The sequence below is a fragment of the Brassica rapa genome, chromosome A01 (assembly GCF_000309985.2).
Source record: "Brassica rapa cultivar Chiifu-401-42 chromosome A01, CAAS_Brap_v3.01, whole genome shotgun sequence".
Classification (NCBI taxonomy): Eukaryota; Viridiplantae; Streptophyta; class Magnoliopsida; order Brassicales; family Brassicaceae; genus Brassica; species Brassica rapa.
The window spans coordinates 21,403,978-21,518,378 of NC_024795.2; the positions used below are offsets into that span (position 1 = coordinate 21,403,978).

General features: G+C 33.7%; 16 protein-coding genes, 3 long non-coding RNA genes and 1 pseudogene across 22 annotated transcripts; 10 read left to right on the forward strand and 10 right to left on the reverse strand.

The window, feature by feature from the left end:
* The first annotated feature begins 4,547 nt into the window (after positions 1-4,547).
* On the forward strand, positions 4,548-8,411 carry LOC103834407 (probable rRNA-processing protein EBP2 homolog). The gene is made up of 5 exons (XM_033284665.1): positions 4,548-4,706; positions 4,968-7,683; positions 7,797-7,972; positions 8,069-8,149; positions 8,275-8,411. The coding sequence occupies exon 2, from the start codon at positions 4,968-4,970 to the stop codon at positions 5,856-5,858; it is 891 nt and encodes a 296-aa protein (XP_033140556.1). The 5' UTR covers positions 4,548-4,706; the 3' UTR covers positions 5,859-7,683; positions 7,797-7,972; positions 8,069-8,149; positions 8,275-8,411.
* On the forward strand, positions 7,265-9,287 carry LOC103834417 (vicilin-like seed storage protein At3g22640). The gene is made up of 6 exons (XM_009110489.2): positions 7,265-7,683; positions 7,797-7,972; positions 8,069-8,149; positions 8,275-8,592; positions 8,677-8,995; positions 9,087-9,287. Exons 1-6 carry the CDS (start codon positions 7,308-7,310, stop codon positions 9,275-9,277), a joined length of 1,461 nt encoding a protein of 486 aa, XP_009108737.1. The 5' UTR covers positions 7,265-7,307; the 3' UTR covers positions 9,278-9,287.
* Positions 9,288-10,616: 1,329 nt separating this feature from the next.
* On the reverse strand, positions 10,617-11,141 carry LOC103836323 (RING-H2 finger protein ATL16-like). The gene has a single exon (XM_009112571.1). The coding sequence runs from the start codon at positions 11,139-11,141 to the stop codon at positions 10,617-10,619; it is 525 nt and encodes a 174-aa protein (XP_009110819.1).
* Positions 11,142-11,449: 308 nt separating this feature from the next.
* Positions 11,450-12,096, forward strand: LOC103836334 (proteasome subunit beta type-2-A). Its single transcript, XM_009112582.3, has one exon. It carries the CDS (start codon positions 11,677-11,679, stop codon positions 11,983-11,985), a length of 309 nt encoding a protein of 102 aa, XP_009110830.2. The 5' UTR covers positions 11,450-11,676; the 3' UTR covers positions 11,986-12,096.
* Positions 12,068-13,062, reverse strand: LOC103834428 (non-specific lipid-transfer protein-like protein At2g13820). The gene is made up of 3 exons (XM_009110499.2): positions 12,669-13,062; positions 12,541-12,567; positions 12,068-12,449 (listed from the first exon to the last, which is right to left on the reverse strand). The coding sequence occupies exons 1-3, from the start codon at positions 13,003-13,005 to the stop codon at positions 12,193-12,195; spliced, it is 621 nt and encodes a 206-aa protein (XP_009108747.1). The 5' UTR covers positions 13,006-13,062; the 3' UTR covers positions 12,068-12,192.
* A 672-nt stretch (positions 13,063-13,734) lies between these two features.
* On the forward strand, positions 13,735-14,655 carry LOC103834439 (non-specific lipid-transfer protein-like protein At2g13820). The gene is made up of 3 exons (XM_009110510.3): positions 13,735-14,110; positions 14,193-14,240; positions 14,328-14,655. Exons 1-3 carry the CDS (start codon positions 13,789-13,791, stop codon positions 14,465-14,467), a joined length of 510 nt encoding a protein of 169 aa, XP_009108758.1. The 5' UTR covers positions 13,735-13,788; the 3' UTR covers positions 14,468-14,655.
* A 1,216-nt stretch (positions 14,656-15,871) lies between these two features.
* On the forward strand, positions 15,872-16,795 carry LOC103834450 (annotated as a pseudogene).
* An 8,001-nt stretch (positions 16,796-24,796) lies between these two features.
* Positions 24,797-25,462, reverse strand: LOC117131844. Its single transcript, XR_004455242.1, has 2 exons — positions 25,246-25,462; positions 24,797-25,189 (listed from the first exon to the last, which is right to left on the reverse strand). It is a non-coding gene; the product is annotated as an uncharacterized LOC117131844 (long non-coding RNA).
* Positions 25,140-26,438, forward strand: LOC103834467 (FCS-Like Zinc finger 8). Its single transcript, XM_009110537.3, has 3 exons — positions 25,140-25,201; positions 25,285-26,009; positions 26,135-26,438. The coding sequence occupies exons 2-3, from the start codon at positions 25,291-25,293 to the stop codon at positions 26,202-26,204; spliced, it is 789 nt and encodes a 262-aa protein (XP_009108785.1). The 5' UTR covers positions 25,140-25,201; positions 25,285-25,290; the 3' UTR covers positions 26,205-26,438.
* A 4,215-nt stretch (positions 26,439-30,653) lies between these two features.
* LOC103834498 lies at positions 30,654-31,452 on the forward strand. The gene has a single exon (XM_009110571.3). The coding sequence runs from the start codon at positions 30,819-30,821 to the stop codon at positions 31,305-31,307; it is 489 nt and encodes a 162-aa protein (XP_009108819.1). The 5' UTR covers positions 30,654-30,818; the 3' UTR covers positions 31,308-31,452.
* Positions 31,453-31,717: 265 nt separating this feature from the next.
* LOC103834482 lies at positions 31,718-34,368 on the reverse strand. 2 transcript variants are annotated; one of them, XM_009110555.3, is made up of 4 exons: positions 34,238-34,368; positions 34,057-34,144; positions 33,181-33,719; positions 31,718-33,111 (listed from the first exon to the last, which is right to left on the reverse strand). In XM_009110555.3, the coding sequence occupies exons 2-4, from the start codon at positions 34,116-34,118 to the stop codon at positions 31,940-31,942; spliced, it is 1,773 nt and encodes a 590-aa protein (XP_009108803.2). In that variant the 5' UTR covers positions 34,119-34,144; positions 34,238-34,368; the 3' UTR covers positions 31,718-31,939. The 2 variants fall into 2 exon arrangements, with proteins under 2 accessions (XP_009108803.2, XP_009108809.2); XM_009110561.3 differs by having other exon boundaries at positions 34,229-34,335.
* Positions 34,369-34,400: 32 nt separating this feature from the next.
* Positions 34,401-41,507, reverse strand: LOC103834506 (putative F-box/kelch-repeat protein At3g22730). The gene has a single exon (XM_033287591.1). It carries the CDS (start codon positions 37,979-37,981, stop codon positions 36,659-36,661), a length of 1,323 nt encoding a protein of 440 aa, XP_033143482.1. The 5' UTR covers positions 37,982-41,507; the 3' UTR covers positions 34,401-36,658.
* A 1,804-nt stretch (positions 41,508-43,311) lies between these two features.
* LOC103834516 lies at positions 43,312-46,566 on the forward strand. The gene is made up of 2 exons (XR_626504.2): positions 43,312-44,918; positions 44,999-46,566. It is a non-coding gene; the product is annotated as an uncharacterized LOC103834516 (long non-coding RNA).
* Positions 46,567-46,886: 320 nt separating this feature from the next.
* LOC103834523 lies at positions 46,887-48,015 on the reverse strand. The gene has a single exon (XM_009110593.3). It carries the CDS (start codon positions 47,956-47,958, stop codon positions 47,017-47,019), a length of 942 nt encoding a protein of 313 aa, XP_009108841.1. The 5' UTR covers positions 47,959-48,015; the 3' UTR covers positions 46,887-47,016.
* Positions 48,016-48,236: 221 nt separating this feature from the next.
* Positions 48,237-50,446, reverse strand: LOC103834532 (FRIGIDA-like protein 4a). The gene is made up of 3 exons (XM_009110604.3): positions 49,440-50,446; positions 49,127-49,293; positions 48,237-49,053 (listed from the first exon to the last, which is right to left on the reverse strand). Exons 1-3 carry the CDS (start codon positions 50,350-50,352, stop codon positions 48,529-48,531), a joined length of 1,605 nt encoding a protein of 534 aa, XP_009108852.1. The 5' UTR covers positions 50,353-50,446; the 3' UTR covers positions 48,237-48,528.
* A 2,878-nt stretch (positions 50,447-53,324) lies between these two features.
* Positions 53,325-55,200, reverse strand: LOC103834546 (imidazoleglycerol-phosphate dehydratase 1, chloroplastic). 2 transcript variants are annotated; one of them, XM_033285250.1, is made up of 8 exons: positions 54,907-55,200; positions 54,695-54,816; positions 54,505-54,609; positions 54,324-54,416; positions 54,162-54,236; positions 54,013-54,075; positions 53,793-53,902; positions 53,325-53,711 (listed from the first exon to the last, which is right to left on the reverse strand). In XM_033285250.1, exons 1-8 carry the CDS (start codon positions 55,106-55,108, stop codon positions 53,687-53,689), a joined length of 795 nt encoding a protein of 264 aa, XP_033141141.1. In that variant the 5' UTR covers positions 55,109-55,200; the 3' UTR covers positions 53,325-53,686. The 2 variants fall into 2 exon arrangements, with proteins under 2 accessions (XP_033141141.1, XP_009108864.1); XM_009110616.3 differs by having other exon boundaries at positions 53,341-53,658; positions 54,907-55,194.
* A 10,711-nt stretch (positions 55,201-65,911) lies between these two features.
* On the forward strand, positions 65,912-72,405 carry LOC103834564. The gene is made up of 7 exons (XM_009110635.2): positions 65,912-69,769; positions 69,868-69,985; positions 70,072-70,160; positions 70,252-70,298; positions 70,400-70,491; positions 71,276-71,409; positions 71,524-72,405. Exons 1-7 carry the CDS (start codon positions 69,695-69,697, stop codon positions 72,193-72,195), a joined length of 1,227 nt encoding a protein of 408 aa, XP_009108883.1. The 5' UTR covers positions 65,912-69,694; the 3' UTR covers positions 72,196-72,405.
* A 5,476-nt stretch (positions 72,406-77,881) lies between these two features.
* Positions 77,882-82,657, reverse strand: LOC103834572 (linoleate 9S-lipoxygenase 5). Its single transcript, XM_009110647.3, has 9 exons — positions 82,345-82,657; positions 81,672-81,970; positions 80,846-81,089; positions 80,416-80,754; positions 80,231-80,316; positions 79,975-80,082; positions 79,577-79,881; positions 79,220-79,483; positions 77,882-78,935 (listed from the first exon to the last, which is right to left on the reverse strand). Exons 1-9 carry the CDS (start codon positions 82,598-82,600, stop codon positions 78,167-78,169), a joined length of 2,670 nt encoding a protein of 889 aa, XP_009108895.1. The 5' UTR covers positions 82,601-82,657; the 3' UTR covers positions 77,882-78,166.
* A 746-nt stretch (positions 82,658-83,403) lies between these two features.
* On the forward strand, positions 83,404-85,898 carry LOC117126923. Its single transcript, XR_004449672.1, has 2 exons — positions 83,404-83,561; positions 83,647-85,898. It is a non-coding gene; the product is annotated as an uncharacterized LOC117126923 (long non-coding RNA).
* A 9,341-nt stretch (positions 85,899-95,239) lies between these two features.
* Positions 95,240-101,302, reverse strand: LOC103834588 (protein TIME FOR COFFEE). 2 transcript variants are annotated; one of them, XM_009110657.3, is made up of 12 exons: positions 101,062-101,302; positions 100,579-100,986; positions 100,351-100,487; positions 99,993-100,275; positions 99,566-99,905; positions 99,444-99,483; positions 99,269-99,361; positions 98,920-99,127; positions 98,781-98,847; positions 98,622-98,685; positions 98,207-98,536; positions 95,240-98,107 (listed from the first exon to the last, which is right to left on the reverse strand). In XM_009110657.3, exons 1-12 carry the CDS (start codon positions 101,165-101,167, stop codon positions 95,681-95,683), a joined length of 4,503 nt encoding a protein of 1,500 aa, XP_009108905.2. In that variant the 5' UTR covers positions 101,168-101,302; the 3' UTR covers positions 95,240-95,680. The 2 variants fall into 2 exon arrangements, with proteins under 2 accessions (XP_009108905.2, XP_033141180.1); XM_033285289.1 differs by lacking the exon at positions 101,062-101,302 and having other exon boundaries at positions 100,571-100,589.
* Positions 101,303-114,401: the final 13,099 nt, after the last annotated feature.

Below are 114,401 nucleotides of genomic sequence, written 5' to 3' on the forward strand. Positions count from 1 at the left end.
CATCGTCTGGATCAGACACATAGCTGCTGTCGCTATACCCTAGAAGCCTTGGTACTCTTGATGTTGAACGCTCGAAAGATAAGCCATATGAGAGGCTTCCTCGCAGATACCTCAAGACCTGTTTCATCGCAGCTCCATGGGATTCTCTTGGGCTTTGCATATAACGTGACAAAACTCCTACACTGTAAGAAAGATCTGGTCGGGTATGAAGGAGATAACGCAAACACCCTATGTTCTTTCTGAATCTCGTTGGATCAATCTCTTTTTCGTGCTCTGCCTTAGATAACTTCAATCCTTGTTCCATTGGTGTACAGACGGAATTACACTTCTCCATTCTATCTTCCTCTAGTATCTTAGACGCATAACTTCTCTGTACCAAGGTGATTCCTTTCTCATGCTGACATACTTCTATACCAAGGTAATAGGTGAGTTTACCAAGATCGCTCATGTCGAACTTTGTAGCCATGTTTTCTTTGAATTCTCTAATGACTTCAGTCTTTGTGCCAGTCACGAACAAGTCATCGACATAGACTGCAACAACTAGTAGCTCACCGTTTACTGTCTTATGATAGACCGAGGGTTCCTTAGAACATTTTTCGAACTTTAGCTCGCATAAGATCTGATTCAGTTTGTTGTTCCAAGCCCGTGGTGCTTGTCTCAAACCATATAACGCTTTGTTGAGTTTATATACCTTTCCTTCTTCTCCTTGTTTCTCATATCCTTCAGGTTGGCTAACATAAACAGTTTCTTTCAATTCCCCGTGCAAGAATGCTGTTTTGACGTCTAGGTGATGGACCTCCCATCCGTTTGCTGCTGCTAGATTCACGAGTAGTCTTATTGTCTCGAGACGTGCTACTGGGGCAAAGACTTCGTCAAAATCGATTCCATGTCGTTGTACATATCCCTTCGCTACCAGCCTTGATTTGTACTTGTTAATGCTTCCGTCTGAGTTTCTTTTGATTTTAAAAACCCACTTAAGACCAATTGCCTTTGCTCCGAATGGTAAGTCTACTAAAACCCACGTTTTATTCTTCTCAATGGAGCTTATCTCTTCTTCACACGCTCGTCTCCATTCTTTTGAGTCCTTGGCCTCACCAAAGTTGCGTGGCTCATTGTTAAGAAACATAAGTACCTCTTCTCCGAGCTCTTCTGCGAGCAATACATAATCATCAAGGTATTTTGGTCTCGTATGTTGTCTCTCTGACCTTCTCAGTATCTGTGTTTCTTCTTCTTCGTCTTGATCATCGTGATCCGTATCTATGAATGGTTGTGCGATGGTTACGTCATTGATGTCTTGCTTCAGTCGTAGTATATCGTCATTAAGATGACCATCGATCCCATGATTCCCATACTCTCCAAGTATCACTTCAAAGCTGTTGTTGTTTTGATCTTCTGTGTCATCTATACTCCAATTCCAACCTCTGGTCTCATCGAAGACGACATCTCTGCTGACTACTATCTTTCGGGTTTGTGGATCAAGCAATCTGTATGCTTTAGATCCTGGTTCTGTCCCTAGGTTTACAAGCATACGTGCTCGATCATCTAGTTTCTTTAGAAGTTTTGCGTCGACTTTTGCATAGGCTATGCATCCGAATACTCTTAAGTGTTCAATACTTGGTTTCTTACCCCGTAGTCCTTCATATGGCGTCTTTTCATTCAATGCTCTTGTAGCCACTCGGTTGAGAAGATATGTTGAGTGTCTTATGGCTTCACCCCAAAGATAGTTTGGCATGTGCATGTGTTTTAAAATACTTCTTGCCATCTCCATCATCGTTCTGTTTCTCCGCTCCACAACCCCGTTCTGTTGTGGTGTGTATGGGGCTGTTAGATGCCTCTTGATGCCACAACTCTCGCAATAAGAATTGAATTCTCTAGACACGAACTCTCCTCCTCGGTCTGTTCTGAACGTTCCTATCTTCTTTCTTGTCTCTCTTTCTACTACCGCTTTGAACTTCTGAAACCTTGTGAATGCTTCATCTTTTGTCTTTAAGAGCATAGTCCACATGTATCTGGTATTGTCATCAATGACTACGAAGATGTATCGATTTTCATTGGGTGTTCTCGGTGTTATGGGTCCGCACAAGTCTCCGTGAAGTAGTTCCAGTACGTCGGTTGCTCGGTAAGTAGTAGATTTAGGGAACGAATGCCTTGCTTGCTTGCCAAGTAAACATGATCCACATACTTCTTTCTCAATATTTATACTTGGGATGCCAAGTACAAGCTTCTTTTGTATCATTCCTTTCAGCGACTCAAAGTTTATGTGTCCTAACCGTGCATGCCAACGTTTTGATTCCGTTGTTGATGATAGGTTCAGGCGTGCATTGCTCCTTATTCCCATGTGAACCTTATATAATCTGTTTGATGATCGCTTTGCTTTCACAAGCAACTTCCCATGATGATCATGCATTGTTAGCTCTTCTCCTTTTAGTCTTATATCACAACCAGCTTCTGTAGCTTGACCCAAGCTTATGATATTACTTTTTAAATCTGGAATAAAGTAGACGTCCGTCATCTTTCTTGCTTCTCCATTCATATCAGTAAACGATATTGTTCCCTTGCCTTTAATATCTATTCTCGAGTCGTCCCCAAACCTTACCTTGCCGGTAATAGTATTATCAACATATGAGAAGTATCTTCGATCTCCAGTCATGTGATTGCTTGCCCCATTATCAAGATACCATATGTTTTCTGATTTTTCTCCATAGTGTTCGGGTAGAACATTCTTTTCATTCAAAAACACTACCTCGTGCATCATTAGCTCATCAGCCTCGTGTGTGTCAGTGTTGTCAGTTTCTTGCGCTTCCTGCAGCTTTAGAAGGAGATCTGGACATTGAGCTACAAAGTGACCGATCTTATCACACCTAAAACATGTTATTTTAGACGCGTCTCGTTCAGCATAGCCTCTTCCTCCGTTATATCCTCCTCCATTGTATCCTCTACCTCCATTGTAACGACCACGTCCTCGTCCTCTGTAGAAGGAACGTCCTCCTCTGCCTCGTCCTCGGAAGGAATCACCATAATAGTTGTTTTCTTGCGAACCACGGTTTGATTGATCCTGCGACGAGCGATTGACCTGACTATGTTGTCCGTCGTTAGTCGCAGACATCAACTTCGTTTGATCATCGTCACCATCTTCATCATCAAAGATCCTCTCCTCGTATGCCTTTAGACGACCAATAATGTCTTCAAAGTTGACTGTATTTAGATCCAAGACTTGCTCAAGTGAAGCAACTATATGTATGTATTTCTTTCGGGGTAAACTTGAGAGAAACTTCTTCACAAGTTTTGTCTCTTCTATGATAACTCCTAGCGCAGACGATTTAGCCGCAAGTTCTGATAATTTTCCTCCGAAGTCATCAATGCTCTCGGTTTCCTTCATCTTTAATCTGTCGAATTCATTCATCAACGTCTGTAATCTCGCTTCTCTTACTCGCTCAGCTCCTACATATCTTGCTTTGATGGCATCCCATACTTGTTTAGCTTTTTCAAGCTCCCCTACTTGGAGAATTAGCGACTCGGGTATTGACTGAAACAACAAAGCTAAAGCTAAGTCGTTTTTATCATCACTTGCTGTGTCGGTCTCTATTGCCTCCCAGGCTTTGTGTACTCGCAGGGTAGTCTTCATCCTCATAGCCCATACTGTATAATTAGTTGAGGTAAGCATCGGGCACTTAATAGAAGAAGAGCCACCGCCTTCTTTTATCTTACCAATCGCTGGTATGATTTCACTCATGATCTCTGTTTCGCTCTGATACCAAATCTAGAAATCAAGTCTCGAATATAAGATTGTATGAACTCCCAAATAAGAACTCTTCTTATTAATCTCTTGAGGAAACTATCTCAAAACCTCAAGCTCTCAAACTCATAAACTCTTTAGTTATGCAACACCCTTGCATCTCCTTATATATTAAACTAAAACTCCTAAACTCATTAGGTATATATTATTTAGAATATTTCCTAATCCTTTAGATAATCACAAACTCAATAGGATTAGGAAACTTGCTTCTTAAGCTTTCTTCAAGCTTATTCCAACAATATATGTATTTTTTTTTAAAATCGGATCTTTATGTATTAAGAAATAGGAAGACAACAGATTGGCGCCCATGACAATCGCTCCGCTCGTCCCCTATCTAAGCCGGCCCTGGTGGCGACTACTTGTCATTAGAGGGTTGTGTATGAGCGAGAAAGTGGAAGTAGCTTGCGTGTTCTTTGAGGAAAGGAATGGTTCCTACAGATAGCACTTGCAAAATGTTGGTGGAGAAGAATGGAATGGGAGAAGCAAAACTCAAGATTCAGAGTTTGGTTCAGTCCAAAGTGATGATGACCAAGCCACAAAGTCCTTCACCTGTTTCCTAGGATTTAGAGTACGGCTCAAAAGTTTTGTTTCTCATATATACTCTGTTTAAAATGTTTACATTTTATTGAAAATGAAATGAAATCAAAGAATCGTTTCTGGCATAAAAATATATATAGTTTAGCCTTTAAAATGAAATTTCGATAGTCAGAGGTGTTTCTAGCAAATATTTTGTTCTGTATTTCAAGTAATTATTAAATAAAATATTTTGTTTTTAGAATAAAGCAGAAAAGGGTTAAATTAAACCCTTTGTTTCTTCTTCTTCTACTTAGCGCCGTCGTTCAATCTCTCTAAAACCCCTTCTCAAGCGAGAAGTTCTTCAACTTTCTTCGTGCGGCGTCCTTGTTAAACCGTAAGTGCTTTTTCACTTACTTGAATGGTTTATGTCAATCTAGGAGTATAGCCTCTTCCTAAAATCTCAAACTTGACGACGTTCTACTGTAATAGACCTTACCTCCTAGGTTAAGAGTAAAGCTACAATCTTTCTTCCTTAGTTTGTGTGATATTCAAAGGTTACGGAGTCTTTTCTTCGATGACTTTGAAACCCTAGTTTCAGAAACTCTAATTTAATTGGTTTTTGCTGTTGTTCCTGTAATGATTAATTTTGGAGCAGATGTCATTCGAAGATGATTTTGTGGAAGATGATGAGATGAACATGATTGATGAAGACGGAGCTGCATCTGACTCCGAAGCTGAATCTCTTTCAGATTCAGATGACAACGACATCACTGAAAAGTTATCCGAGCCGACAAAGACAGCTGTATACAACAGAGATGGGCTTCTTGATAAGCTTCAAGACATTAGCTGGCCAGAAGACGTTGACTGGACTCACAAGCTCACCGTCGAGATCGAGCAAGGACAAGCCGTCGACGTGAACGACGACCTCGCTAGAGAGATGGCTTTCTACACTCAAGCCCTCGAAGGAACGAGGCAGGCCTTTGAGAAGCTCCAGGAGATGGGACTACCCTTTCTAAGGCCGGCTGATTACTACGCGGAGATGGTGAAGTCAGACACGCACATGGAGAAGGTGAAGTCTAAGCTTCTGTACGAGAAGAAACAGATGGAGGAGGCGGAAGAGAGGAGGAAAGCTAGGGATAACAAGAAGATGGCTAAAGAAGTGCAGTCTCAGAAGATGAAGGAGAGGGCCAAGCAGAAGAAGGATGAGATTGAGTCTGTTAAGAAGTGGAGGAAACAGAGGCAGCAGAGTGGGTTTAGTGAGAAAGGTGGGGCGGGGGAGCTTGATCTTGAGTTTGGGAATGGGAAGAGTTTCCAGAGAGGAGGTGGTGGTAAGAAGAGGCCTGGTGTGTCTCCTGGGGATAGGTCAGGAGGGAAAGGGAAGGCTACTTCGAGGATGAACAATAAGAAGAGGGAGTTTAGGGACTCCAAGTTTGGTCATGGTGGTAGGAAAGGGTTGAGTAAGCAGAATACTGCGGAGACGACTAATGATTTCAAAGGAGGGTTTCGTGGAGGCAAAGCTGGTGGAAACAAGAGACAGAAGAGATAGAACAAGGTTTGTTCATCTATAAACCCATAATAAACTATTTTGTCATCTTTGTAAGACGGGTTTTTAGGACCAATATCTTTTGTTGCAATGTTGTACTACTTTGAGCTATTAACAAAGGTCCATTTGTTTCAAAGATAACAAGATGTTTCTTCTTTGAATCAATCTTTTAAATTTATCATCCAACAATAATAAGACTTTGTAAGTACTCCACAAGTGATTTTAAAAGGTTCTAGTACCATGGATTAAAAGTTTACTCCAGCCATCTCTTAAAAAAATCCTTCTCTCGTTCATTGGGCATGATAAATTCTGTTTTGTTCTCTTTCACCAAACATGGTTTGCTTGGTAATGTCCTATGCACTGTAGTCCAATTATGGGAGACTGAAACACATGATTTGGAGGAGAATTTGGAAGATTAAAGTTCTTTCTTTTAGTGTCTGTCTTCTCTGTTTAAGTTTTTTTTCATAATTATTAAACACCACCTCAAAACTAAAAAGTAAGCACATATCTGCAAATGTGACTCCCTCTTCCTCTACCATTTGTATGAATCTTGGGAAGTTTATCACCATAAGGTTTCTAAATAATATTCAAACCTAAAGAAAAATGCAACAAGAACTTTAAAACTTTTCTTAAATGAACACCTTTAAACATTATCACTAGTTTTTGCAATAAATTACTGACAAGTTTCCCCCCTTTTTGTGGCGTTTGATTTGAGATTTATATTGGAAAAGGATTTTACATGCAATTATGAGGTGGAACTGTATGTAAATAGTTCTCTTAGGGAATTTGAAAATACGTTATACTACTAATATATACCTTTAACTGATAACTAACAGAATTAAATTGTTATTGAACATACGTTATGACTTCTGATCATAGAAGCATGACGCACACACTAAAAGATAAAATAAAATAAAATGCGAGTGTCTTAGTCATGCTAGTCGAAGTGCAACAAAACCTGGTGACAAGACACGTAGTAACATCATAGAGAATCCTTGTGGTTGTGGTACTTATCTCCCGTACCACGTTCCACCCAAGTGTTATCCATATCTTCTAATGTTTGTATTTTTCTTAAAAATCAAATTGTAACATTAACTTGTAAACACATTTTTATGACACAAAAAAAACTTGATGAACACATAACTATTAGAAGCAAACTGTGAATTAAATTTGATTGTCATCTTAAATGGTTAAAACATACATGTTACGCACCATCCAAACCAATTCTATAAAATTTGTATATGCTAATAAAATCCATTTTATCTCTCTCACAAACTTCTAGTTTTATGTTTTCACCCATATTTTTAGTGTTTGGATAAACGTTTGAGTGTGCCCATTCGTAGTTTTGGTGCATAGGAACACTCGTCACCATGCATGTCAATCTCTCTTTCCTATATAAACCAAAACCATCCATCCTTTTCTTTCAAGAAGAAATACATCAACAACAAAAAAATGGCGATCAACAAATTAACCATAACACTTTTCCTTCTCATATCCTTTGCTGTTTTCCACTGCTTGGCCTTCCGTGTGGAGGTCCAAGAGTTCGAACCACCACGACAAGAGGGACAAGAAGGTCCCGGTGGGGGCTCCGGCGAGGGATGGGATGAAGAGGCGACAAAGAATCCTTACCACTTCGGGCAGTGGAGTTTCAAGAATTTCTTTCAGTCAAAGGATGGTTTTGTGAAAATGTTACCGAAGTTCACTAAACGCTCATCGACTCTCTTCCGTGGAATAGAAAACTACCGCTTCTTGTTCCAGGAGATGGAACCTAACACTTTCCTTGTTCCTCACCATTTAGATGCCGATTACGTGTTTCTAGTCGTACAAGGTTATATCCATTCTTTTCAATCTTGAAACACTTCTATTTTTTCTTGGTACATACACTTCTAGTAGTACTAACGTTACACTAAAAATAACTTAATTTGATTAAAATGATATTAGGGAAGGGAGTGATTGGTTTTGTGACGGATACGGCAAATGAATCCTTTCAGATAACGAAAGGTGATGTGGTGAGAGTCCCATCCAGCGTCACACACTTTTTCGCGAACACCAACGGCACCGTTCCTCTCCGTCTCGCCAAGATCGCCGTCCCTGCCAACGTTCCTGGACACTTCCAGGTCCTTTATTTAATATTGTTACATCTTAATTATCTTCTTTTTTTGGCACTTAATTAATTTTAATATGTTATTCGTTAACGTCGATATTTTTTTCAGGTTTTCTTCCCTGCTCATTCCGGCTTTCACCAATCATATTTCACTGGGTTTAGTAAAGATGTACTCACGGCCAGTTTCAACGTACGCTTCTTAACTTCCTTCCATCTTTTAATATGTTATGTAACATATATATGAGTCTAGGGAAGTTTTGTGAATTTCACGAGATGAGATATATGATTACAAGTTTTGTATTATGGAATCTATAGATACCGGAAGAATTGCTAGGAAGATTGATTAGGGGACCACAACAACAAGTGGGACAAGGGATTATACGTAGAGTTTCCCCAGAACAGATCAAGGAACTTACCGAACACGAACACGCTACTTCTCCTTCAAACAAACACAAAGACAAAAAGGATAAGCACAAAGACAAGGACAGGAGCACGTTCGGGAGCCCTTTCAATCTCCTTGCACAAGATGCAATCTACTCCAACAAATTTGGCCGTTACCACGAGGCACATCCCAAAAGGTTTAGTCAACTCCAAGACCTTGACATCGCTGTCGGTTGGGTTAACATGACACAGGTTTTGCACTCAATAATTTTCATATATAGATCCCACGTTTTGATGGATCAGTCACTAATCTAATTGGGTCGTGTAAATATGCAGGGGTCATTGTTCCTTCCTCAATATAATTCAGAAACAACCTTTGTAACGTTTGTTGAGAATGGTTGCGCCCGCTACGAGATGGCTAGTCCTTACACATTCCAAGCAGAGCAACAACAGCCCTGGTTTGGACCAGGACAAGAAGAGGAAGTGGAAGAGGAAATGAGTGGACAAGTACACAAGATTGTCTCACGCGTGTGTAAAGGCGAAGTTTTTATCCTTCCGGCAGGTCATCCATTCGCTATACTCTCACAGGATGAAAATTTTGTCGCGGTAGGGTTTGGTATTCATGCGTCCAACAGCACAAGAACGTTCCTTGCAGGTCAAGAAATATAATTTTTAATTGATATTTTTATTCCTACAATTCGTAGTGTGTCTCACTCTGTAAGACAACTGTTTGTTTGGGTTTATAGGGCAAGATAATATGCTGAGCAATATCAACACGGTGGCGACGAGGCTGAGCTTTGGTCTCGGAAGCAAATTGGCGGAGAAGTTGTTCACGAGCCAAAACTATTCCCACTTTGCACCTACGACTCCTAGCCATCAGTTTCCAGAGAAACCCAAGCCATCCTTTCAATCAATCTTCAACCTAGCCGGTTTTTGAGAATGCAAAAAAAAAAAGGTCAAGTGCATGTCTGACGGTGTAATAAAATACGGTGGCGTTCTGTAACTTCTGTCTTACAGAGTTTCTAGAGTTGTACGTACATGTTTGTAACGGATTTCCTCTGTTTTATAAATAAATAAAACCTCCGTATCTGTGTTGATTGTTGGTTGGGTGGATCTTTTCTATAAGAACTCCAGATTGAGAATTTATTTTATGAAAACCAATAATCTGAAAATGTTACTTGGTAAAATATATGACTTGAGAGACTAAATTATGCGCTACCAAGCAAAAGATAAAATGAAGAGGTTGGCCAAAAGAGGTGACGGGCCTACAGTGACTGCCCATTTTATATGGAGGTTCCTTTTCTTGTGATATGACTATAATATCCTCTGACGGCTAATTGAACGTATTGAATTTACCCGATTAGTAAAAAGATCAACAACACAAGTAGGCATGCGGGTTAACCAGGTCGGTTACCGTTTATGGTTCGATTTCGGCTAATTCAGTTTCTTAATTTTGTTACCAGACTGAAATGAAGTTTTGGTTTTGTTGTTAAATTTTGGATCAAGATCTGGTTACCAGTTCAGTTTTGTTAACCGAAGTTATGGTTCGGTTTCGATTAATTTTCATCTTCACTTCAGAAAATACCATTTGTTTGTTTTTAATATTTACAAATATTATAAATACTGTTTACTTTAATTTTTTTGATAATTATAATTTTTTTTTATAAATTCTTCATTTAATTTAGTTTACATAATTATACAATTTTTACATCAATTTTTTTTCTTCTTAATTTTATATAAGTGAATTTAATATATTTTAACCAAAATAAATAGATAAAAGTTTATCTAAGCGAATAACTTCAAATATATATATATATATATATTATTCTTAAATATAATTTAAAATATCATCGTAATTTTATTTTTAATTAAATCAAATATATATTAAAATATTGGTAAGAAGATAAAAAATTCTAAAACATTAACAAAAACAATATTTTAAAATATAATTTAAAATTAAAATTTTATTATTGTACATGTTCAAAAAAGATGGCTAAAAAGATCTCCAGTCTGACGTACGCAAGATCTTTGTTAAGAAATTTAAAGAAAAAACACTAAATATGTCAATGTTCTTTCATAGGAAAAATGATCGATTTTTGAGTTTCTCAAACTTACAAGTCCAGTAGTTCCTACGTATAATAGAACTCATTAACTCGTTTGACTAATAAAAAGCCATCTCAAAATATTATTAAGACTAATACAATAAGAAAAAAAAAAATTATAGAATGAAACAAGGAAAAAAAAAAAGACAAAGAAGGCAAGCGGCCAATTAGGGTTCAAAATAAAGAAACTTCTCCATCACTACTGGTGCTACCGTTCCATATACCTATCTCAATGACCTCATACTCATCCTCGCCTCTGATCACGACGGTGTGCAACACATTCACTGGGGAATTGCTGGGAGCAGTAATCTCATCCGCAGGAACACTTGAGTCACAAGAAAACCTAGTTTGGCACAGAGGGCAACTGACATTTTTTGGGTCGACGCAATCTACATGAAACAAATGAAAACAGTGTGGTATAACCCTCACAGTCTCATTTACGTGAAACTCATTCAAACAGGCAGAGCATTGTTGAGAGATGTTCTCTTCTTCTTCTCCTTCTTCGCTGGTTCTGAACTCTGGTGAGTAAAACATGAAATGGGCATCATCATAGTCGTTGCTTAACCCTCCAGATGAGGAGACTCCGTCATGAATGTCGTTTCTGCGCCAACATTTGTCAACGACAACGTAACAGGTTGCAAGTGAGAAAGCTGCTGCCAAGAATCCTATCACACCGGCGGCTACAATCTGAAAGTCCATAACTATACAAACAATAAAGCTTTGGTGGAGTGAGGGAGGGAGAATAATGAATGAATATTTTTATTTCAGAGGATGTTTACATTTATAGTAAACGATAATTGACAGAAACGGGAATAAAATATTTCAGAGAAGCAATTAGAATAACAGATTTGAGTGATTTGTGTAAGTTAGATCATTCTATACATATTGACATTCCTCAAGCGTAAATAAATTTTAATTTCATGTACAGAATTGAAGGATGGAACATAAACTAATTTGACTTTAAATTCAAAATCCGAAAGGGGAAGGGGGGGGGGGGGGGGGGGGGGGGTGGGGGGGACTTGGGAATTGGTTTAGAACCATAACCGAAGATAACCGAAAACCAGAAAGATCGGTTCGGTTAGGCGTGCTCCTTGTTGTGCTTTGATCAAAATCCGTTTTCCTCTCTCTCTCTCTCTGCTCTGCTCTTATTGATGGCGAAAAATCTAAGATATGTCCTTGTTTTTGTTTTGGGTTTGCTGTCTTTGATCAGAATCCGTATTCCGTGAATATCCTGATGGCTGGCTACGACAACGAGAGTGGCGCATCCCTTTACTACATCGACTACATTGCAACCCTTCACAAAGTTGACAAGGGAGCTTTCGGTTACGGCTCCTACTTCTCCCTCTCCACCATGGACAGGCACTACCGCAGCGACATGTCTGCTGAAGAAGCCATCGAACTGGTCGACAAATGCATACTTGAGATCCGATCAAGACTGGTCGTTGCGCCTCCAAACTTTGTTATCAAGATTGTTGACAAAGACGGAGCTCGTGACTACGCTTGGCGTCAGTCCGTTCAGGACGTCACAACTGCTGCTGTCTAACTTAGTTTGATTTATGCTGTGTAACATTTATTGTTTATTGGGAGACTATTGTTTGTCTTTTTATTTAGTTCAAGAATCAACATTGAAGATCAAGCAAATGATGTATTTCTTCAGACAGTATAATGACAATGTCTCGAAACAAATATACACCAAGCATAAATCAAATCACATGCGGAATACAAAAAGGGAAGCAAATGAACAACGGAATCAGTAGAACTTAAGAGCTACGAGGCTGATGCCGAAGAAGAGAAGAGATGGTGAGAGAGCATAGGCGGATGAAGGAGTGAGAGAAGGCCGACTGGTGCTTCCTCCGTTGTCAGCCGTAGGAGCAGCACCGTCCGCGGTTGGTGTAAAAGGTCTGGTTGTAACGGACTGTGGCGTCTGAGCTGCCGGAGTGGGCTCTGGAACAAGCGGAGTTGTTGCTGGACCTGGAGACATCGCTGGTCCAAATGTACTAGCAGGTCCTGTCCCAAACAAAAGCTCTAATCTGTTAATCTTCCAAGCAAACTAATCATGAGATTTAATCGAGATGATGATGTAAATAATTGTTTTTACCAGGAGCAGCAGCTGGAGCAATATTGGCTGTTACAAGAATATAAGAAAATCAGAAATAAAATATTAGAAAATTGATTTAATCAGGTACATGAAAATGTAATGTTATAGAGATGAATAATTGTATATGCCTTTGCATTGAAGAGGGACTCTAGGCATGTTACAAGCACGTGGAAGAGAGACGGCGGTTGTACGGTTAATCGGAATATTAAAAGGAACGCTTCCGGTGACAATAAGACAGAGACATCCCATTCCTCCGGTAGTTAAAGACTTCAATGAGTTACAACAATCAGACGAAGGTGAAGTTCCATTAGTACTGCTGTTGGTTAAAATGCTCATACAAGGACCTACGGTCGTCATCATAGACGGAGTACATTGGCTAAGCGGCGGTTGCTGGCTGCGAACCGGAAAAGCTAGCACCGCGATTAAGGCCACTAACACAATCGTTATTCCTGAGATCTTGGACATTGTAGATCAATTAAAGCTTGTTTGTTGTTCTTGTGTTTGAAGGAGTGTTGCTATGAAGTAGTAAGCAATTGTGGTTTTATAGGTAGACAAAAGTGGAGGGAACGAGGCAAGTGTGTATAGGTCAACTACTATAACTAATTGTGTTCTTTTTTTCGTTACTAGGGTCGTTTGTGGTAGTGACTTGCCAATGAGGTGCGTACACGTGCATAGAGAATTGTGGTAAATAGCTATCTAATTACTTAATTGGTGTTTGATTGTGTTAGATGAACCACTAATCCATGGATGGTTCTGTTTTTGTAACTAATCAAGAGATTCCATTTTAACTTATGCCCATTAATTTATTGTTGAGTTATGACAAAATGATCCTACGTCTCAACTCAGATTTATCGACACGTGTTAGTCAAGTCAAACAAATGGGTCAATCTAAAGAAAACCTCTATATTGTTTATTGTAATAATCAGAACTCTTAAAACCTCAATCAAGAAGTAGTTCAACAACCCAGCCAAAGACCACCGTCACAAAGGCGACCGATCCCAACACAAACTGAATGAGTTCTGTTCACAACACAACACACTTCGTGTCCGAACAGAGCAAAATAAACTGTTAGAAAAGTAGGGGAAAAAGTTGGTCACCAATATTAAAGCCACATTTTATCATTTTTAACTTCTTCAGAACTTATTTATATCCTTCATGTAATCCCCCAAAGAATCCATAAATCAAATATAACAAACACAACAAAACAAAACTCAAAAAGGATTATATTCTCTCCAAACACGAGGAAACATGAAAATGGGAAGAGTTCTAGTGTTGCTTACAGTTTTTATGGCTGTGATGTCTTCTACAAGAGTCTCTGCTCAGTCCAGTTGCACAACCGCGTTGATCAGCATGTCTCCCTGTCTCAACTACATAACCGGAAACACTACTTCTCCTTCTCAGCAATGCTGTAGTCAGCTAGGTAATGTAGTCAGGTCTTCTCCTGACTGTTTGTGTCAAGCCCTCAACGGTGGAGGCTCTCAGCTTGGGATCAACGTTAACCAAACACAGGCTCTTGCCTTGCCTCGGGCTTGTAATGTTCAAACTCCTCCTGTCAGCGGCTGTAGCAACGGTACGAAAATTTCAAGAAAATCAAGATTGTTCCAAACCCCCAAAACTTTTGAATCTTATGAAGTATTATAACATTTTTTTAGGTGGTGGTTCTACTGCTGACTCTCCTACAGATTCACCAAACTCTTCAGGTAAATGAAATTAAAAAAAAACATGCAATGAAGACACACCATTCTCCGTATATACTATGTTATCTAATGCACTCATTTTGGGAATAGGACCAGGAAATGGATCAAAAACTGTGCCAGTAGGAGAAGGAGATGGATCATTTTCAGATGGAAGCTCTATCGAGATCTCATATCGTCTTCTTACCTTCCTTTCCGTGGCTTCCTACATCGCAATCTTCTTGAAATACTGATTTCTTCTCATCCATGTTTTCTCCTGAAACCGATGAAGCTTTTATGCCCCACTCAGATTGCATTTTTTATTTCCCTATTTATTCACATTTCGTTGAGATGTGTAATGTATTCTATCCTCTATGAATTCCTACTTAAGGGTACCATGTTCGATCTCTTTACCTTTAATAATAAGCATTATTTTCCAAAACACAAATTTGAAAAACAGAACATTAACTCTCGAGATGTAATCCAAATGTTTTGGGTTCAAAACTCAAGAGCCAGAGATAGTAGATGGTAAAAGTAACTAAAAAGTATCCCAAATGAACGAAGAATTTGTTTCAACTTTCGTATGAATTATAGCATCCCCAACTCAACCATATTCTATTTCTGGCTTTAAAATATAGTTCGAATAAAAGAACTCTAACCATATTCTATTTTTTACTTTATAATAAAATAAAAAGTAAGTTTACTCTGTAAATAAAATATTTTATTTATTTTTATTTATTATTCTGTATTTTATTCAAAATAGAGTAGGGATGGGCGTTCGGATATCCATTTGGGATTCGGTTCCGGTCTATTCGGGTTCTGAATTTTCAGGTTTAAAGATTTCAACTTTATTCGGGTATTTCTAAATTTAGATTCGGGTTTGATCCGAATCTTTGCAGGTTCGGATAACCCATTTAATTTTTTTAAAAAAAAATAAATTCATTGTATACTTTAAATTTCTTAAAATCTATAAACAAAATAATATATCATATATATATATTTGAATTGCATATGTCAAAATACCTGAAATCAACATATAAATTGGTTTAGTTTGAATATTTGGATTAAAAATCAATATATATTTTAAGTATTTTTGGTGTTTTAAAGTATACTTTAGCTTTTTTATACACGTACTTTTGACTATTTGTATATATTTTCAAGTATTTTGGACAAGTTAAAAATATCTTATATATTTTGATTATTTTTAATATACATTAAATCTAAAAGAAAATTAATATATATATAGGGAAATAAATCTATTTCGGATATATTCTGGTATCCGAAATAGTTCGGTTTGGTCAAGTTCGGTTTCAGTTTTCTAAATACCAAAATTTGGAACCCATTCGGATATTTAATAAATTTCGGTTCGGATTCGATACTATTTTTTCAGATCGGATTCGGTTCGGTTATTCAGTTCCGGATTTTTTGTCCAACCTTAAAATAAAGTATCATTAGAGTAAATACCAATTCTATTATAGAATTATTAAAAAGTAAAATAATCTTTGAAAATGTTTTAGAGATCTTATAATAAGTTTGAACAGAAAATAGGCCCAAATAATTAATGGGCATTTATGGCCTATTAGAATCATCTCTTGTTTATTTATATCGTCGTATAGTTAGATTTTTTAAAAACAAATTAAACCGTTATTAACTGACAATACAAGTTACATAACCATATAACCATGGAATCACCGAAAATATTCCTTCGGTCGTTTATTCTCTCAGACGCCGAAGACGTTCTTAAATGGGCCGGTGACGATGACGTCACACGTTACCTCCGTTAGGACTCCGTTAAATCTATAGAAGAAGCCCAACAACATATCGTCCAAAAGGCTATATATATCACACCCATGGCGCCGTTCCATCTCTTTGCTTGACGACGGTCATCCAATCGGTTGTGTCTCCATCAGGCCTGATTCCGGAGATGGTAGTTGCCGGGCTAACCTCGAATAGGCAGTCTCCAAAGAGTTTTGGGGGCGGGGGATAGCCACTGCAGCGGGATGGCAGTGGACCAATCTTTCGAGATTTTTCGGGCGGTGGTGAGGATACAAGCGGTGATGGAGAATATAGCATCTCAGAAGGTTTTGGAGAAAGTTGGTCTGAAAAGGAGGGTTTGCTTAAAAAGTATGGTTTTTGCAAAGGAGTCGTTAGAGATATGTTTTTGTATAGTTTTGTTAAGTATGATAAGTAATATAATAATTAAAGGGAAATAATGGGAATTAACTTGAGCATAAGATCTTGTTTTAGTTGAAATGATATTTTAAGTTTGCAAAGAAAAAGATGATGGAACAAGTTTATGAGTGATGCTACGGCAAACCCACCATGTCACGAGATGGAAGGCTAATAAAACCACTTCAAAAATTTCATGATATGGATTGGAAAACAGTAAGAGGAAGGGGTCGCCGAGGCCGCAGATACTACCATCCATCTTCTTAGTAATTTCATTCTTTTCTTGTTTCACTAAGCTTATGTATCATAAGTCTAATCTTTTGTAACCTAATGCTTGGTTGATTATGAGACATGTCTCATCATATTTTCTCAAATTTTATGGTTGAAAAACTATACAATGTATGTTCCTTTATTTTAAATTTGAAAGCTTTTTTACAAAAAATAAAGAAAAAGATATTTAAGGCAACGAGTGATGGTCCCGTCTGTCTGTATGTCCTTATCATGTCATAAGTTGTTTTAAGTCGTGCCATATGAATTATGATCTATGGTGACTCTTCTCTTTAGTTCATTGTACTGAAGAAACTAATATACGAAGATATATAATCTATTACAGAATAGAAAGTGTTTGGCTTATATTATAGATGGGTGTTATGGATTAAAACAAGACGTCATCGTGGTCAGTCGATATGTATATAAATATTTAGGAGAATACGGAAAAAAAGAGTGTGAAAAATCTTTGAGAAGTATCAGAGATCACGCATGCGACTTGAACAGAAGCCATGCATAGTGTCGTCAAAATGATAAATGTAATACTACATTTCTTGTCTTATCAATTCTTAAATGTGTCAACTTCATATTCAACCACTTTCGTATATACATATTATCAGAACACTTTCCATCTACTATCTAGTAAATCATCTTTAAACTTTGCATAAACTTGTTGATCAAACAAAACAAAAAACTTTGCATAAACTCGAATTGTTTTTTACATATTCGTTTGCTAGTATCTCTGACTTGAGGTTTGTACTAAGTGATCAGCTGCTATGCATATTATTAGCATCATGTAGGGATTATATGATTCAAGGTTTTAATTGGAAATGGAACAAGTCTTTATAGATTGGTCGCCAATTGTTTTTTATTTAAATCTTTTTATGACTTTCTCAGTTTCATAACAATAGTTGGATGGTATGAAGGTGGAGATCTACTGTTCTTTTGTTTATGGGTTTAACTTGGTGGAAGAAAGAAAGGAGCTGTGGAGAGACTTTAGGGATCATCAAGACTTTCCTATCTTAAAGAAATCACTTTGGATAGTTTATGGAGATTTTAATGAGATTTTATCGGGAGTGGAGCATTCGAGTTTTGATTCTGACCATGATCATTCGGGCATGAGAGACTTTCAAGATACAGTTCAGTACTGTTCTCTCATTGATATGTCTTATCAGGGTCCGCGGTTCACCTGGAGTAATAAGAGAGATAATGGTAGAATCTGCAAGAAGTTGGATCGTACACTAGTTAATGAGGTCTGGGTTCGGGAGTTTCCTCAGTCATATTGTGTATTTGAGGCGGGAGGTTGTTCAGATCATCAGAGGTGTAGAGTGGTTATAAAGTCTGAAATAATGAAGCCGAGAAAACCGTTTAAGTTTGTTAATGCCCTGGTAGACATGCCAGAATTTCTTCGTGTAGTTGAGGGGTTTTGGTCTACCTCCGCTCTATTTAGATTTTTGAAGAAATTAAAAGCATTGAAGCCGCTACTAAAGCATCTGAATAAGGAGAAAGTGGGGGAGATAGTGAAGAAAACGAAGGAAGCATACAAAAATCTTTGTGAAGCTCAAAATAAGACGCTGGAGAACCCTTATCAGAGTAATATTGAAGTTGAATCAGTGGCGTATGGAAGATGGGTTCTTCTATCTACTATTGAGGAGAAGGTTATAAGCCAGAAAGCAAAGATTCATTGGTTGGATGTTGGTGATGGAAACAACAAAAGCTTCCATAGAGCAGCTACTGTCAGGGACATCAGAAACTCGATAAGAGAGATAAAGCGGAGTGATGGTTCAATCGCGGAAACTCAAGAGGATACAAAAGATGAAGCGTTGAATCATTTTTACAACTTTCTAACTCACTGTCCTTCTGAGTATAGAGGAGCACAGGCGGATGATTTGAAGTCTCTACTCACATTTGAGTGTTCTGAGGAGGATAGAAGCATGCTTATGAAGGAAGTCACTGCAGAGGAAGTAAGGAAAGTATTATTTTCCATGGCTAGAAATAAATCGCCAGGGCCAGATGGATTTACAAGTGAATTCTTTAAGGCTTCTTGGGAAATAACGGGTGGAGATTTTGTTACTGCGGTGAAATCTTTTTTTTTGATAAAGGTTTCTTACCTAAAGGATTTAATTCAACCATCTTGGCTTTAATCCCGAAGAAGACTGATGCAATCTATATGAAGGACTACCGGTCAATTTCGTGTTGCAACGTGATTTACAAGGTGATATCAAAACTTCTGGCTAATCGTATGAAGAACATTCTTCCTCTATTCATATCCTTAAACCAATCGGCGTTTGTTAAAGATACGCTTCTCATGGAGAATGTACTCTTAGCGTCTGAATTGGTAAAGAGCTACCATAAAGACACGGTGTCGGAGAGATGCGCGGTTAAGATTGATATCTCGAAGGCATTTGACTATATCCAGTGGTCTTTCTTACTTTCGGTGCTAGCTGCTTTGAATTTCCCTGAGAATTTTGTTCTTTGGATTAAAAGATGTATAGAGTTGGACTCGTTCTCTATTCAGGTAAATGGTGAATTAGCCGGATATGTCAATAGTACAAGAGGGCTGCGCCAAGGGTGCTCTTTATCTTCCTATTTGTTTGGCTTAAGTATGCAAGTCCTTTCTCGTCTTCTTGATAGAGTTGCAGCAGAAAGGAGAATTGGCTATCACCCTTATTGTAAAGAGTTAAGGTTAACTCATATTTGCTTCGCAGATGATGTTATGGTATTCTCGGATGGTAGAAAGGACTCTATTGAGGGTATCCTAGCTGTCTTTAAGGAGTTTGAGGTGATGTCGGGGCTCAATATAAGTATGGAGAAATCATCTCTCTATCTGGCAGGAGTTAAGGATGAGGAAAGTGAAGCTATTCTTGATTAAATCCCCTTTGATAATGGGACTCTTCCGGTTAGATATTTGGGTCTTCCCCTCCTAACAAAGAGGATGAATACTCAGGATTATAGTCCTCTCATTGCTAGAGTCAGAAGTAGAATATCCTCTTCGACGGCGAGGCATCTTACCTTTGTTGGCATACTTCAGTTGATAGGGTATGTTATCTACAGCATTACAAATTTCTGGATGTCAGCCTATCGTCCGCCAAATCAGTGCATTCAGGAAATTAATAGTATATGTGCGGCATTTATCTGGTCAAGGCCGATATTATCAACGCAGAAAGCTAAGGTTGCATGGGTGGATGTATGTAAACCGAAAGAAGAAAGAGGCCTTGGCCTAAAGAACTTAACGGAAGTAAATAAAGTTTCCTGTTTAAAGTTAATATGGCGCATTCTTACGGCGAGACATTCTTTGTGGGTTAAATGGGTTTGGAGGTATCTTATCAGACAAGGATCTTTTTGGAGTGTTAGGGAGGAGAGTACACTAGGCTCTTGGATGTGGAGAAAACTTTTAAAATTGAGGTCTTTGGCTATCCAACTAACGAGAAAGGAGATAAATAGTGGAGCTTCTACGTCTTTTTGGTATGAGAAATGGCCGCCTCTTGGCCAATTGATTGAGTTAACAGGTGACAGAAGAAGTATGGATTTGGGCATTCCAAAAACTGCTATGGTGGAGAAAGCAATACAACTTTATCGAGCTAGAGGTCACAGAGTTCATGCGCTTCGTCTGATAGGTCAGGAGATTATTTGTCTGAAGAATGGAAGGCTTAATCAGTTGGAAGATGTATGTCTCTGGAAGAGAGACAATGGGGAGTTCAAAAACGAGCTTATCACATCTCAAACTTGGAATCTCATCCAAAGCAGGTCTCTGGTGGTCTCATGGTCTAAAGGGGTTTGGTTTACAGAGGCAACGCCAAAATTCTCCTTTATCACTTGGTTAACTGCTCATAATAGACTAACAACGGGGGACATGATACTTCGATGGAATCCGCAAGCTATCTCCACTTGTTGGCTATGCAATCTGGATTTAGAAATGAGGAATCATCTTTTTTTTGAATACCCTTATTCTGCAGAAGTTTGGAGAGGAACTGTGATGAATCTAGCAAGTCTGGGAAGATATCTTCATTGGAGTAGATTGATTCAAGTGGTAGCGATTGGAGGCAAAGGGAGAGGTATAAATTTCTTGATGAGATACTGTTTACAAGTGGTGATTTATGCATTATGGCAAGAAAGAAATAAAAGAAGAATAGGAGAGCAATCGCAACCAGCTGCTTGTTTGATCAAGAGAGTGGACAGAATTGTGAGAAATAGTCGCATTACTTAGAAAGAAAGCAGGGGGGAAGCATGACAAGACTATAGAGATATGGTTTGGAAGAAGTTGATGCATGCCGTTTCTATTGTTGGAGAAACATGTAGTTTCTTTTTTGGATTAAGTTTGTAGAAAAAGTAGCAGTGGAAACTCCGTAAAAAAGTTTTTTTTTATTTGAATAAATTTAAAATTCATTCCAAAAAATAATAATAACATCCCAGCAATATCTGAAATTGAACAAAACAGCTAGTCACTCTTCTTGATTTGTGCTTGTCATCAATTCTAAACACCGATATTGAAGTATCGTGAGACATCATCACATCGATATTAAATTGTTGATGGACACGCACACATCACGACTTAATTTTGTTACAAACGCATTTTTCAAAGAGAAAATGATAAACACGATTTGAATAAATCCTGGCCAAGGAACCCAACAAAACCACTTCTCGGCTGAAATAGTATTGAGAGAGTTAATGAACGAGGAAGTCCAAACGTATTCGCCTTGTGTGCTCGCTCATCTTCCACAAATATTATGATTTCACTCCTCTCTTATTAAAATTTATTTTTACTTTCTGCGTAAAAGATAGATGATGCGACAGAGAAGCAGTGAATGCTGATGTTAGCTTATGTGGTCCCCGGTTAGTCCACGTGGAAGAACCTCTCTTGGTGCTTTCGGAGGGTTATTTGCTGGGACCTATCTATAATTCTTAAAAGAGTGGACCCTGTCCTGACAACAACAGAAAGATTAGATTCTGATCTCACGGACGGTCACGATGATATATATGATGAATTGTGTTTAGTCCTGGGAAGCGGGTCGGATCCGCCCCGCCCGACCCGGCCCGCAGCGGGTATGAGTCAAATTTTCAAAAAAAAAAATTACCCGCATGACCCGCTGAGAGTTGTACAAGATATCCGCACCCGCCCCGCATTAATTAAGCGGGTCAAGCAGGTAACCCGACCAAATAAAAAAAATTTTTTTTTGTCAAAATCACAAAAAATGACTGATAAACATAATAGAAGTCTTAAGTTTAAACAACATATATGAATTTAAGTTTCAATAAACACCACGCAATAATCTTAAGTTCTAAAGAATAACAAACAACACAGAAAAATAAGTTCTTGTCCAAACTGAAATCAAACTTAAAAACAAATTACGTAGAGGTCTTCCTTCTTGTTCTTGCCACGACCTCAAGTTGATCAGTTGCCTAAATGATAAAATAGTTCAGTATATGATCAGCAAATAAATGGAATGAAGGCAAATGACTAATAATTGATCACTTACACGTCTATGCAAACGTCAAAAACACAGGGAAAATATACACTTATTGATTCAGCAACCTCTGTTTCTGTCCAAAACCAGCAAAATATTTCATGAATGAAGTCTCCGTTTCTGTACAATAAAAATACTAAACTATGAATCAAGTAAAATTACCATTGTCATATTGTTCGTGGGAGAAGACAGTTTTTGTCTGACTTGAATCCTCTAAAATTTTATGTGGAAAGCTCGACCCCTCACTCCCAACACTATGCTGTGGCTATTCCACCATCAGCTCCATCTTGTTGGTCTGAATAAATTTTAGTACCTGTTCAGAACACAAATACAACAGGAAGACTACGAAAACTCAACAACAAGAGAAACAGAGTGTAAAGAAGACAGAGATCGAGAGACACAGAGATATAAGAGACAGAGACAGTGTCGAGAGGGAGAGAGACAAAAACAGTGAGTCGAGAGAGACAAAAACAGTGAGTCGAGAGAGACAGAGACAGAGAGTCGAGAGAGACAAAGAGTCGAGAGAGATAGATATCGTGAGAGACAGAGACATATACATATAGTTGAGAGATCGACAGAGATAGACATATACCTTGTCCTTGACCGAGAGAGAGACATCAACAGAGAGTCGAGTCTAGAGACACAGAGATAGGCTGAGAACTGAGAAGTCGAGACTCGGAATGAGAATTGACGATCTGCAGAGAGTGAGATTCGATTAGGGTTCGGTAGAGAATTGAGACTGAAGTCAATTAGGGCTTTCAGATTTAATTTTATTGCCCAAAAAATTGAAAACAACACACAGTTACAACCTATAACTAAAACACAACACACACTAACAACCTACAGCGCAAAAACGACACAACTTTTAAACCAAAACAACATATTTCTTAGCATATGCGGGTGCCCGCTAACCCGCTACCAAAATTATTAGAACCCGCGCCCGCCCCGCTGTTTTCTAACCCGATCCGCCTGACCCGCAACTTTAAAAACCCAAATTTGTTTATGCCCGCACCTGCCCCGCAGCGGGTCAAATGGGCCGGGTCCCGCGGGCAAAGAACCAAATTCCCAGCGCTAATTGTGTTCACAAGTCATGACACGACTCATGAGGCTTCATTAGTTCTCACTTCTCTATTGTGAATTTACACTATTAAAGTCAAATTGATGATTATCATGTTTTTGCAAAAACAAAAACAATGCTTAAATCCATTCATGATTTCTTGTCCCTGTTTTTGATTGGCAATTCAGTTATTTTATTAATTTTGTTATATCAGGTTATATAATGGAGAACACGACATGTATACTAGCAACAGTAATCAATCCGAAAAGATAATATAAACATGCATATGCGGCAATGTTTCTAATTAATGGAAGTATTGATATTGTAGACTGTAGACACTTCTGACATGGTTTTTTTTAAACCTAACTACACTCTCTCTTAATATTTTTACCAATCATGAAATCATAATCGCTTAAGGATCTGTGATTTAAAAAAGGTATGTTTCTTGAAATTGATATACTAATATGTCCATGAACTTCATGTAAAGTTCGACAAAGGAATAATGTCAAAACGTTTCCGTGTCATAGCAACTAGCAAGTATGTGATAAAACTATAAATTATTTATCAGTGTGTACAAATGTCCACCTTGCAAAGAGGCTAGCCAGCTAGGAAAGCAAAAGAGATCACTTAAGATTGTGAAATATATTCGTACGTATGATCGTATCTCATTCCATTCCGATGCTGAGTGACCAAGTCCATCCACATTCCCATGCTAACAATATCAGTATATCACCATCATAATCATCACCTAAAAGGTACCAAAAATCATTACACGAAAGGAAAATTTGCATCAAAGATTTTGATTTACAAGATGAAACATCATCTCGATTTGTCTCCCGTTGAGAAAACCACTTGCTTGTTTCATTGATATAGTTACTCCTTTCCTGGTTTCGATTTTGTTTGATTTTACTAAAACCCCATACATATTCTTAAGTTATACAACTAAGGTTTTGTACCAATGGAACCTAAACACATCGTAATGTAGCGGCCGGTGAAACAAAACCATATGTCATATTCTTAAGTTATACAACTAACGTTTTGGACAAATGATGCTAGGTTACAAGCATGTTTTTAATTAAACAAGTAAATGAAATATGCAAGTAATGAAGTGCAAAACGAGAATTGCCAACTTCTTCTTTTTTATTTAATTGATACAGTTCTCTTTTCCACCAATAAGCAGAAAAGATTATGAAAAGAAAACTAAAAGAAAAAAATCCAAAGGAAATAATGAAAGACGAAAGGGCCAGTAGAAAACGACGTGAGTGGTACCTTGGCACAACAAAAAGCAGAAAATAGATTCATAAATAATGGCAGACAAAATAATACAATGTAATAAATTAATAAAATTAATGGTGCGAATTTCGGAAACTGCATGAAGTTAAAAGCTTTGAGTGGTTTTCATCTTAATTTCCTCACCCACTGATTTCCATTGTACCTCCCTCTCTATATACTTAGCTTATATATACATTATACATGCTACACAGACTTAGCTATACAAAATAAATACTGATAGATGCATAAAGAGTGTATATATAACTCATACAGGCGTTAGTAAGTGGTGTGTGTGCGTGTCTTAGTGCTCTGTTTCTGGTATGCAACTTCATGGCGAGTTTTGAGGGTTTTTAGATACGGGAGAGAATCAGTGGGGCTGTTTTGTTCTCTTCTTTTCCCTCAGGCCATCGAAACTATAACCCACTAAAGTCACAAACATTAAAAAAAGCAAAAGCAAACGGATCATTTTCTCTCTTTTTATTTATTTTTATTATATTTTCCTGTTTTTGTTTGCTTCTTCTTCCTCCAAACTCTAGCTGAACGTTTCACGTTTACATGCGAGAAAGTCGGGAGTGAAAAAATCCTTTTTTTTTGTTTTCCTTCAAATAACAAAGCTCTCATCTTTTCAGTTACTTTCATTTTGTTTTCTCTTGTACTCTACTTTTCTCTTCACTGTACACTTCATTTTTTTCTCAGCATCATGGAGGCAACAGAACTGCATCACCTTTATTTTCTCTGAAACTTTTCTGATCGTTGAGGTTAGTTTTCATGAAAATATTCTCTTTTTGCAAATTACTAAGACAACTCAGTTCAAAGTTTTGATTTTTTTCTTCTTGAGCAGTGAATTATGCTAAAGAAGAGATCGAGAAGCAAGCAAGCATTAATGGCGGATACGAACCAGAAACAGAGCAAACCCACGCCCAAAACGTTTCCACGCCTCTTCACAGCTTTCACCAGCTTCAAAAGCTTCACTGAAAACGACGCCGTCGCGAGCCCAACCTCAATCCTCGACACCAAACCTTTCTCTGCTTTGAAAAACCCTTTTGTATCCGATAACCCGAAAACCCACGAACCCGAGACCCGACTCAAGCTCGAACCCACAAGAATCGGACTCGCCATTGTCCAAGATGAAAACCCGGTACCCGAATTATTCTCCCGACCAAGATCCGGAACAGTTCTATTCGGGTCACAACTCAGGATCCGGGTCCCGGACTCTCCACGATCCTCGTCGGATTTCGGGACCAAAACGAAAAATTCTCCGGTTTCTCCTCCGCCGGAAGAGACAAAGAAAGCGGGTATCGGGTCGACCCGAATCTTCACGGGCTACTTCTCGACCAGCGAGATGGAACTATCGGAGGACTACACGTGCGTGACGTGTCACGGGCCTAACCCGAAAACGATCCATATATTCGATAACTGTATCGTTGAGAGTCAACCCGGCGTCGTTTTCTTTCGAAGCTCCGACCCGGTTAACGATTCGGATTGTATACCACCCGACAGCTTTCTCAGCAGCTGCTGTAACTGTAAGAAGAATCTTGGACCTCGTGATGACATTTTCATGTACAGGTAAAACTCATATTTTTTACACTTCTTTCATAGTATTACATAAAAATGAATTTAAACTATATAATATTTTTGTATTTGAATTTTACAAAGGTAATTAACAAATTTGTGGTGACTTAATTTTGCAGGGGAGATAGAGCCTTCTGTAGCAGCGAATGCAGGTCTTTGGAGATGATGTCGGAAGAAACTGACAATTAAATAAGCTTACTGACATTAAAAAGATGTCATGATAATGACTAAAATAAATAAGAAATTGTAGTGTTAAGAAAATAATTATGTTTAGATATAAATTTTGTTTAATTGCTTTTCTTGTTTGCTCCGGGCAGAGTTGGTATCTGTATCTATCAGTCAATATATGTGTATTATGTATTATGCGTCTACATGATGCATAGTCATATATATCTTTTACTTTAATCGTTACTTTTAAACATGTAATAATAGTAGAGAGCACAATAAACTAATGCAGCAGTTCAGTAGGCGATGTTCATGACAGAGATGTAATGTAAACATATTTCCTTAGGAAAAAACCCATTTCATGTTTCAAACCCTATGTTAATCTTCTTAGGCTCAAGATCAGCATTTTGTTATTGTGCGGTCATGAGGCCACATCCAGTCCGACATCATTTTCTATTCTTTTCTATTCCAAACATCATTTCAGAATAAAATATATTCCAATTCCATTCTATTTTGAGATTACTCCATAAAAGAAGTAATTCTAACCATTACTTCATTTTGGAGTTGAACTTTTTTATTTATATGATAGTCTTTTGATTTTTGAATTTTTTATTTTATACTTACATATTTAAAAATAATACAATAACATGAAAAGAAATATGATTTCAATAAATGATTATTTAATAATTTTACATAAAAAATCATATAATCATAAAAATACCAAAATTAAACATAAAAATATAAAATATAAAATAAATAAATATAAGTGATCTAATAATTCAGTAAATCATTTATGGAACAGAAAAAATCGGTGAAGTATTATCCAAATGATGAAAATGACCGTTTTAATTTTTTGCTCGATTTAAAAAAATTAAAGATAAAAAAAAGCTCACTATTCATTATGAATGCATTAGTTGATCATTTGCGAAAATAATATTCCAGTGCTCATTATTGAACCAAAATATGCTATCTTATATATATATGATTATTATAATTTTAAATTTTATTGTTTAATTTAAATAAATTATATTTTTTATGATAGTTGTATAAACATAAGATAGTTGGGGTTAATTGATAATTTTTATTAGTAAAAAGAGTTACTAATAATTATTAATTAAATAAAAGTTAAATCATTTTGAATATTCTTTTGAAATAAAAAAAATGTAGCAATACATTGGATTAAAACCCAATTTCATTTTGGTGTTGCACCATTTGAGAGAAAAAATAGAGTAATACATTAAAGATGCTTTAAGACCATCTCAAATCAACATCTATAGTTTACTATGTGATTTTCCAGTGCTCATGCACAAATATAAATATTTCAAGAGTAAATATATTATAATAATTGATTGCTATTTACTTTTAATTTTAAATTAATTTGTAATTTGTATGCATCATTTATATTAATAATATTATATTACTTTAATTATACATATGATTTTATATATGTTATATCTAATCGGTTTTGTTATTTTTATAGTCGATTTAGTTATCATTTGGATAAATTGGATTGCATCTCTGAATTCAACTGCAATATTTTTTCATTCTAAATATATTAAAATTTTGATTAATTTCTTATTTGCATTTAGGGGGTTGTTGTCTTAGATATGTAAATATATTTTATTAAGATTATGTATAACTTAAGATATATTGTGCTTAGAATGAAATAAAAATTAACTAAAGTGTCTGATTTCAAATTACATAAATTAATATAATGATAGTATCCTAAAGTCTTATGCATATATATAAATTTTACAAAAGAACTAAATTGTAACAATTGTTTAATATTTTATTTTCATTTTAATATGTTTTGAGTTGTCCTATGATTTATATTTATAAAATTAATATTCTTATAAAATTATATATTCTTATTGTAGTTAAATCTATGATTTTAGATATAAGTTAGATTAGTCGAGTCGCTCATGTTGTGAGTATATTGAGTTACATATATTATTTCAAATTCAAATGAATTATAATTATTTTTATTATAATTAAGTGAGATCAAATAAATTTCATTTACCATTTAAATGTGCATGTATTTTCATAATATTTATCAATCGAAAGTTACATGCATAAGTAGTTGATACATTTTTGGAAGCTCACGAAGACATATCAATATTTAAAATAAATAAAATGTTTTATAAATTCTAAATAACTTTATGCATTCAGATTTGCTTTGGTGTTTTGATTATGGTTATATTAAGTTCCACAAACATAAAAAAAATTTAAAAGCAAATTTAATATTAAGAAAACAAATAAATTTAATAATGATAAAATATAATATACCTACCTCATTAAACTATAACTATTTGATCAAACAATGCTTCTTTTTAAAAAAAAAATTATTATTTTTAATATATCTGAAAAATAAGCAGTAAACAAAACTGTGATTATATTTGAAAATAATTTTATATAAGTATAATATAATTTATCGATATTTTTTTTGCTGTAATTGAAAGATATTATAGTCACCTAAATATATGAAAAATAAATAAAATATTTCAATAATACTAATTATAAACTATTTTTAGTTAATTAAACATATATGAGTTTATGTTTCTTAATTATTTTATGTAATCATCTAAGAAAATAGATAGATATATAAAATATTTATATTACTTTGATTTTTTTGTATTGTTTAAAATTATGTTTTAAAAGAAATAATATTTTTTTTCTAATATCAAGATTATCTGTGTAATTGTTTTTAATGAAATCATATTATATACAAATTTATATATTTCATTTAAGAAAATATAGATATAAAAAAAATATTTTATTACTTCAAAAGTATATTTTATGTTATTTAAAAATATTTTTTAAATATAATATTACTATTTTGTGAACTTTCCTTTTTTATGAAACTATATTCTATATACATATATTTTCGTTTTTCAATTTGTTTTCTTTATAAAAAAAATTATTTTTATTATATGTATATGTTTTTGGAAAATTTTAAAAAGGAAACTAGATGAAAAAATAAATAATGATATTTTAAATGTAATATTTTCATTCATTAAGGTATCAGTGTAATCAACCGTCGTGAAAGTTAATATGAAAACGATACATAAGAAATTAACTTCTCAAATAATATTATAAAAATTTGTCACGAAGAAAAAAAATAGAGGTGGGCTTAGTTGGTTTAAAGTCCGATAAATTATTTTAGTTTCTAAACCATTACACTATTTTTTTAAAGTATTTTTAAAACCATATAAATTTTGGTTTCTAAATCTGTTCTTATATGAACTTAAGCTCAGAGCCAAGAATGATTAGAGCAAATATATAGATCCTGAAACGTTAAGTTATATCATCTAAATATAGAACGAATTCATTTGTAGTTGTACGTCTGAACTTTTAACTTTTTTCTACAAAATAAGTAAATATCTATACTATAACTAGCTATATATAGTTTGTTAGGTTGGTTTATACAAAGATATCAAAATTCAAGATATAAAAGCCATCTAGGAGATATGGAAGTAACGGAATAGACAAGTGTATAAATGGTCTTACTTGTTCGTCTAATGTTATTCTCTATGGATTCCTGGCATGGTTTAAAAACAAATCCTCGGCTGTGATGAAATTGGGCATTGCAATTGGTGATGATCTGCTTACTCTTAGGCTTGGTACCTGGTGTATCAATGGTTCAGCACGTTGCCTTTTCAAATCAGCTGCACGTTACCCTCCTCTTCTTTGATTCACTCCTTTGTCCTTTTCTTTTATGTTATTTTCAATTTCAGCAAATCCTTTGTAATGTAATTTTTTATCTTTTAGTGAAACTTTTTAACAAAAAAGATGTAAAAGACAATAACATGTGACAATAAGTGACTGTATTTGTGTTTGAAAAACATTGAGTATATTCAAGGGCTATTTAATCGGAAGTTATGTTTGTAAATTAACAAGCTACATATTAGAGAGTGGTGTTTTACTTTCTAAACTTCTATTTTCTATAACAGAGAATGTGGTATAACTCTTAGTAATTCAAAGAGAATTTTAGAACTCTTAAGCTATGATTAACTCCAGTCTCTTAACTGGGGTTTTTAGTTTCGACCAAAAAACGGTTTTTAGTTTTTAATTAAGAAAAGTTAAGAACCATCTCTTAAATAAAAGAGATATAAAAAATGTCTTTTAGCCGAAAAATGTAAAAAAAAAAAATGTCAAATCGAAAGTTAAAAATCCAAATAAGAGACCAGAGTTAATCATGTTATTTGTCTTCTTTGTTCAGTAAAATACTAATAACATAAGGCTTACAGTCTTACTACTTGATTATCGAGGATGAAGATATCAAATTTGCACCCGATATTAACAGTCAAAGACTCAAAGGTAATGAGTTTTTACTGTTGAAATGTATCCACTGTAACTTTGTAAAGATTCAAGTCTGAAGATGGTAGAAAATGACAAAAAAAAAAATGACGTAGTGACTAGTTGTTATAAAACTAAAACAGGGGTATATAGGTAAAAAGAAGGAACTCCCTTATCTCACTTTTGTTTTTTTTTCTGATCGTCGCCTTTGCACCCATTCATAAAGAAAAGAAAAGAAGAAGAGGAAGACGCAATCTTTTTGTTCTTTTACGGTTTTGGTTCCTTTGAAATCGATCTGTAATCTCATTCTGACTTTTATCTAGAAACCCGACCCGGAAAGCCATGAGAGTCCATCCAATTCTTAACAACAACACATTGATCCACCACCATCATCACCACAACCCGACCCGAGAACCCGGAAAGAATCTCCGTCGCTTGCCGCACATCTTCAACCGCGTTCTCGAGCTTCCGTTGAGGTCCGAAGCAGACGTCTCCGTGGAAGAGAACCCCGATTGCTTCAGATTCGTGGCGGAGACGGACGGTGTTCGCGGCGGCGGAGGGGAGATGACGGCGTATATGGTGGAGATCCATCCGGGTATCACCAAGATCGTCGTGAGGACAAATGGGTTGTCTTTGGGTTTGTCGTTGGATGAGTTGGAGCTTGATGTCTGGCGTTTTAGGCTTCCGGAGACGACGAGGCCTGAGCTTGTTACCGTGGCTTGTGTTGATGGGGCTTTGGTTGTTACGGTTCCTAAGATGGTTTCAGAGGAAGATGATGATGGTGGTTTTGGACAAGGTGTGGGAAGTGGGAGGCTACTTCTTGTTCTGTAAAATCGAGCAATGTCTGTTTTGGATTAAGACAGCTTATGTAACGATGGAATTCTAAATATGAATATGTTTTCTTTTGAATCTTTGTGAGTTTCTTGATCAAGAAGACAAGTCCTCGTTTTGTTTCATATGATGAACCTTTCATACAGATTCAGGGACTGTAGCTTAAGATCAACCTTGTCTTTCTTTCAGACAATACTTTTAGTTAACTGCCAACAATGTGGCTTTTCAATGAAATGCTTCATCATTGTTCTGTTATACTTTGGAAAACGAATAGCAAGGAAGATAACCAGTTGCGAGATAACGTTTTGTGTCATTCACCATGTATGGATAAAGATCACATTGTGTATATACATACAACCAAAGCTAAAACATGAATGCACAACATCAATACAAGACTTGGGTAAGCAGAGTCATGAAGAACCAGTCTCCATCAAAAGAGCAATAGTTGTCGCTTACAACTAACTGAAAGTTTCCAAAGTACATCCAACATAACGCATACATAAGCATAAAAACCCCAAAAGCCTAGGAAAGGTTTCAACAAGTCTGCCACAAAAATAAAAAAGAAGCCGCTACTTAATGATAATACAACAAGACTCTGGCTAAAAGGTAAGACTGCCAGATTTTGATTTCTTTTAGAGGAAGAAGCCTTTGAGTGGATTGAACTTAGAGAGGATCTCTTCCTCACGCTTCAGAGCATTCTCCTTCTTGCACTCCCACTCAGGCTTCTTCGAGTTCGCCGCTTGAACTTCCTGCACCACTTTAGGAATCGAGTTCGCCACCATCTTCTGTCCGTAGCTCAGATCAACCTTCTCCTTCTCCTTGCTACCTATGTACTTCTTCAGCTCATTCCTTCTCGCTTGAAGCTGAGCCATCTGTTCATCGATCTGGCGGATCGCCTCAGAGTTCTCGTCGACTTCTATCTGGATACTCCCTAGCTTGTGCTTCAGATCGCTGTACTCGTACTTAAGCGAAGCTACTTTGGCTTTGTTGAGCTCCAGCGCAGAGAAGAACCTGTCTGCTTCTTCGATCACAGCTTTGTTCTCCTGAAACACTTCGCTGAACGTTGGAATCTCTTCCATGAGCTTCAGCCTCACTATCTCCTCAGCGGAGAGGTTAGGATCTTTCCTCAGCTTAGTCGCTAACGCTGCTATCTCCGCAGCGTCCTTGGAGGTGAACAGAGTAGGGAAGTCCTTCTCTAGAAGAGACGAGATCTTCATACGAGCTTCAGCCCATTCGTACTCTCTCATTGGAGAGCTTGCCCTTACAAGAACAGAGGACTCTGTTCCAGCATCTTCTGGACCTTGGTGAAGAAGGTTTTCAAGAGAGTTGAGGTAGCTGTCGAACTCTATCGGGTCGACATCGATAGGCTCGTGAGAGACAGCGAGGACACCGTTCATTGGAGAGACGTAGATGTGAGGGATGGAAACGTCTTCCTCCTCAACGTTAACTCTGCGTTTCTTTCTCCTGCCACTAGTGTTTGGTGCAGTAGCGGGTCCACCTCCCTCCTCCTCGCTCTGGAGGTTTAACTCCACTGCACCACCGCTCTGCTGGTTCGAAGAGCGTCTCGAAGATTGCCGAGATGGTTTCGGTTTGGTAGAGGATTGAGGTCCAGTGGTGGTGCCAGGAGTTTTTGCGCCTTTCTTCTTCTTGGTGGCTTTAGGTTTCTCTACAACGGATTCAAACGTGGGCATAGGGTTCCTCTTCCTCTGGCTGTATCTGGAGTTTCCTTCTTTATCACTTGGAGCAGCTCCTTCGGTCTTTACTTCCTTTGGTGTCTCCTCAAAGAGAGACGCAGCATCATCAACTAACAAAAGGAAAAGAAACCAGCTTAGCTCAAAACTAAGAACACCAGAGTTATCATCAATGACTTTACCTTTGTCAGCAGGCTGGAAGAGAGCAGGGATCTTCCAGCTAAAGGAAGCAAAGAAGGCATCAGCATCCATCTCAGGGAAACTCATTTGGATATAACGAGCGAGAGCAGGTTTGCTGGCGAAAGACTTTGGGACATTCCTCTGCTGAAGCCGCTGAGGGAGAATCAAGAACCTGTCTTGATGGAAGCCAAGAGCAGTCACTCTCCTCCCGACTCTCCAAGTCCAAACATCACCAGGGCTAGGCCAGTCAACAGGGGCGTAGGGAGGACCTTGACCGGTTGAAACAGGCGGGATGGGTGGGAGTTGGTTGAGATCGGTTTCACCAGGAGCGAAAGAGGTGTTGTCTACGCTCCTCCTCTTTCCGTTTTCCTTGGGCTCTTGAATGGCCTCTTCTCTGTTGAAACCGTTTTCCCAGAAGTCGTCGAGCTCTTGCTGAGTGGCTTCGGGTTGGTTACCGTTAGGTTCGTTTTCGTGATAAGTTGAGAGCGGGACAGGCTCGGTGTCTTGGTAGGTACTCACTGGAACTGGTTCATTATCAAACCTGCATGTAAAAATTAGCACTAACACATTACATTACTCACATCAAACAAAAGCCACATTTAGACATTTAAATATTACTGTAACGGTGAAAAAAGCTTTATTAGGAATCAAATGTCAAATCTGACCATAGACACGCACACAATAGTCAACCCTAAGGACACAACTTTGGCTCAAATCTAAACTTTTTTAAACTCAAACAACTGTTGTTGGTTCTCATGTCTCGAGCTTCACATTTCAAAGAGGTGGGGAGACTGGTCCCAATTTCCGACGAAATTCAGTTCAAAGATACACATTAAATAAAACGAAACAGAGAGAGATAATGGAGAAGACAAAATTACCCAGGAGGAGACTGACCGATGTCTTGCTGCATATTTGTCGGAGAATAAAACGGAGAAGACATGCTGCTACTCAAACCCTAATTTAGCCCTGCACAAACACCAACCCTCAGTCAAGATGAAAAATCATCGAAAGTTATAAAAGCTTTCGTGTGATTGAGGAAGTAAAACAAACGGTTTTTACAGGCACAGATCTGAAGGCTTCTCAATCTCTCTCCTTCTCCCCCTTTTGCTCTTTGATGGATTTATTTTTAACTCTCTCTCTCTTTGGAGATGTGGTTAGTCTTCAAGCTGAAGTGGATCGAATCAAATTATGTTAATTGACAATTATACCCTTGATATAGTTCCCTTTCTTTTTTTCTTTTTTTTTTTTACTGTAATGGACCAAGTTTTGGTCAAGTTTAACTTTTTGTTACCGGTTTACTTTATTCACACTCGCGCGGATTAAAACGATATCTCATACTTATAATTAATGTAATTTTGTATTTACACATCAAAATGCAAAACATCTTGTTCAATTAGTATCTAATCTACACTTAATAAATTAGATATTAATATTGTTATGTATTAAGAGATTTTCCAGTAGATTCACTACGTGGATGCTCTTTCCCACTTAAATAGAAATACATATGGATATGTCAATCCTTTGGAAAAAAAGTAAATTAAAATATAATTTGCAAAATAAAAGGCCATTTTTTTCTTCCAATCAAATTATAGATACCTTAAGTCACATCCAATGTTCAAAACTAATGTTGTGTGTTTTTGTTAGTTTTATTGATTTTTCCAAAATTCAAAGAGCTACATGTTGACCACAAAATTATTAGAAAATATTTGAAATAACTAAAATGATCAAATTGATATCTCATTGAGTCATATTTGAATCTGGAGAGTTTTATGCTCATCGTTGAGGCTGCAGCACCTTGTTGGCATTACATAGACAAGTGTTGGGTGGTACACAATGAATTCTGCTTATTCAGAGTCGGAGCAGCTTAGTGATAAAGGTGCCTATATACATTTCACCTATAATTAAGAGCAAGTATAAGCAAGACAGACTCTAATGATGTTACATATCCAAGAAAATTGGCTAGGAGTCTCACACACTATACTAAAAAAAAGCTGACGCATCAAGTCATGTTTATTCACTACAATGATGATTTTGAATCTACTGATGTTTCTTATCCAGAGGCTTTCTCGCAACGATCACTTGCATATTCCAAGCTCTCTTCTCAGAAAAAAGTTAATTTCCTACGGGGTTACAGCTAATCATCTTGTTGCTAAGACCAATTGGAGACTGCAAATTTTGAGCTTCGTATAACTTTGACTAGAATCCTCATCTATGATACCCCCTATCTAAGCCGGCCCTGGCTTTGATGCCAACTAATTTCTTGGAGATTAGCATGGCAATTTTTCTTATAAAGATTGAGGAAAAACTTGTCCGAAAGGGGTAATGATAGGTGGATGTGTAAGGAGTGACTAAAGAGATTTTTGGAGGTATAGAGGATGAGCCGGCAAAAGAGAACAGATACAATGAATTACTCTTGATGAATGTACGTGAATGGAATAGATGACATGAAATCGTTTTGATGAATTGTTAGGCTTTGCCATGTCAACGGTTTCTTCACAAAATGATTCAAACCCTCTTCCATCACAACGTATGTTATTGAACTAACGAGATGATGTATTGGCTAGTTTAAAATGCCGAAAGGCAACTCAAGGCGAGAAAGTGGTCGACAAGCGGTCGTGTATGCTTCATCAAAAAGGTAAGCAAAACTCTATGTACTCATGATAAGAACTGATAGCTTTAAAGAGACACCAGAAAGCGGTCGTTTATGCTAGAAACCAGAAACACCAAATCCACTTTAATTTAATCCAAAACTTCAAAATATTTGCAAAATATAAAGTTTAATTAGCAAGAACACCAAGTAAAATACCAACTAAAAATACCAAATTCAAAACCAAACCAAAACAAGAATTCCTAAAACTCTATTAGTCAGATTCAAAACCATAATTAATTCTCTTCAAACTCCGACTTAATGTCGTAGCCAAGGTCTTCCTTGTCTAAACACCCTTCATGTCATCATCTTCATCAACCAAGGTTAATTGAGAAGGATATACTCTTCTCCACAGAAAATATTGATACTACATCGGTTGGAATCAAAACGGGTTTATGTACTATTTTCAAACAAACCAATTGGTTTATATACTTGCAACAAAGCCTCACCACGAGTGCTTTAGGAAGAAGAAAAAAAACACAAAAGCGAGCGAAGGCGAGCACATTGTGTACCTCGCCTGGCCGTGGGTGGTGAGGTGATGAGGCCATTGGTATGTAAATCTTTTGTCTCAAAGTGGCAAACAAACACGTTCTAGTATAAGGCTGAACTGAAATCAATAAAATATTTATAAATGAACGCCAAAGCTAACAAGTGAGCAAAAGATGCAAGAAGATAGAGTGCCAAAGAGTTCCTTTTTGAGAACTGAGATATTGTTCAAGATGATAATTAAATTTCATGGCTTAGCAGAAACTGCGACGATTATACAAAAATATAATGAGACACAGAGACGGGGGAATAAATATCAGGAGAGATCACTTGTGTCACAAGGTAACTCACCTCGTCTTCCACCCACGACCTCGGTTTCTACAAAGACTGCTAAAATCAGTACACTCTATCTCCCACCCGTCCCATTCTTCAAACGCGGAGTTCATGTCATCAATCTCTTGTTGTAACTGGGCGTGATAATCCTCCCACGTTTCACTATCACCTCCTCCGCTACGTTCATCCCATCTTCTACGAGGACTTTTACCGAAAAAAACATCTGATTCAATACCTTGCTGGATTTGAACCAAACTTGGAACATAATTGAAAATATGAGGACGTAATAAATACGTTGCTTTAAAAGCGATTTCTGTGTAATATTTATCTTCCTCTCCCAAAGTGCACACCACGTTCCTGTCCTCCCTAAAATATGAACTACAACACAAGGCCACTTTCTTATGCTCGTCAATTAAAAGACTCGTGTAAACATCAAAACCATAGTCCACTTCAAAGGATTTGCTCCATGACAAATCTGCTTCACAATTAGTATTGGTCACCCACATCTCCATCGTTGATGAGCCTATTATACAACGCAACACTGAGAGTTCTTCTCTAACAACTGATAGAGCCGTATATATACAGTCATGAGACGGGAGAGGAAAACACAAACGTATAAATCTCTCTCTCGTAAAATCAAAACTCAGCAAGTAGTCGGAGTCTTTGTCATCATAAGCATTCCAGTAAGCATTTCCCTTCAAAGCCACGCCATGGGATCTTATTACAAAGCAGTTGGGAGCATTAACAACTCTCCACGCATTAGAGTTGAAGTCGTAGATTTCAAATCCATCAACTAGGTCGCCTCCTGTTTTGTCAAATCCCCAAAACATCAAGATTTTGTAGCTTCGGAAAAATTGATTCTTTTCGTATCCTAAAGCAAATTTGGTCTTTCTCCCATTAAATTGTCCAAACCGTGGTATCCACCGTCGGAAACACAGGCAACCATCGTTTTGTTTGATCCACCTAGTTTCCCCTAAACAAGGATTCCAAACCACAAGTTCATCCTCCCCGGTGGTGCATAACAACAAACCATCGCAGTGAAAAACTGTGTCTATATAAACCTTTTCTGAATTATTCGAATAATTTAGGCTAAGTTCATCGCTAAATTCAATAGACGGAGGAACAGCGTTCAGATCTACGCTCGTCGGATAAAGCCTACATCCCTCCAATATGAGAACATGAAGCTGCTTTGGAACGTTACAAAGGTGCTTCTCGATGAACCTGTTGTCTTTGAATAAAGCGTTCCATTTTTTGCAAGTAGATCTCAGCCGTTTCAGAGATGTGGCCGGAATCCTAGAGAGTATTTCTTCTACCAAATCTGCCGGAAGATTCGACATCCTTGTTTCCCTCTCTTTTGGAAGCTATCCCTGCCCAAGGGAAAACGAAGGGTTTGAAGGAAGACGAGAACAACTCAATGGGGGCTATCTAGAAAAATAGAAATTAGGGTTTTGAGTTTTAAAGTTTCCACTGAACCAACCTTATTTTTTTATACGGACAAAAAAAAAATGATTTCCCCTATATTTTTTTCCTTTCCTCTTGTTTATCACTAATCATTAAGCCGACAATATTTTTTTCATATATTCCACATTGATATAATGTTTCCTTTCCTCTTGTTTATTAATCATTAAATCGACAATAATTTGCTCACTCGGCGGTTCTCTTAAGCCACCACCGCTTCCAGATTAGCTAGCCATTGCTTCTGTCCTAGTATGAAAAAAAAAACAGTCCAAGGAATCAGCAATTGCTTTTGCTTGATATTAGAAAGTTGAAGAAGAGAGAACAAATCAATCGTTGTCTACTTGTCTTGTTGTATACCTCAGACTTTTGACCCTCGATCAAGTTTTCAAACCAAAGATCTTTCGAAAACAAAACCAGTGTTGTTGGCATGTTGCTATGTAGACTAATTTCAGATTATCGTTGGCCAGAGACAGATGTGGGTATAGACAACAAAAAGGAGACGAACATCCAAAAAATATCAGAATTTTGGTCGTACTCGCCGCTTATATCGTACCAATCCAAAAACATCAAAATTTTGTAGCAGCGGCAAGATTGGTTGTTTCCGTATCCTAAAGTAAACATAGCCTTTCGACGGAAACACTTGCGACCATCGTTGTGTTTGATCCACCTTGTTTCCCCTAAACAAGGGCTCCAAACTACGAGTTCACCCTCCGTGGTGGTGCATAACAACAAACCATCGCAGTGAATAACTCTTAACTATATCGGCAACTTTTGAATTGTTATAATGCTTTAGGCTAAGTGCATCGCTAAATTCAATAGATGGAGGAACAAAGTTCAGATCTACACTCGTGAAATAAAGCCTACGTTCTTTCAACATGAGAACATGAGATTGCTTTGGAGCATTACCAAGGGGTTCTCGGTGAATCTTTGGTCTTGGAATAAAGTGTTCCATAGTTTGCAAATAGATCTACATGTGGTCACTGGTGGGATTTACATGGAGTGATCACCAGCCTTCCTGGATGCCTCAGCGGGCTCTCCGGCTAAGCTCTGGTGGAAGGTCATTGGCGTTAGTCAGATCCTCTCAAAGCTCTGGATACCACGATCATCAAAAAAAAAAAGATTTACATCGCCTCAGAGATGCGGCTGGAACCATAGATAGTATTTCTTCTACTAACTCTGCGGGAAGATGAGACATCATCATTGTTTCTCTTGTGGATTCGATCCCAAAGGAAGAATAAGGGTTTTGTATCTCCCAAGGAAGACCAGAACAACCCAAGGGGAAGAGAGCTATCTAAGGAGAAATTAGGGTTTTGAGTTTTTCACACTTGTGGATGAACCTATATTGTATATTGTCTTGTATACTCATTTTGTTTCATATTAAATGTCACTTTAGATTTAGGCACACAGATTAAAAAAATATTTAATTTTACATATTTTATATATAAAAACATCATTACCTATACACCTAAACATATTTCAACTAATAGAAAAATAAACTGGAAAATAAAATTAATAAATTATGCAAGCTAAAACGACACTTATTTTGCAACGAAACATTTTTTCTACAACGACACTCAATATGAAACGAATGGAGTATTACACATGTAACGATTAAATTAAACTCCTTTTCCGCTGGGGATTCAGTTTATTGAATTTTTCTTTCCAGTTTACTTTTTTATAAAGGAAATTGAAACATGTGTAAACATCAATTTTTGCATTGACTATAAAACCCAATGTTTTAAAAACTATACCAGACATTAATCGACATTGTAATTCGGTCAATGGTCAGGCATTTCCAACCAGAGTTTAAATTTTTTATTTAATTATTAATTAAATAAATAGTATATATTTAACTATATAATCTCATATATATTAACTGATAAGCATTAAAATATTTGAGGTAACCACGTATCACCACTACGAAGATTCTTACAATCCTTAAAATATTAGGTTGGTCCATCTAAACTTATATTATATTTTCTTAAATAACTATTAAATTGATTAATATTGTACAAAAAATATTATTCTTTAAATAAAAGTTACAGAATTACCTAATATGATTAACATATAAATGACAATTAATGTTTGTCCAAAAAAATGACAATTAATGATTTTGAATAATAAAGATTTGATAAAACTTTTTTATTCAAATATGACTCGAAATTTGAAACACAAAAATGACTCATGCTTTTTTTTGAAACTTTAATTTGTCACATTCATCCTAGAAGTTTGAGTTATTTATGAAAATGTCATTGTTAATTTTTTTTCTTTTATTAAAAAATGAGTGTTTTACACATTCTTCTTCATCTTCCTCATTTATTTACAACATTGTCATTGTCATCAAAACACCAACCATCATGAACAACCAAGCTCTAAATACACCTAAAATCAACATATATACATCTTCATATTCTCATTTTTACACACATAACCCATTTTCCTTTCACTTTATCTCTTATTTCATCCAAAAAATTATAACTTTTTTATTCCAAAAACTATAAGCTTATTAGAATTACTCAAGTTCATGATTCATAGTCAAGAACGAGTAAGTAACTTCCATTAAGAAGTTATGTGTACTTGTAAAACTAAACATGAATTTCACTGGATCTAAAAATGACATAATAAAATATAACAATGTATTAGTTAGGGATAAAAATAAAATTTCTTAATTTTCATAATCTGTGTGAAAAAACTAGAACGACATATAAATGTAACGGATGGAGTAATATTTTGTATTATTTTTTCTTTTCCTAATAAGTAATATTTTATATTAATTATTATTTCAACTTCAAAACAAAATAATTAAGTGTAGTGAAATTAAAAACTAAAAGATCACTAGTCAAGTTTTTCTAAAAACTAAAACTACAACAAAATCAAAAACCAAAGATTTAAAATAAATTTTTATTAATTTTCAAACCAAAAAATAAAAACTAAAACCACCATTTGTGTTTCCCTAAAAGCTAAAATGTACTACAAAATCAAAAACTAAAAGTTCAAATTCAAATTCAAAACCTAAAAACCAAAAACTAAAATCTAAAATCTAAAATCTAAAAACCATCCAAACAATAATCACCTTAGTTTAGTCTGGTTTGTGTTTTGTAAAGTTGAGATGTTGATTGTTTTTGGTTTTTGGTTTTAGTTTCTTCAAAATTCTGTTTTATGCCATTCAAGATTTTGACAAAGTAGTTTTCCTACAAAATAGGGAATCTGGTTTTTGAGTTTTTAATAATTTTTCAATAGGAAACCAGAATCTGTTTTTTTTTGTGATGATTGTTTTAGTAGTTTTTAGTTTTAGTTTTTGGTTTTTAAATTTTGATTTTTAAATTTTAGATTTTTTTTATTTCCAGGCTTTTGGTTTTGATTTTCAACTTTTGGTTTTAATTTTTGGTTTTGCTGTATTTTTTAGTTTTTCAAAAAAAAAAACAAATTAGTACATTACTTTAAAATAATACAGCAAAATATTTAGAATTTACCATTGAAATTTATAAAAATATTGTGATTATTGTTTTAAAATAAATACAGTAAATGTTTTCAAGTATTAAACTTTTTATTAAAAGAATACATCATATTCAAATATAAATCATAATATATATATAAATTACATAAAAATAAAAATATTTAAAAATTTGAAACTACTAAGAAAATTTTCTTATATAAATTAATTTTAATTCTTAGAACTTGAATAGCAAAATTTTTCTCATATAAATAATTACTAGGTAATTTTTCCGTGCTCATGCACGGGTATAAATGTTTTTGAAGTAAATATACTATAATAATTGATTACTATTTACTTTTAATTTAAAATTAATTTATAATTTGTATGCATCATTTATATTTATAATATTATATTACTTTAATAATACATATGATTTTATATATGTTATATTTAATCGGTTTTATTGTTTTTACAATCAATTTAGTTATCATTTGCGTAATTTGGATTGCATCTCTGAATTCAACTATAATATTTTTTATTCTAAATATATTAAAATTTTGATTAATTTCTTATTTGCATTTAAGTGGTTGTTGTCTTAAATATGTAAATATATTTTATGAAGATTATGTATAACTTCATATATATTTTGTTTAGAATAAAAAATAATAATAAACTAAAGTGTATGATTCCAAATTACATAAATTAATATAACGATAATATTCTCAAGTCTCATGCATATATATAAATTTTAGAAAATAACTAAATTGTAATAGTTGTTTAATATTTTATTTTCATTTTAATATGTTTTGAGTTATTCTATGATTTATATTTATAAAATAAATTACAATTCTTATAAAATTATATATTTTTATCGTAGTTAAATCTATGATTTTAGATATAAGTTAGATTAGTCGAATTACTTTTTATTATAACCAAGTGAAATTAAATCAATTTTATTTATCAAATTATATATTGATGTTTTTTAAAATATATTAAAAAATAAAGTGATGCTCAATAGGAAGTTACATACATAAGTAGGTGATACATTTTTGGAAAGTTCATGAACACATATTAATATTTATAATAATTAAAATATTTTATAAATCCTAAATAACTTTATGTCTTTGATTTATTGAATGTAAACTAAAATTTATTTTAAATAATATTAAAAATGAGAATTCAGATTTGCTTTGGTATTTTGATTATGGTTATAATAATTTCCACAAATATAAAATTTAATATTAAGAAAACAAATAACTTTAATAATGATAAAATATAATATATCTATTTTGCAACTATTTTATCAAAATAAGCAGTAAACAAAATTGTGATTTTATTTGAAAATAATATTATATAAGTAATATATATAATTTATTGATATTTTTTTGATGTAATTGGAAGATATTGTATTCAACAAAATATATGAAAAATAAATAAAACACTTCAATAATACTAATTATAAACTATTTTTAGTCAATTAAACATATATCAGTTTATGTTTCTCAATTATTTTATGTAATCTTCTAAGAAAACAGATAGATATATAAAAATACTTCTATTAGTTTGAATTTTTTTTGTATTGTTTAAAATTATGTTTTAAAAGAAAAGTTATTCCTTTTTCTAATATCAAGATTATCTATGTTAAATTTTTCTTAATAAAATTTCATCATATACAAATTTATGTTTTTCATCTAAGAAAATATAAATATAAATAAAGTATTTTATTACTTCAAAAGTATATTTTATGTTATTTAAAAATATTTTTTAAATGTAATATTACTATTTTGTGAACTTTCCTTTTTTTTTGAAATCACATTATACATACATATATTTTCGTTTTCAATTTGTTTTTTTTTTTAACTTTATAAACAAATTTCCTTTTTATTATAGGTATATGTTTTTGGAAAATTTTTAAAAAGGAAACTAAATAAAAAATAAATAATAGTATTTAATATTTTTTATTCATTAAGGGTATCAGTGTAATCAACCATCGTGAGAGTTAATATGAGAGCGACACATAGGAAACTGACTTCTCAAATAATATTATAGAGATTTTCTGCATGTTTGTTAGTTATATGATCTTGATTAGATGAAAATGTTTTTGAAAAACTAATAATTATTAAAATATGGAAAATATATATATTTTACAATTGAGTTTTGTCAAAATTTGTATTTTGATAAATAATATAATTTACTAAAAGGATAAATTATAAAAAAAATATTATGAATAGTAAAAATTGTTTATAAAATAAGAATACGTTCACTTTGGAACATCTCTATAATATTATTTGAGAAGTCATTTTTATACGTGTCGTTCTCACGTTAATTCTTAGAGTGGTCAATTACAAACATAACCTTAATGAATTATAAATTATACATAATTGACATTATTAAGATTATTTATATTTTCTTTTTGATTGATAAATTTCTAATTGGGCTTTTCACTTTATTTCCTTTTTCTTTTAATTTTCCTTACAAAACTCATATAAATAATAAAAAGGAAATATCTATAATAATTATAACATTTATATATATAATAACTAATTTTAGTTTTAGTTTTATTTCTTTTCATATTTTCAAAAACAACATAAGTAAAAAAGTAAATATCTATAAGTTTTAAAATATATAGTTTTTTAGACACAAAACATAGGTTCATAAAAATAGTATAGATAATTTTCTTTGAAAAGAAAACAATAGATTTTCATACCTCAAACTTAAAACTAAAGTATATGCAACAAAATTAATCAATTTAAACGTAATTAGAATAAACAATATTGTTTTTTTTTTTAATTTAGACAAATATATAAAACTAAATATACTTAAACATGGGAGAATTTTACCTTTACACTTTGTTGAGTACCACTATTCAAATATACACTTAAAAGGAGGACATTTTCATAAATACACTTTTCATTAATGACCAAAAGACCATATTAGCCCTAACCTTATCTCTCTCTCGCGATCTTCTTTTCTTCCTCTCTCTGGCGATCTTTTTTCTTTCTCTCTGCCTCCGATTTACCGGAGATCCACCATCTCTCTCGCGATCTTTTTTCTTGCGGATCTTCACTCTGTTTACGAGAATCACTTTGTCTTGCGGATCTTCACTCTGTTTTCGCGACGTTCTCGTTGGCTTGGACTGCAAATCTAGTTTGAGAGAGTATATTTGTGTGGTTAAAGGTTCAGATCGATCCTCGTTTGCTCTCATTGGGTTCGAGAACTGGCGAATTGAGGTGCTGTTGGCTTCAGACTTGAGAACCAGCGAATTTCTAGTATCAGCAGACGTTCTGCAAGGATTGCTTACTGTGGTCTCTTTGCACTTTCCTTAATCGTATCATGGATTCTCCGTGAGGTTGCTGCTCCTCTCATGGAGAAGCTTCCTTGTAAGTTTTTTCTCTTTTACTTGTATTATGTCACTGTAACCTTTTAGCTTATGGAGTTAATGATTGACATTATTGTGTAGGGATTAACCATTTTCACAATACACCTGATCGGGAATGGTTTGAGACTGATGCTGTCTTGCGTGTCAGCTTAGGGAACTTCGTGTTTTTCTCGATTTTATAGGTTATGATGATTGGTGTGAAGACTCAGAAAGACCCTCGTGATGGCATACACCACAGTGGTTGGATGATGAAAGTCATCTGAAGAACTGATTTTGGGTCTTGCTTAGAGTTATATAATTTGGTAGCGAGGTCTTTCGAGTCCCTCCAAGCTTGAAGCCCCTTTAGTCTTTCCTCAAATGCAGCCATCACAGCTGGCCTGTGCATGCTTCTTAGTTCCTGCAATCTACTTTCGTTTAAATCTTGGTAACCCATGCAAGCCGTGAAAACTAGCTGGCTGCTATCAAACGTTGAGCCAGTCATTGATTGAAGCAAAGTAATCGCATCTCCAGCGTCCTTGGTTGTAATTAGTGTAGGACATGTGTTTACTGGGTTTGTTTAGTAAGTCCATAAGACTTAATCACATTATATATCAATATGGACACTGACTGATGTTTAACCGAGTACCATAAAACACCAAGTGCTGTTCTCAAAAGCATTACACGGTTTCCTTCAAACAGAAGCACATCCCACACTCTGAGAACTGTTATAGCAAAAAGAAACGTTAGAAAAAAATAAAGAACTGATCAATAAAAAATCTCGCAAGATCAAGTTTGGAACCTAACCATTTTCCCATGGAAGCATATTGATGAAGATGGAAAGAAACCATGGCGCTGTAACACAAGAGTTTATAAAGAAATTTATTAGCTTTTATAAGACAATTTATAGATTATATATAACGGTTATTATATATAACCCATTTCAGTCAGCGACATATTATTACTTAAAATAGTGTTATATTTATTTTGTATCCATGTAAATTACAAACGATTCAAAACTAATAATCAAGTAACAATATATTAATGAGTTATTACGATTTAGTTTGGTTAAAAATATTTATTTACATGTATAAATTTCAAAATATTACTTATTATGTTCACTTATGCAACTTCGGACTAACAATACTGTTTTATTTGTTTCCTAAAATAACATATATCAAATTAGGCATAATTTTATGAAAATATATTATGAATAGAAGACAATAAATCAAATTAAATGCAGCTAATAAATTTAATCAGATTTAACTTTTTCAGAACACTAAACATTAATCTATAGTTGAGATGAAAACAAAAAATCTCATATATCCGAAAAATAATTGATCAAATTATGTGTAAGCAAAATAAGGTATTTTTTAAACCCATTTTCCATACATATAAATTACAAAAAAAATTAAAACTTAATAAAAAATATCTTACAAATATTTTAAATTATATTTTTAAAATACTTATTTCCGTGCATGAGCACGGAAGAATCAACTAATATACATTTAATCAATGTTGATACATGCTACATTAATATTAACAAAAAGCTAAGAAAAATAAGAAGCTATTCTAAAATATAATCATATAATATCTGTAAATTATACCCAAAAAAAAATTTAAAATTAAAAATAAAAATCTAAAAACTAAAAGCCAAAAACCAAAAACTAAAACCAAAATAAAATAATATATTTTTTAAATTGAATGGCTATTTTTAATACAGTATAACGTATTAATTAACATTATTCAATAATTTTATTTATAGAAATTAATAACTAAATGTTTAAAATTAACGAATATTGTTAGATTTCAGAGTTTAGGTATTGCTAATTAAAAAACAGTAATGTAAAAAATAATCATTGCCAATTCAATAAAAGTCAAATTGATAAGACTCAAAACGAACTTAGCTAACTTTGATTTGTGCATGACTCAATTTAGTTCGGTTTGTGAACCTGCAAAAATAATAACTTATCATGTTCTTTCTAAACTATAGTTGTCTAAATGATTTTCAATTTTCCAGATATATCTTTTGAAGAGTGACATTATCGAAAGATAAAACAACACAACATGCTCTTGTCTTGATAAGGCAGCATAAAAGAAGATAAAAAGTAATAGCAAAGATTTTAGGTATAGGGCATTGCTTGATGATGACTAGTCTTCTTCTTGAGTTTCCTCTGCTTAAGCTTCACTTTAACATTAACACCATTATCAATAATAGCTTGAAGAACAACCTGAAGCTTACCTTCCACTTTATCTCCTTTCCTAGGCGTATATATAACGTCATGTATGTCATCTTCCAAACTTCTCTGAGCAAGAACTGTCCCAACCGCAGCGCAAGCCACTGCGTTCCTAGTCGAACCAAGATCGAACTTCATGTCTTTTGAAATGGAATGAGCCACAGTAACAACTTTACTAGTCACCCTGTGAATCACACATGCTCGAACGGAGGCCTTTGAGATGTAAATGTCTAAGCAAAACGGGTAGTGATAAGGAGCAGTGAGCTGGTTAAACGTAAGCGTTCGCTCTCTCTTCTTCGCAGCTGCATTAACATGATCCGTTTCACCAGTGATGGTGTTGATCCTTGGCGCATTTCTCTTCTTGTATTCCTCGCGAACTTCTTGATTACTCTCTGCTGCCTCCTTCTTCATCTTTGTTTCTTCTTGGTTGTTCTTGGTTTTCTGGTGATGGTTCTTGCGGTGGAAGTCATAGTTGTATTCCTCGAACTCCTTTGACCCTCGATCAAGCTTGTAGAAAAGATCACCGCGGATTCTCATATTGTCGATTTCATCGTGATCAAGATCAGGCACGAGGGTTTCTCCTCCTTGTGTAGTAAAGGAAGAGCTTTTTGCAGACTCTGCTCGAAACTCTCTCCAGACTTGAGATATAGATGATGAGACATCCCAAGCAGCATCATCCACAGTTTCTATAGAACAACCACTCAAACCTGAATCCTTTCCAGTTTCGCTGCTGGAAAATCTAGACGACAAAGGATGTGATGCTACTCGAAAATGGGAGGCCAGATTCGGCAGATGGTGAAAGCTTCTTCTGAGAATCTTCAAAGCCATTGTAAGTAAAGAGACCAGTTCTGAACGTAGAGGCAAGGCTTCACAGAGACAAATTGTCGAACAGGTGGTGTGCAAGGACAATGCGTCGAACACGTGGTGTGCACGGTTAGGTTGGGAAAGAGATTACCTCAGAGCGCTTATAAGACTGATCGGTCCTGCTGCTTTGTAGAGTATTAACAAAGATATTCAAAGCAAAGATCTTTCTAGCGAACCAGTGTGGTTACGATGTGAAGAACCCTACTTTAGATGTCTGTCACTGTCTGAATGAAAAACGAAGGTTTGTGACAAAGAGAAGTTGTCATATAATTTTAACAGAAAGATAAGAGTGCTGACAGAATATTACGCATTACAAAAGCTTAAGAGAAGAAACAGAGACCATGTTTTTAACACACAATAGAAGATAGCTAACTTACTAAAACCAGTTAGGCTTCGAAAATATTACAGACAAAACGACAACGTAAACAGACAGACAAAGATGCAGCAGATACAGAGTAGTTGTCACAGTATCAGTGGTTGTTGGTTATTACCATTCTTCCTTCTTGATTTGTCATCATCACACACTCTCTAAATTCAGTAGTAAGCTTGCTGATGGTGGGCGTGTTGGTGGTGCTGCTGAGGGTAGTGCGGGTGGTAAACCTGAGGAGCTGGAGCTGGGACAGGGACAGGGCCGTTGCAATAACCGTTGTAAGCTGGGTAACCGATAGGTGAGGCTTGGTATGAGGCGGGGATAAGCTCAGGAGAGTATGGATAAGGTGGGCTCCTGTTGCTGTAGACAGTAGTAGGTGGTGATGGGTAAGCCGCTGCAGGTGAAGCGTACTGAGGGGAGTGAGACGGTGATCTGATGAACGGGAAGGAAGAGACGTACGCGTTTGTGATACGCCCGGCTTTTGCTGGTGGCATTGGACCGTTGTAGCTGGCTCTGGTTCTCTTGTTGGCCGGCACAGCTGCTGGTTTTCTCTTCTCGGTTTTGGTCTTCTCTAGCTGTTCCAACCGCTTCTTGAGGTTCTCCGGAGGGAACTCTTCCTCGAGTTTGTACTCTTCTATGCATTTCAAGACCGCCTTAAGAGCTGACTGCTCCTTGCGCGCCACAAGATGCTAACATAACAAAGATAATGAATTTAAACTTGCGAATAAAAGATGTTCAAGGTGAGATAAACGAGTAGATTACCGAAGCTCGGCCAGTATTGCTGGAGTCTTCCGCGACTGTCTTCTTTGCATCCCTCAGATAGGCTTTGAGTAGAGGAACGGGAGGGAACTTATCCACAAGGCCAACTTCATAAGTAAAATGAACTGCATCAAGCTGTTGTCCTCTGCTGATCAACTCTTCAATCATATCTGTTCAAGCATAACAACTCAAACCATTATTCATAACCTCAAGATCATCAGTATCTAATCTGGCTTACATCTAAACTCACACCTTATGTCACTAAAGTTTCAGACTTCGCCAATAATATCACAAGAAGATAGGAGCTTAGGCTTACCAGGCATTTGATCACCCAAACCAACTAAAACAGCAAGCTTTGGCATCTGTTTGCGCCACGCGGATCCAACGACAAGCTTTCTGTACAGACCAAGATCTTCACTTTTAACAATCCCAAACGTCACAAGATGCTGAAGAAACGTATGGACATCAGGAGTCTTGACATTCTCCACCCTTCCTCTCTCCTCCAAGCTCGCCTTCCACGTCTCCGCAATCTCCTTAGCTTTCTCCTTAACGCTCGGAGTAACAAGCAGCCTCGTCTTCCCAATCACTGGATCCACCATCACAGGTGCTAAGCTCTCCAGAATCACCACACAAGCCCATCCAAAATCGTTAGTCATCTTCTCTCCGGAGCCTCTCTTATCCACGGGAAACACCTCAGATATCGCCTCGAGCACCAACATCGCCGGATCCACACAATCAACCAACGCAGCCGGAATCTGAGACCGGAGCCCCTCAAGCTCCTTCTTCCTCGCCGTCACGAAACTCCAGAACCCCCTCGCGTCCATCTTCAAACAGAGAGACTTCAAAGTAGAGAGAAGCCCTTCCTCATCGTCAACCTCGCCGCCGCCGCCGCCGTCATCTCCTCCGCCTCTAGCTTTCTCAAGCGACTCCAGAGCAGCTCTAGCTCTCTCCCCGACTTTCCCAGCGACGATCTCCACGCTCCGCTCGATCGTAGCCTCCCTGCGCTTCAGCGACTCGAGGGAGCTCTGAGTCTGGCTATCCAGGGCTCCGATCATCTCCTTTAACGCCTCCGATTTCTTCATGAGGTTCTCCTCAAGCGTGGTGAAGTGATCGGAGAGCTCTTTCCACAGAAGCGTGCAGCTCGTCATCAGCGACGTCTGCTTCTGAAACTCCTCGAAACTCGGCTGAGCTAACTCGGTCAGCTCGCCTGGATCGGAGACCGACCCCATCGTCGGCGTCTTGAAATCGGAAAGCTAACGAACTTCAAACTCAATCGAGAGAGAGAGAGAGAGATGGTGACGAAAGTGTTTCTTTGGAGTGAGATTGCAGAAAACCCTAGAAATGGCAAAAAGTTATCGATGACGTGGACAAGTCACAGGAGCGACACGTCTCCACTCCCTCTAGATTGCGCCGGGGGATGATGAATATGGTGTGCTATTGTGAACGGAAGATGCGTAGCTTTGGGTGATGATGACGTGTGATAAGGGGCGTGTTTGGGGTGGTGGTAATAAGTATCCTAAGCTTCGCTTTATCGTATAGATCGCTTAAAGAAACCAAAATTAAAGGTGAAAGAGATACGTGGGCCATCCCCACTGACCACCACATGCGTTGAGTCGGAAACCAGTGAAGCATTGCCGGTTAAATTTCTAAAATAGACTATAAAGTATAGGAACAAAGATATATTGTTTATATAAATTTAAATTTTCCGTAGTATAATGTAAGAAGAACACATGTGTTTGTGAAGATGATCTTTGAAAGGCTGTAATGAATCAGTCACGCGTGATAATATATACTTGGACCGAATATTTATGTCTTCAAAAACGTGATAATTAAGCAAGCCACAAGAGAGAGACTCGCGTTAGTCATTACATATTTTTTAAGCTAATAAATTTATTAGTTTTGCTGATTTTCCTTGTGATATCAAACAGAAGCATAGGATAAAAAGTAATTTGAAGTTGAATTATTAAAGCTACTTAGAATTGACGTATGCTAAAACTTTTTCTGTGGATATGTACAAAATGTAAAACGAGACAATGACATTTAACCCATAATTGAAACATCCTTGCTCCTTTCGTCCTTTTGATAAATATCACTTAATTATACAGATTACAGAGACAAACACACATTTAGTATGAGATGAAAAATGAAGTTGACGGCAAACAATTTAATCTAATTCAGTGAGTCCACATTGGACGGCTACAAATTAACCGCCGTTTGCTTTACAGAAAAAGCAAGGAGAAAATTTTGAAAATGTTAAAAGGGAGAAATCAAATTCAAAAGGACTAATGATTTAAATCCATGCACTGACTTGACATTAGTCTAGCTAATCTTATAGTAACATGATTAAGACATTTGCACAATTTCTAGCCTTTTTATATATGTTTCGTTAGTATGTTTAAATATCATATGCATTTAAACTCTTACCCACTACACAAAGTACTTTGTCCTATCTATTTATATCCTGCTACTTGTTATGATGGTGGGCAGTGGGCACACTATGATCCTATGTACACGTTAAATAACATTTAGAATCCGCAGCCTTAAAATAAAACAATCAATCAAATGGTGAAAATCTAATATTCATCGATACAGATTTTGATATATATGATAACGTTATTGAGATATATCATTTGTCATTAACATAGTATACATGTACATTTCTTAGAGAAATCTTCTAATACACATAAGATGTCATGAATATAGTCGACTAGTGAATACAGGAAAGAAAGTTTGGTCAGAAGCTCTATGATTCAACGGATTAGATGAAATTAGCACACAAAAGTAGAGTAAAAAATCATTAAAACGCTTTTAAACCTAACTTGTCAATTAAACAGAGACATAAATAAAGTGAAAAGGAGAAACAAGATTCATATATTCTAGTGGCCAAAACCACCCACATGGTACAAGGCTTCTTCTTGTCTGCTTTTTAATTTCATCCCAATTCATGAAAAATTTAAACACAAAGAAGTTATTATTACCTAGCTAGGTACCACAACTGTTGTTGCCAATCACAAGTACCAAAATACAAAGCAGTGGGATGAAAACTAACACTGTGCCAAATACGTATACAAAAGGAACTAAGACACCATTGTTTGGTTCAACACCCACATTTGATAGCTGGTCCGTCTATTTCTTTCTCCATTTTAGCAGAGAAACGCCTGCAACCATAGGTTTATGAATATGTATAGATGTTGCTTTTTATTAGGGATCCAATGAAACTGAAGGAAGAATGTGCCTGACAATGGCAGGTGTGATAATAGACTATTGTTAAATGCAAGACTCTTACTTAGGAATACCTTGTGGGGAATCCTTATAGTGTTAGCAAAACAAAGAGAGGGGTGTGGACCTTGAACTTTCTTCTAAGAGATACAAGGAAAATACTAAGAGTGCAGGGAGTCATCTCTAAGGCTCTGGTTACAAGAAAGACTTTAGAGAACCACGTCGAAAGCTTTTACATCCAAAGAAGCTTATTATGTGACACGAAAGAGCACTCTAAATAGATAAGTTGCTATTATAGTGTTTGACACTGATTAGATTGGTCACCTACGCAGCCATTTATTCATCATCGCAAACTAGTTGACAACCTCCATCTAGTTATCAAGCTAGAACAAATTTAGATGGAAGTGTGTATAGTCACAACGAAATGTCAAACCTTACATTATATGCATCACCTGAAGAGTTAAGTAAATGAAGTCGGACAACTTAACATGCTGGATTCATGAATCACGAATCACAAGCACAACAGGGTGCGAGAGTAAAGAATGTTTTTTTTTTTTAGCGACATTTTTTTTGAGCAACAAGAGTAAAGAATGTTAAACACACATTATTTGCTGATAATAGAACCGCTGATTTAAGGGTCACTACAAAAAGGAGCTGCATATTTGATACCCTATTTTAAAACAGACTGTTTAAAAAATATATATATATATATATATAGCATCGAATATCAGCGCCCTAATTTTAAACAACTGCAAAAAAAAAACTACCATTATGATGTGCTAAGTATAAGAAATAAGCCTGCAAAATGGCAAGGACTTATAACAATTTGATATGATGTAGAACAACTTTGACCAAAAGAAAAAAGATATGATGCAGAACAAAGATTAAAACAAATGAGATGCAACAGAGCAGTCCTAGGTTTGACGGAGATAACAGCTAAGTTGGATAATACCTAACATCAAACTAAAATTTCCCACTTGAATAATCTAAAATTAGGGTTTAGGATTATCTGATGGAAACAACATTCTCTGGATTAACAGTAACTGTTGCCATTATTACCGTTAATTACCGACAAGACTTTAAAACGGAGTCGTTTTAAGACATTTAACCTTTCTAGAAAACTAGCAAGTCTTTCAGCAAGTTTCTGAGTTTGATAAAGGACTTCTCCAAAAATGAAGTCATACAAAACCCTCTTTGAACAACATATATTAATCATAAAGATGAGCCCAGCAATCTTCTAAAGAGTGAATCTGGGAGCTTTTTCTTGTGATTGCTCAGCTCTCAGCCCTCAGGACCGTGACAAGACTCCTTTTGAACTGCAAACTCCCAAAAAGCAATAACACCTCAAACGATATATACATTCTTCATCCTAAGGATCCACAAAGAGTATATGCTTCTAAGCATTCTTCTAAGTGCCTATAACAAGAATGTGGTGGAGGATAAGTCAAACCTTGGTATGGTGCCACCACGGCGAGGATCATTCTCCGTTGCTTGTCGTAGAGCCCTGGCAAAGGCCTTAAATGTCGCCTCTATTATGTGATGCGAGTTTCTACCAGCAAGCTGTTGTAACAAAACGACTATATTCAAAAGGTTTCCAAGCAGATACCATAAGTGAATCATGAACCCGTAACGATTATGTTTGCTATTCGAAAATTTTGGAGAGACAGTACCTGACGGATGTGAAGTGTCATACCGGAAGTATTAACCAGCGACTGGAAGAAGTGCTCCACCAACTACAAATGAAAAGGGTTTACAAATTTATAACTAATACATGAAATAAATAAATAAAAAAATAACTAAAAGAGAAGGATTGAAGAACCTGAGTGTCATAGTTCCCAACTCTCTGTGTCGGAATCTCCAAGTTGTAACCAAGATATGGTCTACCAGACAAGTCCTGCAAAAATGTGGTTTTTGTTTCATTATAAGCAATAAGCAAGTCTGAGATTATATGAGAGGATAAAACACAGAGAGTTTTAATTACGAGGGAAACATGAATAAGGGCTTCATCTAGAGGAGCTGTGAAGTCACCAAACCGATTAATCCCTTTACGCTCACCAAGTGCCTTTAAAAGAGCCTAGAGGTTGCAATACAGGGCACAAGAGAATGTTGCTGTCTAATAAACAATGGCAGAACAAAAGAGGGTAATTAAGTAAAACACTCACGGTTCCAATGGCAAGAGCTATATCTTCGTTAGTGTGATGGTCATCGATGTGAACGTCACCAGTAGCTCTTACGTGCACATCAAACAAGCCATGTGAAGCAAGTTGCTGTTAAACCAAGAAACACAAAACACCAATCAAGATTCAAAATAACGAAGCAAACAAATTAAAAAAGGTCAAAAACACTTAATACATGGAGCATATGGTCAAGGAAAGGGATTCCAGTGGAGCAATCAGCAACTCCAGTGCCGTCCAAGTTGATCTTCACTGACACATTCGTCTCCTTTGTTACTCTCTTCACTTCTCCAACTCTATCTGCCCCGAAACAAAACAAAAGGACAAGACTTTGAGTCAGAGAAGAAAAAAAAAACAAAACTTGATGTGAGATTCTACACCAAAACTGACCTGATTCGTTAGAAGTCGCAGGAGAAACGTTGTTGCTGGGTGAAGAAGCGCAGGAGATTGATTGACGAGGCTGAGATTGAGTTTCCATCCGCAAGTATCGGGGACGCGAAGAAGAAGAAGAAACGATCGATGATCTCCGAGGAAGAGAAACTGTAAAGCCGAGCTTAGGTCTCAGAATCTGAGCGGAGGAAGACAGCTCCATTTGTTGGCAGGCAGCGGAAGGACCAGGCGACTACTTTCTTTTTTCGAATCGGCGAAAACGACGACGCTTCAAGTTCAACTCCCCTTGAGAGCAAATTCAATTAGATTATTACTTAACCGGACCGGTACATTAGAACCGACGATCATTCGTGTGACGCGTACAAATATCACTACAGATACAAATTTAAAAAGAAAAAATCACTTGAGCAATTGAAAAATGATGAAAATCTCAATTTCAGTTACCGAAAAGATTTAAAATGTAAGACTGTTTGATTTGATAATACCAACGATGGACCGCATTTCGGTCTGGAGAAAACAAACCGAACCAGGAAGAGACTCTGTCTGGTTCAGAGTTTTAAAGCCAAGCAGAATGTCTTTACCCTTCTGATTAGAATTTCTCAAAAAGCTTCAGTTTCAATTGAAAAAACAAAAATGGGCATATGGATCCAAAATACTAGTACTACTCTTCAAGCAGCATCGCCAGCCTTTGTCTGCAAACAAATACATAACACTCACTGAGTTTCCAACAGAGAAAACAATGAAAAGCTCACGTATTCTCAAACACATATACTTATCTAGTTTTATTTTTGTAAGAAGTGATACTTGTAATTATAGTTTTGTCTATAAATCACAAAGTCTATTTTATAATAAAATTTCTTGAAGAGTAAAAAAAAAAGGCAAAAGAACTGTGTTAGAAAATTAATGTGATTTTCTTATTAAATGTAAACTAAATTTTTTAATAAAAGAAAAGCGATTTTCCTATATTGTTGACCATCTAGAAAGGAGGTGAACAACCGACAATACCATAGTTCTAAAATTTATAGGTGTCTTCTATAGTCAGATAAAAATTAGAGATGTATAGTAGATATATAGAAAGTTTTCAATTTGGTCGAACGTACATCTACATAACAATGATAGTATGTATCATTTTATTTCAATGAATTATGAAGCTCATCTAGTATTTGTATAGTATTTGTATATGGACTCCGTATCTCATTTTTCCTTGTGAAGATTGAGAAAGATATTGGTCTACTTTGATCCAAAAAAAAGTTTGGTCTACATCCAGCATGAAGATCAACTAGTTGCTTGTGGAGTATGGAAGTATGAAGTACTTTTCTTGAATCGCCTGTATTTCACTTTTTATATTTTGTTACCAAAGAGCTTTATGAATATCAAATGTTCCACTGGCGACCAAACATCGATCTCTTTCAGCGATTATCTTAATGTTACTGATATAAACATGGAAAAATAATTAAAAACCTTGAAAAAGTAAATAACAACTTCACGCATCCTACCAAAGCATACTCGTTTTTGGTGCAATCAAGAAAACTTCACCATATTACTATTAGTTATGTCTCACTTAGATCTAATTGTCACATAATTACATGTGTTAAGTATTTATCTTTTAGAAGATGATTTCTCTCTCGTCTGCCAAACTGTAGTATCTCTCTTTATTAAGTACATGTAACACTTTGCTTTTTGCTGCATTGTTTTTAACAAAAGCAATAAAAACAGTGTCAGCTACGGCAATTTTTAATAAATTCTCGAACCATGGACATTCTCGGCACTGGAATTAACATTTTAATCGATGTAATCCGCACCTTCGACGGTTAATGTGGCCTTATGCCAGTAGAAAGGTCTGGTTTCATTTGGTTATCAAACTAAGAAATTATCATTCATAACATTCTTTTTGGCTTGTGCTCAACTTTTTCTCTCTAAACGAATAAGATATGCAAAATGAAATGAACCGCAACTTTCCAAAGTCCAACTAACGTCAATACAACCCAACCGACACAAGCCAACAATCTTCACGACAATTCATCTTCTTCTATTCACTCTCTCCTTTTCCCCATCAACCTTTAGCTTTTTATGTCTACCAATTATAAAAAAAGTATATCTTTGCTCATATCTAAATTATTATTTTCCTAATAATGCAACCTATATAATGATATTTAAGTGTATATATACGACCTCAAAAGAGAACCGTACATACATATTATATAGTTGCGAGGTAGAACAAAGAACATGAACCTTATGGGAAAGAGAATCTCTGTGTATTTATATTATTATGTACAAGTGAGAGAAAACATATATATGAATCATGTCGCTAACAAGTTTCTCATTTGTTTCGTCCTTGAGCATGAACATTCCATATATAAACTCGCTGAACCAAGACGAAAGCTACGTATCAATAATGAATGGAGTTTTTATTGTTTGGGTAAGTGTGTGGGTGAGACTCCACGAGTATAGACCACAGAACATGAACATCTTCGTATGGACATGACTTCACGTCCTCGTATAATATGTATAATCCTCTGCCTGCACATTATCAATATTTCTACATAAACACAATGAAATGCACACACGTATATAGATAGATCTAGACATATAAGTTCAAATTGTAAACAAAACTCATTTTCATAGTTTTCTTCCATAAAATCATAAAGGGAGTACTCGTAACTCGGCCATCAAATATATGTTATAGATGTTAACACATACATAATGCAGGAAGAAAGATATAGAATGTGTATAGAGAGAAAGAGCGAAAGAGAGAGATCATACTCTTCTTTTGAGCAGAATTGACGCGAACCCATAGTTTCTTCAAGGGAGAGAAGAAGGAACTGAGCCACCTCATTTCTCATACAGTGCCTGAGGCTCTTGCAAGTATGAAATATTAATTACACTATCTTTATATATAGGTACATATATATATGTACATAAATAACATGTATGGACCTTTCAGTAAAAAAAACATATATGGACCCAAATGAAGAAACTACCCAATAACAGTGCTCCACCTTGGATAATGGAGAATGGAGGTAGCCACATCAATGTGTTTTATATGTTCCTTTTTTAAGTATGCCCCAAGCCACCATCTCCATCTCCCTTTCCTTTCTTTTTTATCTCACCATACAAATTTCTTATTAAATAAGTCTCTCAAAACTTTTAACCGTGACACATGGATCCCAGCTTGATAAAATATAGTAGTTTATTAGATTTCTGTTCATGAGTTTTGATGAAGTATAACGCAATATAGATGAAGAATGATGAAACTGTGACTTAATGTTTTATCGTGATGGGGTCTCTTTGGTATTAGGTGTTTGTCAAACATCTTTCTCTATCCTTTTTAAAGCTCACTTGTACCTCAAGAACTATCCCATTTCACCTATCATGTTTTCTCTTCACACTTCTTTTATATCATATATTCATATATCGTATGAATGAATTTGCCACCTTCTATGTTTTCATGTTATGCTTCATTACTTATGTGCCTGCCTATACGCTTATTGTAACGTATTAGCATAAGTAGAACATTCTTTTCTCTATAGATTTTTTGACTACTTTTTCTTTTAGCTAATTATTAATATATACAGATATGTTTGTCTTAATTTTATGTTTCTTAGGTAAATAACCATGTTTTGGCCGACAAAAACAAAAGCCAGATCTTATCAAAGAAAACAAAACAAAAGCCTGTTTTCATTTTCATTTTTTATATGATGGTATTCATATCAGAAATCATATTTTCATTAAAAAAAATCAGAAAATCATATAACCAGAGAGAACATATATATAGTGTATGTATGTTTTCCAGTGATTCGGATCCAGAGATGAAAGATATATAAAATTAATTGTTTGGTATTTGGCTCGAAGGAACCATGGACTCTAATTCAAAACTTACTGGTGAACTAAGAAAAAAACTTCTTGGTGAACCCAAAAATAAAATTCAGGTATATGATCTAAGAATGGAAAACATGACATTTGACAAGATCACTATTTTTGATATATCATTTTGAATCATAAATTTGTCAAATCAAATTCACTTTCATAAAATTACATAACTGTTGCAGCTAAATTACTGCTAATAACATTTCCAATGGTGCATCTAAATGAGGAAAATATTAAAAAATGAGGAAAACTATTTTTAATGGTACTTCATTTTAAGTGGAAAATGAGGATATGATGATGTAATAGTACTATTCACAAACTTATTTTGATGTTAAATTTTTTTATTTACATAATAACCCCTAAAATTTTGACAAAAGATTACTTTTAAAACTTTTTATTTAATATATATACATAATGATTAAACTTTAAACATGATTCTAAATAACAAGTTAGTTAAATAATTAATTATAAAAATTATAACTCAATAATCATATATATAATAAAATAAAAATATAAACATAACATTAAGAATACATAAGTATGACCAAAATTAAAAAAAAAGTATACAAATAATTTTAACACAACAGATAACAATACCTGACATAAAATAGTACTGTTTAAATAAATATTCTATTTTTTATATGGGGTTATGTAATTTTACTAATGTGATAAATTTTTTATTTTAATATATTTAAATTTTAGTTGAAATTTTAATATTTTAAAAGTAGTGAATATAATTTTAAAAAATATCAAATAAAATATTTTATTAGAAATAAATAAAAAAGTTAAAATTAATATATTAAATTGTGAGGAAAAAAATGAAGAAGTCATTGGAAAAAAATTCAAATTTAATTTAATTCATTTTGAGGAAAGTATGAAGGACACTATTGGAAATGGTGTAAATAGTATATTCGCTTTTGTTATAAGTTCTAAAAACATCTTCAACTCATTTTATTTTCCACTCTAAAATAGAGTTTAGAATAAAAATGTTTCAATTATACTATATTTTTCACTCTATAAGGGCATCTTCAACCATATTCTATTTTTCACTCTTAAATAGAGTTTAGAATAAAAATGCTCCAATGGTACTATATTGAAAAATAGGTTTACTTCAAATATAGAGTAATTTGTTTTTTTTTGTTCATTACTCTATTTTTTACTCTAAAATAAAGTATCATTGGAGTAAACTCAAACTGTATTATAGAGTTACTCTATTTTAGAGTATAAAATAGAGTAAGTCATTGGAAATGGTCTAATAAAGTAAAAATGAGTTTACTCTATATATAGAGTAAATTGTTTTTTGTTTGTTCATCATTTTATTTTCTACTCTAAAATAAAATATTATTGGAGTATAGCACAACTCTATTATAGAGTAAAAAATAAAGTGAACCATTGGAGATAGATTAACAAGTATTAAAATTGTATGGGTTTAATGATTTTTATGACAAGATAAATTTAAAATAATCAATGAAGCAATGATACTCAAATGTTTTGTATTTAATTAATACAGTCTTCGGCCCCGCAAGAAAAATGTGCGTGGGCCAATCTCAGTAAGCTGCAAAATTGTTGATTCCTGTTAAAGATACACCAATTTGGACCAACCTCTAAAAATGATTTTACTTGAGAATAATTGGAAAAAAAATGAAGAAAGAGTAATTTGACCCAAAAAAAAAATGAAGAAAGAGTAAATATCGAAGCAAATGACAAATGTGGAGAGACAGCTTTGGTAATGTTAGGGTGCCTTATAAGTCGTCGATTATCTTTTCATTTCCTTATTTCTAAATCCATCTCACAAACACCAACTTTCCTGGTTTGTACAAACATACATACACGAAAATAGATAATCTACTTTAAAAAAAAATAGTTTGTATGACTCATAAACTAACGGTTCTCAGAGAATTATACAGTTATTCCAGGAAATCGTAATATTTTTTTAAAAAAGTATAATTTATTGATTTCAACAGAAAAACTTAAAAAAAAATTATAAAATTTTGGACGTTTATGGACATCCAAATAGACTTTTTTTTTTTTGTCAACCATCCAAATAGACATAGTTTTTATTAGGTATGAACGATCATATTTTGGGTCGCTTTCCATTATATAGACCAGTTATTGTCTAAAAATAATGGTTTATGTAGACGATCCAAATGGATACTGGAATTGATGTCTCTAAGTATAAGTATATAATTGTTCTTATGTCTAATTAACTTTTCCTTTCCAACGAGTGATTCTGATTAAACAACTCAATTTCCAAAAAATAATAAACATTTTGCATAATGACTAGTTTCGGTGTTTTCTCCTCTACTTGTAGTTTAGGAAGATTTGATCTAAACGTGATTTGATATATGTTTAAAAGATTTGTGTCTTGTTGATTTTAACATGCAAGTGAATTCGTGTTTTACTATATTATATAAGTATTTTCCGAAATATTCAATGTCTGGTAAAAGTAGAAGCACAAGTTGTGTTTGTTGACTGGTTGTATTCTAACTTCAAGTTTCATCAAACTTACTTTCGATATATTAAAAATCTCATCTGAACCAGAATATGATTTTGAGTGACCTTTATAGTTTTTATTAGAGACAACCATACATTTGAAAATGTTTAAATTGGTAATTAAATAATATAGAATAATTTGAACTAAAATCGGTTCCCAAAATTATTAGTTGAGTAATAAACTCAAGTTCAAACTTGTGTCTTAAGAGCCCAAGATTAAATGTGTTAGAATGAGTAGATTCCACAAGCAAGCCCATCAAAGGCCTAGGTGCCTAACTAAGTTAATGATGTTTTCTACCAGTTGAGACTTGAGACTTTAGAGAGTTTATAGAATCGGACTAACTTTTGTCTGTCGATCAAAATAAATCGTATATTATGATTTACAATGTTATGAGATTAGTCTAAACTAAATGATATGTGGTATTAGTTAAGTGATTCGTTCAGGTTTGTGAATTTTGACCAAACAAACAATTTATATATAAATAATACTTCCATTTCCCCCTGCCCTCTCTGGATTGAATACAAAAAACACCAACTTAAGCTTTCAAAATTTAAATTGTAGAAAAAAGTATACATTCACTTCTGAACTATCCATTCAAATTATATATCAAAATATTAATAGCTTTCATCAAATACATTTTCGCTTTTAAATAACAAAAAACTGAAATTTGCTATTTCTCACAAAATTGTCTCACCTTGTTAACTTCTTAAAATCAAATCCATTCAAGGTGACCTTAATGATTAATCATCATAATTACATAATCACTTTGCTTATCCCCACCACTTCCACATTGTATATGGAATAGTGAGGACCATCGATGCAATAAAATCAGATATTTAGATTTTGAATTTTGAAAAGTGGGTAAAAAATATCTTAACAAACAAAAAGAGGTTCAAATATAATTTTCCAAAAAAAAATTAAGAACTCGATTGAAATCCTATATTGCCTTCAATTAATTTAAAATTTTGATGAATTTTAGATAGCACGTCAAAGAATGATATATACTTCCGCTGTTTCTAAAAATAGGATGTTTTACAGAATTTTGATGTTTTAATATATAAGATGTTTTCATTTTTTTTAGGTAATTTTTACTTTATTAAAAACTGTATACCCAATCATATTTTATTAGTCTATTTTGTAATTGGTTGAATACTATAAATTTATATTTTTAATGATATTTTCTAGACAAAAAGTAGTTTTTTTAATATGTGTGTTTCTGTTTAAACATCATATTTTTAGGAATAGAGGGAGTAGTAAACATTTAGTTAAGTATATTGTAAATATGTAATGGATATTATAAGCACGGTTATTATAAATGGATATATCTTGATTAAAACTCGACATCTTAATCAATTTTTATAATTAACTTAATTTCTAAGGGATTAACTGCATACAGGAATTTTCACAAGTACAAATCTAATATAGACATCTGCTAAACAGGCACATTAAATATTTGTTTTTCTGAAGCTATAGACTAAAGCTGTCTATCTACTATATAGTCGTCTCTTTGATAATTCTAAGTTTATAACTAACCTAGCTGTTCAAACAATCTTATTTTATATTTTTACATTCTTTAACGATTTTCTTTATGCCTTGATACAGAAGAGAGATCATCGATTATCTCTTTGACTTTATTTGTCGGTGTGTGGACACTAGATATAAAGCACTAGAAACAAACACGTGAACTAGCTTTTCCGTTATTTTGCTTTTGACATGTGGATTTTACTGGATACATTTGTAATTTTCCGAACACTATAATCACATACGAGCAAGTCACCTCCGTGGCGACAACGGTCTCTTTATTTCAGAATATTTATTCAACAATTGTTTTTCTGCCTTTGACACGTTAAAACTAGAGTTTAAGGTTTAGGGGGTTATTGGAACCAGAATTTGGAAAGAATTAAGTGATTTTAGAAATCGACAGATTTTTAAAAGTTTATAAATGTTTTCTAATTTCTATCAAATATTATGTATTGATTTCTATAGATTAAGAATTTGCGCAATATAATTTTTCAAAAGTTTTTTCTTCTATGGTAAAAAAAAATTGTAAAAATTTTCAACAATGAATTTTGATGAGACACTATTATATTATCGTTTGGTGTATTTACATAGACAAATATATTTTATGGTACTGGTTATTTGTGTTATGCATAGTTTGTTCTTAGTTATGTTGTGAAAATAATCATTTTTTATCTTCATACAATGATATATTTTTTAGACACCATTCATACAAATGAAAAATTATGTTAGAACACACCAAATACGAAATTTACCGACAAAGAGATCTTCTGAAAGTCACATGTCAAACAAGAAAAATATATATCATAAAGCGTGAGAATGTTTTTATTAGTATACAGATTTCAGAAATCTTACGAGTAGATATGTTATTTTTAAAGTCTAGCTTATGAGTAAAAATATAAAGAATATAGTTCCCAATAACCATATAATTTAATAGAATAGCAAAATGAATAAAAACTAAACTTTTTGAATAACAAAAGATTTGATAGAATTTAAAAGTCTTTAAACCAATAACAATGGATTTTACAAATTCTTTTAAAATCTATAAACCAATAACCATAGATTCTTAAAACTTCATAATTCTTTAAAAATTCTTAAACCAATAACCCCTCCCCCCTCTTAATAAAAGATGGATGTAAAACATGTAAACATTAGACATTTTGGTTCATACACAATACGGCAATTTAATGCAACACTTATTATACCGTCCTACTATATAAAAGGGACTAAATTCAAGGCTTTTGAGACTATCCACCTCAGCCAAAATATTTTCATCCAAAAAAATTAAAAATAGATGTCATTTAGAAAATAATTAACTAACATACGACTTTTGATATTTCTAGAAATTTTAAATTTGTAACTGCTAATTTATTAATAGAATCATATATTTATATTGAATTATGTTATATTTTTAATTGTTAGACTTCAAGGATAAATAAATTATTAATTTATAATATATATAGTTTATTACTTTATATTGTAGTTATAAATAAAGAGAAAATAACCGGGGAGGGTGAAGAAGCTCATGTAAAATTATGTAATTAAAATGGTAAAATGGTGAGTATGATGAGGTGAATCTAAGAAAATTTGTTGTACAAATTATGATGTTTTCTTCGTCAACTATAATGATTTAAAATAAAATATATATTCACATAAATAAGTCAATATTTGTTGTTTTTTTTTGGTAAGATGTTAAGATTATCATTTTCTGAAAAGTTACACTGTTGTTTTTAAACAACTTATTACAGCAAGGAAACAAAAACAACCAACAACAACTCAAGATAAAAAAAGCCTTAAGGAAGTCTTATACAAGAAAAATAAAAAGAAGTAGAGAAGAGGAGAAAGAAGAACTTACCGGGTAAGAGAGGAGACGGTCACGCATCATACGGTCGAGAGAGACAAGGATGACTGATGAAGGTGAGGAGACAGCTGTGAACACACGAGCATTACGCTCTTTCCACAGCAGGTAGATGGATGACTGAAAGTAGAGCTTGATGACTGGAGTAGCATGTGCATCTGCGTTGACGCGAGGTTGATTGATCCAGGCTGCAACAGAGTGTAGATCAGCCGGAGGAGAAATCTAAACTTCAGCAGCAAAAGGCTCCCATATCAAGCGAGAGAAAGATTACTCAAAGAAGAGATGATGGTGAGTCTCTATTTCCAGATTACAAAGGACGCACGTTCCTGAGACATTTAACCCCTAACGCCTCAAGCGATCCTTGGTTGGCAGTCTTCTCCGCAAAGCCAGCCATGATATAAACGCATTACGTGGAATATGTTCCTTGAACCAAATAGTCTTGTGCCAATATTTGTTGTTGATAGTGTTTATATTCTTTTCTGACATTAGTATCCATATTTTTTAGTAAACTGATCCAAAGAGATTAGTTTGTGGAGCTAACCAAACGAGGATTATAGTGTTTACTTTGGAAAAAATAATAGGTTGAATGATAGATGGCGTGCATGCTTTTTCACATCGAAATCTGCACATATATTAAAATTGTAAGATTTGAATCATAGAGAAAATATAGTGTATATGACTGAAGTTGGACCATTCCGAAACTAAAGATGGCTAAAATTCTTCTTTGTCAAAATGCATAGATGTGAATCTTATATGAATAGAGTTCTCCATTGCTTATAGCAGTGTAATAAACTTCGTGTGTAAAGGAGAAAACATGTTATATAAGTGAAAACAAAAATTATGATTTTTTTTCTTGTGCCTATAGGCTCTTCGCAATTTGAAGAAAAAAGAACATATTGTGTGAAAATCTTTGGCTCGGTCAAATTTTATCCAGTTGTTTATAAAACTGTTGTTATCTGATTCATATAATTTTTCAGTGTTGATTTTAAAACCCAAAAAACCCATATATACTGACTTTTTGATATTTTTTCTGTGATTTGAATTTAAAAAGAGATAAAACTTTCAATAAGTTATATAAACTCAGAACAAGTATTTAGCTTTAGAAAGCATTTACATGTTTCAAACTTATAATATATACGTATATAATGTTTAAAATTATGCATATAAAACCTGTGTAAAATGTGCCTCAATATGTTTTTCTTCTTTAATGTGTTAATCATACTATATATAACATTATTTTAAAATTTCAAAAAGTTTATGTCACATACAAAAAACTATCAATAAAAAATATAATTCTCTATTTACAACAAGAAAAATGAAAAATTATAAACATATAAATTTAAATTAAGAAAAACTAACATTGGAAAAACAAGAAGTTAATGTAAAATAAAAAAAACCGATAAATGATATTATAAATAAAATAAATTTATAAGATATAATCCGCGCGAAGCGCGGAAAAAATCTCTAGTTACTATAAAGACAGAAAGCTACACGTTTGAAGGGGAAACAAAATGGTTTAATAATCGATATTAATAATAAAATTTCACTAGCTTAACAACTAACATGTATCTATAATCAATGTGTTTTCTGTTCTTTGAACCACCCAAAAGTAATTTACTAGGATTTGATGGGTTTTTTTTTTCTTACTAAATTGTAAATATCATATAATGAAAGAATATTTTACAAAGTAAGATCTAGAGTCTGAACTCATTTTGGCAAAAAAGAAATAAAAAACAAGGGATCAAAAAATAAGCCTACAAGATTGATGGGTTTTGTAACTTGAACTAGTTCATTATTGGTATACGAAAAGAACTGTTTATATTTTACTTTTAACCGGATGGAGGACATTGGGTACAACAGTTTCCAACTGCAACTATACATTGCAGGAGTGAAGACAGTAGTCACATCAAAAATTTCTGTCAAAATGTTGGATTTTCAAAAATAAAGAGAGGGGATTCTTGTTACTCGGTTGAAATCTAGCTCACGTATTCACGGTGCTTGAATATTCATTCAAATTTCATTGCGTTTTTGTAGAAGAAAAATATATAAAAGATTGTCTTATTGGTAGGACTAGGCAAAATCTCTATATAAATTTTGATATAATTCGTTATTCATTTCGATTTGATCCGAAAATTTTGAATATATGTAGCTTTATAAAATAAATCAAATAATAATATGTAATATTCATAAAAAATAAAATAAATCATAAATACTAATATTTTTAAAAATAAATATTTGTTTCGATCTGTTATATAAATATATATACATATATTTACAAAATCATATAGATAAATTATATAATTCTATTATATAAGTTTTACAATATCTTTTATTTATTAAATTGATTATTTTAGTTATTAGAATTTTAAAAGGTAAGAATTATTATTATTTTATATTATTTTTCGATTTTTTTAAATTTAATTTATTTATATAATCGTATATCCGGTTAAAATATAAAAAAAATCAGATATTCAAACATCAAATATTTGGATAACTACAGATCAAATCGGATAATTATTATTTAGATGAAACAAATTGGATCATTATAGTATAAATTTTGAAATTCTATTCATGTCCGCTCTTTCTTATTAGTCTTTTTGGAAATTATCAGGTTTATTCATAAACTGAAATTATACATGTTAAGAAGACTACTACCGTTTATCAATTGATGTGATGCCAATGCAACATATGACATTTTATTCAATAACAAGTCATAAGTTATTGTTAGTTTTAATATTGTTCGAATTCATTCGCAAATCGCTTATTAGTATTGAATCGTTGTTTAGTATCATAAAATAAAATGATTTTAAGTTTGAATTTATATTAGATCTTGATCCGCGCAGTGTTGGATTTAACTTGCGTTTAATGTAAATCTATAAACCATTGATTTTATAAAATATCTATTTATATTTTTATGTTTTGTAAAATATATTTAGAGTAGAATATATTATATTATAATATAGATATTTGATAATAATTTTTATATGTACATAATATTATATTTATAATTTTATATAACTTGATGCAATTTGATGAATTGTAATATTCATATATTAACTTATTGATTTTTTTGTTTATTTATTTAAAAATAATTTAATATTTTACAGTAGGTTTTTATGAACTATTATGAATTTTATGATATTTGATTTTAAGTGAAGTGGCAGATTTGTAAATAAGAAAGAAATGCAATAGCTAAATGTGTAGATAAAAAAAATATTTAATTTGCTATTCGTGCTTCCAAACAATTCTCATTTAATCTACTATCCAAATTTCCAAACGACGGAATCTGTAAATGAGAAATAAATACAGTGACTAAATATATAAATAAAAAATATTTAATATCTTATCTTTATTTTTAAACAATTTTTATTTAATCTATTATCTAAGTTTTCATACAATATCAAAATATATTTCAATCGTAATAATATAGATGATCTAGGACCGATCATATAATTCTGCAATAAACAAACAAACAACATTTAATTTCAAATCACAATTTTATATTGAAGTGACATGTAAACAAAACAAGGCTTATGACTCACCCTATTTTAAATATATCTGGATACGATGACAAAGTAAATGACAACTTTAATAAGGTTACGTTGCACATATTTTTATTGTTGTTTGTAATGGAAATTTTCATTCTATTCTTCTCACTAAGTTATGTGCAAGTACAGATGAAACTAGAAAATAAAATGTAGAAAGTATAAGACATATTTTTTTCAAATTCACTATAAAAAAAACAAATACACTAATTTTTTGAAATATCGCTCTTTTCTATTACAATTTTTTTAAAATAACTTAATCCTAAATTAAACTTATTTTAGAATCTAAACTTCAATTTATCAGGATCATCTGAAATATTTTGTTTTTAAGTTTAGACTTCAATTTTTCAATTTCAGAAAATATGTCAATGACTATGTCAACACCTAATGAATAACAATAACACTAAAAGCTTAACCACAAAAGCACCAAACAAAAATCTCCCGCTTTTTTTCTGCATAAACACATTTATTTCATGAGGTACGTTCTCTATGTATAGCTAACATAAATTTTTTTCCCAACTTTTTTTCAAAGAAACTTTTTTCTGTTAAATATATTTTCCTTTACTTTTTCTCTTCAGTTTTCATTTAAAGTAAACTTTCATTTTTTCATAACAGATATATTTTCTTTTTCCAAGATAAAATAACATATAAACATCATAGTGCACAAATTTTATTATATTCCATTTTCATGATACAAATCTATACTATTTTTGTACTACTTTCTGAACTAATACAAAACACTTCAGAAATATACATCTTCACCGTATGATTAGATTTTTTTTTTCAATCTGAAATCAGTTCCACTAACACGGTTCACTACAATATTTGATCAAATTCTTATTGAGGCAAAAACATTGAATTGGCTAACCTCACCGTCGATCATTGTAAGTACGTGAGCTATGTTACATATAGACGTTAGACTATATATGGAGTAGATATGCTGCTTAAATCAAATTAGATTAAGTAATCATCTGAGACGAGACACTGAATAAAGTGGTTTGCATTCGAAATTGTTGCAAGATAACTACTCTAAAGAAAATCTTTAATTTTTGAAAGATAAACTTAGTTGTTTCTTAAATGGAAATAAACAAATATTTTGACTCGTTGAGAAGTTAATACATAGTAAGTGTTCATTGAAGTGATCTAGAGGTTTTTTTGGGCAAAAGGGGAGCCATTTAACGGCGTTAGATACCGCCAATGATTTTCACACATCATCAACGTCCAGCAAAAACGACGTCATCAACCAATAACTCCTCCGACATTTATAAGTTTTTGGCAGAAACCGTTTCCATAACACAACATACTGCCTGTTTTTTTGCTCTCTAGACTCTATATAGACAGAGAGAAAACTACAAAGGTTTTTTTGCTCCAAGTAAGACACTTGCGGTAACACATACATAAACAATCATTGTCAGCTTCTTCTTTCTTTCTTGGCTCTTCTTCATCATCTTGCTCTGTTCACAAACTCTTTCGAAAACAGAACAAAGATATACATATCATCAAGAAATGGGAAAGAAAGATGAGAAAGTCGAAACTGTTCTTCATTTACTCAGACAACAATCTCCTCTCACTCTTAACCAAGTACGTTTAGTTAATTTTTCTTAATAAAACGCATATATCTATCTGCATGTTTATTGTATATTCCATGAATAAAGCTTCCAACTTTATATTTGTTTTAGGAGAAGTTCTGTAACAAAGAGTGCGTGGAGAGATTCTTGGAAGGGAAAGGAAACAACGTGAAAAGAGCTGCGAAGCAACTACTGTCATGTCTTTCTTGGAGACAAAGCATTGAAATTGGTATGTTCTTCGATTTACTTATAAAATCTCAACCTAAAATAGTACGTTTTTGTTTTGTTTATTGCTTTTTGTTTATGTGTGTTAAGAGAGGTTAGGGGCTGAGGAATTCGCGACGGAGCTTTCCGACGGTGTAGCTTACATCGCCGGCCATGACGGAGACGTCAGACCCGTTATAGTAATTTATTCATACTCGTTATTGTTATCTTCTAATGGCAATAATATTAAATGTTACTTAATGATAACAAGGGTGAGGTTTTGATATACAGATTTTCCGTTTCAAAAACGATTATCAGAAATTGCGTACTCAGAAGCAGTAAGTTCAGATTAATTAATAATCCATCCACTCTTTTCACATTAATATTCAGATTAATTTTCATTTAGAATGTTGAAATCGTTTTTTTCTTCCTTTTTCAGATTTTTGCGTTTAGTGGCGTTCACGATGGAGACTGCAATATCGAGCATGTCCAGAAACGCGGAACGGCGCGTGGTTCTTCTCTTCGATGCAAGTAAGCAATTAGTAGTAGTTTAAGTAATATTTTTGTCTCTGGTAAGCTTCCAAATATCCGCCCGTGGGGTTGGTCTGTACTAAACGGTAATCTTCTGGGTCTGGTCTATTTGGTGTTCTCTCTTAATTTGGATCGAGGCTTGTCGGAGAGTGGGATTTCGGACATATGTATATGCAGATGTCCGAAGTGTCCCTTTATGTGTCAACGTTGAACTTCCTCTGTAATTACTCACCGTAAATGTCCAAATCTCTTCATTATCGTTCCAATATTTTTATGGAAAAAGTTTTAGTAGTTTTAATAATCATTTTAAAAAAGCTTCATATCTATTTAATTTTGAGTAATTTACTCAGCCATAAAGAAAAAGAAATCCCGTTTTGGAATTTTACTTCTCAAAGTTGAAAAAGCCAGCTGGTTATAAAATGTAATCTATTTTTTTCTCTTGTTGGGTTGAGACTTAAGACTTACTCAAGTCGTATATGTTTTATAGTAAAAAATGTAGACCTTGTTTACAAAAAACAATATTTTTACCATAAAAGTAAAAAAGGAATAATTAGTAAAATACGGTTCTAATCACGCTTATAAGATTTATGCTTTTTTTCCTGCACAAAAGGTTTTTCAAAATTCTACCTTTAAAGTTTTCATTCTTTTGAAGGAAAAAGAAGTACAATTTTATTCTCTGCTAAAATACATCTTTTAACTTTTGTTTTCAAACCTGATAGACAATTAATTATAAATGGCACTTGATTAATATTCTCTTCGTTTTTTTTTTGCCTTGTTAATACAGGCTTTTTCAGATCATCCTCTGCCTTTGCAAATCTGCTTTTACCAACCCTAAAAATTATAGGAGATAATTATCCATGCCGACTTTACAAGGCCTTTATCATTGACCCTCCCTCTTTTTTCCCTTACATTTGGAAGGTAAAATAATAATTATCAGTAATTCAATAAATCATCCTAATTGTTATTACTTTTACTTTTTCTTCCCTAATTCTTATTACATGAATAAGCTCGATACACATACTTAACTGACAGGGCGTACGTCCATTCGTGGAGCTATCAACGCTCACGACGGTGATCTCTTCGCTGGACTATGACGAGCAGCTAGATATCAGCCACGTTTCCTTAGCATCCTCATCATCATCATCATCATCATGTCCTAGATCCGCTTCCCTACGTTTCGATGCATCATCGAATAAATCAGCGGTCGCGAGTGGTTCAGCTTCTTCAAGATTCGCGTTCACCGTATCTCATAACTCCTTGAAGCCGTGGTACCTTTCCTTCACTGACACGTCTCCTCTTAACGCAGCCGTCTCGACCGCGGCCTCTAAAGTTTCTCCGATCAGCTCGCGGTCGCTATCTTTCGCGTCTCCGGCGGCGCGTGGCTTAATAGACGCGAGACAACCCGCATGCATGAGAAAGAGTGTGTTTCCCTCGACGCCGTTGCAGGAGAAGACGAAAACGGAGACGTACCGGAAAACACCACGTCCGTCTTTCTTTCAGTCTCCGGCGATGTTTTTTCGCGGGGGAAAAAATGTTGGCGGAGGCGAGAAGTCATCACGTGAAGCGTTCGTACCATATCTGAAGTTTTACCGGAGACCGTACGATGAGACGGCCTATAGGTCTAAACTGCGGGGTCCACGTGGGTTTGTGTCGGTCGTGTCTTCGCACGTAAGATGTCGTCATGCGTCTTTATCTCAACGGTAATAACCAGGCTTCTAGCTATGACGTTAAAAATACGAGATTAAGGAACAAAGTATATACTATTAATTAGAAAAAGTACTACATTAATCGGTTCCATTACTCTACATTGCGATGATATTTATTATTTAATGAGCTTGATTTTAATTTCATTTGTTTCTAGTTGAGTCAAAAACAAAAGTTCACCAAATAGTTACTTCAAAGTTCAAACTACCACTTTAACAAAAGAATCTAAAAACAAAGAATAGCATCATGTTGCTTAACATCTTTTTCTAATAGATGCATGCATTATTTTTTCTCTTAGTCAAATAGAATGAGGAGTTAAAAAAAAGTCAAATAGAATGCATGCATTGAATATACAAATCCGTCTCAGATCCACGAATATAATTGAATATTAAGCTAAATTTAGAAACGAAGCGCTTAGCAAAACTATGATGGCAATCAAATATGATAAACATGCACATGCATATCTCTACTTTAATGAATAACTAGGTGTTTTACCCGCGATGTATGCTTAAATATTTTCAGAATTTTTGAAATTTTTTTTGTACACTATATTTATTATACTAAAATAAATCTTAAAATAACTTAATATTATATTTTTAATTATATAATTTAAAAAAATTATTTGATTAATATTTAATTATGTAATTTGTGTTTTTAAATTTTTATTAAAATACTTTTTCAGATAACAATACAATATATATATATATATATATATAAATTATCTCTTTTTTTTTAAATTACATTTTTAGATTTTGGATAATTCAATATTCTATTTTCAACTATATAATTAAGAATTTTATTTGATTAATATTTAGTTATATAATTCATGTTTTTAAATTTTTACTAAAAGACTTTTTCAGATAACAATACAATATATACATAAATTATCTCTTTTTTAAATTATATTTTCAGATTTTGGATAATTCTTACTATTATTAATTTTAATAAATTATCTAATCAAATAAATTAAAGTTTCTTTTTTTTAATTTAGTTATACATTTTATTTGATTAATATTTAGTTATATAATTCATATTTTTAAATTCTTACTAAAAAATTTTTCAGATAACAATACAATATATACATAAATTATCTCTCTTTTTAAATTATATTTTCTGATTTTGGATAATTCTTACTATTATTAATATTAATCAATAATCTAATTAAATCAAATAAAATTTGTTTTTATTTTTTAATTTATTTATACATTTTATTCATTAAGGGTAACAACGATTTGTTTTTAAATTTTAATTTTTATAGTAGAAATATTATTTTCAGATAACAACACAATATATATAATAGTATAAATCTTCTTTTTTTTAAAATATGTTTTTATTTGACAAATTTATCATAATTTACAATTATCTAGTATGACATATAAATCTAATATTATTAACATAAAATTTATTTTTAATTATATATAAAAATTTATTAAGAGTAACAACGACTTAACCAGTCTAACTTTCAACATGAGAGCTCCATTCCGAAAATTTACTTCGCAAATAATAGTATAGATAGACAACACAATGAGTTATAGCTCCGCCCTATAAAATTAGTACTAATTACTAATGGCATATCATCATCTCATTTGATCCATTTATACGTCTCCGCCCGCTACTATTAACTAATTTGCTACCGTTGGCAATTCGATAATTGCATTAACTAGATTCGAAAAATGTTATAAACCTTTCTAACCAACGTTTTCCGATGATGTATATGTAATACTCTCTCCATTCCTAAAAGATTTATGTTTTAGAATTTTCACACTTTTTTATAAAACATATTAAAACTTAGCTATAAATAAATAGTTTTTTTGTAATATTATATTTTATATATTTTTAAACCAATAAAATTTTAATAAGTGCAATTAATATTTCTGAATTTCACAATTTTTCATTATTAATTGATAAAAATTATATTAAAAATAAAAAAATAAGTATCTTTTGAAACAAATTTTTTTTCAAGAATATGGATTTTTTATGAACGGTGAGAGTATATGCTAGACTAAATTACAAAATGAAAAAGGACCCTTTGTGGAGAACAAACTATTAACTATTGTATATGGATCATTAACTTCAAGTAGAATCCCAACTTTGAAAAACAAAACTTAAAAATGCACGTGCGACGTTTATATACATGAATTCGAAGTCAATTGTTACATTTTAAGACACCGTGGTCGTGACGTTGAACAACTTAATAAAAATTTCAGTGTCGTTTTTGAGTTAAATGCACTTTGCATTTACCAATTTTTTTTAAAAAAAAATGCTTTCAACCAACGACATTGATATGGGGGAAATAAATGTCATATGTCGTTCTTATTTTACAAATATTGTAGTTTAATACTCCCTCTTTCACAAAAATATACTGTAGTATTACTTTTTAGTGTTTTAACATATATTAAAAAAACACATTAAATTACTACTAATAAATGTATATTTTTCTGTAATTTTTAGTATTCAATAATTTTTAACCAATAGTAATTCAATAAAGGCAACTAATTTTTTTTGAAAATCACAATTTTTTCATAGAAAATACAAAAAATCTATCTTTGTTAAACAATTTTTTTTCTAAAATATCTAATTTAATAAAATAGAGGAAATATCTATTTTGTCAAATAATCGTTTGTATTTTCAATACCGAACTTTAAACAAAAGCTCAGTTTTACCATTATTACTCCTGCGTGTTATTTAGAGAGATAGGTTTATTTAGTGTTTGAAATAATTACCCTATAAGGAATATATAGAAAGTTAAATAGAAATACATTTAAATTACGTTAAAGTAAGTTTTGATCAAAAATTAACACATAAGGGGGAAATTTCCTGTAAATAGCATCAGTAAAAGGTAAAAATAACTATATTTATATGTTTGAATTTAGGGTTTGATGATTATAGTTTAGGGTTTAGTATCTAAGGGGTGAGACAAATATTTATGGTTTAGGATGTAAGGTAATTTAATGTTTTATTGATTAATAAATTTTATTTTGAATTGTTTTTCTTTTTGAGTGCTATCTTAGTGACAAAAAATTCAAATGTTATTTAAGAAATTTTCCCAAAGTTTTTTGAAGACATTATAAAATAATACTTATATGGAATTAACGAAATGTTCTTTACCTGGTATTTAATGCATCATGTTCTTAAGGTAAATGCATTTTTATCACAATTTAAAGATAGAATCAAGAAAGTTTTGAAACTCATAAATATTACGAATAAGGATTAATATAGTGTTCTAAAACGCGCTAGGCATTCATTACGCGTTAGATGATTGTATAGCGTCTAGCCGTATAGGTGGACGCCTAAACGGAGTATATACGGATATATACATTTACACAAAATATAAGTATAAGATTAATATATATATACATTATTTTTGAAAAAACTGAACATAAATATATTTTAAATCCACTTTTATGTATTATATAGTCTAACATATATAAATAGTTTTAAATTATAAAAATTAAATCCATTTTAAATATATAAAGATGATAAATTTAAAATGATTTTGCAACAATTATACTTACTAATATCTAGAATCACATAAATACATAAAATAAGTATAAGTAATATAATAATAACATTAATAAAATAAAATATTAATATTAATAGTTTATTTTTTGAATATTAATGCTTAAAATCTGCCTAGGCATCCGCGTAAACCGCATAATGTCCGTCTACACGCTATTATTCGCCCGAATTATATAAATCCACATAAAACACTATATAACATAAAAACAGTATGGTTGACTACCGTATAACGCCTAAACGTCGCCTAGACAGACGTTTAGACCGTATTTTAGAACACAATATATACTCTCTCTATCTACAAATAATATCGTTATATATTTGTACAATATTTTTGTAAGCAAAGTCTTTATTTATCTTTCTCTAAAATGCTCACCTTCTAAGTCAGTATCATCTAGTTAATGACATAAGTATTGATAAGAATAAATTTGTAAAATTAAGAATTTGTTTTTGATGTGTGAAATATCTCAAAACAGTACTATGTGAAACTGTGAAATAGAAACAACCCAGGCAAATGATAACAAAGGCAACACTGATAATTTGCAACGTAAATTATTGTGTAAATACATTTGTACTCCAATATTCCAATAAGGGTTTTATGGACAATAAACCAAAAGAAGCTTTTCACACAGCTGAAGGAAATATATAGAAACGTTAAAAAGAAAATCCACTCCTTCAAAACTCTTTACATATTTCAATCTCGAAATGTAATTGCTAATCTTTTTAGTTAGAACTGCAAATTTTTTTATAGAGAAGTATTTTTGTTGATTGTTCTATTCTGGTTTTGTTATCCAAACAATTATTTTTATGGTAGTAGAATAACTTTTGATGTCAATAATAAAACAAACGAAGCTTTTCGTCTATAATGGTTATTGAATTGCCAAGTTGTCATGCCAGATTTCAAATGCGATCAAAATGATTACTAAGAACTAGTACTGTTCTATTTTGTAGGAGTGCCTCAAAATCCTCTTCGTTTGATGTTCTTTTTCTCGAAAACGAAAACGTTATAACTTTAATAGAGATTCCTAAATATAGCTTTCATATCTTATCTTATGAGATTGTATTCCGTGATGATACTATAGTAACATTGTAACGTTCCGATTATCCTTGGCTAATGGATATGATTATCTATATCCGTTCATTCAGTCCGTGGGTCCTATTCGTGCAACACATGAGCTAGATTTTTGGAGGTTCGAAAGTATTATTTGCTGACTCTGCAATCATCACATTGTTGGACCCAATTTCAATCAACTATGCATTGGGCCTGTGTAACTTGGGCTGCGCAACCAATTAAGAGAGGCCCGACTCCGACGAGCAAAAGGAGATCGATTTGAAGAGCCGGAGATTGCGGAGAGGTTAAGAGAAATCCAGAATCGATCCGCTATAAGAAGAGATCGATCGATACGAATAAGATGACGGAGAAAACCCTAGAGAGAGCAATACACACACATCGACCTCGTTTGTAACATCGAATCTTATTCCTCTTGTTGTATTCAATCTGATTAATCGATAAAATCTATCTTTGCCTAGTGGAATATGACTATATCATTGTGTTTAAAGATATTGTTGCCTACATCATCTTTACTTCCTCAGATTAAACTTTCAATCACTATAAAATACTTAGTGTAGATTTTAGGATCTACACGCATGACTTTTTATGTGTTTTGGTCTCACTCATTCGATATCACAAATCACTTTCCAATAGGTCTTACATCCTTCCACTCTAGCTCAATCACGCTTAATTATGGAGTTCTAAACAAATGTGTGATCGAAAAGGAAACATTTCTCTATATTACAAACCAAAATGTTACAATTCACCCTTTCTCACATAATGCAACGCCCTCGTTGTGTACCAAGACATGTCTCGAAGACGCCTCTCGGATCAGAACCGAGATGTCTAACTAGCTCTGATACCACTTGTAACACCCTAATCGCCCATGACTAATGGACCTTCCATGCCCGCTCACTCAGCTTGTGGGCTCCATTCCATGCGACGGACGGTGCATTAATTTTTTGAAAATTCAAAAGTCTTGTTTACTGATCCTGCAATTAACACATGATTTTTCTCCGTGTTTTTCTGATAGATCACCCATTTTGATGACATATATAGATAGCCAAAAAGTATTTCTATATACCAACCGGAATGTTATAGATATATTATACCACGAGATTAAAATTGTGATATATTTATACGAATCCTGCACCCCACAAGCACACAAAACATACTGAAATTAACATCTACATTGTGCACCCCACAAGCACAAAAAACATACTGAAATCAACATCTACATTTTTCTAGAAAAAACTCGGAAAATTAACATGCAAATAATTGTACATAATGATGGAAAGTAATACAAATCAAGAAGAAGAAGAAAAAAAAAATTCAAGAAGTACATCCACGCTGAGAAACCTTGTAAATGGTATGATATCGACATGAACAACGAGTGATCTGTCTCTAGATAGAGACACTGTTTGGAATCCCTTTACCAGTAAGTCCACCTTCTCTTGTATAATCCGTAGTGTTCGGGTACAAGAGAGTGTATGGTATGTTAACCGGTCCGGTCCGGTTCTTCAACCTCTTATCATTGTTTCTCCTTATAATATTGTTCTCTATCACCTCCAAACTCTTCCCAAACCGCTTAAACGCCTCTAAAGGCTCATCATCCGCAGTCCAGTTCGGGGAATCTCTCTGCCCTAAATAAATCTCATCCGTCGAATGCATAGACAAAATCTCAATGATGGAGATACCAAGCAGAGTTTGTAACTGCGGCGTGATGGTCTTCAAGAACGCAACCTCCTCGCTTTCCTCCAGCTCAGTGTACTCTTTCGTACCCGGTTCAGGCATGAACCGGCGGCTGACGGTAGGCCGGTTTGGGAGAAAACCGGCGTAAGGGTATTGTCCGAAGTTGACTGCTGCGTGAAGAGCAGAGGCGATCCAGATGATGATGGTGCAGGTTTCGATGAGGTCGTCGCGGGTTTGCATCGACGGCCACCATGACTCGTGTTGTATATCGCCGTGACCTTCGGTTCGAAGCTCCGTCCACCATGATTGGATCTCTGTATCGGTTTGGACGGTTCTGTCGTTCTTGTAGTAGAACGAGCAGTACTCTGTCACCCACGTCTTGATCGCTGACCAAATCTCTAAACCGTCCACTGCGAATGGATAATCCTCTATCAGAAGCTTAACGCCGTTATCGCTGCTCGGATCTTCAACGGCAACTCCTCTGCGAAAATAGGGGATTTAAATGTTACTTGTCAAACAAGAGTTCAAAAGGTTACTTGTGAATCAAGAAATAAAGAAAGTTTTTATATGCATGGAGGCGGTCTCTATTTAGGGGTTATAAACATTTTAAATATATTTTTTGTCAAAACATTTTAAAATATATGTTTTTTGGTCAAAACATTTTAAATTATATTTTTGATATAATTTGATGGTTATAAAACCTATGCATAGTAGCTATTAAGAATTTGTGACCAAGACTAATGTTTCATTAGTGTTTATGTATACCGTTTAAGTAGATCCTTGGGGAGAGCCTGATCAGTAAAAACCCAACTCTTGTAAATGGAAGAGGACATCTCCATGGCGTAACGACTAGGGAACACTGTTCTCTCCAGAACTCCATCAGAGTTTATGAGGACATGTCGCGCCAATGCGTTGATGTTCATCGTGTCACGGAAATGAGGATGAAGAAGCTTATAGATTGGGTGGACCACACTGAGTTGCCTATTTGAAGCGATTATGAACGGTTCAATCACTGCATGCGTTTGCAACCTACAAAAACAATAACATAACCGGTTACTTCAAACCAAAATCAGGACTCAAAGACACTAGGTTGTTTTACAGTGTCACCAATTAGTTAACTACCAGTGGCTTATAAGTTGGTGATAACCGGAGTCATTAACCGCGGCGTAAGCCTTAGCAAGCTGCCAAATCGTTCCCTCGACTCCTTTCTCTGATGGTGTGAAAATTTTGCTCACAGATCCGTGTGATTCACCTTGTGCGTGTGGAAGACTCAACTCTATGGCTAGAGGCTTCAGTGTTCCGTCTTCTTGAAGCAACAGAAGCGTTCGGGTCGCATAGGTTTTAGTGTTCGTTGAGTTTATCCGTGTCAAGTATGGCATCAATGCGTCATGATGATCCAATATAAATAGCTTGTTCTGTTCCAAAGCCTTTTTATATAACACAAAACAAAACCAATAACAGTTATGATATGACGATACAGCTGTTACTTGTTAAACAAGAAAGGTGTGTAATATACTTACTTCTTGGACACTGGTACCGTTCATGTGTGGTTCTATGTGCTCTTCTCGTATAGAACTGTTTTGGTTTCCATACTTTGCAGAGTCTAGATTACTCTTTGGAGGAAAATCCTGCAATTTATTTTATATATTCCGTAATAATTTCGACCATTATCTTTAATGACTAGGAGGTTTTGGGTTATAATGTCCGTACATTTCTTAGACAAAGATTTTACATGTGATTGAAAAAAAAAACTGAGTGATTTGATGAAAGTTTTACCTTGAGACGACTTATCACCACTGGATTGAGTCCAGCAAGCATTTCTCTAGCAAACTCTTCATCGGTTCTCCAAGCTGATCTACTCTCTGTACGTAACAACATACACAATCATCTATGTCAAAGTCTGTATGCATTTTTGGTTAATCTCTAACTGTTTATTTAAATAGAATATATTTGTAGGTTACGTTTGAGGACGTCAGGCAAGGGAAACTTCAAGAACCGCTCTCCATCATTGCGAACGAGCTCACGAAACATCTCCCATGGGATAATATCACGGAGCTTAGAAATGGTGTGACCATTGGCGAGTTTAATACTACCGTCATAGAGGTGAAAAACGTCTTCGAACGAGTCAAACTCGTTGATAGTCTTGTCGCAAAGAGAGGCTATTTCAGGGACGAGTACTTGAGTCACCGACTTGAGTGCGTACGCGAGGAAATCAGAGAACTTCACGTGGCTAAACCGCTCGTCCCTCGGTACGTAGATGTTAAGGTTCAGTAATGCAAGCCTGCTCTCCGACCTAGGGTCTGATAAAAGAAACGGTGTCATGTATGTCAAGTAACCCATTGAGTTTTGCAATATAAGTGATGGCTTTGAATCAATGTTGAGTTGACTAACCGGATTTGGTTGGTTTACGGCCGGTTTTTCCTCGGCGAGGATAAGGGAATTCAAGTGAACCGCCGAGAACCGGACGGGCTGAGTCAGGTCCTTTGTCGGGAGCACCCAAGTCGTTGTAATAAGCGTAGTCGTAAACTCTGTCCCATTCTTTCAGTTCTCCTCCTTTCTCTTCTCCTCTTAGATTCTTTAGCTCTTGTTCTCTCAGCTCTTTAACTAGCTCCGGTGTTTCGCTTGGAAGATAAGCCTTTTGGATTTATAATAAAATAAATAAAAAAGAGTAAATATATTAAAGAATGTCAATAGTTGTCCCTGCCGAGTTACACAAAATATTCTCTTAATTAGAAAAATAATTGGGATAAAGGGAGAGGGTGACTTGTAAAGATAGACATGTAAAGTCCGGTTTCATTATTTGGTACAATGTGTTACACACGCACACGTATATTCCAGACCTCTAAATTAAAAGCTCTAAAGATTATGTCATATGGATTATGATTATGCTTCATATACTTATATAACCACTAACCAACATGTACACATTAAACTGTAACAATTTAATCAATTATTTATTATCCAGACAATAATAAATCCAAACAGAAAAAACTCTCAAAATTAAAAATTAGAAATATTGACACTGGGGTCAAAGAATATTTTTGACAACTTTTGCACATGGACAATCAGAGCAATCCAGATTAGTTATATAAAATGCCAAGTAGATTTTTACCCAAAAAAATGCCAAGTAGAATACTATTATTTAGTACCTCGGTCGAAACAGTGCGTTATATTATTACTAACCCCACTTGTCCCAATTTCGTTTATAGCGTTTTACCTGGTTGGAGAAGAAAACGCGGTCGGAGCGGTATCTATGGCTCGGATAGATCCAAGAATTGCAAACGAAGTGTATGGCACCGCCTTCACCCCCGGGGAAGTTGCGAAGAGTGAGGGACTTAAGGTAGAATTGGCTACGGTGATGGTTCTTGATCACAAACGCAGCCGGTGGTCCCATTGACTCGTCCCAATCAAACGTCACTCCAAACGCGGTTTCCTCTGCGGTTACTGACGTTTTTATCTTTGTCACCCATTTTTCCAGATGTGCTGCTTTTCCAAGTCTTCCTCTCTTCTCATTGGCTGGTTTATATTATACAAAACATGAAAACATTACTTTCTTTAAAATAAAACAAAACAAATATGTTAGGGTTTACTTAAAATGTTCATGTAAAACAATGGTAAGTCTACTAGAGTGACTAATTAGTCTTTAGTTCTTTCTCTGGTCTGATTGAAATTACTATAAGATTTGAAATCCGCGATTTGATTTTGCCCAATTGATAACGGATAATCAAGGCCCCATAAACACCCGACTAATCATCACTTTCATCATGAATATAATATGCAAAACATTAGTGAAGAAATCGTATTCTAGGAAAATTAAAGAAATACTTAAAGATGTCCGTTTCTGTAATTATGTACATGTAAACGGGTCGAGTAAAAGAATGAACGAATACCCAGGTCGGGTTGGAGAGAACTGATGAGGTGGAGAGAAACACGACGACCAAGAAGCTCATGGATTCGATCGAGAAGAGAAGCCATGGTGTCTTTGAAATCAAGAAGGTTCTTCTTCATAACAACAATTTCTCCTTCTATCTTCATCGTTTTCTTGGTCTTCTTGTTCTTCACATCTTCCTCCATCGTCTTTGTCTTCTTTGTCTTCTTTGTCTTGGGTTTGACGCATAAGATCTCTGCGATATGGGTGTGGATCATGGCGATATATATTGCAGAATTTTCTCTGAGTGAGAATGAAGAAAAGAGAGAGAGAAAAAGAATGAGATTCTATGCTTGGAGAATGACGAGAAAGATGTGCGATTATATAATGTTCCTTTTCATCGACTTTGCATTATTGAAGCGTATATGATAACACAAATCTGTTGTGAATGTGGTATTATATTTATATAGGTAGCTAAACAAGAAGCAAAAAAAGAATTGCCAGCAAAAGTTTATTACTATTATTTTTGGTATACAGATAACGAATGGCTTTGGAATTAATTAGTGCATGCATTCATCTCCTTAATATCAACAAAGTTTTTGTAACACGGTGAAAAAATAGTGTTTACATTTTTTAGTATTACCAGTTTACCACCAGTTAGAGCAACTCCAATGGTGTTACTCATCATTGGAATCCTTAACAATAAAATAATATATTTTTTTTTTAATTTTTTTTGTTTGAATAGTTAAGGACTCTAATCATATTTGTTAGTCCAATGGTGTTATCCATTATAGAATTCTTAGGAATAAAATATAATTAAATTTGTAAAACATTTAATAAATTTGTAAAACATTAAAAATAAGTAAATTTGTAAAACATTTAAAAAAATTTAAAAGTAAAAAAATTGTAAAAAATAGTTTCTGTTACATTGTTGGTTTTACTTAAAAGCAAACATAAAGTTTCAGCGAATGAACTAGCAAGGTTACGTCTCTCGAAACTATATCTCCAAGTTATTACAACCACCATATAAGATAAAAGGGAGGGTTGGTGTCAAATTACTGCTTTCCTTACTTGCGGTTTATCATATATTTGATCCATGTGAGAGAGTACTAGTAGAGAAGCTTGTAAACAAACCTCTTGATATGATCAAGTATCAAAAGCCTTGCCCCTGGTGCTGGTGGAATGTTTACTTCTTGCTCTGATTGTTTCCTTCACCTGAAAGAAGAACAAAAACCCGTGGTAAGTAAAAAGATATGTATACTCTTTTTGTATTGGTTCATGAACAATCAATCAATCACCTTATACATTGTTCCTGACGCAACAGCGTAGCAAACAGCCCAGGAGAGTGCGTGTGCAGGCCTTACTTTCAAGCCTTTGCTCACAAAAGCGTACGCCAACCCACCACCTGAGGCTGAGACCATGCTGCAAAGTTTGTCAAAACCCAATCAGAAACAACGTCTGTAACAGGTTTTCATCAAATCAATATCACCCAAAGAACAAATCTTGAAGATTCTCAGACAAGGAAATATAAACAGGGATCAAAAAGTTGAGTGAAAAAAGAATGAAACTTTACGCAGCCGTAAGATCATCTTTGCTTCTGATTCCTTTCATTATGTGTTCAATTCCCAGACGACGAAACAACAAAGAATCGAATCGGAAATAAGAAAATAGCAAACCCAGACGAAAATCCTAATTCGATTAAAATCCCCAATTCGATTTGAAACCCTCATTCTAGTAAAATCCCACAATCGAACCGTAAAAATTGATGAAATCAACATGCATCAACTCCAAATGCAAAGATAATGAACTAAAACGCTCTGATTTATCTTCAACACCGAAGATCGCCGAATCACCTTTTGTTTCGTCGGAGGAATTTTTTTTATGTAATTGTCGCGACTTCTTTTTTTTTTCTCCTTACAAAACACGACCCTGACCCTCACCAATCGGACTTTGCCAACTCATCAAGGACCAAATCCTTAATCTCCTTAGTTAAGGACTCTTTCTTAACTTATGATTTTTTTATATTAATATTTTAATCAATCCCGCATAAGAATTAATGCTAAGGATCTACTTAAACCCCGCGTTGCGGGTGGTCTTATATATCTACTTACCTGTGTTGAATGTCATTTTCCTAAGTCAAGGTCTTTAAAATAGTATTTTCTTCTTTCTTTTTTGACTTGTCTACCTACTTTCTTCCTATGTAGATGTGATGATAAACTTTTATATTAGGGTGTGAGTCTGGCAGAAAATAAAGTAGCCATCGGAATCCTCTCTGATGACGTGATATAATTCTAAAATAAAATTAATTTCTCATATATATATATATACATATATATATATATATTAATATTTAGATTTTAATTAATTTGTAAAATACTGAACTCGTTTTAATCTTTTGTCTGCTATTTTTTATAATTATGATTGCATTTTCCTTTATTTAAACAAGAGTTGTGACTGGTTGATGTTGAGCCAAAATCTGTTGTGGATTGAACTGATTGTATCCAATAGTTGGATGAATATAAGTTGATGTTGAGCAGAAAAAAAAACGAAACAAGAGTTGTGACGAACCGAAGCATTGTACTTGTGAATTTTTTTAATGATGAGAATTCTTCTTCATCCTGCTGTTAGAGCTGCTCTTAGAGCACCTCTATTGAAGGTTTATGGGGGGAGTTCACATAGAAATCAAGAAAAAAAATAATAAAATAATTCAATCTTATGAATTCCTTTCTCTTAAAGCTTTCTTGGCTGAACCCCTTTCTCCTAAAGTTTATCACTGTAGCGCAGACCCCACGTGTCGTGGCGATCCGCAATTAGTCTAGTTTTTTTTTTTTTAAAAAACCAAAAAGAAAAAGAAAAATGTTTTAATAATAAAAAACTGAAAAGATGAACCCCAAGAGAGGGTTCATTGATGTGGATGCTCTTAGCTACTACTAACATCATGGATCCACCCCTGCTCAGTGTGATGTTTAAACCGAGACCATAGGAAGTAGTTGAAATAAATGTGGCACAATAATATATAAGTAAAATTATATTTTCCTTGGTTGAGTTATCATCATCGGGGATTGCATTCCCTATGAAGAGATCAATTTGATTCCTAATTTTTTTTTTTGATAACTTTGGTGTGATCCCAAAGATTTTTTAGATCCAATGACTAATCACCAAAAAACTTATAGAAATTCAGGTTTTTTTGCCACTTAAAACGTTTATAAGTGACCAAGAGAAATCGAACCCAGAACGGAAATTCCAGATATAACTCTTTTACTATTAGACCGAGACCACTTTGTTAATAATATAGATTTATATATAAACTGACCAATGGATATTTGACTATCCTACTTGCAGCCATCATATATCAACTATGAACAACCATTCTATTTTCTCGTTTTGCTAAAATTAATTCTATGTTTCTTTTGCTTTTACGTCTACGTTTGTTTTGTTTTATTTAACAACTCATTGATCAAAGATGCATGTAGCATCTGCACCCAGCTTGTAAGCATATCCAAAGAAAAAAAATACTAGAAACAAGAAACAAAAAAAAGAGAGTAGAAGAGTACAATACGAGCATTTTCAAAAAAATAATAATAATAATACAATACGAGCGGTTTGTTTATTCAGTAATATAAGAGATATATCTTAAGATACTACAAAATAAGTGTTACTTTAAGAATATACTACAAATTTGGAAAAAATTACATATACTACTTTAAAATAAACATGGTGAACATGTACTATTTGATTCTTAGTCAATGCTGGATTAACGATACTTTCAGGCTCCAGCCACTAAAATACGAAGTTTAAAGATTATATGTTTTTAATAAAATTTGAAAGAGTTCATTTTCATCTACAAAATACGAAATTATGCTGTTGACTAGAAAAGAACTATGTTAGAATCATGTTTGGTTATGTTTTTCGTTAAGGATTTTGCATTTTGGGAAGCAAAAGCATTTGCCAAAGTTTCAAGCATTTGTGCAACATCTTAATCCTTTCAATCACTTCATATCTAGTCGTGGAAGATACACCAAAAGCAACTATGATTCAAATTGATTGATAGCCTCTTATATCTCGTCATGGAGGAAATTAAACAATGACCAAAGAAGCGACTTTATATACAACTAAAGTAGAAAATGAAACAAACATATATATTTTTTTTTTTGAGCAACGAAACAAACATATTCATATATGAGGAAACGCTAGTTACGAAGGGGAGAGATTGCTCAAAAAAAAAATGAAGGGGAGAGAATCCAGCAAAAATAATATGAGAAATAATTAATATAAAACAATCAACAAACAGAAATTAGTTCGTAAAAAAAGTTAGAAAAAAACAAAAAAATTGAAATTGCTCGCCGCTGATACAAAGCCCATATCTGTAAAAGCATACAAGAAGAATACAAGAGAAATATCGGTCGAGAGAAACCTTATGGGAGGAGGTGTGTACCACCGTCAAAAATATGTTTTCAACCGTGTTTGGAATCAACACGTTTGAAAAGTGCAATATAAATAAATAAAAATCTAAAAAAAAAATGGTAAACAATAAATAAAAATCTAAGAAAAAAGGTTTAGGTGATGCTAATTTTGTTCTTCAGAGGTGTTATTCATTGCTCGCAAATACGCAGAGCCGGGTTAATGCACGAGGCAGTCAGTGCCACCGTTCCATAGCCAACTCCAAAATTTAACTTTTATTTATTTATTTTTGTTTATATGTATAAATTAAGTATAATTTTTAGTTTAAATCTAAATATTATTATAAAACATAGTAATATAAATATTTTTAAATTAAGTATAATTTTTAGTTTAAATCTAGATATTATTATAAAACATAGTAATATAAATATTTTAAAAACGGATTAGTTTAATAATAATTTTTAAAATGGATTAATTTAATAATAATTTTAAATTATTCATTTTGAAAAATAAAATTGATAGCTGTAGCATAAATTTTTTTAGGGCCTCCAGTTGTATTGAGCGAGACCCTGCAAATACGGTAAGCTAATAGTAATAGTAAAAAGAAATAGTAATGGTAGTGGTAACAACGTTAAAAAGACACGAAAGGAAATATTGGCGCTGACTTTTTTTGCAGCCCCATGAAATCATAAAAAAAACAAGTGATATGTGAATCACATCCAACTTTACCCAGGACCGGCCCTTGGTATTGATAGGGATTTGTGGTTTGGAATTAGTTTGCATTATATTACTTTCTTCGTTTATCATATTGTTTTGTGTGACATGGGTACTCCGTGTTTTGTTTGTTGTGTCCCGTGTAAATTGTTATTTATCAATTCGTAAATAAGAGATGTGGTTTCATTAATCTTTGACCAAACAAAGAGAACGTGGTTTAGCCTGTTAATTAGTTACAACTTGTATTGCAAAATGTTGGGATAATTAATTCAGAAGCAATTCATGATGATGTCTAGAACAGAATGTCTGTCTTCTCCTTTTGCTTAAACGATTTCTGATTTCTGGATTGTTTTTCACAAAAAAAAAAGCTTTTAATAAAATGAAATGTTTTCATATTTTATGATATAAAAAGATCTAACATAGATTTCGATTACAAAAGCCTAAGAAAAAAACGATTAAACCTAAAAGTAGATAGTTTCACTTTTGACTATAGAAAAGAACAACTAGAACTAAGCTTTCCAGACTAATATGTTGTACTCTTACTCTATTAATTAACAAAACACTATATTTGATCTTAATTTTGGTTTTACTGCATTATTTTCTGTTTCCATAGTATCATGAAAAACCTGTTTAATTTACCGTAACACAAAACATATGATTTTAAGCAAATCTATGTGCCTACGTAGCATAGTAGTAGCTATTTAGTTATTACAACAAAAATATAAGTAACTACAAGTTAGTTAGAGAAAGCTAAAAAAATATGGCCGATTTATTTATTTTTTAGATAAATGGCTATTATGGTTAAAAATAAATATTTATAATTTTAGTGACTAATTCTATATTTTGTACATTTGTTAAATAAAAATTTTGGAGTTTTTGCCGGTTAATTATAGAATGACACCCGCACAACCCACCCCACTACACACACACACACATATATATATATATATATATATATATATATATGAGTATTGATACTTACAATTTACGAGTTAAATATCATAAAATTGATATATCAAACCGAGGGCCGGCCCTGAAATTTTGGGGGCCTGTTGCGAATGTTTCACCTAACATGGTTCAGGGCCGGCCTTGATCAAACCAAAAACGATGTTTTAACGAACCACACGAATACATCAATCATTTATCTTTTAAGTATCATATGTCGATTCAAATTCAGTGATCGGGATCTATGAATCCTTTGATTCCTTTCTATAAGCCAAACATGAAGATAGTTTATAGGTTTTCATTTGGTTTGGTTTGGAAATAGGGTATAAATGTAGCAAAATTTTCATGTTTACCAGTTTTTGGTATTATTATTCATGTTTACCACTTTTTTGTATCATTATTCATGTTTACCATCATTAAATAAATATTTTCAAAAATATCATTTTCATTAAGTGGCAAAAGACTTTTATATTTTTGTTCTATATATATATAATATATAATTATTTAAATAAAAATATTTTTTTTATGTTTTTAAATTATTATTTTTCAAATTTGAACGTTTTTATAACTTTGTTTTGAATTTTTCTTTTCAATGTTTTTTTAAAATGTTTTTCAATTTTTTTTAATCTTTTTCAAAAAAATTTTGAAAATTATTTTTGAATTAAAAAAAATAATCTTTTTTAAATATTTTTGAAAATATTTATTTATATTTATTAGAATCCTAAATTTTTACATTTCAAAAACCCTACTTCACCTCTTAATTCTAAATCCTAACTTTATTAGTTAATCTTAAGATTATAAATGTCTTTTATTCTTCATTAAAATTGAGAACAAAAGTGGTTATTGTAAACATGAAAAGTGGTACCATGGATGTTGTATTTTTGGTAATTTTTCATAAATGAGGTATTTTTGGTAATTTTCCATACACGATGCTTTCATTATGGTTTTCATCTTCTCTAAAAAAATTTCATGACTTTTGATTAGTATGTCGGATTAAGCAGATATGCGATTTCGCATTTGTTTGTCCAAGAGCCTGAGTAAATGAGCAAAACTCCCGTCTCCAACTCAAATTACTGCAGCTTGGAAAGCATAGTGGATTAGGAATGTGGTGGTACTATTTCTAACATCCTCTGCCATAATTTGCAGAATGGCAGTCGCTGATTCCAATTAATGATTAGTATAGCTGATGTTCAGAAGATTAATGGTGAGGCCTCTCCACACAACCTCCAAGAACAATGACATGAAAAATAAATGCTCCCTCGATTCCATAGTACTCATACATAGCAAACACATGATAGTCTATTCATGCAATCTTCGCTTTGTGAGTCGACATCACTGGACCAGACCAAAGGAATGTCGAGCTATTTGACTTCTTCATCTGTGTTTCTTACATATGATATACTTATTTATATGTGATGACATTTTGATTTCTTAACGAACTATATCAGAGTATGTCCAGCGTAGTTTGTGGTCGATAGCACTTGGTGCCACATCTGGGGGATGCTGGTTTTTCATTCTTAGGATCCTGTCTCCATACATTTTCCCTCTATTTAGGTCCTCATATATAATCGCAATGTTCATCACAAAAGTAAACGCAAGGTGGTAGAGTCGAGCTAAAAATCTGCACCGTATGATACAGTACAGTTGATTTTGATACGGATTCCATATTTCCATCGTAGCTTGATATAAACTTTGTTCAGAATTTGGACTTTCGTTAATAAGATCACGCCTGCCACTCACAAGTATATTGCAACAAGGCTATTCACATATATCTCAAAAGCTGGACTCTATGGAGAACGAGCTGATTCTGGTGCTTAACCATGTCTCTTGTTTAGCTTCTGTACTCCATGGACTCACTGACACTCCACCCTATGTTCAGTCACATATCAAGGGTAATCTAAACTAGCATTTTCACTTCATTATTACACCTTGTAGACTTAGCGTTGAACCTTTGCTTTCTACCAAGTGCATCAATTTGAAATTTCAGATATTTCAAATCTTCATAATTGTGAATAAGTGTGTTTTAACAGTTTATCTGAGATTTTAGAGACAATGTTCCCCTTTATAAAGCCATTAGTATTATTTCCCATACTAAATACTGGCACTATTTTATAAAATATGTTTATTTTGATTTTTGAACATACTAGTATTAGAAATTATAATTAAGATAACATTAAAATTTTGATGTTTATAATTTACAACAGTTCAATATAGATACAATATATATATATATATATAATGTTAATATTTGTTTCAAAACCAACATAATCATTAAATATGATCGAACAACAAAAGTAAATATCTTGCAAAAGCACAATTAAATGTCAACTTAGTTTTGAAGATAATTGAGGCTATTATATTTTGTAGTCATTTTCTTATTCTCTCACTCACGTTTACTTTTTTGGTCATATTCTTTTATATCCCTTATATATTAAAAGAGAAGCATTGTAATAAATGTATTCATATTATAATAGACACGTGGCAGCTTCACAATGATTTGATAATAAATATGCTAACGCGTTCACACTATAATCATAAATGTGTTCACACTACATACTTTGTGATTTTTTTTAATATAAAACTCACATACATAGTTCCAATAAAACTCTAGATTTTTCGGTTCGAATAAAAATAGATAACGAATCAAAAGCTAAACTATATATATATTATTTTTATTGTTTACGGATAAAATTGAGCAAAATATTCATAAATTTTGATTCGATTTGTTATCCGTTTTGATTTGAACCAAAAAATCTTGATATTTGAAACTCTACGAAACAAATCAAATACTAAAATACAATATCCAAAAAAGAAACAAATCACTAATACCAATATTTTTAGGAACATATATCTAATTTGATATGTTATATGCATATATATACATATATGAAAATAATTATATATATATGTTATATATATTATACTTTATATCAGTTTTACAATATAAATTTATTATATTAGGTACTAGAATTAAAAGGTTATATAATGTTTTATTTTTGTAATAAAATGTTATTATTAAATTATTTTAAAAATTTTATTTTATTTACAATCAAATCAAATATTCTTTAAAATTCTAAAACATTTCGGATATCCGAGTCACCGAATATCTAGGTGGCTAAAAATCGAATCGACAAAAATGCTTCCAAATATCCAAATACTTGATATGTGTCCACCCCTATTTACGAATGTAATTTTATTTTCTTTTGATGAAAAAATGACCAATGTCAAGGTCTTTTTTATTTTAAATAAATTTTAATTTTATCTTTCATGTATTATTCTAAACAAAAATATCATTTAATATTAATTAACAATATCTTTATATATTTTTCAACTATTTTTATATACTTTTTACATAAATATACATGTGCACCTTGATGTGAGCATCTTATAACTAAGTATTCACCACAGCTGAAGTATCTAATTTTTTTGAAAGTTGAAATATTTTTTCTTAATGTTTCTTTCACTATTGACCAAATTGTAGTTAAATGATTTGTCTTAATAATTTTCTTTTCTTTTTCTTAAACTATTATCTGTTTAAAAACTATAATATGAAACTATTGGTTCGACATGACGACTATCTAAACTTCATAATATAAAAATAAACATATAATATTAATTTTAGGTTTTTATCTGAAAAAACCTAAAAATCAAATGTTTTAACCGAATAAACTAAAATGAATATTAATTTAAAATAATAGTTATATTTTAGAAGATTAAAAACAAAAAAACGTAAAACCTAACTAATATCCAAATTAAACAGATTTATTGCCTTTTTTATTAAAAATAACGAAACTAATAATCATATCCCGTGCAAGGCGCGGGTTATTACCTAGTTTCTTTTTATTCAACGATGCCATTTGCTTCGGCGTTTCTTATTATGAGGGAATCTACGAAAATTCAATAAAAATATATAAGAAAAAAAATCAGAAGTGTATGTTGAATTAAAGTATAGAAAATAAGATATCACCACATTTATCAGACATAAGAACGTGAGAGTTCTTTTAAATGACGTGATAATTAAATGTCAACTATATTAGAACGTGAGAGTTTTCTTTCTTTCTTTTGTCAAGAACGTGGAACTGATAATGCAGAAATTTTAAGGATTTAGTCATTTGGTATTCTAGAAATTTTAAGATTTAACATTATTTTGTCGCCATTTTTTTTAAACAGATGCCACGTGTCAGATTTTAATTTGCTAGATAACTTGTGTTTTAGTATAAAAAGATTTCGTAGATTGATAATGATATGCTGTCTTAACTAAAGAAACAAAAACAAATATTGATCAACTGTAGGCAGATGTTGAACACCATGCGACTGAGGATGAGCACCATGAGGCTGAGGAGATTGATTTTCATATTCATGGAAGACCGAGACCGCCAAACAAATCACCCATGTAACTCCATAAAAATAGGAGTGGGCACGGAGCAGATACTTCCGTAAATTTTAATATTTGTGATTTGTTTCATAGTTTATAGATATCTAATTTTTTGAGTTGTTTTGTTTCGGAAAAATGCAGATATCCGATTTTTTAGATATCTGAAAGATTTACAAATATTTGTGAATATTTATGCATATTTACAAATATCTCGTCCACTTTGTTCAATACGAATAAATCTAAAAAACATTATACAAGTTTATTTTCAAAAATATTTTTATATAATATTAAACAAAAAATAAAAATTGTTGAAACTATGTGTACATAAATTCATTTTTTTATAAAATATAAAATTTTAGTTTTTATAAAGATTTTGTGTATCTTTCTTAATTGAATACTTTTATAGGTAATTTTATAAATAAAATTATTAAAAATATATGTTAAATAAAAATTCTATAAATTATACATTTAGAACTCTCTGTTTAATTGTAGATATACTTCTATTTGTATAAAAACAGAGCATAACGGATATCTGACTCTGAAATTTTTAGTATTTGTGATATGATTCTTTTTTAATGGATATTGGATTTTTAATATTTGCTTTATTTCAAAGTCTTACGGATATACAGATTTTTTGGATCGAAACAAATAACGAATTGAAACAAATTTAACGGATAAAATATCTAGCCCTAATAAGAAATTGTTTAGATGATGATTAATTTGTTTAGTTCAGTTCTTACTTGTTAGATGTCGATTTTGATAAACAATGTATTAAAGAAGAGGCTATTTATTATAGTTTGTAACATTTTTAGTGGTAACGCAAAATTTACAAAGATTAAGGAGCTACTTAAGTACTCCACTCTTGAGAAAGCGTTTGTTCATTATAAAGACCATCCAGCTGCCTTGGTGCCAATTTTGCTATGTTTCGATGGTTAAGCTGGATACTAAATAATAATTAGTAACTACTGTGACTCCATGAGAAAAGCCATTGGATAGGTTCATATGCAGTTATCATAAATTTGAAGTTAAAAAAATTGACCGCGAACTGGTTGTTGTATGCAATTGTAGCAACCGACTGAAAATTGGTGATGATAAAAAAAAATTGGTGATGATCACACTTTCTTAAGAGTGATGGTATTATTCTTTGATGATAACGTTGGCTGGTGTCACAGAAAAAGTTAAATCACTAAAAGCAGTTGTATATTTAACCTTGAAGAATTAATGTGAAAATAATTAAAGTAAACTATATTACTGTGTCTGAGGTAAAAAGAATTGTCTTTTTTGTCAAACGTAAAAAAAAATTCATCTATTTGTCTTTTTGTTTTTACCTTTGATAGTCCTTAGAAACCAAAATTGTTTATTTTAGTATATGAATATTTAGAAAACGTCTACCTACCATTTATTTATTTTTAAAATTTGTAATTAGTTACCAAGGGAACAATTTTTCAAGAACTTGGGTTGAGGAAAATAAATTGTAATTGTTTTCCTTTGGCCAAAAAAATATCTTGGTGTTATTGGAGGAATTGCTACCGGCGACGCAATGTGGTACAGTCGATCTAAAAATCTGCATCCTATAAAACAATATTTGTAATCCAACGTAACTTACTGCCAGTGGGAATTTTGCATCATATGAAAAGATATTTGTATTAGAGATATTTTGTAAATATACATTAAAATAGTGGACCGCTAGCTCATTTGGAGCTTGCAAAATGGGTACCCTACATTTTTGATACTTCGAAGCTGAACCCCACACGTTTTCAATTATTAGCTTACATAACCTGCACTTTCGATTGTGGCTCTTTGTCAGAGTCAGAGCGTCCAAACAAAAATAAATTGAAAGTGAAAACATTAAAAGAAAAGAGAGAGAGAGAAAAGTAAAGGAGATAGCAAGTTGTAAAGTTCAACAATAGGAGTGTTGAGAGAAGATAATCCAAATAAATTTTTGGATGGTTAAGGAAAAAAAACTAATGATTGGTTTGCATTTCACAGATCTAATGATTAATCTTGGTTTAACTTCATGATTCATGATATAGACACACTGCTCATTAGGAAAAAGACATATACATTCATAACCAGATGAGGAAAAATATAATTTTTATTTTGTACTAAGAATTAACATTTGTGTCATTGATTTATTAACTCAGAAGGAAAATACTCGAGTATTTTCTGTGCTAAATGGGTGCTTTTACAAACGTTTACATGTATTTATTATGAGTTTAGAAGTCACTGATATGAGAAGCATCAACACCGAAAGTCCACGCTTCTTCATCAACTTTGCCTAATTTTAAATAGCACTTCCTCAAAACTGCGAATCTTCATTACGGGTGGCAGATTTTTTTCATTCACTATTAACTTCTGTCTTCAAGAAACAGACAAAAAGGAAATTGCATAATACGAAACTGAACGAAAAAGGCAAATAAGCGAAAAATAGAGGTGCTAATTTGCACACGAATAAGCGAATACGAGATAGGCACACGAGAACGAATCGTAAATCCATGCTTCATAATTTATAAATTCCACTGACGAAACAGGCCTACAACACAAGAACTTATCAGTATATGATACACGTACTTCTCAGCTCTTGTTTTTTTTCTGAAGATCACCCACCTGAACACTCCAACCTCAGAAGAATGAATGAAATTTTTAAAAGAAAATAGAACTCCAGTGGCTGCTTTTTAAATTGAAACCGTAGGTTCCTGTCAGAATACCCATAATATAAACATTAATTGTACACAATGCTTTAAAAGCCTCCCCCCCCTACCAAACTCCCAAAAAATTGTGTGGGTGGGTCTGTTCCGTCTGCTTCTTTCTCCCGGCTCCTACGTCCCTCTTTCGTCTCGTCGGCACAAGCTATAACCGGAACTTCCCAACCACTCGAGTTTTTCTCTTTTCTTTAAGTTAACAAATGTTCTATTAAAGTCTTTCACTCACCAGCTTGCTGCTTCTGATCGACGGGCTTTACCTGAACCGCAGATGGAACCGCGTGTACATACGGAAACCCTGGAGGCACCAGCTGATGTTGCTGCGTCTTCCCCATACCTCCTCCTCCTCCTTTCATGTTACTGGCTGCTGCTGTTGCTGTTGCTGTTGCTGCAGCAGCGATGGCTTTCGCTGGATCTGAAGTGGCGGTAATGGCTCCTGTGGTACAGCCGGATAGAGTGACTGGAGGACATGCGGCAGCGGATGAACCTGGTTGTTGCTGATGTCTTTGAATGTAATAACCACCAGAAGGAGATATAGTGATCTGTTGCTGTTGATGCTGAGATTGCATATAAGGATTAGAGAAGAAAAGCTGGGCTTGCTGCTGCAACCCATGCTTTGGCAACTGTTGCTGTTGTTGTTGAGACTTGGATCCTGAGCTTGTGGTGGGGTTTCCCAGAACTGAAGGACCGTTGTTCCTTCCACCAGCGGAAGAAGCTGCGGATGCAGACTGCAAGTTCTTGGACGGCTGAGATGATGAGTGAGTAGTAGAGGAAGCTTGTCCAGCTTTGTTCACCGCTGATGAAGCCGAAGCAGCTGTTCTTGGGCTCCCACCCGCGCTTTTGGAGACGGAAGACGTTGAAGGTGACCCAACTAACATTGGTGGAGACGGAGCCTGGTTGTTGGTGCCTCCTTGCACTTGCTGCATTGGCGAACCAGACGCCATAGGTTTTGAGTTTGATGCAAAAGATATCTGCGACTGCTGGGGACGGCTTTGCTGTTTATGCGATACGTTTCTTACAGACGATGCAGCGGCAGCAGACGATGATGGCGACAGTATGGACGGAGACTGCGCTTGGGAAGTGTTGGATGTCCTGGGTGAATTGTTTTTCCACTGAGGAGATTGCACTTGAGTGCTGCTTGACTGGACAAGGTTTTGAGGAAATCCTGTATTGGCATTTGTAAACTTAGCGCTTCCGGCGGGTGATACAGAGATATTATGATCAGCGAAACCACTCCCGTTACTCGCCACAGGCCCTTTGGTTCTAGCAGCAGAAGCCGCGACTGAAGTTGCATACCGTTGTTGCTTCTGGAGATACATGGTGGTGTAAGGTTGCTGCAATTGACTCCGTTGCATATGCTGCTGCTGCTGCTGCTGCTGATGTTGGTGTTGCAAATGCTGCAGCTGCTGCTGCTGATGAGACGTCAGCACAGAACTGGAACTCTGTGGCTGAGTAGAACCGTGGTTGAGCAAACGGGATGTATCAACGATGCTACCACTCGTTACAGCAGAAACAGATGCATCAGCTAAGTCGTGCTTGTTAGAGAAAGCAATAGACTGCGCACCATTCAGACCACTCGTTTTCCCTGTTGCTCCTCCTGTTTTCCTTTGTTCTTCCCTCGTATTAGCAGTAGCATTAGACCCCGATTTTCCATCATCTGAAGGAGGACTGTAGTTCATTTTCTGCTGGGCTGCTTGAGCAGCAACATTCGCTGCCATCATTTGATAACCTTGCCTAGCTGCTTCCGGCATGCTGTGGAAGATAGCGTGATTTTGACCAACTGATGACATGTTCAGGGAAGGAGTACTATTAACCCCGTTGAATGTCGCAAAGGTCATGGCATACCCCTGGGACGGAAACGATTCCACACCAGCCTTTGAGACCTGTTGTGATTTCTTTTCGCCATGATTGCTAGAGGATACGACAACTCCACCACCTGGGGCAGCTGAACTCATCAAACCCAAGTTGGGTGGTTGCATCTGCATACCGTAGTTCTGGCCATAGGCAACACTTGAACGAGAACCCCGGCTATCAGCGGTTGATGGGCTGTCTCCTCCTACAGTCTCGCTATGTTGAGTCGCATTTTCTCTAGGTTGCCTCTGCTGGAAACTCAAAGGCTGAGATTGAACTTTGTGAGTTCGAAATCCTTGGGAGTTCCCGGGATTTATCGGTGGTCTCAACTGCTGGTTCTGCAGATGCTTTTGTGCTGCTGAGGAACCAGTAGAAACACTTCCATTCTGGTTACTCGGAGGATAGCTCTGGAGCATTTGACCAGCTTGTTGTTGCTGCTTCTGTGGCTGAGAAAATGAAGGCTGGATCATTTGGGAGGGGTAGAACGAACCATTAAAAAATGGTATCGGCTGGCCAGGAGCTCCTCTATAAGCAGGTGATGCACCAACATGTGCTGGGAGTGGGAATGGATAGCCATTATTCTGCAAGATGGCCAGGTACTGCGTTTCATTGCCTGGCATGCCCGGATAGCTGAAGGTCATTGTTGGGGCACCAGCTGGAGTAGCTGAAGCAGAGCCATTCATGGAGTTCACAGTAGCTGTCGCACCAGGAGAAGCTGTGTTGCCACTAGGAGGTCTAACAGATGCGGCAGCTATTTGAGGCTGTTGGCCCACAGGGAAAATGAGTGCCGGACCATGCTACAACAAAGAATAAATAAAAACAATCAGTTGCAAGAAAGAGGACAAAAATTTTGATATGAGAAGCATGCTTAGATGGACGACTAAAAAGAAACTAACCATGATGTTATTCGTTGCTCCTTGAGGCAGAGCTTGCTGGAGCAATATTTGATTTCTCTGAGCTGTATCTGAGCTTTTGGAAGTAGATTGAGAGTTCTTATCCGGAACAGGATTGGAACTTCTTCCCAAAACAGTCCCCTGAAGTTCTGTGGGAGGCATAAGACTGAGATTGCAGGCCTTGGTCCCATACAATGGAGCTGATCCTGCTGCTGCAGGCCAGAACGGATTCATCTTTGTGAATTGCTGGTGAGATTGAATATTCCGAGCGATATAGCAGTGTGTTGCACATCTCTTAGGCCTCGGTTGGTTAAAAAGTAAATGCGGAGGAGGCTGGAAGAGATTAAAAAAAAGATTAAAATCAGTGAATAAATGTAGAGAGGATTCTTTGAATGGATCGGCAAGCAATGGAAATAACCTGCATTGCCGCAGACGATAAGGAACTAGTATCCGTAGGGACAATTTGCGTTGGCGGCATGTATCTGTTCAATAATCAAAGAGTTTTCTATTAGTTCAAGTGAAACAGAAAAGAGACTTCCACAAAGTTTCACTTGTTCAAAATACAAAAAAAAAATACCCCATTGTTGGAAGACCCCCAGGCCAGCCAGGCATTGACATATGCATAGGTAAAGTGCCAGCTTGAGCTGGAAAATTCAGAAGAAAAGATTAAGAAAAAAAATCAAAACTTGCGCACGAAAAATGAAACGTCTAATTACCTGTTTTATCTGGAACAGAAGGTTGTTGTTGTTGTTGTGGCTGTTTCTGAACATGATGCTTGTTTATCGCACCCACGTGATCAGATTTATCCAAGTCGAGTTTAAGTTCATAACTCCTCTCTGGCTTATGAGGTTCAGTTTCCCCCACCGCACTCTTAGGTCTCTTCTTCTCTTCAGACTCGAGAACCGTCGCATTACCTCCATCTTCCTGCTTTCATCATGCATAAGTGACAAGGTAGAGAACTAAAAAAAGGGGAAAAAGAGAGCCCCGAAAAGACAAATAAAGTAATGATGGATATTATCTCCAATTATCACATTTTATTACCAAACAAAAGTAGGTCCCACTCACCGTTTCCACTTCCGTGGCTTTAGGTTTAGCTTCTGCTGCCACACCTTCCATCTCACCGCCTCTCTCCGATGACGATCTAACCGGCGGTGGGGCCTAAACCGGTTTTTAAAATAAAATCAGGATAATATTAAAAAATGGAGGAAATTAAATTTTAAAAAAAAAAACTGAAACTTACCATCAGATCTATCTCAAACTTCTCTTTCTCCAGTAAGCTTCTGCATGATAAAAAAAAGAAACGTCTCTGAGCACCAGAATTAAAATGAAAAGTCACATTTAACGTATAGATCGTGTGCTTACGGTTTAGCTCCTGAAATGGTAGTAGTAGCTCCGTCACCATCCGATCTAACTCCCGAGGAAGATTCAACTTTCGGCATTACTCTTTCCTCATTGGACAGATTGCTTTCTTTCTTCTCAGCTGATCCCGAATCTAACGCTGCCGTGCTGTCTCTAGCCTGTGGATTTGTCGAATCCAATACTGAGGTGCTTTCTTCAGCAGATCCTGATCTTTTGAGCTGATCACCGGAAGGAGGTTGAGTCTTTGACGGAGCTTCTGCTTCAGATTTAATGGCGCGTGATGGTAAGCTGGGACTGTTCTCGTCGTCGTACTTGACATGCCTTTGCTTCTTTCTTTTAGGAGCTGTAACCAAAGAAAGACAAAATGAGCACAAAAAGAAGAGAAGAGAAGAGAGACATAACAGATCGTTGTGAAAGGAGATAACTTTACCAATGGCATTAAACGAGCTCGAATTAGCAGCAAGTGTGATGGTGGAAGACTGAAGAACCGTTTGAGAATTGGAGATGGGTGAAGATACTTTGGACTTGACATCTACAGTTGTTTTTGTTTTTGCACCTCCCTCGTTAGTGGCAGATTCTTGTTTTGACGTAGCGAGAGGCATCCTCATCATCCCGTACAACACCTCAGCGATCTCGATCTCTATCTCGTCTTGAACAGCCACCACCGGAGATGATGACTTGGGCGGGAGTGGCTTCTGTTTCGTCCCTGACGGCTTCAAATCACAAGGAATATCTTTCTTTAGTAAGATGAAGAGGGAGAGATTGAGTTGAGTCTTTGAGAGACTAACCATCTTTTTCCGGTGGACAGAAACAGTGGATGAAGAAGGAGAAGTGGATACTTGGCGGTGGCTGTGCTCTCCGGAAGCAAGTAAAGCACCGCCGGTGGCACTAGACGCCCATGACTCATGTGGTCTCTTTGTACAAGCTGTGAAAGAAGATATTAGATAAGCAATGAAAAGAGATTTGATCAGCGAGAGAGAGAGATGATGATTCTATTGTAGTTTCCACCTCTCTACCTGACCGAGCTTTTCTAGGAACCGATACGCCGATCATCTCAGATACCGGCGCCGGAGAAGGAGGAGATCTGAAAGTTTTCGACGGTGGCGGAGGAAAGTTCTTCCTCTGGTGATGATTCGAAAGAGACGATGAAAACGAGGCGGGGGAGATATTATTACTCGCCGGAGGAGGAAGCATCTTCACGTCGTCATATTCTTCATCGTCGTTGACACTCTCTTCCGAGCTTTCGTCGCCACCGTCGTGAACCATCATCAACCGTTCTCCTCTCCTCCTTTTGCTCCGGCTGTTTAACCGATCTCTCTCCCGTTCCCTCTCTCTATCACGTTCCCGATCTCGTTCCTTCTTCCCACTCCCTCCTCGATCTCTCAGCCTCGCCGCCTCCGGTAACTCCACCGGACCTTCCTCCTCTGAAACAAAAAGAAAACCATCGGAATCAAACGGTCTGTCTCAGATCTGAAGAAGAGAACGATTTAAATACAAACCTGGAGAATCTCTGAAGCTTCCGGCTCTATGTCTCCGCCGTGACAAGGCGTTTCCGGTAGCCGCCGCCGCCATGGGTACTCTTCTAGCTTCTCTACTTCTATCCATCTTCTTCCCCCTTCCTAACCTCTCTCTCTCTTTCTTTGTTTCTTCTATCTCTCTACTAGCTTCCCATTATCTCCTTTATTTGTGCTCCTCGTAATAAAAGCAGGAGCGAATAGATCCACGGCTCATATCTCTTCCCAGTAAAACCTTTTCGCAATCTTCACCGTCGGTGTGAATGCATCCAACGGTCTCAAACTGATACAACAACATCTCCACCCTCCATTTTAGAGATCTCACATCAATATCCTATTTTTTTCTTTTTATTATTACCGAAAACGTACTCTTTTATTATTTCAATAGTCAGCATCCGCTGTGGGACCCATACAAAAATGAGTAATACTAGTGTCTAAAATATACTCCAAAAATAATATTTTTTATTGTTTGTTTTTTTAAGAGTTTTTTTAATTAATAATTCGATCTCCGAGTCGGATCATGTTAAAAAAATAATGTGGACTACTATACCAAGTTATTAAACATTAATTTGCCACGTGTCGAGAAATGACATCACACAGGCTGCTGTGTATGTAATCTCTACCGATATTATATTGACTTTTATTGTATCGAGAAATTAAAAAGAAATTGGAAAGAGACTATTAAAATGTTGAACGTATTGAACAAAAGATAATATTATTTAAATTAAAGTGAATTAATAGCACTATAGTTTTGTAATAAAATAGTCGACAAAAAATTGCAATAAAATATTTGTTAAAAGGCTCCTGGGGTAGTGCATTGTTGTCCACTAATCGCGACGACTCGTGTGGAAAAGAAAACAAAATACTGACATATACACGCACAAAATGATAGTATTATTTTTGTTATTTTTACCCAAAATAATGTATCACTGGCCACAACCGGTAAACAAAGACCCTGGTAAAGGCAATATCGATCAAAATGGAATCTTTGTGACCACCTAGACACCGATCTAACCGGTAAAATTAATCATATTAAGTCAATCAAATAGCTAATAGCTTCGTTGTGGCTTTTTGTTTATTTAATTTTCAAATAACTACTTATTTACTGCAGTAAATTAAATAGTTGATATTTACCTTTCTCTAACTATTTAATTATTGATTTATGTTATTATCGCTTATTTATAATTTACCAAAACCATAAAAAAGTCAAATGACTATGAAAAATAATAATATTTTCCGTTTTTATCTTTGAACTTTTAATTCTTAGAATCTAATAGTAAAAGAAAGTCAAAATACCGGCGTTTATTTATCCTATCATTCATGGCTATTAAAACTATTATTTATCTAATTTTCTAATAATTAAATATCTGTTTGAGAAACAAAAATCATAGTATATTTGATTATTTCTATGTTAGATGGAAAAGTTAGTCAGACTGATATAACTGAAAAATTCTGTAACTAATTAAACATATGTTAATATAAGGATAGTTCAATAATAATAAATTATTTGGTTAAGACACTGGTGAGATTATCTATTCTATACTAAAAGCCAAATATAAAGGGATTATAGGATGTCCACGTCGACAATTATATTTGGCCAAATAAAATATTTCATTAATCCACGCTGGATGTACAAAACTCAACTCTTAATTTCGTATGGGCTTCATTTTGCTACCTCACTGGCTTCCGACACAATCTATCGGTTCAATTAAAAAAAAAAAAACCTCGACAGCGAACACGAGGGTCTCCGCCTCTCAAGAGGATCTACTCCTCTAACTCTTCATTTTCACTGTTTCTCTCCATCGTTTCAGTTCTCCCGATCTACATTTCCACAATCAATTCTCCACTACATCTCGATCCATCAATTTCTTCTTAATGGATGCGTTTCTCTTTGCTCTTTCTCTGCTACTTTATATACTCATTCTCTCTCCCGCATGCAAATCTAACCCTAGAACTTCTCTAACCACAATCCATGGCGCCGAAACCGAATGGAAAATCCCCTATCACCTCCGAGTCTGATGATAACGTCATGTTCTTCCGAGATGTCTCACCGGGTCCACACGAAACCCAGCTTCGTTTCCGCTTGATTCATTTCTGGGAGGCTTGGAACCCTCTAAAGAAGACACTTATTGGCATTGAGATGCTTCTTATCGACGAACAGGTACTTGATTTCACCGATCATCGTTTTTTTGATTTGTTGTGTTTTAGATCGTCATTTAGGTCTCACTTATATTTAGTAGATTATAAGATCTCACTTATATTTAGACGCTTAGTGACGTTTGTTTCTTTTCAAATTTTATATATCTCTAGAAAATTTAAAACAACGCTTTGATTGTTTGTGTATTTTCCGTAGGGAACTGTTATCCAAGGCTTCATTTGCCAGGATGTATTGAGAAATATTTGCCTAAAATGAAGCCTGGATCGGTTTACAAACTCAATAATTTCTACGGATCAAGCAACAAGTCGGTGTATCGGGTTTCTGATCAAGCCGTAATGGTGTCGTTCTCATGGAACTCTGAACTCTCTGTTCTTGAAGACAGTCCCATCCATTTTGATGAAGACAGATTCCGATTTCATTCCTTTCAGGATTTCCAAGCTAGCTGCGATCGCAAAGGAGACCTCTACGGTAATCTCACTTATCCCCAACACTAACTCTAAGTTGCAGTGCTTGATGATTAGAGATATATAAGTATTTCTTGCTGCTGGGAAATAAATCTCGAATTTTGCTTAAAATGCGTTTTAGGTTTGTGAGAATCATTCTGTGAAATATATAAATGACAAATGAAATTCACTAATTCTGTTTGTGACAGTAGAAAGGATTTTTTACTACCCTCGGGTATTGGTTTTTTTTTAGGGTTTTATCGTAGCATAGTGTGCTTAGGATCTGTTAGCTGCTTCGGTTGCTTTAGTACTATGTCTGTTTCGGTTTTGTGTGGTCATGTAATAGTAGATTACTTATTTCGTACTCTTCTTACTTACACGCTTGATGAACAATTGGATAGATGTTGTCGGCCACATGAAGCTTGTTAATGGACAGAGTTTCATTGGGACCCCAGTCCTTGACGAAGTGGAGATAGCAAGGGCGAGGCATGTTCTGGTTCATGTGCAGTCACACGTGTATGTTTTTTTTTAATTTCTTAAACACCCTTTCTCTCTATTTCTATTAACCATTCAGTGATTATATTTTGCAGTGGACCTGTGATGAAGCTCTACCTTTGGGACCAGGCTGCAAAAGAGTTTTGCAAAAAATTCAAATCATACGAAAACACCCCCACCGTGTTATTGGTGACGACCGTTAACACTAAGAGTCTCGGAGGTTACGATTTCTAACTTTAGTATAGCTTTTTTACAGTTACATATCTACTCTTTGTGCTCTTTAAATGGGTTTTGCTTAATACAATAGGTACTCTTGCCCTGACTTCAATGTCATCCTCACGTGTTTTTATGGACTACGATGTCCAACCTACGATCGACTATTTCGGCTGGTAAATATATATATATATATATTTGTGTGTTTACATGTACTCTTTCGCTACATAACCCCATATCAATGACTGACTGGATCAATGCTTACTACTCTGTCTCAGGTTGGGCTCTAACCCACAGAGTGCTGAGGAGGTTAATGCCGAAGTGGTTACTAAACGGGAGACACTGACCATAGGAGAAATATTCTCCTACATCAAGCAGGGATCTACTAAGGTACAACTAGGTGTAAATATTTCTTAGTTATTGATTCAAATCTTTGAGTCTTATATAGCTTTGCGGTGCAGGAGGCTTTTTTTTTAGTGCACGGCTACGATTGATGATGTGGTCCATGGCTCAAACTGGTATTACATATCATGCAGTGGGTGCCATACTAAGGTTACGAAAGGCCCAACTTCGTTGATGTGTTCGAAATGTGGGAAAGTCCACATATCTGGAGTAGCACAATATTTACTCTAAACTCAGAACTCAGTAACGCTTTGAATGGTATTAGCTTCTAATTTTTTCATGACAGGTAACGTGCACAGATATCTGTATATGACAACAGTGAACAAGCTGTTTTTGTACTGCTTGGGGATGCTGGTTTTGAGTTGACTGGGAAGCATGCTTCCGAAATAGTCAGCAACTATTTTGAGGTAACTTTCATCATTCGGTACTCTCAGTGCTGGTCCTCAGGTTGCGATTTAACATAGGTTAACTTGATTATCAGGCTAATGGAAACCAAGGAGTTACCCAAGAGGTGCCTGTCCCGGAAGCTTTACTCAGCACCATCGGCCAGAAACATAACTTTTGTGTGAGAGTTACAAAGCACAACTTAGATGGGAAGTCTCGATTTTTAACTGTGACCAAGATTCTCCCTCTGGACACTCCACTAGTCACAGAAGCTTCGAAAGGAAACAACAATACTGCAACTTCGGAGGAAACATCTGAGACTGGAAACACTGTGTGTGAAGCTTCCAAACACAATGTGGATTCTGCAGAGGGGAGTAAGAGAACTAATGACATTGATGAGATGGGGAAAGCTAAACGCCTCAAGTGTGGGAAGTAGAGCTTCCGTGTGTCGTCTGATATCTTGCATGGGATTGCATTTTAAGTGTTTCTTTCCAGTTTATTATTGACTCATGGTTTCTTTCAGCCTTTCTAATTTTTTTTAACTACTCTGAATGATTATGTTTTGATAATCATTTGTTGCACTACTGTTCTACTTCTTACGGATTATTGCTGTCTCTTTAAGTGTTTTGAAATCTTTACTTATAACAAACAGGTCAATCATTTATGTATTTCAACATATTATCATTTTCATATTTGGATGTGATCCTTAATGCATGAGTTCGAGGGAATTTGCTCATCACCATTTCTAAAACAAAAAACGTGTTCGTTAAGCAATATAATTACTCCAAGTAAATGATATATCAAGAGAAAATCAATCAAATTAATGATATTTCCTTCCAATTACGTAAGATATTATTTGCATATCTTAGGCACTGATTTCCTTCCGTATACTTCCTTAAATATATAATTATTCTTAAAAATTCTACAAAAAGGGAACCCAACTATCTATTTCCCATTGAAATCACCATTGGAAGTGTCTACCAAGCTTTAATCAACGTAAGTGTAAAAAAAATTTAACAGCCAAGAAAATACAAATTGTGGTCCATCTCTCTAACTGGTAATCGTTTTGATTCTAAGGATCGAAATATAGAAGCGATGGAGAACCCACCTCCTGCACGCCCTTCGCAAACTGGAGGTAAACAAATCCTTACTTATGTATTATCCTATAGAAATATTTAGTAATCTCCATCACATGACGTCTATGTTATATTTTCCGTTAGATATACACAGAGTAGTGCCTCTTATACAATTTTATTATCTATGAGTTGTTGTTTTGAGTTATCCTTTAGAAGTTTGATAACTCAAATATTAATTTAGCACCAACAAGGTTTTATGCTTTAGAAGTTGTCTCAATATTTTAAGTTTTACAGTTGGTAATCCAACTAAGAAAAACACTCTCAAAATTTTACTCTCATCAGAAAATAATATATATATATATATATATATATATATATATATATGTGGAATTTGTTAATTTGCACACCCATATATATATATGTGGAATTTGTTAATTTACTCACCCAGGATTTCTTTGAATATTGAAATCTTAGCATTTTATTCTATAATCTATATATATTATTGTTTGGAAGCTTATGATATTTTGGAATCTAATATAATTGTTAAAAAAATTTAGTAAATTATCTACTCGATTTGACATGCTTTCATTTGTTTATTGTAATTTTATTTTGAGATATTATTCAAACATAAAAATTATAAATGGTTTTTTATACAATTTGGTGAGCCACAATTTAGAATAGCGTAGGATTATAGTATCATTAATTGTAATATATTTTATACTTACGTTAAAATAAAAGTAAAATTAAAATCGAATTACAAAGTATATTTTTGTTAGCTAAAATGACTTATGCTGGAAAATCTGTTTTCAAAAAGAAGATTTCAAAGATATCAAGAATATTTGTTATTGTCTACATATAATATTTGTCCCTTAAATAAAGTAATATAAAGATATGACAATATATTATCATTCCATTTCGTATAAAAGTTATTATATTTGAAATCACATGTTATTATACACACTTAATATTTTTTTGAAACAAAAAAACTCAATATAGTGAAGACATAAAATCAGAACAACACGTACTTACAGGATTTAAGAGAATTAGTGCCATTGTGAATATGATTTGACGTCTTCTAGATCCCCACACCAACACATACACACAAGACGTCATCCACTAAAAATGTATGAGTTGGCCTTTTACGAAAACAACAACCTTTTTAAAAATCTACATAGATGGCATCCACTAAAAATGTGAGTAAATTTGCAGACGTATCAAGTTTATTAAACTATTTTGGCCCAAATAAAATGTAAGCTTAGAATTTTGGAAGGAGGCAAGTATTCACATGAAAATTTATAATCTCCAGAATAACGTAATGGATTACGTAATGGCAATTCAGTAATGTTGTACCTAAGTTTGTATTATAAATCTAAGATATTATTCTTGAGAAGTAATGATTTTAGAATCACATGTTTAAAAAAACTCAATATACTAATCTAAAATTTTTATTAAAAAAAGAATAAATTTCTTTCTGATCTATATAAGTTATTATATTTGAAATCACATGTTATTATACACACTTAATATTTTTTGAAACAAAAAAACTCAATATACTAATCTAAATTTTTTATTAAAAAAAAGAATTAATTTCTTTCTGATCTCGAGATCATATCTGTACAATATTATTTCTCTATTTTCCTGTAATTATAAAATATCATAGACAATTACATAAATATGAAAAAATAAAAAACATTTCAGTAATATTAAATATACGTTTGTTTTGGTAGCATTAATCTGTAAGGGAAAACATATTTTAACTGTTCGGCTATTATATATTCCGTATGATCCAAAATATTAATTTTGAAAATACATCCCTGTGTGTAATAATTATAGTTAGAAATTCATGTATCTTATTACAATTTATAGTTTTGTTTGTAAAGTTCTAAATAACATATTCCCTTAATTAAAATCGCATGTCTTATAGTGACATCTTCCATGCAACACATTCCTCAAAGAATCCACCAACTTCACGAAGGGATTTCAGTGCGTCCTATCACGGTATGTATAAGAAATGTTTGGGACATCAGAAAACACCAAACATATAATACTTAAACTTCCATCGGCTTTCTGTGCTACGACCACCACGTAAGCCTTTGATTTGATATATATATATATATATATATATGTATTTTCCAATCCACCATATTTGATTTAAACTACTCACTATTTACTTAATTGGTTCGGCACAACAAAATTTGTTCACACTCAGAGACAATTATTAGAAGGTCGGCTCACCGGAAACATTCAGCCGAATGATCCAAAAAACTTAACTGAAGGAGATATACATGAGTTTTCGGGATTTTCTGTCATACATAATTCACGACATCGGACACTCACCCAACTGCCGTATTACATTCAGATCGACCAAAAGACAATAGCATTGAATGTTACACTCAACGGTCCGATATTTCGAGTTCACAATTTATCTCCTCAGAATTACAGAAATCTATTGCGGTTAGCCACTACACCCACATACTTACCAGGTAAGTAAGTCCTTCCAGTATTAATTAAATAAACATGGATGTTTATTCTAAAATCAATGTGCAGATGTCGTCGGGCAGATAGTCAGAATACAAAAAATAAAACCGTACCACCCAGAACTCAATATTGATACCACGATTGGTCTACGGCTGAACAGGTAAGTCTAACACAATAGTTAAAAACGAAATAATAATTATCTTCATACATACATCTCTATTTCAGGTCGACAATTGTTAAACTCATACTGTGCGACAAGCAAGCAACAAATTTTAGCATCCTACAAAACAAGAAGGATATGAAATTTAAAGTTGCCATCATCACAAGCATAATTCCTAAACTTTTCCAAGGTAAATAATTTTATTAAACACATCAAAAAATAATACAGATCTTAATTTTTTTTTTTATCAACATAACAATAATATCCAATATTTTCCAGGCAAACTACTACTCCGTTCATCACCAGCAACAAATTTCTACTTCAACAAATCAATTGATTACATAAAGCAATTCAAAAGGTGAATAAGAGTTCATGCAAAAGTATGCAGCACAGAGTGATTCTAATTCATGCATCATTCGGATTATTATTCTCTTTCTCACAGAACTTGATACCTAGATTTATTTACATTTTAAACTATTTTATGTTTTATATTTTAAGTAGGTTATTCAAGTACTTTTTATTTTCGTGAATTTATTCAAGATGAATTTTCGGTCTTTTAAAATAAGAGAATTTATGTTATATACATAATTATATTTTTTACAAAACTCTAAAATCTCATACTTGGTTCTTCATATTTTATAGTTAATTGTGTTACATATAATATAAATACTTACTTCAAACTAAAAAAAACAAATTTTTAATCTCCGATAATATTAAACCTTTAAGTAAAATAACATAACCATCACTATTAATCCCATTACACAAAAATACAATATGAAATTAATACTTAGAAACTGCTGATAATATTAAAACTTCAACGAAACAGTAACACGTTAGGATAAAAGTCAATTCAACAGAAACAAATAACTCAAAAAAATTAACATCCATCAATAAATGCTCATTAAAACCAACGTTAAAAGACAATAAAATCATATATTTAAACTCACCTTCTTTACCACATTTCCACAAACACTTCAGCCCCCACAAATACCTCAACAATGGCTGACATACCACTTATATCTCATCGGATCTCACATCGAACAAGATCTACATATGGAAACCCGAAGCAAACCCTCCAAATTTACATCCTCAGGCCCAATACGACACAATTTGTGATTGATTTTCAGTTTCTATCAATGATCGACATCCAAGGTAATTTTAGTGAAACCATAATGAAATCATGGAAGATATGTTAACATATCACGACATTCACCATCCCAATTCAACATACCTTATTGAAGAAACAAAACAATATGTGATGAATGAAGCTAGAGCCAACATCAATACCTTGGCTAATGATCTTCAAGTTACTCTGACTATCAAAGATTACAACTCAAATGCAACATCAAGACTAGACGTTGATTTGATCATTACTGATTTAGAGGGTACTAATAGGCCTCCAACCATTGAAGAGGAAAACGATATGTGTATTGTATGCTTCGGAAATTACAGCCAACACAACAACCTTTGCATCCTTACTTGCGGCCATAGTTTCCATTTTGCATGCATTGATCAGTGGATTCGCAGAGACATAAGTTGTCCGATCTGCGGAGAAAGTAATCTATGATGCCAACCTTTTTGAATAAATAAAAAAAAGTTTACTGAATTCTAAACTCCAGTTTCACTTTTGTCTTCATATTAGTTCAATCGTCCTAGCCTAATATTACTGATTACTTGGTGGCATATATCTATTAAAACTAAGATACCATTTTTAACAAAGCTGATGATTTACTACTTTTCCTCTCTCAGGGGATTCACATGGTGTACACCATTGCTTTTCCACTCTACTTAGCTTCTCTTTTAGCTTTTAAACAATTGGGTAAACTCGAAATTCACCAATTTTACAGACATTTTAGAACATACAATGCTTCAATTTCAAAAAAAATATTGAAACTTATAATCAAAATTTGATTATCAATACACTTTTTCGCGCATCGCGCGGAGAGAGAACCTAGTTAATACTTGAAATTAACAAAACAAAAGTGTTATCTTTATTGAATAATAATAAACGGTGCTGACAAAATTATCGATAAAGTCTGCGAAAGGAAGGTGTATAAAGTTAAATGCTCAATCACGCAATCCTGTATGTGTTTAATCTCATCCTAAATTAATTCCATATTCAATGCAATATTATACTCCAATTAAATCCTGCAGTAATTTGGAAATATTTTGCTCTCGAAATTGTCATGCAAGTATTGCGTGATTGAGTTTCCAATTAAATCTACACAAACTAAAGAGATTAGGAAACTTAAAAAGATTTTTATAAGTATTAATGAATAACATAAATTTTGATCTGTAATGATATGATTGACAATCGCCAAGTATTGTAGGAAATAATAACATTTTCTTAGTGGAAAATAAGACACCAAATTTTATTCTTAATGTGTCTTTACTTATGTCAATACTAAATACTAATTAAATTAAATATAGAATCAAAATAAAATAAATAATTTGATTTATTTAAAATTATATTTAAGTTATATTTAAAATTATAATTTAGATAGATTTTCATTTATTTATTTTGGTTAAGATATATTAAATTAGCTTATGTAAAGTAAAATTAATACAATTTTTTATAATTATCAAAATATAAAACTAAAAAATGATACTGCATTAAAAATTAAATTTTTTTAAAAAAAGATTGTATAAAATTTTGAAAATATTGTTTAATAGTTAAAAAAATATGATTATAAAAATATATTTAAATAATATTTCGAAATTTTTAAAATATTTTATATTTTCTTTATCCTATTATTTAATGATATATTTAAATAGATTTATTTTAATGATGATTTATGAGATATTATCATATTATCAAAAGTTACCAAAAATTAAAATTGACATTAAATGTAGTTGTACATGTCACTTTTAACTATATGTCATATCATCAATTTTATTATGCGATGTCATATTTTTTGGTAAAAATGATTGTAGAAATGATATGTGTGAAATCACTTCACTGATAATGTCTAGAGGACCTTTGAATTGCATTACTTGGCTGAGATGGACTAGATAACACATAATTTTATTTTTTTGTATTTTTTTAGTACTTATAGATTGATATACACAGTTTTATATCACACTACACTATTTCAGAAATGGTCCCTATTGAGAGTTATATACAAAACATATAAACAAACAAATTAGTAACATAATGTTATACACGGACTTATTCTTGGGTTCACCCCCTAGAGTGAACCTCTAGGTTCACCAACCCATAGAATTGTGTTATTTAATATTCGATATCTTTTAAAAAGGAACAAAATATTGTCAAATTCTATTATATTTTAAAAATTAAAAGATAAAAAGAAATAAATAAAAAATAGTAGTAATTACAAAAAAAAACGTCAGCAAAACATTAAACCCTAATTCCTAATCCCTAAACCCTAAATCATAAATCCTAAACCCTTGGATAAACCCAAAACTCTAGGATAAATCTTAAACTCTAAATCAAAATCACTAAACACTAAAACACTCAAGGGTGGGTTTAGAGTTTTAGGGTTTAGTGTTTTTATTTAGAGTTTAGGATTTATCCAATGGTTTAGAATTTACCCAAGGGTTTAAAGTTTATCCAAGGATTTAGGGTTTATCCAAGGGTTTAAGGTTTAGGATTTAGGGTTTAGGGATTAGGATTTAGGGTTTAGTGTTTTGCTGACGACGTTAAAAATATTTTTTTAATTTTTTTTTCTGTAACTACTTTTTTTTTTTACTTTTTTTTTAAGAACATAATATAACTTGACAATATTTTGTTTCCTTCTTTTAAAAGATATCGAATTTGAAATAATGAAATCCTATTGGTTGATAAACTTAGAGGTTCACCCCCTAAAATAACTCTTGTCTATTTTTTTCCCCTGATCAACATAGTGAAAAGACCTTTAAAATTGTTTCTGTATTAGTAATAAGGAGATATAATGGTCTCTATATTTTCTTTTGTTCACTATAATTGTCTCTATATTTTAATCGTTTAAGAAGAGGTAAGCGTAAACGGTAAATCTGTAAAAGCTCATCTCCAATGGTGTACTCTATTTTTCCCTATAAAATAGAGTAACTATATAATAAAATGGGTTGTTGCTGCAATGATACTCTAAATATAGCGTAAATTTATTATTTATTCTATTATAAAATAGAAAATAAAGTACCATTAAATTATTTTTACTTTAAACTTTATTTAAAGTGATAAATAGATTGATATTGGAGATGCCCTAACTAAGAAAAAAAACCGGTGCATGCTTCAATCTAATCTATTAAAACAAAAGTACAAAAATAAATTACCCCTTAATTTTTCTATTTTTTTTACAATCATATTCCACTGAAGTAATAAATTTATCTACTTTTTACATTATTTGTATTTTAAGTTTAATTAATGCATATCCTAAATCTAATTTTAACTAAACAAAACCACATATATTAACTAACCAAATCAAAAACTTAATCTCCCACAAATATTGGCAAACTATCAAAACAATATAAGACTAGGATAAGACCTGCGCCTTGCGCAGGGTGAGTTTATTTGTATATATTATCGATAGTTTCTTTTATACATTTGATCATTTTATTTATATATATAAAATATTTATTGATGTTATTATATAATTTCTTTCCAATGAATCGGATCAATTTTTATTAAAAATAATGGAACAAAAGTATAATTAATACATCATGAGTTGATCGGATTGGACATTAAACAAATTATGACTTAAAACCTTATTTTTTTCATCGAACACATTTTTGAAAAAAGTGAACAGTATTGTTTTCACAGATGAATTATTTTGACTTTTATCTTCTATATGGTTTTGAAAACTTTCAAATCAACCATCGAATTGATACATGTCATTTTAATGTTTTTAGTCGTATACTTACGGAAAACTTACATTAATTTAAAGTCGTTTTAAAAAAATCAAAATATAACATATAAGAAAAAATCTAACATATAAGAAAAATATAACATATAAGGTGTCCTCATTTTTGTATTTTAAATTCGTTTAAAAAAATATAACATATAAGGTTTCTTCATTTTTATAATTTAAAGTCATTTTAAGAAATTCAAAATATAACATATAAGAAAAAATCTAATTTTTTTATTATATGGTTAATGTGATTGTTTATTTTTTTTAATAATATAAAATTAAACAAAATGAAGAAGGATGCAAAAATTGTTATCAAATCTTTATTATTCATAATCATTAATTGTCATATATATGTAAATAATATTAGGTAATTTAGTAGCATTTATTTAGGGAAAGAATACACACATCTTATACTTTAGGTTAATATAATGTTCTCTAGTGGACATTAAACAAATTATGACATAAAAACCTTATTTTTCTCCTCGAACACATTCTTGAAAAAGTGAACAGTATTGTTTTCATATTTGAATTATTTTGACTTTTATCTTACATATGGTTTTGAAAACTTTCAAATCAACCAGCAAACTGATACATGTCATTTCAATGTTTTTAGTGGTATACTTAAGAAAAACTTACTTTTTTGTAATTTAAAGTCGTTTTAAAAAATTC

Coding starts and splice junctions, on each gene's coding strand:
- LOC103834588 (XM_009110657.3), bottom strand. CDS start 101,167: ATGGATAGAAGTAGAGAAGCTAGAAGAGTACCCATGGCGGCGGCGGCT. Junction 99,484..99,565: donor ACCATTTCAGGAGCTAAACC/GTAAGCACACGA, acceptor TTTATCATGCAG/AAGCTTACTGGAGAAAGAGA. Junction 98,537..98,621: donor TATCGTCTGCGGCAATGCAG/GTTATTTCCATT, acceptor AATCTCTTCCAG/CCTCCTCCGCATTTACTTTT.
- LOC103834482 (XM_009110555.3), bottom strand. CDS start 34,118: ATGTCTTCTCCGTTTTATTCTCCGACAAATATGCAGCAAGACATCGGT. Junction 33,720..34,056: donor ATCGGTCAGTCTCCTCCTGG/GTAATTTTGTCT, acceptor TTTTACATGCAG/GTTTGATAATGAACCAGTTC. Junction 33,112..33,180: donor CTTCCAGCCTGCTGACAAAG/GTAAAGTCATTG, acceptor TCCTTTTGTTAG/TTGATGATGCTGCGTCTCTC.
- LOC103834564 (XM_009110635.2), top strand. CDS start 69,695: ATGGGAAAGAAAGATGAGAAAGTCGAAACTGTTCTTCATTTACTCAGA. Junction 69,770..69,867: donor CTCCTCTCACTCTTAACCAA/GTACGTTTAGTT, acceptor TATTTGTTTTAG/GAGAAGTTCTGTAACAAAGA. Junction 69,986..70,071: donor GAGACAAAGCATTGAAATTG/GTATGTTCTTCG, acceptor ATGTGTGTTAAG/AGAGGTTAGGGGCTGAGGAA.
- LOC103834439 (XM_009110510.3), top strand. CDS start 13,789: ATGAAAATGGGAAGAGTTCTAGTGTTGCTTACAGTTTTTATGGCTGTG. Junction 14,111..14,192: donor TGTCAGCGGCTGTAGCAACG/GTACGAAAATTT, acceptor ACATTTTTTTAG/GTGGTGGTTCTACTGCTGAC. Junction 14,241..14,327: donor AGATTCACCAAACTCTTCAG/GTAAATGAAATT, acceptor TTTTGGGAATAG/GACCAGGAAATGGATCAAAA.
- LOC103836323 (XM_009112571.1), bottom strand. CDS start 11,141: ATGGACTTTCAGATTGTAGCCGCCGGTGTGATAGGATTCTTGGCAGCA.
- LOC103834546 (XM_009110616.3), bottom strand. CDS start 55,108: ATGGAGCTGTCTTCCTCCGCTCAGATTCTGAGACCTAAGCTCGGCTTT. Junction 54,610..54,694: donor TCCTTGACCATATGCTCCAT/GTATTAAGTGTT, acceptor TTGGTTTAACAG/CAACTTGCTTCACATGGCTT. Junction 53,903..54,012: donor TGACACTTCACATCCGTCAG/GTACTGTCTCTC, acceptor TTGTTACAACAG/CTTGCTGGTAGAAACTCGCA.
- LOC103834572 (XM_009110647.3), bottom strand. CDS start 82,600: ATGATCCACACCCATATCGCAGAGATCTTATGCGTCAAACCCAAGACA. Junction 80,755..80,845: donor CCGTAAACCAACCAAATCCG/GTTAGTCAACTC, acceptor TTCTTTTATCAG/ACCCTAGGTCGGAGAGCAGG. Junction 80,317..80,415: donor CTTGCCTGACGTCCTCAAAC/GTAACCTACAAA, acceptor TGTTACGTACAG/AGAGTAGATCAGCTTGGAGA.
- LOC103834417 (XM_009110489.2), top strand. CDS start 7,308: ATGGCGATCAACAAATTAACCATAACACTTTTCCTTCTCATATCCTTT. Junction 7,973..8,068: donor ACGTTCCTGGACACTTCCAG/GTCCTTTATTTA, acceptor TATTTTTTTCAG/GTTTTCTTCCCTGCTCATTC. Junction 8,150..8,274: donor TACTCACGGCCAGTTTCAAC/GTACGCTTCTTA, acceptor TGGAATCTATAG/ATACCGGAAGAATTGCTAGG.
- LOC103834428 (XM_009110499.2), bottom strand. CDS start 13,005: ATGTCCAAGATCTCAGGAATAACGATTGTGTTAGTGGCCTTAATCGCG. Junction 12,568..12,668: donor AGTCCCTCTTCAATGCAAAG/GCATATACAATT, acceptor TTCTTGTAACAG/CCAATATTGCTCCAGCTGCT. Junction 12,450..12,540: donor TGCTCCAGCTGCTGCTCCTG/GTAAAAACAATT, acceptor TGTTTGGGACAG/GACCTGCTAGTACATTTGGA.
- LOC103834407 (XM_033284665.1), top strand. CDS start 4,968: ATGTCATTCGAAGATGATTTTGTGGAAGATGATGAGATGAACATGATT.
- LOC103834523 (XM_009110593.3), bottom strand. CDS start 47,958: ATGGCTTTGAAGATTCTCAGAAGAAGCTTTCACCATCTGCCGAATCTG.
- LOC103834506 (XM_033287591.1), bottom strand. CDS start 37,981: ATGTCGAATCTTCCGGCAGATTTGGTAGAAGAAATACTCTCTAGGATT.
- LOC103834532 (XM_009110604.3), bottom strand. CDS start 50,352: ATGGGGTCGGTCTCCGATCCAGGCGAGCTGACCGAGTTAGCTCAGCCG. Junction 49,294..49,439: donor TTTGGGTGATCAAATGCCTG/GTAAGCCTAAGC, acceptor ATGCTTGAACAG/ATATGATTGAAGAGTTGATC. Junction 49,054..49,126: donor GCAATACTGGCCGAGCTTCG/GTAATCTACTCG, acceptor TTGTTATGTTAG/CATCTTGTGGCGCGCAAGGA.
- LOC103834498 (XM_009110571.3), top strand. CDS start 30,819: ATGAGAGTCCATCCAATTCTTAACAACAACACATTGATCCACCACCAT.
- LOC103836334 (XM_009112582.3), top strand. CDS start 11,677: ATGGCTGGCTACGACAACGAGAGTGGCGCATCCCTTTACTACATCGAC.
- LOC103834467 (XM_009110537.3), top strand. CDS start 25,291: ATGCTAAAGAAGAGATCGAGAAGCAAGCAAGCATTAATGGCGGATACG. Junction 26,010..26,134: donor GATGACATTTTCATGTACAG/GTAAAACTCATA, acceptor TTAATTTTGCAG/GGGAGATAGAGCCTTCTGTA.